Source organism: Budorcas taxicolor, chromosome 19 (genome assembly GCF_023091745.1).
Source record: "Budorcas taxicolor isolate Tak-1 chromosome 19, Takin1.1, whole genome shotgun sequence".
NCBI classification, from domain to species: domain Eukaryota; kingdom Metazoa; phylum Chordata; class Mammalia; order Artiodactyla; family Bovidae; genus Budorcas; species Budorcas taxicolor.
This window is the reverse complement of record NC_068928.1, coordinates 27,065,053-27,193,354: the sequence shown is the minus strand read 5'-3', so window position 1 is coordinate 27,193,354 and position 128,302 is coordinate 27,065,053. Positions and strand designations below refer to the sequence as shown.

At 48.8% G+C, this 128,302-nt stretch overlaps 10 protein-coding genes, 4 non-coding genes and 1 pseudogene across 22 annotated transcripts; 3 read left to right on the top strand and 12 right to left on the bottom strand.

The window, feature by feature from the left end:
- Nucleotides 1–1,669: 1,669 nt before the first annotated feature.
- ATP1B2 (ATPase Na+/K+ transporting subunit beta 2) lies at nucleotides 1,670–7,113 on the bottom strand. The gene is made up of 7 exons (XM_052658247.1): nucleotides 6,874–7,113; nucleotides 4,929–5,057; nucleotides 4,477–4,581; nucleotides 4,170–4,375; nucleotides 3,882–3,938; nucleotides 2,988–3,086; nucleotides 1,670–2,880 (listed from the first exon to the last, which is right to left on the bottom strand). Exons 1-7 carry the CDS (start codon nucleotides 6,983–6,985, stop codon nucleotides 2,716–2,718), a joined length of 873 nt encoding a protein of 290 aa, XP_052514207.1. The 5' UTR covers nucleotides 6,986–7,113; the 3' UTR covers nucleotides 1,670–2,715.
- A 7,814-nt stretch (nucleotides 7,114–14,927) lies between these two features.
- On the bottom strand, nucleotides 14,928–15,634 carry LOC128064761 (60S ribosomal protein L10a-like; annotated as a pseudogene).
- Nucleotides 15,635–21,579: 5,945 nt separating this feature from the next.
- On the bottom strand, nucleotides 21,580–26,398 carry SHBG (sex hormone binding globulin). Of its 6 annotated transcripts, none has more exons than XM_052657850.1 (10): nucleotides 25,982–26,147; nucleotides 25,473–25,633; nucleotides 25,097–25,301; nucleotides 24,844–24,935; nucleotides 23,854–24,043; nucleotides 23,228–23,389; nucleotides 22,831–22,990; nucleotides 22,578–22,714; nucleotides 21,984–22,191; nucleotides 21,580–21,728 (listed from the first exon to the last, which is right to left on the bottom strand). In XM_052657850.1, exons 3-10 carry the CDS (start codon nucleotides 25,274–25,276, stop codon nucleotides 21,580–21,582), a joined length of 1,278 nt encoding a protein of 425 aa, XP_052513810.1. In that variant the 5' UTR covers nucleotides 25,277–25,301; nucleotides 25,473–25,633; nucleotides 25,982–26,147. The 6 variants fall into 6 exon arrangements, with proteins under 6 accessions (XP_052513810.1, XP_052513812.1, XP_052513813.1 ...); XM_052657852.1 differs by having other exon boundaries at nucleotides 25,473–25,629; XM_052657853.1 differs by lacking the exons at nucleotides 25,473–25,633; nucleotides 25,982–26,147 and adding an exon at nucleotides 26,322–26,384.
- Nucleotides 26,314–27,876, top strand: SAT2 (spermidine/spermine N1-acetyltransferase family member 2). The gene is made up of 6 exons (XM_052657856.1): nucleotides 26,314–26,572; nucleotides 26,743–26,794; nucleotides 26,913–26,996; nucleotides 27,096–27,197; nucleotides 27,332–27,372; nucleotides 27,507–27,876. Exons 1-6 carry the CDS (start codon nucleotides 26,507–26,509, stop codon nucleotides 27,672–27,674), a joined length of 513 nt encoding a protein of 170 aa, XP_052513816.1. The 5' UTR covers nucleotides 26,314–26,506; the 3' UTR covers nucleotides 27,675–27,876.
- A 7,750-nt stretch (nucleotides 27,877–35,626) lies between these two features.
- On the top strand, nucleotides 35,627–48,935 carry FXR2 (FMR1 autosomal homolog 2). The gene is made up of 17 exons (XM_052657452.1): nucleotides 35,627–35,879; nucleotides 41,541–41,593; nucleotides 41,937–42,030; nucleotides 42,419–42,490; nucleotides 42,600–42,748; nucleotides 43,001–43,094; nucleotides 43,560–43,676; nucleotides 45,021–45,191; nucleotides 45,456–45,534; nucleotides 45,844–45,953; nucleotides 46,179–46,265; nucleotides 46,551–46,773; nucleotides 46,981–47,178; nucleotides 47,269–47,469; nucleotides 47,565–47,660; nucleotides 47,804–47,904; nucleotides 48,235–48,935. Exons 1-17 carry the CDS (start codon nucleotides 35,799–35,801, stop codon nucleotides 48,328–48,330), a joined length of 2,022 nt encoding a protein of 673 aa, XP_052513412.1. The 5' UTR covers nucleotides 35,627–35,798; the 3' UTR covers nucleotides 48,331–48,935.
- Nucleotides 48,936–49,940: 1,005 nt separating this feature from the next.
- SOX15 (SRY-box transcription factor 15) lies at nucleotides 49,941–52,007 on the top strand. Its single transcript, XM_052658399.1, has 2 exons — nucleotides 49,941–51,030; nucleotides 51,693–52,007. The coding sequence occupies exons 1-2, from the start codon at nucleotides 50,498–50,500 to the stop codon at nucleotides 51,859–51,861; spliced, it is 702 nt and encodes a 233-aa protein (XP_052514359.1). The 5' UTR covers nucleotides 49,941–50,497; the 3' UTR covers nucleotides 51,862–52,007.
- Nucleotides 52,008–52,156: 149 nt separating this feature from the next.
- On the bottom strand, nucleotides 52,157–55,487 carry MPDU1 (mannose-P-dolichol utilization defect 1). Its single transcript, XM_052658094.1, has 7 exons — nucleotides 55,356–55,487; nucleotides 54,185–54,250; nucleotides 53,865–53,997; nucleotides 53,436–53,521; nucleotides 53,197–53,315; nucleotides 52,926–53,036; nucleotides 52,157–52,799 (listed from the first exon to the last, which is right to left on the bottom strand). Exons 1-7 carry the CDS (start codon nucleotides 55,456–55,458, stop codon nucleotides 52,677–52,679), a joined length of 741 nt encoding a protein of 246 aa, XP_052514054.1. The 5' UTR covers nucleotides 55,459–55,487; the 3' UTR covers nucleotides 52,157–52,676.
- Nucleotides 55,488–57,220: 1,733 nt separating this feature from the next.
- On the bottom strand, nucleotides 57,221–59,415 carry CD68 (CD68 molecule). Its single transcript, XM_052658371.1, has 6 exons — nucleotides 59,095–59,415; nucleotides 58,557–59,017; nucleotides 58,276–58,395; nucleotides 58,084–58,156; nucleotides 57,806–57,976; nucleotides 57,221–57,513 (listed from the first exon to the last, which is right to left on the bottom strand). Exons 1-6 carry the CDS (start codon nucleotides 59,141–59,143, stop codon nucleotides 57,380–57,382), a joined length of 1,008 nt encoding a protein of 335 aa, XP_052514331.1. The 5' UTR covers nucleotides 59,144–59,415; the 3' UTR covers nucleotides 57,221–57,379.
- Nucleotides 59,416–59,724: 309 nt separating this feature from the next.
- Nucleotides 59,725–65,747, bottom strand: EIF4A1 (eukaryotic translation initiation factor 4A1). Of its 2 annotated transcripts, none has more exons than XM_052657256.1 (11): nucleotides 65,721–65,747; nucleotides 64,280–64,328; nucleotides 63,724–63,856; nucleotides 63,125–63,264; nucleotides 62,007–62,175; nucleotides 61,560–61,669; nucleotides 61,252–61,395; nucleotides 61,030–61,167; nucleotides 60,823–60,912; nucleotides 60,486–60,565; nucleotides 59,725–60,378 (listed from the first exon to the last, which is right to left on the bottom strand). In XM_052657256.1, the coding sequence occupies exons 1-11, from the start codon at nucleotides 65,741–65,743 to the stop codon at nucleotides 60,234–60,236; spliced, it is 1,221 nt and encodes a 406-aa protein (XP_052513216.1). In that variant the 5' UTR covers nucleotides 65,744–65,747; the 3' UTR covers nucleotides 59,725–60,233. The 2 variants fall into 2 exon arrangements, with proteins under 2 accessions (XP_052513216.1, XP_052513217.1); XM_052657257.1 differs by lacking the exon at nucleotides 65,721–65,747 and adding an exon at nucleotides 65,486–65,504.
- LOC128065728 (small nucleolar RNA SNORA67) lies at nucleotides 60,634–60,777 on the bottom strand. Its single transcript, XR_008201106.1, has one exon. It is a non-coding gene; the product is annotated as a small nucleolar RNA SNORA67 (small nucleolar RNA).
- Nucleotides 61,757–61,897, bottom strand: LOC128065762 (small nucleolar RNA SNORD10). Its single transcript, XR_008201138.1, has one exon. It is a non-coding gene; the product is annotated as a small nucleolar RNA SNORD10 (small nucleolar RNA).
- On the bottom strand, nucleotides 62,691–62,835 carry LOC128065748 (small nucleolar RNA SNORA48). Its single transcript, XR_008201124.1, has one exon. It is a non-coding gene; the product is annotated as a small nucleolar RNA SNORA48 (small nucleolar RNA).
- On the bottom strand, nucleotides 63,558–63,689 carry LOC128065746 (small nucleolar RNA SNORA48). The gene has a single exon (XR_008201122.1). It is a non-coding gene; the product is annotated as a small nucleolar RNA SNORA48 (small nucleolar RNA).
- Nucleotides 65,748–66,784: 1,037 nt separating the features above from the next.
- SENP3 (SUMO specific peptidase 3) lies at nucleotides 66,785–75,376 on the bottom strand. The gene is given in 12 exon segments (XM_052657567.1): nucleotides 66,785–67,162; nucleotides 67,625–67,675; nucleotides 67,797–67,880; nucleotides 68,065–68,202; nucleotides 69,860–69,937; nucleotides 70,354–70,401; nucleotides 70,531–70,678; nucleotides 71,057–71,168; nucleotides 71,259–71,498; nucleotides 73,845–74,570; nucleotides 75,276–75,337; nucleotides 75,339–75,376. Coding segments are annotated over 12 exon segments (1,836 nt in total). The 3' UTR covers nucleotides 66,785–67,051.
- Nucleotides 75,377–76,893: 1,517 nt separating this feature from the next.
- TNFSF12 (TNF superfamily member 12) lies at nucleotides 76,894–88,117 on the bottom strand. 3 transcript variants are annotated; one of them, XM_052657782.1, is made up of 11 exons: nucleotides 87,884–88,117; nucleotides 87,691–87,738; nucleotides 87,078–87,150; nucleotides 86,259–86,312; nucleotides 86,140–86,175; nucleotides 81,102–81,226; nucleotides 78,268–78,346; nucleotides 78,085–78,132; nucleotides 77,823–77,941; nucleotides 77,473–77,611; nucleotides 76,894–77,229 (listed from the first exon to the last, which is right to left on the bottom strand). In XM_052657782.1, exons 1-11 carry the CDS (start codon nucleotides 88,040–88,042, stop codon nucleotides 77,120–77,122), a joined length of 990 nt encoding a protein of 329 aa, XP_052513742.1. In that variant the 5' UTR covers nucleotides 88,043–88,117; the 3' UTR covers nucleotides 76,894–77,119. The 3 variants fall into 3 exon arrangements, with proteins under 3 accessions (XP_052513742.1, XP_052513743.1, XP_052513744.1); XM_052657783.1 differs by lacking the exons at nucleotides 76,894–77,229; nucleotides 77,473–77,611; nucleotides 77,823–77,941; nucleotides 78,085–78,132; nucleotides 78,268–78,346 and adding an exon at nucleotides 80,181–80,907 and having other exon boundaries at nucleotides 87,691–87,741; XM_052657784.1 differs by lacking the exons at nucleotides 76,894–77,229; nucleotides 77,473–77,611; nucleotides 77,823–77,941; nucleotides 78,085–78,132; nucleotides 78,268–78,346 and adding an exon at nucleotides 80,181–80,907.
- Between the last annotated feature and the right edge of the window lie 40,185 nt (nucleotides 88,118–128,302).

The window sequence follows — 128,302 nt, the reverse complement described above, 5'->3', positions numbered from 1 at the left end:
AGAGTTTAACACAATTGAGTGACTAACACACACACACATAATATGTATAATGTGCATTATATGACCAAAACCCAGCAATCCATGTGTGTACTGTGCACTCAAGATAAAACTATATATATGTGTATGCAGAAGTAATAAAGCTATTTTTTCAAGGCAAACACCCAGGCCAACTCATTGCAAATAAAAACAAATAAACCCCAAGAAAATAAAAATTAAACCCATCCCAAAATACCACAATAAATATTGTACAGACTCATCCATCCTTTTTCTATGCTTGTGTGCTTTTTTTATACACAAAATTGGGATTCTATGGTTCATTCTACTTTGATATCTGTTTCTTCCAGTCAATTGTCCTCGTCTGTCTCTGGGCATTTGCTGATGCTAGCCTCTCCCCAAAGCCACCCCATCCTTTAAGCCTCTAAGAAACTTTCCCTATGAACCACCCCACCGACCCCCCAGAGAGTGGTTGACCACTCTGAATTTTGTCCTCACCAGCTTTTCTCTCCTTCCTGGAAATACGTTTAGGTCTACCTGGTTTGAGAGTTTCTCGTGTGCTCCTCCCCTCTCCTGTTATACTGGGGAGCTCCTTGGGGGCAGGAACTCTGCCTCTTTCATAAGTGTATCTTCACGATGCCTAGAATGCACATAGTAGGCACTTTATAAGTATAGCTGTAGAAAAGGACATAGGCTTCTTGCCTGTCTTGTATTGAGTGATTGATCTAAAGACAGTATGGGTGATGGAGCAATCTAGGAGGTAGTTGCTTGGACACTGGACAGAAGAGATCAAAGCAGGGAAGTGGTCCTCCCAAGGGCTGGGTATCCCTCAGATCACCCCAATCCACCCCTCACCCCCTTCCCAGGGCTCCTCCAAAAGCTCAGAAAGGAACAACCTGCACTCAGGGCTCCATGTATGATATATATATTTATATATATATATAATTGCTCTCATTTTATTGTACTTTATCCTCTTTTTACAGTAGATCAGACACAGGCATTAAATAACTGCAGAGAGAGACCACTTGGGTGAGGGGAGTGCAGGAAAACAATGGGATCCAAAGGGAAGAGCCTCAGATCCAGCCAGAGAAAAACAGGGAAAGGTCCACCCGTGGGTGGGGTATGGAAGCTGCAGCATCAAAAAAGAACGGGGAAATTACAGGTGGGGAAGTGAAGGGCGTGGGAGAAGAAAGAGTTAAAATGCCTCTATAACTCAAGAACACAGGAGGTCCCTCATTTAACATTCTATGGGCACTATGGGGTTGTTTAAGAAGGCAAAGGGGTCTGAAGGAGATGGAGCCAAGAAATTCAGAGTCTTAAAAGGAGGAGGTATCTGCAATTTGCAGGCTGGCATGCGGAAGAAAGGGGAGGAGTTAATGATTAGTTGATAACTTACTAAGAGAACCCACAGAGAGGATGGGGGTTGGGGAGCAGATCTGGGCGGAGGGGAAGGAGATGGAATAGTCCCATAACCAGCTGACGTTTCCAAGGTGGCCACTGGGGACCCAGCCAAAGTGGCTGCCCCTCCCCCAGGGCGCCTGGGAAGTAGAACTTGCAGGATATTCTGGGAAAGGGAACAGAGGGGAGGGAGCCATCGGCAAAAACAAAGTGGATATTCAGCTTAGGTCAACCCCGCCCCTCTGAGGAGTGATAGGAGACTGGGAAGAGAATTTTCAAGAACCAACAGGGATTTCTCTTTTGGACCCTCATTCCCAGCTCACGTATTCAACGTGGAGTGAGAAACCAGCTGTGCCAGGAAAGAAGGAAAAGGCCACAGAGCCACCATGTCTTCAGTTACAAGTGGTCCCACTTTCAGTGGAGGGAATGGGGATGGAGAAGTGAGGAAAGACTGACCAGAGGAGTCACACAAGTCAAAAGCCACCGCGACAGCGACTGTGGTAGACAAGGCAGAAGGTGTGGGAGACGGGAGGGGGACAGCGGCTGGGCTGGCATGGGAGGATAGAGGGTCACACCGGTGACCACTCTGTAGCCTACAGAGATATTAAATCATTAAGCTGTGCACCTGGAACTAACAGCAGTGTTGTAAGTTAATTATACTTCAGTTATTTAAAAAAAAAGAATAGAGTGCCACATTCTGTCTGGAGATAAGCATGAAGAGATTGCCGTTTGTGTGTGGGTGGGTGAAAAGAAAGTGAAAGTCACTCAGTCGTGTCCAACTCTTTGTGACCCCCATGGACTATACAGTCCAAGGAATTCTCCAGACCAGAATACTGGAGTGGGTAGCTTTTCCTTTCTCCAGGGGATCTTCCCAACCTAGGAATCAAACCGGGGTCTCCCGCATTGCAGGCGGATTCTTCATCAACTGAGCTATGAGGGAAGCCCAAGGTGGGCGGGTGGGCTTTCTATAGTTCTGGAGGGGTGGGACAAGAGGGCAGGATGGGTGGGGAGCTGTGAGGACACCCCTCTCACAGCTACACCAGGACTAGAAAGACTCCGAACTCTATGACGTCTTGGGGGTTCCATCTCCCTGTCTCTGACAGAGCTTGGGCAGGAAGAAGATGGTGGAAAGTGTGCGCAACCAGAGAATCACGACAGATGTCAGGCCGGGTTCAGAAGGAAAGGAAAAGGGCGCGAGGCTCAGACAAGCCATAGCTCTGTTATAAAAAATACCTTTGGGGTGGGTGAGGGAGGGATCAGGCGGGGTCAGGAGTATTCCAGAAGCATCCGTAGGAAAGAGGTGGGGGCGGGAGGAAGGGGGCCTCAGGTTTTGTTGATGCGGAGTTTGAAGGCCACACGCCCCGCGAACTTGTCACGCTCGTCGTCAGTGGCGATGTTGGCAGCGTTGATGCGGCACTCCACGTTCACCTCCACGTTGGGGGTCACGTTCAGGAACTTGATGGCCACCAGGGGCTGCGTGTAGTTCACCTGGGCCAGAGGAGGAGAGCGAGGCTCCAGGCCTGAGGCAGCTGGGCCTCCAACCCCGCACCCTGCTCCCCTGGAGGAGCCAGCACCCGGCCTCCCGCAGGACTTACATGAAACTTCTTGCCGTAGTAGGGAAAGTACATGAGGTCGATGTTGCCGTTTGCAGGGAACATAACGAAGTTGCCGAGATTCTCGGCATCTTCATCTCGCTGTGGGGGACGCAGGAGGGTGGAGGAGAGCATGTTAGGGATGGTGGGAACTCAGCCGCTGGCCAGACTTCCCTTTGTTCCTCCTTCATCCCGATTGTGCTTTCTCAAATCCGTATCCCTTGTGCTGTTGAGTCTGGTATATTTGCGCGCGTGCACAGGAGGGGGTGTCCTGTCTCCTCCATCAGCCTGGGAAGTTCTCCAGGGTGCTAAGGAGCCCGAAGCCTTCTACTGCCCTCCCACCCCAATTCTTACCCCATCCTCAGGAATCGGTTTCTGGAGCGGAGCCAAGAGAGAACAGATCAATGAGTAAGAGCTCAGTAGGAAGCAAGGAGGGAGATGAAGCAAGAGGAGCAGGAAGCTCCTAGAGGGACAGAGGTGGGGGGAGCAGGGCTCCAAGGACAACTTAGTGGTGGCAGGTGGTGCTCACAGACCAGCAGCTACCAGATACCTAAAAAGAACTGAGGGCAGAAGAGACATGAGACTGAGGGCAGAAGACATGGTCAGGGAATAGAGAAGATGGAAGGATCAGGGAGAGAAGCCAGGGGCAGGGGCTCGGGTAGAGTCAGGGAGAGGGTGTCTATCATATAAAAGGGCAGACTTCTGCATCCTAGACAGAAGCATGAGGGGTGGCAGCGCCTTGGAGTTTGAGCCATATTGAAGCCCATGCTTACCCCCTTGTCCCTAGAGTTATGGGGCCTCTGGAGTAGAGAAGATAGGGAGAGATGAGTGAATGACATGGAAACCATAAGGACAAACAGATGGGGCAAACAGATGGACAAGGCCCAACAAACTCACCTTCCCCACGCAGGTAACATTCATGCTCTGGTTTGCTCCTGCATAGAAGTTGATCACCTGGAGTGAGGAGAGACAGTGGTGAGGGTTAGGGAAAGAAGTTATCAAAAACAGAAATATCCAGCCCCCCAGCCATGATCTCAGCCTCCAGCAGTCACATCTCTCTTGTTCTCTCAGCCACTCAAACATCTAAAAGTCTCCCGAAGCCCAAGTGCCCCAGTAAAAGAAAGCAACTGCCAGCAGATGGTAACTCCCTCCTCCATTCTCCCTGGGGACTAAGGATATGAGTACCCGGTTCATCTTGATGAAGACACAGGGCTGTCCAGTGCTGTAACCATAGTGGGTAGGGTCCCCAATACCAGAGCAGTCGCCCAGCTGGGTCCGGTTGAACTGGCAAGCACGTTTTGGGTAGTTTAGAACTCCATTATCTGGTTGTTCATAATAGTGACCAGGGCGGCAGACATCATTCTTCTGGGCTTGGATGGAGTCATTGTAAGCTAAGGAGGTGGGCGAGAAGGAGTCACAGACCTCATGTTCTGCTCCCAGGGTCCCCAACCCCCTGCCCGAAGTCCTGCATAGCCATCGACCCTGTACTCACGCTCCAAGAACTTGTTGAGTTTCTGAACATGCTGGTCCCAGCTTTCAGTGTCACTGACATTGACAATGACATCGAGGTTCTCAGTCTTAGGGCGAATCATCAACCCTAGTCAGCAGAGGCAAGAACGAGGGGGTATACGTAAGACAAAGGACCACACAAAGAGGGAAGAAGATGGACATGGGGAACACCAGGGTGAGGGACGACAGGAAGATCTGAGATCCCCTTCCAGGGAGGGCGATCTCCTGTGACCCTCTGCCACCTCCCCAGATCACATAGCTCTCAGCTGTGGGGAGTGTGAAGGTGGCCTTCAAAAAGAACTGCCCAGCACGTGGTGACTGGCTCATCAGAACCAAACCTCTAAGAGCTGACAGTTCTCAACCTGTGAGTTCCTTTGGGAGGCTTGGGGGCACCAGAGTAGTGAGCCTGGCTGGTGGGGGGGTCTCATCACTCACCTGGTGTAGCCAATCGGTCCTGGTACTTGGGGGTGTGGTCAGAGACTGTCTGCAGCATCACCCACATGGTGAGGGTGAACATGGCGGTGAGGAAGCCATAGAAGACGAGGTAGAAGAGGAGGATAAAGGCTAAAGAGGAGGAAACAGGGTCAGCAGGCGCCAGGTCTCCATTCACGACCTGTCCTGTTGCCACGTGCCCCTCCCCGACTCAGAGGTTCTGCCTAGGAAAGGATGCCAGAGCCCCAGGGAGCCTTCCTCTGGGAGCAAAAGGAGACAAGCTGGAAAAAGGCAGTGTGTCTGGCTTCCAGCCATGGCTCCCAGCCCTTTCTGGTCCTACAGCACAGTGAAGTCCAGTTTTGTGGAGGACACAAGAAACCTAAACTCTTGTTGCTTGGACAACCCCTAGTATAGGCCACAGTCATTTTGCCACAAATTACATTCTCAACTTGTCAACCTTCATGGCCCTGAAAAGGCACACCATCTGTTACTGTTATATGGGTACTCATGCTTGAAGTTGTCCAGCACGATGACTTTTCAAACTGGCACTGGCCCCAATTCACCACCAAACTCTCAAACCCTTTGAGTGTGAGGGTGTGGACCCTCACACTCAAACAGCAAAATCTTCTCTCTCTGAGCCCTACAAGAGATGAACCTTGAATGGGGCTCCAGCCAAAGCTACAAAATCTCTCAGAGACAGCTGTCCAGAGCCTTCAACAGTCACCCCACCCCCAGCTCACACTCAGCACTCAGGGTAGAGGCAGGTGTAAAGGAAGACCTTCCACAGCCTTCCAGGCAGAGAGCCTGGTGGACTCTTGGTGGATGTGACAAGTCACTGTCACTCCTCAGCCTAGTGTGAGTACCTGCTGTTTCCATTCCCCCAGATCTCGAGTCCTTCCATCTCAGGAGACACTTCCCCAAGCCTCCCCAGATTTTCCCAAGGACTCAAGGACCCCTCCAATCCCACGGACTGGACTTCACGTTTCCTGCATAAGGACTGCATCAGACCCACTTCAAGGGCCCCTTGATGGTGTGGGCTAATGGGAACAGCATTCAGTCAGTGTGGATGAACTGTAAATTGTGTCACACACAATATCTCCTGTGCTTCAACTTCCCAGCTTGAAAATCCATTTTGGAAGAAATCCACCCTTCACTGGCATCTATGCCCAATACTGGACCCTCAACCAGACACAAGTCCCTCCACATCTCCTGAATATGTGGTCCCACACACCACCTCCAAGGTATGGGTGGGGAAGGTGCCAGGCCATCCAAGCCCTGAGACACAGGGCCCAGATGATGTACACATCTCACCACCAGTGACCACTCCCTTCGCTTGTGACATTTGAGCCCAACACCCAGCCCCGAACACCTCCCAGTGGCACCCCGGCCCCACAGCCCCCCACCCATGAAGCAGTCACAGAAGGCTCCAAAACACGAGGCAGTGGGATCCAGACAACTTCCGCTGTGAAGAACCCTCTCCAACACACACCCCACCTCTCCAAGACCCGCCCCCTAATGAATGTTCCCAGGGTCCAAGGGGTGGGCACGAGCTAAAAATAGAAGGGCCTGGCCAGCTAGTGAGAATCAGAGGGAGGGAAGGGGCGCTCTTCTGGAGAACGGGGGCGACCGTGTAGAGCTGACCGGCCCCCGATAGGGAGCGCAAGCGCCGCGGCGAGCACACGCGCGCAGAGCCCGCGACCCCCCGCGCGAGGGGGCTCCGCGGGGGGCGGGAAGGCGGCAGTGACCTACTTTCTACGCCTCCGCAGCGGCCAGCCAGGGAGATTAGACCGGCGACTCGGCCCCCTCCCAGCCCGGAGCCCGGCAGGGGGGCCGGACGCCGGGAACCCGGGAAGGGAGCTGGGGCTGCGCCGGCGGGACCTGGTCCTCCCCGGGCGTCGCCAGGCAGATCCCCCCGCCTCCCGCCCCTCGCACGGCCGGCCCCGCATACCCCAGCTGGTCCCTGTGCGGCCCATGAACTGGTGCGTCCTCGGGTTCCACACGAACTCCTTCCACTCCTCAACCACCTGCCCGCAGCTCTTCTTCTCTTTCTGGATGACCATCTTGACGGCGGGGGGCAAGTCCCGCGCGGGGCGGGGGACTATGGAGAAGCCGGGGTGCGGCGCGCTGAAGCCCCCTCACGCACCGGAACGCGCAGGGAGCAAAGGCAGCGGGGCCAAGGGAGACCCCCCTCAGATATGCAGCCGCTGCCAATTCCGGGGCGCAAGGCCACACGCTGCGGGGTGCTGACGGCGCGGCGTAAGATGAACAGATCCTAATACCCCCCCACTGCAATGAAAAGGGGGGTTGTCCGAGCAGGGGAGGATAAAAAGGCGAACGGGTGCGAGCGCAGCTTCACCCCCTAGACCTCCCAGAAGCAAAACGAAAAGGGATGCAAAAATAGACGGCTGCAAAACCCGAGCGAAGCGCAGAAAAATCGGGGTGCAAAGAGGCAGGGAGAGGTGGGGGAGGGGGCCGCCCCGAAATCCGAGATGCAAAGAGGCTGTGGAGAGGAGTCGGGTGACTGTTCAAGGCTCTTCTGACGAGTGGAGACCGCCACACCAAAGGTGGCTCGGCCACGGGGGTGGGGTGGGGACGCGCAGTTGTGGGGACAGGCAGGGATAGGGGTCCCCCGGGCGGAGGCTCCGCTCTTCAGCAGTGCGGGGCTAGCAGCAGCGGCGCGCGGTCTTTATACTCGGCGGCTCCTAGGGTGCCCGCCCCCTTCCCCGCCCCCAGAAGCCCCGCCTCCTCTCTCTGGCCTGGGCGACCTCATGCATATGCAAATTTGGAGAAAGGGCTTGGGCCCGCCTCCTGACGCCTTCTCAGGACCGAGTCTCTCCCCTGCTCCCACCGCAGGTACTGGACGGGATCTGGATGGGTGGAGAGGATAGAAGGCGTGTCTGGGCAAAATGGAAAGATAACCCCGGAGGGACACGGCAGACAGAGAGGAAAGCAGATATATGCTGTGATAGGGGCCCCAGGCTGAGAGTTAGAAAGAAACTAAGATCCTGGAGACAGGGCAGAATGTGAGACTAACAGAGAAGGAGCCAGAGATCAAGAAAAATAGATCGAAGAGACTAGCCAGGATACTACACTAGCAGGGCTGGAGGTTAGAACACGCCACCAGGAGACCCATAGAGGCCACCACAGGACGGAAATTCCCCTCAAGGGAGATGCTGCCAATGTCCCCAACACCTCCTTCTCCAGTCCCACAGCCTCTTCTCCCAACACCTGGTTCTCACCAAGGCTGGGGGCTTCCCTGCCTTCCCACACCCTTCTGAAGCCCCTCCAACACCACTTTCCCAGCCCCCAGCCCTGCCTTAAGAACCCAGCCCTGGAGCCCCATATGCTTGGGTGTTTTGTCTCCTCCCACCACCCACCCCCTGCCCCCTCTTTCTGCACTCCCCTCCTCATTTGCCCATTTGTCAACAAACATTTACTGAGTACCTGCTAAAGACCTTGTGCAACCCAGCCCTAGAGAGGTAAAGTTGAGGTTCTCAACGGGGCTTCTATAATCTGATAGGGAAGTGCAAGGGCCTCCAAAGACCTCCTGTTAAGATTCATTGTCTTTTCATGTCTCTTCAAATCTTGTCACTTTTCCTTGGAGACATTTTTCTTCTTTCAACTCTTACCTTACACTCTTGGCTCTATTCCCCAACAATTCCTGTTCTAGCATCCTCCCCTTCCAACTTTCCCCATGCAGGTCAGGGCAGGTTTCATGGACTCAGGATCTGCTCAGTCAAACAAGGTGAAGCCATGTAACTCGCACTGTCTTAATTAGAATGACTCACCTTGTGTCTGGACTTAGTGAGGATCAAGATCTTTGTGTTTCAGTGCAGAAAGAATTTGGTGAGAAATAAAGTGATAGATAAGAAATGGATTTATTTAAAAAGAAATACACTCCACAGAGTGTGGGCCATCTCAGAGGTGAGAGGCCCCAAAATATGGGGTGGCTACGTTTTATGGCATTGCCTTTCTTTGGGATTGGAATGAAAACTGACCTTTTCCAGTCCTGTGGCCACTGCTGAGTTTCCAAATTTGCTGGCATATTGAGTGCAGCACTTTCACAGCATCATCTTTTAGGATTTGAAATAGCTCAGTTAGAATTCCATCACCTCCACTAGCTTCGTTCATGGTGATGCTTCAAGGCCCACTTGACTTCACATTCCAGGATGTCTGGCTCTACGTGAGTGATCAAACCATCGTGGTTATCTGAGTCATGAAGATCCTTCTTGTATAGTTGTTCTGTGTATTCTTGCCTCCTCTTCTTAATATCTTCTGCTTCTGTTAAGTACATACCATTTCTGTCCTTTATTGTGGTCATCTTTGCATGAAATGTTCCCTTGGTATCTCTAATTTTCTTGAAGAGATATCTAGTCTTTCCCATTCTATTGTTTTCCTCCATTTCTTTGCATTGATCAATGAGGAAGGCCAGAGGAACCAGAGATCAAATTGCCAACATCTGTTGGATCATTGAAAAAGCAAGAGAGTTCCAGAAAAAAACATCCGCTTCTGCTTTATTAACTATGCAAAAGCCTTTGACTGTGTGGATCACAACAAACTAGAAAATTCTTAAACAGATGGGAATATCAGACCATCTGACCTGCCTCCTGAGAAATATGTAGGCAGGTCAAGAAGCAACAGTTAGAACTGGACATGAAACAACAGACTGGTTCCAAAATGGGAGAGAAGTATGTCAAGGCTGTATATTGTCACCCTGCTCATTTAACTTATATGTAGAGTACATCATGCGAAATGCCAGGCTGGATGAAGCACAATCTGGAATCAAGATTGCCAGGAGAAATATCAGTAACTTCAGATATGCAGATGACACCACCCTTATGGCAGAAAGTGAAGAACTAAAGAGCCTCTTGATGAAAGTGAAAGAGGAGAGTGAAAAAGTTGGTTTAAAACTCAGCATTCAGAAAACTAAGATCATAGCATCCGGTCCCATCAGCTCAGTTCAGTTCAGTTCAATCGCTCAGTCGTGTCCGACTCTTTGAGACCCCATGGACCGCAACAGACCAGGCTTCCATGTCCATCATCAACTCCCAGAGTTTACTCAGACTCATGTCCATCGAGTCAGTGATGCCATCCAACCATCTCATCCTCTGTCATACCCTTCTCCTGCCCTCAATCTTTCCCAGCATCAGGGTCTTTTCAAATTAATCAGCTGTTCATATCAGGTGGCCAAAATATTGGAGTTTCAGCTTCAGCATCAGTCCTTCCAATGAACACTCAGGACTGATCTCCTTTAGGATGGACTGGTTGGATCTCCTTGCAGTCCAAGGGACTCTCAAGAGTCTTATCCAACATCACAGTTCAAAAGCATCAATTCTTCAGTGCTCAGCTTTCTTTATAGTCCAACTCTCACATCCATACATGACTACTGGAAAAACCATACCCTTGACTAGATGAACCTCTGTTGGCAAAGTAATGTCTGCTTTTTAATATGCTGTCTAGGTTGGTCATAACTTTCCTTCCAAGGAGCAAGTGTCTTTTAATTTCATGGCTGCACTCATTATCTGCAGTGATTTTGGAGCCCCAAAAAATAAAGTCTCTCACTGTTTCCACTGTTTCCCCATCTATTTGTCATGAAGTGATGGGACCAGATGCCATGATCTTCATTTTCTGAAGCTTTAAGCCAACTTTTTCACTCTCCTCTTTCACATTCATCAAGAGGCTCTTTAGTTCTTCACTTTCTGCCATAAGGGTGGTGTCATCTGCATATCTGAGGTTATTGATTATTTCTCCCAGCAATCTTGATTCCAGCTTGTGGTTCTTCCAGCCTGGCGTTTCTCATGATGTACTCTGTATATAAGTTAAATAAGCAGGATGACAATATACAGCCTTCACTTACTCCTTTCCCGATTTGGAACCAGTCTGTTGTTCCATGTCCAGTTCTAACTGTTGCTTCCTGACCTGCATACAGGTCTCAGGAGGCAGGTAAGGTGGTCTGGTATTCCCATCTCTTTCAGAATTTTCCACAGTTTATTGTGATCCACACAGTCAAAGGCTTTGGCATAGTCAATAAAGCAGAAATAGATGTTTTTCTGGAACTCTCTTGGTTTTTTGATGTTCCAGCGATGTTCACAATTTGATCTCTGGTTCTTCTGCCTTTTCTAAAACCAGCTTGAACATCTGGAAGTTCACAGTTCACGTATTGCTGAAGCCTGGCTTGGAGAATTTTGAGCATTACTTTACTAGCGTGTGAGATGAGTGCAATTGTGCGGTAGTTTGAGCATTCTTTGGCATTGCCTTTCTTTGGGATAGGAATGAAAACTGACCTTTTCCAGTCCTGTGGTCACTGCTGAGTTTTCCAAATTTTCTGGCATATTGAGTGCAGCACTTTCACAGCATCATCTTTCAGGATTTGAAATAGCTCAACTGGAATTCCATCACCTCCACTAGCTTTGTTCGTAGTGATGCTTTCTAAGCCCCACTTGACTTCACATTCCAGGATGTCTGGTTCCAGGTGAGTGTTCACACCATCGTGATTATCTGCATCATGAAGATTTTTTTGTACAGTTCTGTGTATTCTTGCCACCTCTTCTTAATATCTTCTGCTTCTGTTAGGTCCATATCATTTCTGTCCTTTATTGTGGTCATCTTTGCATGAAATGTTCCCTTGGTAGCTCTAATTTTCTTGAAGAGATCTCTATTTCATGGCAAACAGATGGGAAAACAATGGAAACAGTGAGAAACTTTATTTGGGGGGGGGGCTCCAAAATCACTGCAGATGGTGAGTGTAGCCATGAAATTAAAAGACACTTGCTCCTTGAAAGAAAAGTTATGACCAACCTAGACAGCATATTAAAAAGCAGAGACATTACTTTGCCAACAAAGGTCCATCTAGTCGAGGATATGGTTTTTCCAATAGTCACATATGGATGTTGGACTATAAAGAAAGCTGAGCACTGAAGAATTGATGCTTTTGAACTGTGATGTTGGATAAGACTCTTGAGAGTCCCTTGGACTGCAAGGAGATCCAACCAGTCCATCCTAAAGGAAATCAGTCCTGAGTGTTCGTTGGGAGGACTGATGCTGAAGCTGAAACTCCAATACTGTGGCCACCTGATATGAAGAACTGATCATTTGAAAAGACCTGGAGGCTGGAAAAGATTGAAGGCAGGAGGAGAAGGGTATGACAGAGGATGAGATGGTTGGATGGCATCACTGACTCGATGGACATGAGTGAGTCTGAGTAAACTCCGGGAGTTGGTGATGGACATGGAAGCCTGGCATGCTACAGTCCATGGGGTCACAAAGTGTTGGACATGACTAAGCGACTGAACTGAACTGACTGATGTTTTGTGGGCTGGGCAATTTCATAGGCTAATTAGTGGGAAGTGAAGTCATTCAGTTGTGCCCAACTGTTTGCAACCCCATGGATAGTAGCCTGCACCAAGCTCCTCCATCCATGTGATTTTCAAGGCAAAAGTACTGGAGTGGGTCACCATTTCCTTCTCCAGGGAATCTTCCCAACCCAGGGATCGAACCCAGGTCTCTCACATTGTAGACAGACGCTTTACCATCTGAGCCACCAGGGAAGTCAATGAGTGGGAGGATTATTCTATTTCAGGGGAAGGGGTGGGGATTTCCAGGAACTGGGCCACTGCCCACTTTTTAATCTTTGATTGTTGTCCTCAGAAAGGTCATGGCACTGGTGGGTGTGTCACTTACCTTGCAGATGTGTTGCAGTGAGCATATACTGAGGCTCTTTGCTGGTAGTTCAACAGTAAAGAATCCTCCTGCAGTGCCGGAGACCCAGGTTTGATCCCTGCATTGGGACAATCCCTTGAGGAAGGAAATGGCTACCCACTCCAGTATTCTTGCCTAGTGAATTCCATGGGCATTACAGCCTGGAGGACTATGTCCATGGGATCACAAAGAGTTGGACACGACTGAGAGACTAACACTTTCATTCTGAGGCTCAAGGTCTAGTGGAAGTCAGCCATCTTGGACTTATTTTGTTCTAATTAGTTATGTCATGTCCTTGGGCTATGTCCTTCTTTTAAAGTGTATGTCCTGCCCTCTTCCCTCCTGTTTCAAAGGCCCAGGCTCAGAATTGCCTTGTGCTTGGTCTTGTGCTTTGTGGCCACCATCTTGGATTTCTTAATAATTTTATCTTTGAACTTGTGCTTTGTCCAATGGGACAATAGCCCATATGTGTGAGTAGAGGAGATAAGCCTAACATGCCATTTGGAATGCTCCATGAGCACAGAGGGCTTCCCTTGTGGCTCAGCTGCTAAAGAATTTGCCTGCAATGAGGGAGACCTGGGTTCAATCCCTGGTTTGGGAAGATCCCCTGGTGAAGGGGAAGGCTACCCACTCCAGTATTCTGGCCTGGAGAATTCCATGGACTATATAGTCCATGGGATCACAAAGAGTCGGCACAGAACTCTGATGGACCCACCATACATGGGAGTTCAGTGAGACTCAAAGTGAGTACAAAATAAGCATGTCATGTCTACACCTGAATAAGTGTAGGGGATGACAGCTGAGAAGCTACCGTTCCATTTGAAACAGAACTTGCTTTGAATCCAGAAAGAAGATAATGGTCTTCTAGGAGACATGGATGATGGCAGGCATCCTACCATATCCATTCCCAGTCACATTAATTCGCTGCTTTAGCCAACCACTTCTTCTGGCAATGATGACAGACAGGGAAAATTGGGGCAACCCACAATTCTGTTTTCATTTCAGTCATCAGTAAGCTGAAGGTTAAAAAATGCTATTTTCTTTATTTAAAATAACATTAAATAAATTAAAAACACCATGAAAAGTCATGAGAAGAATCGTGGAAGAAAGGAAAGCATTTTATATTTTAGTACCTTGTGAAAAGAGAAAGTGTTCGTGGCTCAGTCATGTCTGACTCTTTGCAACCCCATGGACTATAGCCTGCCAAGCTCCTCTGTCTATGGAATTCTCCAGTTTACTAAATGGAAGACCAGTTTTTTCCAGCCTTTTTTCAAAAATATTTATTTATTTGACTGTGCCAGGTCTCAGTTGTGGCACTTGGGATTCTTATCAGAAGGTCCTTGGAGGTGGCATGTAGGACCTATATTTGCAGCATGTGGGATCTGATTCCCTGACAAGGGATGGAACCCAGGCCCCCTGCACAGTGAGTGCAGTGTCTTAGCCACTGGACCACCAGGGAAGTCCTTTCCCCTTTTTGAATAAGGGATTCCACATTTTCATTTTGCACTGGGTCCTACAAATTAGGCAGCTGGTCTTACTTCAGTCCCTTCTGCAGCAGACTCTGGATTAATTTTCTCAAAAGACAGTTTTAATTAGGCCACCCCTCAGCTCAAAGGGCTTCAAATGGCTTGTTGTGATCTTGCAGGATGCAGTTCTGATTCCTAGTCTAACTTTCAGGGAGCTTCAGAATCTAGACCCTGTCTGTGTCCCCAGCTTCTTTTGCCTCTAGGCTCCAACTAGCCCTCCGCTGAAGCTGAGCGGGCCATTCCTGGGACAGGCTGTGCTTACTCCTGACATTATTATACCTTTGTCCATTTTCTTTCCGAGTCCTGGAAGACTGCCCACTCTTCATAGTCCAGCCCCAACTTCCATTCATTCATTCAATGTGTACCTAATGAGCATTTGTTTAGAGCCAGGCGCTGTTCTTGTCCCTATGCTCCTAGGGCTCCCATTCTAATAAACAGTAAAAACAAACAAATTAAATGTTGGAGGGAGGAGGGAAAAACTGAGAGACTGGGATTGACATGTACACACTACTATATATAGAATAGATAGCTAATAAGGACCTACTGTAAAGCACAGGGAACTCTACTCAGTATTCTGTAATGACCTATATGGGAAAAGAATCTAAAAAAGAGTGTAACTGATTCACTTTGTTGTACAGCAGAAACTAACGCAACATGGTAAATCAACTATACTCCAGTAAAAATTCATTAAAAAAAATCGGCAGCAGGGCAATCCCTAAAAGATGTTCACCCATTTAGAGCGGGAATAAAATAAGTATTTTCTTTTCTTTTCTTTTTTTTTTTTTGATGGTTTAGTATGGTTTATTAAGCTGTGCCTTAGTACAGACGCTGGGGCTTGCCCATGGTGCTCTTAATGTACAAGGCCCTGACGTTCTGCCAATTTTTCTTGAGCAATGATACCAGGAAGTTGACAGCTAAGTGGATGTTGTACACAAGCTCATCATCTGTCATCTTCACGTGGCCAACAGCCACTGCCAGACACAGCACCTTCTTCATCTGGAACTTGATCGTGGACTTCACTTCATCAACTTTGGCCACCATGTTCTCATTGTGGGTCAGCAAGGAAGGGAACTTGCCAGCCTTGTTCAGGCCTGGGCCCAGGATTCGGGGGATCTGCTTGATCAGAGACTCTGAAGCCAAAAAGGCATCATATTTCTTGGCCAGCTCTTGACCAGTTTCTTATTCTTGTTGAGTTTTTTCAGTGCCTCGATGTCCATGTGGGGGATATCCACAGCCTTGGCCTCATCACAATGCTGCTGGTCCCCCAAGACACACACGGAGAACTTGGGGCGGGGAGTGGACTTAAGCCTGACGGTGCCCGAGAAACGTTTGTCCTTCTGAGGGTCATAGTTCTTCAGGCTGATATGAAGCTCCACCATCTCCAAAAACTTTCTGCGCTTGCGCTGGTTCCCGTGCAGGACTTCCCGCACCGCCTCATAGAGGGTGTCGCGGGAGACTTTGCTGCTCATAGCTCCCTACGCCGAGATAACCGGAAAAAGCTAAAATAAGTATTTTCAATAAAAATTTAAACAGGGCTTCCCTGGTGGTTCAGGGGTAAAGAATCCGCCTGCCACTGCAGGAGACATGGGTTTGATCCCTGGTCTTGGAAGATCCCACATGCCAAGGAGCAACTCAGCCCATGTGCCACAACTATCAAGCCTGTGCTCCAGAGCCCGAGAGCCACAATGACTGTGCCTATGTGCTGCAACTACTGAAGCTCGCATGCCCTAGAGCCCTGCTCCACAAGAGAAGCCACCACAATGAGAAGCCTGCATATTGCAACGAAGAGTAACTCCTGCTCACCACAACTAGAGAGAAGCCTGCACAGCAGCGAAGACCCAGCACAGCCAAGAATAAAGAAATACATTGTTAAATTTCAAAATTAATAACATTAATATTATGCAGAATAAAAAGTAAGACGTGTAAAAGTAAAAGTGTGATGTGCCAGAGAATGCCTGAGTGTTCAGGGAAAGTCTTACTGAAAAGGTAAGTTTTAATGACCCGAAGTAATGCAAAGGCGCCATGGGGAACTGTAGGGGAAGAGCATTCTAGGAGGAGGAAGGGGTGAGTGCAAAGGCTGCACTCCTGGGAGGGAAAAAGGCAAGACTGGGACAGCAAGAGATCTGAGAGGTAGGCAGAGGCCAAATCGTAAGGGTCCTTGTAAGCCAAAGGGAGCAGTTTGGATTTTAATCCAACCATCACAGAAACAATTCTAGGATTTTAAGCAGGGAATCGACTCAGTTAAATGTAATGAAAATCACCATGGCCACTGTGTGAGAGCTCACCATGGGAAGCAAGGAGACCAGGGAGCAAGGCTTTGTAGTGGTCCAGGTGGGAAATATGGATGGCCTGGCCCAAGGCAGCAGCTTTACAGGTGGAGACAGAAGTTCAGGATCTGTCATGAGCAATGGAGGTGACAGAGAGAGGAATCATGGCTAGTTGCCTAGGTTTTTGTCTTCAGCAACTGTGCTGAAAACTCATCTATTTTTTCTTTGCAACCAGGCTGTAAGTTCTTTCTAAACAGGCCTTTGCTTTAGACCTTGTTTTTGTTTTATTTCAATATTTGGCTGCACCGGGTCTGAGTTGCAGCATGCAGTATCTTTTTAGTTGCCGCATCTGGGATCCTGAGTTGGGGCCTGTGAACTCTTAGTTGCAGCATGTGGGATCCAGTTCCCTGAGCAGGGACCAAACCCAGGCCCTCTGCATTGGGAGCATGAAGTCTTAGCTGTTGGATCACCAGGAAAGTCCCTATCTTACATTTTGTATATAGCCCCCTTATCCAAGCAACCCACAGAGCTACCCGCCATAAAGCCTGGTTGCTGCCCCGCCCTTCATGAATGCTTAGTCATATCTGACTCTTTTCGACCCCATGGACTGTAGCCCACCAGGCTCCTGTGTCCATGGGATTCTCCAGGCAAGAATACCAGGGTGGGTTGCCATTTCCTCCTCCGAGGTATTTTCCCGACTCAGCAATTGAACCCAGGTTTGCTGCATTGCAACAAGATGCTTTACCACTGAGCCACCAGGGAAGCCCCTTGGTTGCTGAACTGGGCTTAAACATGGAATAGCTCTTTCTACGTGTAACCCTAGTGAAGCAACTTGCCTTTTCCTTCATCAGACAGTACTGAAAGTGTTATTCGCTCAGTCATGGCCGACTCTTTGCGACCCCATGGACTGTAGCTCGCCAGGCTCCTCTGTCCGTGGAACTCTCCAGGCAAGAATACTGGAGTAGGTTGCCATTCCCTTCTTGAGGGGATCTTCCTGACCCAAGGATCAAACCTGGGTCTCCAGCATTGCAGGCAGATTCGTTATCTTCTGATCAACTGGGAAGCCCCATTCATCAGATAAGGAGCAGAGTAATGGGCCAGCCTCAGTCTAGAGAGATGAGCCTGGATCTTACCCTCAACACACACAGCTTGGCAAACACAGGCCCAGGGGTGGCTTCAAGACTGTTGCTTCAGTCTCTGCCCTGCCTGAACCCCAAGGTCACTTGAAAAAGAAAGAACGAGTGTCTTCTATACATTTAGATAATGTTGCCCCTTCCACACCTTCTCATCAAGGTGAGGGTCAGCAGGAGGAGGGTTGGGATTTTTGGGGAGAGAACCCTCGACTCCAAGCGGCACTAGTGCTCACAGAGCAACAAGCTGAGGAAGGGTGTGGGGCAAAGAGCCATTACAACCTCCAACCTCTCCCTGGGACTCAGGCCTCCCTCCAGCATCTCCAGAAAGGAGGAAGGGATTAAGAGCTCCCATCTCCCCTCACCCATACCCAGAGCCTGTCCTGAGGTCTGTGCCCAGTGATTCCCTTCCCCTCCCAACGAAATCCCGGGGACTCAGCTGTTTGGGTTCCCAACAAGATGGGTCTTTGTAGAGACAAGAACAAGGAAAGAAGGGGGAGGGGAGCAAAAGGAGTTATTATTTACTGGGTACAGAGTTTCGGTTTTACAAGAAGAGTTCTGGAGCTGGATGGTTCCACAACACTGTGAAGTCTATTGTCACTAAACAGGACACTTAGACATGGTTAAGATGGGGGCTTCCCTGGTGGCCCAGTGGTTGAGTCTGCCTGCTAATACAGGGGACATGGGTTCAATCCCTACTCCAGGAAGATCCTACATGCTCTGGGGCAACTAAGCCCCTGCATGGAAACTATTGAAGCCCATACAAATAGAGCCCGAACTCTGAAACAAGAGAAGCCAGCACGATGAGAAGCCTGTGCATTGGAACCAAGGAGTAGATCCTGCTTGCTAGAACTAGAGAAAGCCTTGCATTATACTGAAGACTCAGTACGACCCAAAATAAATAAATAATAAATCTTAAAAAAAAAATGGTTAGGATGGGAGACTTCCATGGTGGTTCAATGGTTAAGACACGTTTGATCTCTGATCAGGGAACTAACGTTCTACAAGCTATGTGGTGAGGCGAAAAAAAAACATTTAAGATGGTAAATTTTGTTATGTGTATTTTATCACAATCAAACAAACAGGAAGGAAATACAGAAGTTCCTCTGCTAACCGTATCAAGCTCCAACTCCCCAGGAGGACATACAAGGCCTCTCCCTCCACGGCACAAGGAGCCTCCCCAGTCTGCCCTCATTCCATCTCAGCCTGCCCCCAGTTCAATCACATCACACACCCTTCCTTATATTCCGTACCCAGAAGGCTGAGACTTCTATTTCAAGAATTACACACAAGGCTAATGACATCAACAAAAGCAACATCTCTGGTACGTGGAGCACTTTCTATATGCCACACATCCAACCTATGCGATTCCATCAAACCCTCCCAGCAACCCTGCCCATTTTGCAGATGGGGAAACTGAAAAGTAAAGAGGACTAGTAATTTGTTCGAGTTCCTCGCACTTCCTAGGAGATCCCTATGAAAGCATTTTACATGTCTGTTTCTCTCCCCAGACCACTACTCTCTGGGCCAGGACCAAGTCTTATTTATTTTTGGAGTCCCTGTAGACTGCCTAACTCAGTATTTGGCATACTGTTGTGTGTGTGTGTTGGTGTGTAGTCACTAAGTCGTGTCCAACTCTCTTGTGACACCATGGACTGTAGCCTGTCAGGCTCCTCTGTCCATGGGATTTCCCAGGCAAGAATACTGGACTGGGTATTTCCTTCTCCAGGTAATCTTCCAAACCCAGGAATTGAACCCAAGTCTCTTGCATTGTAGGCAGATTCTTTACTGCTGAGCCACCAGGGAAGCCCCTTGGCATACTGTCAGGGGCCAATAAATGTTAGTTGAAAGAAAGAGAGAGAGAAGGAAAGAGAGAAGGGGAGAGAGAGGTAACACACATGGTGGCATGAGTGGATGGCATAGGTCTGGAGGCTACACCATATGCTGCCAAGCTCCAGAAAGGTTTTTAGGGGTATGAGAGAGGCAGGGACACTGGACTGGCACTGTAGGTGCACTTGGTGGGAGCCTGGCAGAGTCTGTGTCAAAGCAGAATCAGTCTTAATGAAAGAGTGTAGACAGCTCTGGATGGTAATCAGGAATCTTGGAATCTAGGGCAGGCTGAAGAAAGAGAGGTTGGGGGCACAGTGTCCTGGACAGGATGGGATGGAGGGAGGAGAGAAAAGCCAACCCTCAGGAGATTCCTCAGGGACCCGGGGCCAAGAAGTTGCCACTCAGAATAACCCCTTTGGTGGGGACCCAGGCGTGTTCAGGCCCTTTAGCCTCTCACTCCCACTGGCTTGCTCATACCTGAGGCACCCCACAGGACTGGTTTCATTATTCAGGTCTCTGCTGAAGTGACACTGCCTCAGAAAGACCTTCCCTGACCACTTGGCTAATGCTGCCTCTCCCCTACCACCTCTGATTGACTACAGGATTTTACTCTCTTTATTGAGATAATCACTACCTGAAATGACCTTGCTTATTTGTTTCGGTTTATGGGTTGTCTGACCATCCCCTCTCTCTCTCTTCTTTTTTTTGGGGTCTCATTTGCAGCATGCAGGATCTCCAGTCTTCATCAAGGCATGCAGGATCTTCCTCACAGTGCACAGGATCTCCAGCTGTGGTATGTGGGCTCTAGTTCTCTGACTAGGGATTGAACCCATGCCCTCTGCTTTGGGAGCACAGAGTTTTAACTGGACCATCAGGGAGGTCCCCATGTCTACCCTTTTCATCAAGGCATTCTGAGGGTCTAGAACAGTGCCTGGTATTCAACAGATGCTCTATAAATATCAGTTAGGGTGACCCTGAACATTGCCCAGGGACAGAGTTGAATCTGGACTCCCTGGCATGCTGAGTACATTCCTGTAAAACACTCTGACTGGACAGAGACAGTGTAGACCTTGCAAACTTGAGACTGTAAGGGTTCAAGGAGGGACCTAGGATGTGTCTTCCAACCCAGAGACTCTCTGGAAGCTTTCTTACACTGGGGTCACTCAGGTCCTGGCTAATCCTTGTAGAAGAGGAACAGCAGGTCCAATGAGTGACTCACCCTGTTGCCTGGGTTACTGGTAGGCAGATCCTCGTAACCTAGGAAGCTGGGACACTGGGATCCCCATGGGATCTGGAGATGGGGGATGGGAATGAAGTTTCCCAGGGAGCTGGGGACTGAGGCAGGAGAGTACCCCAAGGAGGAGACGGGGCACCAGGAATCTCCAGGGGTCTGGGGGCTGAGGGCTAGGTCTCCATATATTCTTTGAAGGCAGAGATACTCCTGAATCTGTCTGTTCTTTCCAGGTGGGACCAGCACAAGCCAGTTCTTGTTTAATGGAGTAAAGACAAATTCTTCTGGGAACGAAGCTAGTGGGCCAAGACGAGGAGAGATAGAGGCATCTTTCTCCCTCTGCTCGCCACCCCCCCAACCCCCGCTTTTTCTTTCTCCCTGCTGCCTCCACCCCTTGTCCCAGAAGGCCACCATCTCTCTGTGACCCACTCACACCCCCTGCTGCTCCTGTCTGGGACAGCAGTGGCCTGACTAAAGGACAAGAAAGATCCCATGTCTTCCCTTCTCTCCTGATTTCCGGGAATCAGCCTCAGAGCAACAAAGCTCAAGTTCCAAGGCAGCTGCTGCTGGAAAGGGAGGTGGGCTCCTGGCTCCCAGAAGGTGACTGGTATTTGGGTGTGTGTCTGTGATGCTGTTACTGAGGTCTCAGCCTAGGAAGTCATCATTTCCTCAGGAAGCCCTCCTTGATCCCCAGTGTAGGTCAAGGCCACTGGCCCTTGAGCTTTCTCAGTTCTCTGACTGCCCCTTTATGGTACTTATCAGAGTTTCCAATTATCTACTCACTTGTTAGTCTTTGATGGATGCCTGCCTCCCCCAGGGGACCACAGCACCGAAAGGACAGGAAGCAGGGTTAGTTTTGCTCCTCGGTATGACTCAGTGTTCAGCACAGTGCCTGGCACATTGCAGACACACCATAAACATTTGCTGAATAAATGAAGGAGTAACATTCAAAGGAGGTTCTTAGGTGGGGATTTAATGGGTGGTGTCACTGCCATTGCCTGGATTCTGGGGACAGCTGTGAGTCCAGATGTTCAGGCTTCTGCTCTGGGCCCGGTCCATGTCCAGACTCTGGCCTTGTGCCCAAAGGCCATCCAAGCAAAAGGAGGCAGAAGCAGCGTCTCCTAGAGGGAGGGAGCATGGAGGGGACATTGGGGATAGGGGGACCTGGATCCAGAAGCTCCTCCCCACTTTTTCAGTTCTCCAACTTAAATATTTGAAAGCACTTCCTCCCACCACCCCCTTATCCTCTCTCTTTTCCTCTTCCCTCCCAGAGGTTTCCTTCCCCTAAAAATGTGCCCCTTCCCGCTTCTTCCCCTGCCCTTAGCCGTTTCCCATGGTGTGCTGAGAATCTTCAACATCGCTCCGCTCGTTCTTACCTGGCAAAGCCCCTAGGAAGAGACGCCCCTGCGGCTGGACCCAGAGATCAAGGAGGGAGCCAGGGCCCGTGGGAGGCAGAGCAAGGATCTCCTTCTTTGCCCCCTGGCTCAAAACCACCCCGGACACAGTCAACTTCAGCTGAAGAGGGAGCCCCAAGATGAGGGGCAGATCCAGCCCTGGCCCCGACCCAGAAGACAACACCACTTTCTGCAGAGTGTGTGGGAAGGGACATAAGTGGGGGAGGGAAGAACGAACTGCACCCACTCCTTGTAGCCCCATCCCTGGCTGCCTGGATTCTTCCTCTCAGCCACACTATCTATGTCTATCCAGTCTATCTATCTCTGGCAATTCCCACCACCTCAGTCCTGCCTCAGCTCTCTTGTCTTGGCCTTCTATAAAACCATATCCACCCCCAAGAAAATATATAATCTAAGTAAAGGTCATTTGCTTGCTGTGGGCAGCTTTAATATGTGTCTGCAGTCTCTGCACTGCCCCCCACCTCCCAAAGCCTTCATACTGTTGACACGTTGGAATTCCCTTTCCTCTCATTGCTCCTAGGCTCCACTGAGTATAGGCAGCATGCCCCGCCTTACTTGATCTTGGAGGTGGATGCTGAGCCAAGAAGGGTTTTCTGGCGTCCCAAGAGCAAGGAGGCGGCCTGAACCTGCTGCCAGCTGGAGTGCCAGGTCCAAGGAGAAGGCCCAGGGCTCTGCATGAGGCTGGGGAATTTCTAGGGGGAGAAATGATCCTTCTGAGGTCTTAAGGCTAGGGATTCATGGAGAGAAGGGGCTAGTGGTGGAGGGAGATGGACACAGAGCTGGTCATGGAGGGAAAAATAGCCTTTACCTTGGAGACCAAATTCTGCACCAGTCCCTGGAGGGAAGAATATTCCAGGTTGAGACTCTAAAGCACAGCTTCTGACACTAGTGGGGACAGATGCCGAGGTCTGGGCCTGTTGGTCCAGCCAGTCATCCTGGCGCAGGCAGGCATCCAGGGCAGGGACTAGCTGGAGCCCATGGCGGGAGGGAAGATGCAGAGGATGTTGGAATCAGGATATCTGAGCCCCAGTCTCAGCCTCCCCACCCTGTTTATTCCCCTCTAAGACCCAAGCATTTGCCCTCCCCCATGCATCTCTCACCCCATCCCCTCTCCTTAAAAAATGTAGACGCAGATCCCTATGGCCACCCAGTCAGCAATGCTTTATCAGCTTTGGTCACGGTTCCTGACCCTGGGATGCAGTTACCGGCAACCGGAGGTCGGAGGCAGGGAACAGCAGTCCTCCCAGTGCAATCCTCATGACGAGCTGGGAATTGTTGGCCAGTTGTCCAAAGACCTGTCTCAGACGCAGCACCTCCACCCCATCCACCCTGAGTAGCAAGGAATCCCCATGGATCTTCACTTCCATCTGCGAGAAGAAAAAGAGAAGAGGAATCAGAGGTCCCTGGAGCCTGCCTCTACCGCTTTATTCAGAGGTGATCTAGACTATGCCACGCTGAAGATGGCAGAGTGGAAGGACTCGAGCTCGCCTATCACGATAATCCCAAATCACAACTAACTGCTGAACAACCATCAACCAAAACCAAACCAAACCAAACCTGGAACCTAAGAGAGGCAGTCTAGTCTGACAGAAAAAATATGTACTTGAAAGGTGAGCTGGTACCCCCAGCTCACTCTGGACCTGTCACTTACAAACTGACTAAGCCTCGGAACTCCCTTCTGAAAAAAATGCGGACAAGAATAGCAGCTTCATAGGGCCTCTGTGTGGTTTCAATGTGGTGATAACGGTAGAGGGATGCCTCATGACTTGGTTCCGTTCCCTTCCTCAGACCAGCTCAAGATACGCTTCCCTCAGGACCAAATCTGACTTACCTGGTGCCACCTCCCATCGTCCAGCCGGGGTCCAGCACTCACTGTAAGCTGAGCCCAGTGATTATGAAGCTGGATTTCAGGCCTGCCATCCCGAAGCCCCAGCATAAACCAGTCATTCTTTGGGTTGGTATCACCATAAAAAATGACTCCCTCTGGATCCCAAGTCCGAAACTCAAAAGAGGAGGAGATTCTGGAAGGACATGAAAGGAAGGACTGTGTAGGGGGCGTGCGCTTTGAGCATAGACTTGAGGTTGAGGGAGGAGTTCAGGTAGAGAGAAGGACAGAGAGACAGGGAAAAGAGAGGGACTGATGCACTGTTTACAATAGCCAGGACTTGGAAGCAACCTAAAGGTCCATCAACAGAGGAATGGATAAAGAAGACATGGTGTCTATATATATACATGCACACACATGCATATATATATGCATGGTATACACACACACACACACACACACACACACAATGGAATATTATTCAGCCATAAAAAGAATGAAACAATGCAACCTGGACAGACCTAGAGATTATCATACTAAATGAAGTAAATCAGACAGAGAAAGACAAACACCATATGGTATCACTTACATGTGGAATTTAAAAACTGATACAAATGAACTTATTTGCAAAACCAAGTCACAGTCATAGAAAACAAATTCACAGCTACCAAAGAGCAAAAGGTGGGGGGATAAATTGGAAGTGTGGGATTAACAGATACAAGCTATTATATATAAAATAGATAGTCGACATACTGTATAACACAGGAAACTATATTCAATATCTTGTAATAAGCCATAATACAAAAGAACCTGAAAAAGAATATATATATATATAACATGTTTTATAAATATATATAATTGAATCACTTTGCTGTACCCCAGAAATGCAACACTGTAAATCAACTATACTTCAATTAAATAAAGGAAAAAAAGAGGAGCTGATGGAGAGAGGGTGATGTCAGGAGACTAGGTCAAAGAATTGGGTCAATCTCATACTTTGTGATCTTGGTGAGGTTAAAAGTCATAATGGTAACGGGTTCTTGTCCAGGGCCATTGCTGAGGTGCAGAGCAGGAGAGTCTTCAGTTGTCTGTTGAAGAGAAAAGTAAGCCAAAATAAGGACATGCCAGAGACAGATGGAGGGGGAGGCATTGCTACCAGGCCAGAGGAGGAAAGCAAAGAAGAGGGCAAAGCCCCAGCGTAGCTCACTGAAACGCATGCAAGGCATAGCACCCTGTCCCACTCCTGCACCTGGCTGGGGAGAGGAGGTCTCAGGGCCGGTCCTCCGTGGCTGGGAAGTGGTAGCAACAGCAGCAGCAGCAGCCCGTGCCAAATGGCCAGTGGACCTCTGCTCACCATAATCAGCTGCGGTCCTCTTTTAGCCTCCAATGACTCTGGGGCAAATGCGTAGGGGAAGGCAGCCTTCCACATGGTTGTTGGAGGGTTAAAGGTTGCCCTGGGGGAAGAAGGGGGGCAGGAGACAGGGCCACTGACCCTCTGGCCCCTCTGAGGACAAATGGAGTGAGGGACAGAGTTTCTCCACTACCCTCCCCCACTGTTGGGCAAGTTTATGAGCTGAGAGAGGACAGCTCGCTTGCACTCTCCTTCCTGGGTCCTCCAAGCCTACCTGCAGAGGCTGCCTTGATGACAAACACGAGATCTAGAAACACTCCTGCCGGGCTACCCAAGTAGCATCTTCTATAAGGTCTAGAGCTGAGACATGGAATCCCAAACACCAGCTGGTTGGCTGTGGGTGAGTCACCCCACCAGTGTGCTTTAGTGTCCTGTCTGCAAAATGTGAAAAATAATACCTACTTTCTGGGGTCAATGTGAAGGAGGATGAATGGAGATAATGCAGATTCAAAGCCTGGTATCTGCTTTGAGCTCCTCCCTCGGTGTTTTCCCAGGCCTCTGAGGCTTGCCTCCTAAGGAGGGATTGTCTCTGAGTGTGATTCAGTGGATACTAGGAGTTCTGCCTCCCACCCCCAGTTAGCTTCTTATCCGTTTATCACAACGCCGAACCATTTACCAACAGAAATTCATCCCTCTCTCCCTCATCCATTTTAAAATATAAATGCCCCCAGAAGAAGTCACACTTTGAGCCAGTAGGAAAGAGCTGGAGGTCTTGGGGCTCACCCCGAGTCTGGAGTCTGGGTGGGCTGGAATGGGTGAATTTGAGCGAAGGGAAGAGCAGATAATCACTGCACTCTTCAGTTAAAGAAAGAGGTAATTTTGGAGCCGTGGGGTTTCTCCACTGGAGGCTGGAACACCCAGATAACTCGGACGAGAAAGCCTCTGCAGTACAGCCTTGACCCCTGCCCACGGGCGCGGTCACGGGACTCGGCCACTGTGGGGCAGAGTCGGGGTGGGGGCGGGGTGGGGACATATCCGTTCTGCAAGCTGATTGGCTGGCAGGTGCGCGCTGGCGGGGGCTGAAATTAGGGGCGCCCAGACAGTGAGGACCACTTAGTCCTACCTCTCTCTCCGCAGTAGCCAGAATCGAGCTTCAGCTTCCCAGCCCTCGGAGCCCCCACCGCCTCGCTCCCCGCCATTCCCGCGGCTTTCGGGAATCCGAATTTGTAGGCCCCTTAAAGGGTCCGAGTTGCTCGTCTCCCCTTCCTGCAGAACGGAAGACTTCGGTCCCTGACTTTGGGGAACAGGATGGCTTTCGTGATGATCCGAGAAGCCAAGGAGGGAGATTGTGGAAATATCCTAAGGCTGATTCGGGTGAGGGCTGCCGGCTCGAAACCAGGGTCCCAAGAGGGGGTCAGACTGGCTGGGGTGGGGGGCGTGGAGGAGAAGGAAGTGGGAGTAGAGGGAGGAGCGCGCCCTGAGGTCTTGCTGAGGGAGCAGCGAGGCCCTCCTGCCTTCATCTAGCCTCTGCCCCCGCGCTGTAGGAACTCGCTGAGTACGAGAAACTCTCAGACCAGGTGAAGATCAGTGAAGAAGGTAGGGACCCAAATCCTGAGTCCTGACGGAGGCTGGGACTCCCCAAGCAAAAACTGTAGGCTGGGCACACACCCAATCCTTCTTTCTCTTCTCTTTATCCCAAACCCGATCTCTGCAGCCCTAAGAGCAGATGGCTTTGGAGAGACTCCTTTCTATCACTGTTTGGTGGCAGAGATTCTTTCTGCACCGGGGGAGCCACAGGGTAAGAATACCCCAACTTTAGAGGTGCCCTCTCCAATCAGCCTCAAAGGTATTTCCCGCAGGTGCCCAGAGGCCTGATCCTTCTTTTTTTCTCTTGCAGGGCCCTGTGTGGTGGGCTATGGGCTATATTACTTCAGCTACAGCACATGGAACGGACGAAATATTTATCTAGAAGACATCTATGTGAAGCCAGAATATCGAGGTACTGGGAAGATGCCAGGATGGGAGAAAAGCAACCCATGAAGGGACCACCATCCCTTGTCTCTCAATCCTAGCTTATGACCTTTGCTGCTCCTCTTCAACTCAGACAATCCTTCTTTTTTCTCCCCACATCAGGTCAAGGGATTGGTTCCAAAATAATCAAAAAAGTGGCTGAGGTGAGGAGAGGGATGGCACTAGGAGTTGGGCCCTGGCAAAGCCGAGCTGTATGGGAGGCACCTGGGTTGAATAGAGGGTGAGAAAGTCTTTTCCTTTTTGACTCCAGAAAAGTGAGCAGTGTCTTCTCTCACAGGTGGCTTTGGATAAGGGCTGCTCCCAGTTACGCCTGGCAGTCCTGGACTGGAACAAGAGGGCTATGGACTTGTACAAGGCCCTCGGAGCCCAAGATCTGACAGAAGGTGAGGGCTGGCACTGCTTTCGCTTTGAAGGAGAGGCGATGAGGGAGTTGGCAGGAAAGTGATGCCACCCCTGGGGGATTGCTGTTTCAGCTTCTCCATCCCCACAAACTGAACACTCCTTAGAGACTGTCTCCACTGACCAAAGCCTCCCTGAAGGAAGGGAAGGAGGGTCGGAGGCGAATATTCCCAGATAGAAAGAGCAGAAGTGAGGAAGAGGCAGGCCTTCCCACCTCCTTGTTAAGCGTGAAAAATAAATGAGAATTCCTTCTGTATGTTGATGTGGTGTTGGGTAGAAGAACTGAGGATTCCATAAGCTTCAGCTCCCCTCCCTCAGCATTCTGATCAGTGGATGTTGCTCCTGGGGGTAAAACTGGGCCTAAGATGATTTCTGGTCTTCCCTGATGGCTCAGTGGTAAAGAACTTGCCTGCCAATGCAGGAGAGCATGTTCAATCCCTGGGTGGGGAAGATCCCCTGGAGGAGGAAGTGGCCACCCACTCCAGCATTCTTACCTGGGAAATCTCACGGACAGAGGAGCCTAGCTGTCTACAGTCCATGGGTTCACAAAAGAGTCGGATACAACTCAGTGACTAAACAACATGACTTTTACCCTCAATGGACTGAGTACTGACTCTGGCCTGTGGTATATAGAAAAAGAAGGGAAGGGATCAGCTTGCGCATCAAGCTTGTTGGTCAGGTTTGGGATCTGGACAAAGGCCTGCCACGTCTGGCCTGGGCATATGGAATTTAAGACTGAGCCAGGCCCACCAACTCAATAGATGGAGCAGGCTGCCACCTGGTGGCCGCATTTCAGGGACACTAGGAAGGATCACTCGCCCCAACTTTAAAAAAAATCCACGCAGCTAGGGAGTGCTTTTTCTTTTTCAAAAGTCACAAAGTCTTTTTTTTCAGTTTAGTAGAACTAAAATAAACCTTTAGGACCCATGGAGACAAGAAGGCAAACAGACTCATTTCCCACTTTCATACTATTTTATTACAAGTTATGCAGGTTTGTTGTAGAGAAGTTTGAAGGGACATATAAAAATAGAGAAGCAAAAGGCAAAGGAGAAAAGGAAAGATATACCCATTTGAATGCAGAGTTCCAAAGAATAGCAAGAAGAGATAAGAAAGCCTTCCTCAGTGATCAATGCAAAGCAATAGAGGAAAACAATAGAATGGGAAAGACTAGAGATCTCTTCAAGAAAATTAGAAATACCAAGGGAACTTTTCATGTAAAGATGGGCACAACAAAGGACAGAAATGGTATGGACTGAATACACAGAAGAACTGTACAAAAAAAAAAATAGTTTTGTATACTTACTTTTTTGTAAGTAAGTACGTATAATGATGGTGTGATCACTCATCTAGAGCTAGACATCCTGGAATGCAAAGTCAAGTGGGCCTTGGGAAGCATCACTACGAACAAAGCTAGTGGAGGTGATGGAATTCCAGTTGAGCTATTTCAAATCCTAAAAGATGATGCTGTGAAAGTGCTGCACTCAATATGCCAGAAAATTTGGAAAACTCAGCAGTGCTGAGAAAAGGTCAGGAATAGGGCTGGAAAAGGTCAGTTTTCATTCCAATCCCAAAGAAAGGCAATGCCAAAGAATGTTCAAACTACTGCACAATTGCACTCATCTCACATGCTAGCAAAGGAATGCTCAAAATTCTCCAAGCCACGCTTCAACAGTACATGAACCGTGAACTTCCAGATGTTCAAGCTGGTTTTAGAAAAGGCAGAGGAACCAGAGATCAAATTGCCAACATCCACTGGATCATCGAAAAAGGAAGACAATTCCAAGAAAACATCTATTTCTGCTTTATCGACTATGTCAAAGCCTTTGACTGTGTGGATCACAATAAACTGTGGAAAATTCTGAAAGAGATGGGAATACCAGACCACCTGACCTGCCTCTTGAGAAACCTATATGCAGGTCAAGAAGCAACAGTTAGAACTGGACGTGGAACAACAGCCTGGTTTCAAATCGGGAAAGGAGCATGTCAAGGCTGCATATTGTCACCCTGCTTATTCAACTTATATGCAGAATACATCATGAGAAATGCTGGGCTGGATGAAGCACAAGCTGGAATCAAGATTGCCAGGAGAAATATCAATATCAGATATGCAGATGACACCACCCTTATGGCAGAAAGTGAAGAACTAAAGAGCCTCTTGATGAAAGTGAAAGAGGAGACTGAAAAATTTGGCTTAAAACTCAACATTCAGGAAACTAAGGTCATGGCATCTGGTCCCATCACTTCATGGCAAATAGATGGGGAAACAGTGGAAACAGTGAGAGACTTTATTTTTTTGGGCTCCAAAATCACTGCAGATGGTGACTGCAGCCTTGAAATTAAAAGACGCTTGCCCCTTGGAAGAAAAGTTATGACCAACCTAGACAGCATATGAAAAAGCAGAAACATTACTTTGCCAACAAAGGTCCATCTTGTCAAAGCAATGGTTTTTCCAGTAATCATGTATGGATGTGAGAGTTGAACCATAAAGAATGCTGAGCACCTAAGAATTGATGCTTTTGAACTGTGGTGTTGGAGAAGACTCTTGAGAGTCCCTTGGACTGCAAGGGGATCCAACCAGTCCGTCCTGAAGGAAGTCAGTCCCGAATATTCATTGAAAGGACTGATGCTGAAGCTGAAACTCCAATATTTTGGCCACCTGATATGAAGAACTAACACATTTGAAAAGACCCTGATGCTGGGAAAGATTGAAGGCGGGAAGAGAGGGGATGACAGAAGATGAGATGGTTGGATGGCATCACTGACTTAATGGACATGAGTTTGAGTAAACTCTGGGAGTTAGTAATGGACAGAGAGGCCTGGCTTGCTGCAGTCCATGGGATCGCAAAGAGTTGAGCACGACTGAGTGACTGAACTGAACTGATAAAAATAGAATCCACAGCCTTACTTACATCACTACTCTTAACCCTTTGGTATCAATTCCCTAGACTTTTTTCAATGTATATGTATACATATAAACATACATATAATTAGTTAAGTGTGTGTGGTTTTACTGGATCATACTCTTTTGCAAACATTTTTCATTTAACAATAAACCAGAAACATCTTCCCATGCTATTAAACACACATCGTCATTTTCAATGGTGACTTATTATTCCTTTTGTGGAATAACCATTGGTTAAATGGTCATGATTTAGATACTGGACAAGGATGAGCAGGTGACATAAATGTGTAAATTGTAAGAAACATGATGTATGCCGCCTAGAGAGTTGAAGTGCTGTGCTGCGCTAAGTCACTTCAGTTGTGTCCGATTCTTTTTGACACTATGGACTGTAGCCCACCAGGCTCCTCTGTCCATGGCATTCTCCAAGCAAGAATACTGGAGTGGGTTGCCACTTCCTTCTCCAGGGAATCTTCCCAACCAAGGGATCAAACTCAAGTCTCCTGCATTAGCAGGTAGATTCTTTACCACTGAGCTACCAGGGAAGCTCCATATGTAACACACAGTAGTGTTAATTATATTTATCATGGCATATATTACATGCCTCCTATTGAGTTTTTATTTTTGCTTTTATGTTTTTAATTTCTAAGAGCTCTCTTTTGTTCTCTGCATTTTAAGAATGTTCTGTTTTTGTTTCATGGATAAATGTTCTTTTCTTGTCTGAGAATATTCATAGGTTTTTAAAATAGTGTTTTCTTTCTTGGATAGTCTTTATTTCCTCTATGCTTTTTTTTTCTTTCTCTATTTGTTTAGTCTTTGTCTTTTGTTTAAAGACTTTCCTCAAATGTCTGGTAATCCTCAGCTGTATGCTTATATTTAAGATCTGTACACTGAAGTACTGATTGGCAACTGTGATTGTGTCTGTATAGAAGGTAGAGAGGCATGCAGCAAACTTTTACTATAGGGTGATTCATGAGGCTGTTTCCTCGAGGAACCCCTAATGTCAGAACCCTTAGGTCTTTTTCCTTGTCTGATCAGATTTCCCGGAAGAGAAGCTTCCAAACTCCTGCCTGGAGGGTATAAATCTGGTTGTACACAGAGCTGGGTGAAGAGGGAGTCTGGGGCAAGTCTGAACATTCAGTCTGTAAACTTTCATTTAATCCCCATTTTTCGTATCTCTTTAGCTTTTAGCTATCTATCAATCTATCCATCTTTCTATCTTCCTCCCAAACTCTCTAAGTATTTAGAACTCCTAATGCAGGTCTTCCCTGACAGTCCAGTGGTTAAGACTCCATGCTTCCGCTGCAGGGGCAGTGGGTTCAATCCCTGGCTAGGAACTAAGATCCCATTTACTACATGGTGTAGCAAAAAAAAAAAAAAAAAAAATCCTAAGACAGGCTGTGGCATTCTGTTGACACGTTTTGCACATCTTGTATAGTCCAGCTAAAATAATATCACCTAAAGGCAAGTCTGCTGAAAATCCAGTTACAGTTCCCACTGCTCTCAGCACAAAGTCCAAACCCCTTGCCAGTCCCTCCAGGCTCTGGCCCAAACTTCCATCATCTGAAACATTATTCCAGCCTTGTGTCCTCTTTAAGTCAGTTCTGTCCATATTAGACTCCTTCCAGTCCCTCAGATGCACTGTACTCTCCCCTCTGGACCTTCTGCACATGCCATTCTCCCTTCTGAAATGCTGTCCCCTGTTTTTCCACTCTCATCCTTGGCCATTCTGGACAAAGACAGGAGCAGATGAAAAAGTACAAGTCAAATCTGAGAGGACTGATGCTGCCAGATGCTTGGAAGTTATGATGGTGCCATTTCCAAAACAAAATTCTGCCACTCCTGTGACTTCAGGATCCAAAACCAAACTTTTTGGTTTGACAGCCAGCCCTCCTGATAATCTGTCCCACTTAATTTCTCTCTCCCTCTCTATTCCTCTATAACTCAACCATGTCCGACTCTTTGCGACCTAGGAACCGTAGCCGACCAGGCTCTTCTGTCCATGGGGATTCTCCTGGCAAGAATACTGGAGTGGGTTGCCATTTCCTCCTCCAGGGGGTCTTCCCAACCCAGGGATCTAACCTGCGTCTCTAAAGTCTCCTGCATTGGCAGGCAGGCTCTTTACCACTAGTGCCACCTGGGAAGCCCCATCAGAATCACTGCTGATAGTCTAATCACTTTAGCATTTCTGCCACCTTAGTTACTGATGTTCTGTCTCAGGCACTCTTGAACGCACCTCTTCTTTTGCCAACCCTTCATTTACTTTTTTATTTTGTAATTTCTGGCTGCACTGCATGGCACATAGCATCTTAATTCCCGGACCAGGGATTTAACTGGTGCCCCCTTAGGACTTCCCTGGTCGTCCAGTGGTTAAGATGCCGCGCTTACAATGCAGAAAAGCAGGGGACACAAGTTTGATCCTTGGTCTGGAAACTAAGATCCCACATGCTGTGCGGTGCAGCCCAAAAAATAAATAAGTAACTGGTGACCCCTGCAGTGGAAGTGCAGAGTCCTAACCACTGGACCACCAGGGAATTCCCTGTCAGTCCTTTAAATACTGTTGTAGTTGAGAGTTCTATCATGGGATCCAATTCATTTCTAAGTCACTTTTCTCTAGACATCTAATTTTCTCTTATAGCTTTCACGATGTCTAATGTGCTGATGGAATTCCCTAGTAGCTCAGTTGATAAAGAATCTGCCTGCAGTGCAGGAGACCCAGGTTCAATTCCTGGGTGGGAAAGATCCCCTGAAGAAGGAAATGGCAACCCACTCCAGTATTCTTGCCTGGAGAATCCCATGGACAGAGGAGCCTGGTGGGCTACAGTCCATGGGATCGCAAGAGTCAGACACAACAACTAAACCAGCAATATGATGATAATTCTCACATTTACCTCTCTAGCCCAGACCTGTCTTGGGCTATGTCCATTGACCTACAGGACATTGGTTCCTTTGGTTATTACTTGCTATGCCAGGAACTGTGCTAAGTACTGGGTATACAATACTGGGGACAAACAGACACATGGAACCCAGTCTCTGATCTCACAGGGTTTACTTATAGTGTGACGGCAGAAGACAAACACTGGAGAAATAATGAAAATTATAACTATGATGAGTACCATAAAAGAGTATATGATGCTTTAGCAGCATGAGGTAGAAGACTTAACCTAGTGTGAGCATAATGGAAGGCTAAATAAATTATTTTTAATTGTCATACTGAGTGAAGTAAGTCAGACAGAGAAGGAGAAATATCGTATGACATCCCTTATATGTGGAATCTAAAAAGAAATGATACAAATGAAGTTACAAAAGAGAGACTCAGAGAATGAACTTATGGTTGCAGGGGGGGAAGGAAGTGGGGAAGGGATAGTTAGGGAGTTGGGGATGGACATGTATGACATGTACTTTATGCTCAGTTGTGTCTGACTCTCTGTGACTCCATGGGCTATAGCCCGCCAGGATCCTCTGTCCATGGGATTCTCCAGGCAAGAATATTGGAGTGGGCTGCCATTCCCATCTCCAGGAGATCTTCCTGATGCAGGGATTGAACCGGTGTCTTCTGCGGCTCCTGCATTGCAGGCAGACCCTTTACCGCTGAGCCACTGCACTTACACTACTGCTTAAAATCTTTCAGTGACTCTGTAGTATTGATAAAGTGAAGGCCATTCTCCTTAACCTGATTTATAAGTGCTTCACAGTTTAGCTTCCCTACTTCAAGCCAAATGCTATTTGAACTTGTTGTGGTTCCCCAAAGGACATGTTTTGTTTTTTCTGCTCCTCTGCACTGTTTATTCCTTGTTCTCTCAAAAATAGTTTCACTGCATTTTTCCTCTAGCAAACGCCTACTTATCCCTCAAATCTCAATTTGCATTACCTCCCCTGTAGTGGTCTTTCCCTATCATGCTGAAGGGCAACTGACCATTGTTTGTGTCTTTGGGATTCCCTCTATCCTAGTCCTCATCTTTAACACATCTTCAGATGAACTCTAATCACTTTATTTACTTAAATGTGATTGTCTGCACCATTTCCAATATATCATAAAATCCTTGTTTTGGATAATTGGAACACAGTGAGGGCTAAATAAATATTTGCTAAATGATTAGCTGCACACACATGATCCTAATTTCTTGGCTATTTTATTCACTTCTACTTAAATTTCTTAGTTTATGAATCCTAAGCTTCCCCTCAACTATCCTTTCTCTAACAATTTTTCCCATTTTGAAATCTCTCAGCATTTAGATAATAATCTTGTGCCAAATTGCATTTGCCTCTCGGTAGTGTCTTGAAATTTTTCTTTAACCTTTCATCATATGCAGGATCAGAATCTTCTCAAGGCAAGAAGGTGACTCAATTTAAATCTTAACGCGCAGAAACAGAAACACTCAAAAGAGTCCACACCGGCATGTGGACTGTAAGGCCCAGAGCACGCGCACTAGGCCCATTTTTGCTTTTCGACTCCTCCTTCCCGCCCCCCCCGGAGCGTGCGCACCAAAAAGACAAAGGTGGAGAAAGTGACCAAGCAATCATTCAGGCGCATGCCCGTCCCTAACTTCTCCAAGCCTGGTGGAGCGCACAGCGGTGAAGTGGGTGTGGTCTGACCAAGGAGCATCAGAAGCCCAATCCGATTGAGTGAGCTCGGCCCCTCCCTCCCCATGATTGGTTAGCTCTCTGTGTTGTGGGGCGGGGAAAGGAAGAGACTGGGCGGTGGAATGGTGGGGTGGCGAAGAAAGAGAGTCAGTTTGGTTCTGCGCAAGCGTAAATCAGCGACCAGGAGGGGGCGTGAGAGAGGAAAGAGGAGTGTGGAAGCCCTGATGCGCTGGCCAGCGAGAGCTGGGTCGCCAGCCTTGACGCGTGCGCCGTGGCCCTCGGGGCCCGCGCGCGGCGGGCGGGTGCCCGGTGCGTCTGCGCAGTAGGTGGCGGCGGCGGCAGAGGGAGGAGGAGGCCGTGTAGAGGCAGCGGCAGCAGTGGGTCCCGGGACTGAGGCTGCAGCGGGGGCGGCGGCGGGCGGAAGCTGAGGTGACGAAGGCAGCGGCGGCGGCGGCCGTTTTCCTCACGGTGGCGGAGACCAAGGCGGCGGCGGCGGACGGGGAGCGGCCCGGCCCCGGCCCCCTGCTCGTTGGCTGTGGCAGGGCCGCCGTGGGGCCGGCCCGGCTCCCGCCCCCCGCTGCTCCCCCTCCAGCTCCTCCTCCAGGGAGACGCCGGGGACCTGGCCCGGCCCGTACTCAGAGCGCTGCTGCAGCCGCCGCCGGGGGAGTCGGAGGCGGTGGCGGCGCCATGGGCGGCCTGGCTTCGGGGGGGGATGTGGAGCCGGGACTGCCCGTCGAGGTGCGCGGCTCCAACGGGGCCTTCTACAAGGTGAGGCGGCGCGCCGGCCAGGGACGCGGTCTTCAGCCCCCTCCCTCCAGCCAGAACGGGGAAGAGTGGGGTGGGATCGAGGTTCTGGAGCTAGCCCTGACCCTTAGAACCTTGGACCCACGATCCCACCCGCGGCCCTCCTTGGGGGAGACCTCTGGAAGTTAACCCCTTATTTTTGGCCCCTCTGTTACACCTGCTTTTACCCGCATCTCTGGGAATGAACATCAGGGCATTATTGTGCTTGGATCAGCGCCCCCGCAGCCCCCAGGAGAGACCCCATTTACCCTAGCGTCTTATTGACTTTTCCTGTCTCCTAATAGAAGGCATACCTTGGATCTTAATCACCTCTTCCCCACAGTCCAAGCACATGGAGAATTCTCTTTATTCTCCCCTATTACCCCCTTGGGAAGGCCGTCCCATATTAGATCCTTTCATCTTCTTCGGAGAGGCCTCTGCCTACTGGCTCTGAAAGACTCACTCCACTTTCATCTTATATTTCTGTTCCCACACCAAGGAGAAACGGTCAGAAGCTGTTTATGACATTTAGTATCTTTGACCTCAGGAACTCTGGGCTGTATCAGTCTAGTTGCCTCCTAGCCATAAGGTGGCATCTTTTCACAAGTCTCTCTCACCCCACCCCTTTATTTCCAAGACTAGTTGGTCTGCTCTTCTACTGGAGGATGGTTTTGTATTTGTCATCTCACGTTGACCTCATACATTTAGATCACTCATATAGTTTCTTCATTTTGAGGAGTGTGAGCTTCGTACTCCTACTCTCTATCTAAAATGAGATCTCATGAGGATTACTTCTGTTTATCTTTTTCTTAAGGATTTCCACTTCTAGAAGACTTCTGGTAAACCTGCCCAATTTGGAAGCCCAATAGTCTATTTATTTATTTTTTTTTAAAGGAGAAGAGGACTGTCTTTACATTTTTAATATTTATTTATTTGGCTGTGCAGCATTCAGGATCTTAGTTTCTGAACCAGGAATCAAACCCATGCCCCCTGCATTGGGAATGCAGAGTCTTACCCACTGGACTGCCAGGGAAGTCCCTGAATCTATTTTTTAGGACACTTTTTTCCCCGTTCATTTATATTAAGCTAGAGGGAGACCCCTCTTGCCTCTCAGGAATTTTTCTTTTGCCACTGTTGTTATGTTGTTCGTTTGAACTGCTTTGTGCTTTATGCCTGGGATTGTCTCAGAGACTTTCCTGCTTCCTGACTTGTTCTCTCATTGGGCCCTCATCCATTATTTGTGAGGACAAGAGCCCCCTTTTCTCCACTTCCCCTCAAGCCTTTCCTCCCGTAGTGGACCTCTCCACCTTCATATCTTGGAAATGACTTTCCTTCCCTGTGAAGTCATATCTTGCTATAACTGGAAAGGGTCTCATATTAGCCCTTGGAGTAGGTTTCTGCCCCAGCTTCAATTGATAAGTTCAGTGTAGTCATTTTTGACCCACTCTAAATGCCTATTCATTCCTGCCTGACTTCCCCTCACCAGATTTCTTTATATTCTTCATTGCCTATGCGTACCCACATCTGTCTTAATTTCTCAATTTAAGTCTGTGGCTTTTTATCCTAGTATTTCTGCATAATCCCCCAAAACTACCTATTCCATGACCCAGTTAACATGGAAGAAGGAAGCTCCCAATTTACCCCTTCTTTCATTCTTTTTCTACATACTTTCCTAACTCATGGGACTTTTTTCTCTAGCAAACCTCCATACCATTTGTTTTCTTTGGCAAAGTCTCTTAATTCCTTTCTGATTCTGATAGAGTACATTTGTCTCTTATATCGTTTCCCCTCAAGCTTGCTTACCTTTGTTGAAATACCCTTTCTCATAAGATTTTAACCTAATTTCCCACAATATCCTGTCCTTCATCAGGGTCCTTCCCAGCCCCAAGAAAGTGCTTCTTAAATTGAGTCTGAGATCAAGATATAATGTTTGCTTTTGTTCCAGGAAGCATGGGAAAGATCAGTATCCAGTTTGAATTAACCGTGTGAGACTGCTGGGAAGGGGCATGTTTCCCTTTCCACATATAAGTGTCAAGTAGAAAGTCTGTCTCTGAATCTTTCTCTTTTCTCCTGTGGGCTATATGGCAGTGATAGACTTGATTCAGTGAATCAAAGATAGGATGCTTTGAATCAGAGAACAGAATTTGGAGTTCAACTAAAAGCCAGGTAATATGGAGTTTGTATTTTGGCCACTTCAGCATTTTCTGCTCCTTGTCTTATTTGAACAACAAAACATCCTTAAATTCAGTAATCTTTCTTAACTTTCAGTGCCGTATACTTAGTGAATCTGACTTTGCTGCTGATTTAATATTCATGACTCAGCAGACTTCAGTGTGGTTCAAGGAGTGTTTACATTGCTTCTAGAACTGTAAATCTGGGGAGGTTCCTTTCATCTCTCTCAGAATTGGGTCCTGTTGTTTTTTTTCTTCTTACAAGCTAGAACTGAAAATAACAGAAGTTATCTTGTAGCTATCCCATCAACTCTTCCTTTTCTGTCAGAACTTAATGCACATATTTCCTTGAGGTGTACTCTCCCAAGTGAAATATCTGTTCATCTTCCTGGGCACGGCCATCCAACTTTCTAGACCTTACCTGGATATCCCAATACCTACTCCTTTGTTAAGGATATAGCATCCACCTATAAGCCAAAGCCCATTTGCCATGACTGTTGAATTGAATTGAGTCATCCTTTGGATCTAGGTAGCCTTCTAGAGATTCACTTAACTGCTCTTGCCCTCCCTTGCTTATCTTCTCAGTGAGCATGGACTGAGCAGAACGAGGAACTCACTTTCTACCACTGGTATCTATGAAGGAAAAAACTGGGATAATGTGAGTGGAATTAAGGAGCAGAGAGTGAATTGGAATATGAAATTGAGGAGAAAGCTTGTTTTGGAGAATCTTTGACAAAAAAAGACCTTAGAAGTGTAAGAATGAGTGATGTTTTGTTGAACTGCTGAGTAATGTGAGGGAAAAGTGCATTTTTTGTGAATGATTATATCTAGGAGTGGGGAATCTCTTCACAAAAAAGGCAGGCAAGTGACTCTTCTATCTTTTCCACAGTGTTTTATCTCATCCCAGAAATGTTTTGAAAATAGCTAACTTTCTCTTCATTAACTGTTTCTAAAGCTTAGAGATAGACATTTTGGATAAAGTCAGCTGCAGAGGCTAGATGAAATTTTTAGAGAAATCCAGACAGACCCTTATAAAGGAAGAAAAGAGAGGGAAGAGATATAATAGTCATTGTGGGAGGAGGGGAGGAGGACACTTACAAGGAGCTAAGGAAAAAAGAAGTGGAGGGGAAGGAGTTAAAGGGAAGAACCCAAAAGAGAAGAGGAACTTGGGCAAACAGTGAAAAGTAAAAGTGCCTCAGTTGTGAGTGGAGAAGAGGAGGAGTGAGCACTGATGGAGCTGAATGAAGAGTGGGAAAAACGTTTCCAAGGAAGGGGACGGCAGAGAAAGCTAAAGCATGGGTATGTAAGGCTAGGCAGGACCAGGAGTCCTGGGCAGTAGTAAGACTCCATAATGAGATCCTTTCTCAAAAGAAGAGGAAGATGGCTCATATCAAGAGGGAAATTTTAGGTTTAGATTTAAGGAAAGAACAGTGAAGTAAGTGTTTATGTTTGACTAGTTCTCCCTGAGGTGGGAGTGACCCAAGTATGCATTTTTGATATTTTCTCTCCTAAGCTCATATTTTGTTCCTATCTGCAAACCTTAGGAATAGTATAAGAACTATTTTGCTTTTTGAAACCCCTATTTTTTTTAAAGCTTTAATGAGGCATAATTGACATACAATGAAGCATACAAATTTAAACCATACAATTTAAGTTTTGACATACATATAAAATGAACCATCACCACAATTTCTGTCATTCCCAAAAGTCTTCCACTAATGCTTTTTGTCATTATACATTAGTTTGAATTTTCTGATTTTTGACAGACATGAAAAGGCAGTTACTGGAAAAAGTACAGTCTTTCAACAAATGGTGTTTAAAGAACTGCACATCCATAGGTTAAAAATGAACTTTAATCATATCTGGCACCATATTAAAAAATTTAACTCAAAATGGATCATAGACCTAAATGTAAAATAAAAACTATAGAACTTCTAGACAAGGACATAGAAGGAAACTTCTGTGGTCTTGGATTAGGTGAAGATATCTTAGATATGAAACCAAAAGAGCTAATTGATAAATTGGACTTTATCAAAATTAGCAATCCCTAATTTTGAGTATTTGAAAAATAGAAAAGGTAGGAAAACTGGGAGCATAGGATTGAACTCTTAGCTTTGGCTTTCTCGGTGAAGACAGAGAAGATAGGAAGTAGGGAATTCCTTGGCGGTCCAGTGGTTCAGACTTAGCGCTTTCACTGCCTTGGCCAAAAAAAAAAAAAGGAAAGAAAATAGGTAGACCAAGCTATTCAGTCATTCCTGTTGCTGTTCCTTGTCAAGGTCTCAAGTTTGGGGTCTTCTACAGATTTTATTACCCTTTTCAAATTCTTAGCAGTGTCATAGTCTAGCGTTAAAAAGTCTTACATCTTTATTTATTTGCCCATACCACGTGACTTGTAGGATTGTAGTTCCCTACCAGGGATTGAACCCTGGTCCACAGCTGTGAAAGTCCTAACCACTGGACCACCAGGGAATTCCCTCATGTCTTAAATCCTAGTTTTTCTTTATGTAGGTGGTTTTTGGATTTTGAACTTGTCCAGTGTTCTGATTATTTTCGTATGGGCCAGGCATCAGAGCAGCAAGTTGCTCAGGTCTCTTGCTGTGTTAGGAGTTAGACCCTTTCTTGGCAGATCCTGATGTCCTCTAGGTGTTCCAGGACAGCCTCACACTGTCTCATGGGATATTCTTAGCTTTGCTGAATGTTGTTGGTATTTTAATTGAACTCTGGCAAGCCGCTCAGTACAGCAGGAGGCAGACAGATAGGGAGGCCCCTGTGGGAGCCATAGGAGACCACTAGTTTCCAGGCTGTTCTGATACAGGTGATGTTTTTCCCTTCTACTTAATTTCTGTCTCATCTTATTTCTGGATTTTGTAACATCTCTGTCCATGCCAGTATTATTTCTTTTCTTGCTACCTCACCATTTGTATTATTTCCCCAGTGCAGCTTTCCCTAGCCTGGTTTTTAGATTGCTTGTGTTCCCATCTAAAACTAGTTTTACAAAAGGAAAAAAAAAAAGGCGGTTGGGGGGTGGGGTGGGGGTTTCCTTGTGGCTTAGTGGTTAGGATTTGGGCTTTCACTGCTATGGCCTTGGGTTCAATCCTTGATCTGGGAACTGTTTCACCAGCCGTGTGGTGTGGCCAGAAAAAGAAACCTTAGTTTTGTTGTTTAGTTGCTGAGTCGGGTCTGACTGTTTGCAACCCCATGGAGTGTATGTAGCCCCCCAGGCTCTGTCCATGGCATTTTCCAAGCAAGAATATTGGAGTAGGTTGCCATTTCCTCCTCGTGGGGATCTTTCCCACCCAGGGATTGAACCCACATCTCCTGCTTGGCAGGCAGATTCTCTACCACTGAGCCACCGGAGAAGCCCAACCTCTAGTATAAGATGCTGCAAAGGTGCCTGTTCCTCTAATGGCTGAGGTGGTGGTTAATTGTCTTTTTTTTTTTTTTTCTCTTTACTTGGTTCTAAAATCCATTCTAGGGCTTTGTGAAGGATGTCCATGAAGACTCTGTCACCATCTTCTTTGAAAACAAGTAAGACCTTGGGAATAGAGAATCCAGCATACTAGGTCCTAGAAGGAGAGTGGAGAAGGGGCGACTGAGTCCCATGAGGCATGTAATAGGTGGGCAAGAGCCAGGGGTTTGGGTGGGCGACTTGTATGGATCCTAGGAGAGGAAATGGTGCTGGTGGGGGCATTTGACTCAGTATTTAGGTTCTAGCGAGAGATGGAAGACACTGGTATGGAGCAGAGCCTGGAATTTAGCTTCTAATCACCAGCGAAGGTGGAAAATGTCCAGTGGAGGAAGTTACCTTTTTCTGAAGAAACAGGCAACCACACTAGCCTGAATAGCTATTGTATCACTGTTTCCCTTGCAGCTGGCAGAGTGAGAGACAGATTCCTTTTGGGGATGTCCGGCTACCACCTCCAGCTGACTATAACAAGGAGATCACAGAAGGGGATGAAGTGGAGGTAAGGGCCTGAAGTCCACCTTTTCTAAACATCACTTTTCCCAGGATTCTGCATCTCCCTTACCCTGATACAGGTATCATAGGCTCCTTACTGCTTGTTGCACTCTCCTTCCTCCATCCAGCTAGGCAGTCTGTGGAGGAGTGAAGTGTCCATCACCATTGTGATGAATCAAGCCTTTAGGGAGCTTCCCAGTTTCAGGGGATCCACTTTTCTTCCATTTACGATAACAGCATCTGAACTCCAGTGTCCTCTGATTTTAACTAGCAGCTCCTTCCTCTAGTTTCCTTTATCTTGGTCTAGGATGCCTCTTAAGTGTCTTAATGCTCATTCTATTCTTGATGTTTTTAGATGGGCCTCAAGATCTCTTTTATTTTCAACTTCTCTTCAGGTTTATTCTCGAGCCAATGAGCAAGAGCCTTGTGGCTGGTGGCTGGCCCGGGTGCGGATGATGAAGGGAGATGTGAGTGTGACTGATTGTCAAGGTCTTTGGGAGAACTGCTGAAACATTTTTGTCAGAGAATGGTGGGAGACAGAAGCTCATGTTATCCACACCTTCTTTCTTCTGCCAGTTCTATGTTATTGAATATGCTGCCTGCGATGCCACTTACAATGAGATTGTCACCCTGGAACGGCTTCGGCCCGTTAATCCCAATCCCCTTGCAACCAAAGGCAGCTTCTTCAAGGTTACCATGGCTGTGCCTGAGGATCTGAGAGAGGCGTGAGTGTTTGGGATATTGGGTGTGGGGGACCCCCTTTATGGTCCTCATCTCTGCACGTGTTTGTCCCAGGCCCTGCTCCCAGTGTGTTTTGTGTTCCCTTGACCCCCTAGAGTCTTCTCTGCTCCCAGTTCTGTTTCCTCATCTCTGTTCTTTAACTGAAGTCCTTGTTTTTCTCAGTCCCTCTCTCTCCCGTGAATGTTCAGCTATACGCTACACTCTGCCCTCTGAGCACTGTTCTCTTTTCTCTGCAGCTGTTCCAATGAAAACGTCCATAAAGAGTTTAAGAAAGCGTTGGGAGCGAACTGCATCTTTCTCAACATCACAAATAGTGAGCTCTTCATCCTGGTGAGTTTATTTTGCCTGAACTTCACCTAAGCCCTTCTCCCCTTTTAACTCTTTTGCAAGAAGGGAAGAGCTAAAGTGTGCTTATATTTATTTGTCAGAAAGGACTTTATTCCTCCTGAATCCTGTGGACCCAGGTTAGCCCTACTATTCCTTAGTCTTTCTCATGTATGCCTTAATTTTTTTTCAACCTGACCATCATATTGCAGTTTGGGTCAAGGACCCTTCTTGCATATTTGGACTCTCAGAAACAGTATGAATCTCACTTGTGCTTGCCCCGTAAGATCAGTTCCCATAGGCATCCAGATAGTAGGCCCTTGTGAGACCAACAGTGATTTTCTCTTCCTCAACTTTGTTTCTTAAACTCCTGCCCTTTTCCAGAGACTCAGGTGTCCTGATTTCCCAGTTCCTGACTCTCTTCTAAAACATAGGCAGTTTTTAGTGACTTTTCTGTTGGTTTCTTTCCAGTCAACCACGGAAGCCCCTGTGAAGCGAGCATCCCTGCTGGGTGATATGCATTTTCGAAGCCTGCGTACCAAACTGCTGCTCATGTCGCGCAATGAAGAAGCTACCAAGCACCTCGAGGTAAGTTTGGGCTCCACTTTTTACTGCTGAATGGTCTTGTTGTCTTCCCTCCCACCTCATCCTCCACTCATACTCTTATGTTTACAGAACAGAGGTTAAGGTCTTTCTGGGCCATTAAACCTGGGTCTGCTATTTCATCTCAGACTTCTCCGGATGGCAGAGCTCTATCATGTTTTTAGTGTGAAGCTTTTTTTTTTTAAAGCTACGGGACCATGTGACCAAGTGAAATTTTACTTGAAAGCACAATGGATAAGACAGATGAATCAGAACAAGTCTGTCTAAAAGTAGAAGAAAGTGTGGGTCTTACCTCCACTGGGTGCCCCCAAATTACCTCTGAGAACCAAACCACTTTGTGAGAGCCATTTGTACACTGGAAAAGATCCCTAGTCTTGGAATCAATCCTGTCTTGCTTTGTCAAATAATTGACCTTTGGCAAATAATTTGATTCCAGTGAGTTTTCTCTTCCTTATCTGTGACAATGAGGAAGTTGAAAGAGAGTGTTTATACAAGGTCTTTTTGAATCCTGACATCTTATGATGGTCAGATTCCCTTAGGAATTATACTGTCCTAAATGAGGTGCACACGTGTATGTGTTATTTGAACATCCATTTCCTTTTAATCAAGTGAACTGATCTTTATGGGAGCCTGTGCAAATGGTAATCTGTATTTCTCCAGGGATGCTCCTCAGGGTGCTGCCAGAGCCTTTCCCTTTGCCTGCCTTTGTACTCAGGCCTCCCTCTGAGGGCTGGTTGAGAAATGAAGTGGTAGCATGGTGTGTCATAGCCTCTTTTTATGCTTTTCTTAACCTCTTGGCTTTCTCCTCAACTTTTTGGGTTTTATTTTGGGAGTTTGTATTGGTTTGGATAAGGTAAATATTCCTTACACTTGCATCTACCATGTGAAAAGTCCTTTCTAAACACCAGTCTCATTTAATCCTCTTGTTAGTCTGGGAATGGGGCAGGTCAGGGGTAATCGTTTAGTGGGGAACAGAGGTCAGGGGTAATCGTTCAGTGGATAACAGCAGAGGCACAGAGAGTATGTTTTGTTTGGGATTATACAGCCAGATGGTGTTAGAGCCAAATCCAGAACTTTGATGGCTCCTAGCCCAAACCCTGCTATCATTACCTCCCCTGCCCACCAAGCCATTGGTACTGAGAAGGTAGGAATGGAATGAAGCATTCCTAAATTCTCCACACAGGTCCTGGTGGTCAGTGGACTTCCAGATAGTTCTGGCTTTCTTTCACAGTCTTTTCTTATTGAAGTTATGCAAAGTGTCAGATTCCCGGGACAGGTGTCTGAGATTTCACCATGATTCCTATAAGTCAGTGTCTTTTTTTCTTTCAGACAAGCAAGCAGCTGGCGGCAGCTTTCCAAGAGGAGTTCACAGTGCGAGAGGACCTGATGGGACTAGCAATTGGGACTCATGGTGCCAACATCCAGCAGGCCCGAAAAGTACCTGGGGTGACTGCCATTGAATTGGGTGAAGAGACCTGCACTTTCCGCATCTATGGGGAGGTCAGCAAAAGATATCTGTCATCTAGGTCCCTTCGGGGATACAAAAGAGTGTGTGAAATAGAAAGGAAGCCTGTCGTGTTCGCCTCTCTCCCCTTTTTTTAAATAATGTGCATACCTTTTTTTTCCTTTAACTGGTGTATAGTTGCTTCCTCCCTCCCAGACTGTGGCGGCAGCACATTTTCCCAAAGACAGAGAGTGGCAGGAAGATCACTGTTTGAGATCCAGGTCCTCTGTTTTATTAATAACTCCCCATTCTTCTCTTAGACTCCTGAAGCATGCCGACAGGCCCGGAGCTATCTTGAGTTTTCTGAGGACTCCGTGCAAGTGCCCAGGAATCTGGTTGGTGAGTTAGGGTTGTGTATGTATATAAGAGAACATGTTGGGGACCAGATGTGAGATGCTCTAAGGTGATTCTGGCTTTGCATCTCCCAGTGCACTTCGTTTCACGAGGACAGACCGAACAGTCTGCTACTGGAGTGACAAAAATGGGAGAACTAATTCCTAGCGATTGTGGTGTGAAAACACACTAGAAGCCTAGAAGCAGGAGATTCATTAAACAGAATTCTTGCATAGAAGCTGGAAAACTGTCTGTTTTTGCTCTTTTTTCTTTCCTTAAAAAAAAAAAAGCCTGACTCCTCCTTTACCTATTCAGGCAAAGTGATTGGAAAGAACGGGAAAGTGATCCAGGAGATTGTGGATAAATCCGGTGTGGTGAGGGTTCGAGTTGAAGGTGATAATGACAAGAAGAACCCCAGGGAAGAGGTATGGGGCAACTACACCTAGAGATTGGTTTCCAGAGTAGATATGATTGTTCTCCAAGCCATTCTCTTGAGGGCTGGGATTTCTAGGGGATAGGGCATGGGAACTTTGGTTTTTCCTAGTAGATGGCGAGCCCAGAAAGATCCCTTTTGGGTAGGCTTCTTAGACAAGGTGGACTTAATACTTGATTTGAGTCTGTTTCTAATCTATGTGTCCTTTGCTCTCCAGGGCATGGTTCCTTTCATATTTGTTGGCACCCGAGAAAACATCAGCAATGCTCAGGCTCTGCTGGAATATCACCTCTCCTACCTGCAGGTACCCGAGCCAGGAGCCTGGGAGAGGAAAGACCCACGTGTACAGGGGACTGAGGAGCATGCTGGATGGAGTTAAAAGTGGTGGTTTCCAGTTTGTGTCTCTGAGTAGAATAGAAACTGTTAGGTGGAAAATTGGGGCTGTGGAGTTGGAACCCATCATTTTCCCTATTTTAAGCCTTGTGTTCCTGAGAGTTCAGGTCCCTAGGGACAGTTGGGGCAGAGACACGTCAAGAGAGACTATTGATCTTTCACCTACTTCTCCTTGCTTGTTTTTCTACCCAACCAGGAGGTGGAGCAGCTCCGCTTGGAGAGGCTGCAGATTGATGAGCAGCTTCGGCAGATTGGGCTGGGCTTTCGGCCTCCTGGAAGTGGGCGGGGCAGCGGCAGCAGTGACAAGGCTGGATATACCACTGATGAGAGCTCCTCCTCTTCCCTTCATACCACACGAACCTATGGGGGCAGCTATGGGGGCCGGGGCCGGGGCCGGAGGACAGGCGGTCCTGCCTATGGTGAGATATCTATGGGAGTGGGGGGTAAGCAGTGGTGGGGTGTGGGAGGCAGAGGTCTGGGTGGAAGCTTGAGGAAAGGGTGATTGAGAAGATGAAGTGATTGGCTGAGGGACTAAGGAGTGAGAGGGAGAATTTTCCAGCTTGGGGGTGGGGACCGATCCTGGGATAGGGTGAGGGACCCTGTTTGAACGCCACTATGTTCTTCAGGCCCCAACTCAGACCTATCCACAGCTTCCGAGACGGAGTCAGAGAAGAGGGAGGAGCCCACCCGACCTGGGCCTGGCGACCGGGATCCCCCGACCCGGGGGGAAGAAAGCCGGAGGCGTCCGATAGGAGGCCGGGGTAGGGGACCCCCACCTGCCCCCCGGCCCACCTCAAGATACAACTCTTCATCGATTAGCTCAGGTACCAGAAGCAGACAGCTGGGCTCATGAATGTGGGCCAAAAAGAAAGATGGTGGACACCTGACTCCCAACTCCTTCTTCCTCCAACCAGTGCTGAAGGACCCAGACAGTAATCCCTACAGCCTACTGGACACATCCGAACCAGAGCCCCCCGTTGATTCAGAGCCAGGGGAACCCCCGCCAGCAAGCGCCAGACGCCGCCGCTCCCGCCGCCGCCGCACCGACGAGGACAGGACTGTCATGGATGGAGGCCTGGAATCCGACGGGCCCGGCATGACGGAGAATGGCCTGGGTAAGGGGTGTGTGAGGGTGTGAAAGATTGCAGCTGGGGAAGAATTGAGGGGGTGGGTGATTGATGCGCAGTGTTCATTTTCCCATGCCCCACAGAAGATGAGTCAAGACCCCAGCGTCGTAATCGGAGCCGCCGCCGCCGTAACCGTGGTAACCGGACTGATGGTTCTATCAGTGGAGACCGTCAGCCAGGTGAGCTAACACTGGATTCCAGCAGACTGCCTCAGAGAACAGGATGCCTCCTATCCTGTGGAAACTAGGGGTTGGGGTCCAGTGGGTGTCTAGGGGCTGGATACCTGGGTTCCTTCTGAAACTTGATCCTCTGTCTTCCCCAGTGACTGTGGCTGACTATATCTCCCGGGCAAAGTCTCAGAGCCGCCAGCGGCCACCCCTGGATCGCACTAAACCTTCAGAGGATTCTCTTTCAGGGCAGAAGGTAGGCAAGGAAGACATAGTTTACCCCACTACCTTTTGTGTTGCTCTGGAGTAGGGGGCACATGAAAACTCGCTAAGAAATCGCTTGTGAAATTGCAGGGAAGGCATGCAGCTGGAGTTTAGGCTGCATGTAGAATAGTGAAAAGTTTGTATAGAAGAGAAAGGGCCATTTGGTTCATATTTTCTGGATCCCAGTAAAAGTGACTACTGGCGACCAACCCCTGGGTCCCAGCAGATGCCTGGAGCTCTTAGGTGGTAGGGAATGGCATTACCTGAATTTCTACTGACCTCCTTTCCTTCCTCTCCATTTTCTTTCCCACTCTCCCTTCAGGGTGACTCTGTCAGCAAGCTTCCTAAGGGCCCCTCAGAGAATGGGGAGCTCTCCGCCCCCTTGGAGTTGGGTAGTTTGGTGAATGGGGTTTCATAAACCCTCCAGCCCGCATCCCTCCCTTCTCCATCTCGCTTGCTGCCCAACACCAATGGCCCTCACAGGCCCGACTGACCTGCGCTGGAGCTGCTCTTATCTAGGGGGGAGGGGGGTGGCACAGCAGCTTGGGTCCCCCCCAGCCTCCAGGAGCTAGTGGAGGGGTGTGTAACAGGGTCCTACCCCCTCCCTCTTGTCCACCCTACCCCCAGGGTGAGGGGAGTCTCTCTCCTTCCCCATCAGACTGGATGTGCCTTTATCCTCTAATGCCCCAATCTCTCTCTGAACACCCCCATTCTCCGCCTGTTGGTGCGGGGTGCTCCTTGACCCACCCAGATTTGACAGTTCAGGGGGGCTCCCCTGCTATCCCTCCTCCCATCCTGTACCCCCCATTTCTGGGGCCTCATCACTGTGGAAGACGGGGATAGTAAGGGTTTAAGTGGGTGGGAGGCATGGGGAAGGTTTTGGAGTAGAACCAGGGGTGTGTATGAAGGGGGGTGACAAGGTCCCCCAGGGGAGGGGGGGACCAACCTTGTCTGGTGGATGAGAAGGCGTATTTATTTTTCACTGTACAGTATTTAAAAAGAGAATAAAAAAATCCAAATGGCTTTCTGGTTCCTGTACCTTCCTTGTGCCTAGTTTGGTCCATCTGTTTCTATAGGCGTGACCTGCCCTGGCCCTTGTTTCCTGTATCACCACAACTGGCTTCTCTAGCATTCCAGAGATGGTCTACGTCTAGGAATTTCTGACATTCCTGAATTCCCCAGGCCCAGGTACCCTCCTGGTCTAGAGAAAAGCAGCCGGTGCCTTGCTGCTTCTCCCCTCCCCCAGGTTTGCTAGTAGAGGGAGCTAGGCCACTCCTATACCCTGAGTCACAGCAGGCTAGGTAGGGCTGCTCAGAGCTGGAGCTGTTCCTACTAAGAGCTGAGAGCCAAGGCAGGCTGCTTAATCCGATTACCTGAGGCCTGGGGCTTGGGCTGGGCCTTGGGGAGCAGGGTTCCCTCAAGACAGCCCCTGGAACCTAGGTGTCGAGCCCTCATTCCTGCTGGTACTCTGCTCTGGATCCAGGCTTCCTCTCCAGCATCCGTATCACTGATCTCTCAGCCTTGGTTCTTCTGGGCTTCCTTGTGCCCTGCCTCCCAACTCTGAGGTTTAGAGATAAAACATGTGGAGAAACCTAGGTTTGGGGGCTATAGTGGTGAGAGTTTAAATTTTCTCACCTGGCAAGGGGTTGTATCACCACCCAAGCACCTGCTGGGATGACTCAGGAAACAAAAATGGCCGGCCTGCCTGCCTCCTGATTGCCTGACTTTTCTGCCCCCGGGCTGGTCAGGGGCTTGAGCAGTTGTAGGCACCAGGAAAAGGTTTGGGTTAGTGGGTTGGGTGTTCCCACCTTCTTCCCAGCACAACTCTGACCCTGAGGGCTCTTGATCCCCCTCTACTTGATCCCTTTGTGCAAAGATATTGACTTTAAATCGCTGTGCTTAAGAAGGGAGGGGTAGATGTTCAGGCTATTGGGGCTGGAAGGCCTGACTTATGGGTCTTGGGTGGAGAGGGGGTGTGGTCCCCTGGGGGGAGTGTTGGGGGCTGGGAAGAACGGGACACCTGGGTTGGCCTAAGGGAGGGGGATGTTGGCGCCCTTAAGGAGGCGCGGTCGGTTGGGAGGGAGTGGGGAGGAGCCAGTCGTTAAAAGCTGTTCCCCAGCCTGGCCCACCCGCCAGCCACAGACGCTGAGACCAGGTGAGAGAGGGCAGTGGCACCTGGGCTACGCTGCCTGGCAGCTGCGGGACCCCCCGACCGCAGAGGTTTACCGCCTTCACCGAAGCCGGGCCCTTGGCGGGCAGCGGGCGGCGGGCAGCGGGCAGGGGGAGCCAGACTCGGTCGCCGGGAACCTCGCAGCCACAAGGAGAGAGCACAACCTGTACAGGAGCGGGTACCAGGCAGCGGTTTTTGCGCTGGACTCCCCAGAAGTGCCGGATTGGTTGGAAGTACGGGCTTCATTATAAGGACTCTGAACTTGGGACGGTTTATACCTTTAAAGGACACGAGTTTCTCTGTAACGACTCCGGATTAGAAAGACACTTAGGATACCGGGTTTGGGGATCAACGTTTCACTTCGGAGGGGAGGGCGTGTAGAAACGCCCTCTGAAGGCTTCCCTTCGGCCCCCCCATGGCGGTACCGGGCTCCTCACACGACCAGGCCTGGAACCTGGACTCTCCCACTCCCACGGCCCCTACCTCCTCGTCCTCGGGCCCCCAGGAGCGGGAGGGCGCCGGGAGCCCAGTTGTCTCCAGGGGGCTTCCCTTGGAGAAGGTCAAACGGCCCATGAACGCGTTCATGGTGTGGAGCTCCGCCCAGCGCCGCCAGATGGCGCAGCAGAACCCGAAGATGCACAACTCGGAGATCTCCAAGCGCCTGGGCGCGCAGTGGAAGCTGCTGGGCGAGGATGAGAAGCGGCCCTTCGTGGAGGAGGCTAAGCGGCTCCGAGCCCGGCACCTGCGCGACTACCCTGACTACAAGTACAGGCCCCGGCGCAAGACCAAGAGCGCGGGGGCCGGGTCGCCCCACTTCAGCCAGGGAAGCGGCGGCATGGCTGGCAGCGGGCCAGTCTGGGGGCCTGGATATGCAGCCAACCAGGGGAGCAGAGGCTTTGGGTACCAGCCCCCCAACTACTCGACAGCCTACCTTCCTGGCAGTTATGGGTGAGTACCCGGGGAACAAGATGACAGAAACTTGTGCCCCTGTCCTAGAGCCTGGGTGGGGGCAGATATCAGAGAGCCTGGCTGGCAGGGGTCCTGAGCCCACCCAAGTAGGGGACACTCATGGAGGAATTTGGAGGGTGCCCGATGAAGGGTGGGAGACTTCAGGGGAGCCAGGGTCTTTCTTCCATCAGAGTCTGTTGGTGGTGACACTGCAAGAGCAGCAACCTGGATGTGACTCTGTTCTAGTTACCTGAATTTCCCATCCTCCCCGCCCCCCCCCCACCCCCGGCCCCCGCTTCTGGCCCTCGTGTGACCCGGCTTCCTCTCCCAGCCCCGGGGCAAGGACAGGCCAAGCCCAACTCTACCCCTTCCTGGCCTGCCGCCCCAAAAGAGAAAAACAGGCGCGCAGCACGCAAGCTCGCACTTGAGCATGCCCTGACATGGTTGCGGTGGTGGTGCAGCTCTAAGCCATCCTGGGGTTCCCTTCCCTATCACTGGTACTCTGGGGGGGTCTGGATAGCCAGGGATGATGGGTGGCTGATTAATTCTACCTGTCGGTGCAGAACTGGTCAGAACTACCCCCACATGCGAATCAGGGACCCTACTTGGCACCTCCAACCCAGGGAGCAAATGCCTTCTAACCACAGTGTTTCTCTTTGCAGCTCTTCCCACTGTAAACCGGAGGGCCCCTCGCCGTGCTCTCTCCCCCACAGTAACCCAAGGCTCCAGGGGGAGCTACTCCCTGCTTACAGCCCCTACCCACCCCCAGGCTCTCCCCCTCTGTACAACCCAGCCCTCTCAGGGACCCCCTTGCCCCTAACCCACCTCTAACCCTCACAGGCAGGGACCACCCAGAAAGGTTTCCAGTCTCCTTTTCTGTTTCTACTCAGAACACACCCCCCCCGCCCCCCCCACCTCCCAGGCTGCAAATCCTTTAGAACTGTGTTGGACCACAGTTCAGAGACGAGCAGTACTCCTCAAACCCCAGAAAGCTAGGGGGAACAAAACCCACGGATTTTTTTTTTTTGTAGGCAGAATACAGTTTTGTACAATTAAACCATGTCTCTGAGTCTTTATTGTTCCATCTCTGTTCCCCTTTACTGCAGCAGGAACCAGCAGTCTCCACTCCCTTCCGCCTGGACCTGCCAGAGCAGGAACCTCCTCACCCCACCCTGGGGCCCTGCCTGAGTCATTCTTCTGTCCCCCTCCCCCTACCCCCCCACCAAGCACTGGGGTCCAGGAGACAGTCTGAGCCAGGCTGGGGGGGAAAGGAAACCATAAGCACCTGGTCTCTTCCACTGTCCAGGCTCTGTCCTTCAGGGTCAGAAAGGAAGTGGGGAAATGGGGAGGACAGGGTAAGACTTCTGCCCAGAATAGATTAACTAGCTAGAAACTTCTGCTAAATGAAGAATTTCAGCCAAATGTTTAAATGACTCCAGAGCATATACACAGGACAGCACACAATGTTAAAATGTCAGCCTGAAAATCTCTACCCCATCCTAAGGATCTGAGCCAATCAAAGTTGCAATTGCAGAAGAACAGGGAATGGTTAAAAGTCACACCAGCACACTGATCCAGATGGGAAGGACCCCAAGGCTGAGTGGATGAATGGAAACATGGAATGTACTCAGGGCGCCCACTCAACTCTACTGCGTTTTCTTCTTTTGGGGAGCCTTGGCATTCCAGTAGAAGAGGACCTGGGCAGCGATGAGGCCATTGCAGAGAGAAGAGACTACAAAGGTTCCAGCCATGAGGGGGTCTCCAGTTTCCTGGGTGAGAGACACAGCTAGGGTCACTTAAGCGAAAGGGTTCCAAAAGAGGCAGCCTGAAGTCCTCGGGCAGGGAGAGGTAAGGTGAAGTTATGGTGCCCTCTAGAGGGGAGGAGGTGCACTCACCTGAATGGAGGTGAAGATTCGGGCCAGGGACCCTCCAAAAAGCAGAAACACTGTGATGGCTGAGAGCTGGCCTGTGTGCCCATTGCGGTAGTTGGTGGCTGCCTGGAGCAGCTAAGGGAAGAGTTGAGACACTGTTCTGTCATCTGAACTCATTCCATGTTCCTGTGTCGTTTCTCTATTCTCAGTCCCACCCCCTGCAAACTTTGGGTTTCTCCTCTACTCTTTACCCAGCCCCCTTCCCAACATCCTCTCCCTTGTTCCCAGCACCCACCCTTCCCACCACCACCGAAGGCATGTTGGAGGCCTGGAGCAGGGTGACTACAGCCTGGGGCGTCAGTGGTGAAAGCAGCACCAGAAGGACCAGGGCGTAGCACGCTAGGAAAGCAACACCTGGGAGACAGGGAAATAAGGAGTCCTTGTCAACTTCTGAGTCCCCTGGCTTCCCCAAGCCTGCCTTCCCAGCAAGGTTCCTGAGAGCTGGCAGCCAGCTCATGGGTCAATCCTCAGCACCTTTCACAGTCTGTCCTCTGTAGTGCAGGACCAAGAAGGCAATGGTGATTGTCTGGAGCATCAGGAACAGGGCTTCACCCCAAGAGCTGCAGAGTCAAGAGTTGGAAGGAAGAAAGGCAGGCCTGGAAGAGGCAGGGAAAGCCTCCAGAGCCCATCCATCTTGGGGACACAATTCTCTGATTATTCCCTATCCACCACAGCCCTACTGGTCCCTTACCTCCTGCCTCCCGGCGGCCCCCATGCAGTTGATTCAGGATTGGAAACTGGTTGTTCTTGGGTTGCTCACCTCCTCTCATCATCACCATAGATGATGACTAGAGTTCCAGAGAGGTTTAAGCCTTCCTGCCCTTTTGCCTCCCTCCCTCTAACCCCCACTAGAGTCGTGAGCGTTTACTCCTGGAGATAATGGGCAGGAAGGCTTTCCCTCACCTGAAGGGAAAGTTATTGGTGATGCTGTAGACCATGGTCCCAGTCAACGCCACTAGCTCTAGCATTACCGACTGAAGACTCAATCCTTCGGCACTCTTGGCTCCCAGTATTTTAAACACTTGGGGTAGTTTTACTGGTAAAAGAGGATGAGAAGGCAGGGCTGAGGAACTGACACCCCTTGGGTGCACAGCACAACAGCCACAGAGCAGACCTGGAGGCATGTTAACCCCACTTCTAGTTAAGGGACCCATTCAGTTTATGTTATCTCAGCACTCCACCCACCTCCCAGCAGCAGGAATTGAAGATGATAAGACACATACCCAGAAGTGAGCCAGCCACAATGCCCAGCCCCAGGGCTTTGCTGAGGAGAATCTTGAGGCAGGGAACTAAGAAGAGAAATTAAGCAGAGATGAGACCTCTGGAACCCAGGCCAGGACTTGTAGGCCTAAAGGCTTTAAGTGCTTTAAGATCTTGACATACCCACAAAAGGAAATCTTGGGTGGTCCGAAGGCAGGTGAAAAAGGCCTAGTTCTTCCTACTCCAAACCATATCACGTTCAGACAAGGTGACTCTCCAAAACAGCTTTTACCTTTTCTTTCCTCTGACCCACTCTTCCGTTCCCTGCCCATCACACCTAAACTCCTTCATCTGACTTCCAAGGCTCTCCACTGCTTCCTTGTGTAGAGCTGAACAAGGCCCAAGAGTCCTCTGATCCTTTATTCCCCGCCTGTGAGCAAGTAGGCAATCCACAAGTCTCTTCTCTCCAAGGATAGGTTTCCTTTATATCGCTCATTCTCGAACACTGTCCCTGGCCCCTACTCAGGAACTTCCACGGCCTGCTTTTATGTTCTAGCTACCAACAACTTCTCCAGCCTGTAAGTCCACCCCCAAAGTATTTGCCCCAGTGGTAGTTGACTATCATGGGTCATGAACGCAGCTAAAACATTGTCCCGGGAGAACAGAGCGGTACCAAAAAACTTGAGGGGGTGGACTGTGAAGGTCTGATGTCAGAGGAGGGTTTTGGCTGTGGCGTTGCCTAGTAAATAGAAAAAGGAAGCCAGACAAATTAAGCCCAAAATTACACCGTGAGCAAACGTGGAGGCTGGGAGGAAAGCCATTAGGATGGCAGGAGCCTTGGGGGTGCCACAGAAGGCCTTGATTCAGAAGAGGCTTTGAATCATTTGTAGCATTGCTCCTGAAGGTGTACAGATTTATTAGATGTTAGAACGATCTAATCAGATCTTAAACTGTGTTTTGTAAAATTTGAGTCTTTCCGTCTTTCATCGGTCGCTAAAGCAAAGTACCCCCACCTGGCGACTCCTCCTCTCGCCCAAATACGGAGTCCTCATTCTACGGAGCCGGAGACACTTCCGCCCCTCTCAGACACGACTTCCGCCCGAAATGCCGCCGTCACTTAGTCCGCACTCATGGCCCCTTTACGGCCGGAGAGCGCTGGCGCAAAACTCTGACCCGAGGCAAAATAAAACTTACCATGAAGCAAGTCCCACTGGACGAAAATTTGGTCGTAGCATTTCTCAGGTAAAAGAAGCGGCACCAGCACCCGTTTAAGTGGCCCGTCTACCTCGGCCGCCATACTGCAAAGTCAACTTCCGCCAATCCCTCAAACCGCCATTGACTGACAGTGCGCACGCGCGCTCCGAGCCTCCGCCTCCCGCCTTCCCGCCACTAAGCAGGACCGCGCCCCGCCTCCCGCGCCAGCTCTTCCTTACGCCGTCCCACCTCTGTTAACGTAAAATAGGTCTCGCCTGGAAACCACGTTTTTGGACGCTCCCTCCCTGCTGCTCAAATTTTTAAAGCGTGCCAAAGCTGTACGCCTGCGCAGTTCCATTTTTCGAGCCTTTGTTTACGCAGTAAGATTGATCCTTCCTTTCTCCGCTCCTCCTGCTCGGCGCCATCTTGTCTTCTTCCAGCTTACTACATTGTTCGAAGTTGAGAGAGAAGGGGCGTGAGTCTCCAAAATGGCGTTGGGTGTGGGCGGTGTAGCTTTCCACCTCCTGTACTCTCGGTGTCTCCAGAGGACATGGCGCCGATGGGAGCGAGACAGTGTGAGCCAGGCCGCTCACCTTAGGCGCAAGGCCCATGCTTCTCCCTCCTCAGGTTCGCCGAGGCAAATGGGTGCGCTGGGCCAGGACAGTGAAGCAGAGGTAGAGGCGGTGGGGAAGAAGAGCCCGGTTTCGGGAGATGGCAGCGTCCCTAGCTCCCATACGGGCCCAGTCCTGGCCGCTTGTGTGAAACGAAGGCCCCGGGGTTCCCTCTCACCCCACTGGCCCGAGGGCGTCACCCCTGGGCCAAGGCCCCTTTCTCGGCCTCCTATGACCAGGTGCTGAGCCAGGATTTGGGCCAGACGGAGGCGCCCTAGCATCTCGCCTAGGGGCATCTCAAGACTACCCAGCAGTAGCGATGCCTTTTGGCACCCAGTGCCAGGACACCAAGTCTTGGTGGAGATGGCACTGGTCATCGCGGTCTCGTGGCTGTGCACCTGCTGGGAGTACCACACCCGTCGGTGACTCCTGCGCCACAGTCTGCAGGGTCTTACGAGGTGTCGCGAGGCGGTGGTATGTTTGCTGGGTCTCGGCCACGTGCTCCCTCAAAAGGGTTGGGTCTGCCGGTCTCGGTGGCTGCTTTCTGTAGCCTTACAAGGCTCCCACAATTGGAAGGGCCCCATACTGGCCCTGGCGATGCTCACAGGGCGATGAACTGTAAAGGGGATTTAGCACTCCCTGGTCTGGTCGTTCAGGCTAGGGCGGTCGGGGAGATCCTTTTTAGAATCCACACTGGGGCTGTCCTATGGGTGCCACCCACCACTACTAGGGGGCACCACCACCAGGGACTGTGGGTTGCCTAGGAGCATAGAGGATATTTTATGGAAGTCAGAGTACGCATTGCTCCTGTGATAGATGAAAATCCTTTGCATGTGAGATAGGAGCATCCCAGATGCAGCCGGAGTTTAATCTGGGTTGTTCGCTAGCCCAGACACAGTGGGTAGGGCAGGGCATTTGACAGGCTGCTGGGACGGGTGGCTCCCCTGGATTGGAGGAGAGGTAACTGGAGCAGCCAGAGACCCCAGGAAAAGAGGAGCAAGGGAGGCAGCAAGGCCAGTTTGACAACAGCTGTGCCAGACTTTGAAGGAGGAATCCATGAGGGCATTGCACCACACAGTGACATTTTCATCGCTCCTGGTGAGCTGTTTCTAGGACCCTTAGACTCAACCATGGAAGGTACCAAAAGGTGTGTGACAAGAAACTTAACGGCTTTTAATCCTGGCAGGAAGGACAAGGAAAACCAGGGATAAAGATTTGAGCAAATTTTATTTTTTTCCCATGGGAGATGGAGAATCAGTCATATTTAATAAACATCTTTCCCCTCATCCCTCCCAGTTGCATTATTTCTTTGTTCATCAAGACAGGGAAGGATGATAACTTTTATCTCTTTGAGTCAGTTGAGTGATGAGAAATGAAAGCACCTCCTGGTGCCCTGGATATTGAGAAAAATGCTCAGAGGGGCTGGTAAGTGGGTGGGCGTCTTCGGACGATGCAGAAGGTAACAAGCACCAGGGTGAGGAGGCCGAGTAAGATCAGGCCAATGATGAGAGGCAGCAAGATGGACTTATCATTGGGACAAGAGAAACCTGGTAGAAAGACAGGTCAAGTGGGTGTCACAGTGGTGGTGGTTGGGATCAAGGTGGGAGGAAGGAATGTAGGGGATGTTGCGAAGTAGAGATTGGTGAGGCGCTCACCTAGATGTCTCAGCGGGAAACAAAGGGGAGCCTGGGGAGAGCCTTATGGAGGAGGAAGGACAGTTACCCCAGCTGTGACAAGCTAGAGGGAGGAGATTTGGGGGTGCAAGGAGGGAGATTATAAGCCTGGGTGGGGGCTTTCAGTGCAATGGGAAAATTCGAGGAGGGAAGAAATAGGACTTACTTGGTCCAAAGGCCCCTGAGGGCGACAGCTGAGCAGCTTGTAGCTTCAGGGAGAGCAGATCAAGGTGTAAAGCTGGTGAAACAATGATGCTTGCATTTCTGCAGCTGAAGCTCTGACCCAGGGGGGTTTGGAGATCTCGAAGGGATGAGTTCTGAACTGAGAATGTCCACTCTAAAAGAATGAGGAAGAGTTAGCTCCCAATCCACATCTCCACCCACTAGCCTGGGTCCCTTCAGGAACCCAAATATCTAGTACAAGAGAAAGGGGAGGTTACTCACGCACTGCCTGGGGGAAGGACACGTTGTACTCCACAGCCATATAGTTCAGGTAGACTGTGCTCTGCAGTGGATCCTGGGGAGGTGACCAGGAAGACTCAGGGCAGCAGGGGAGAGTGGCATCCAGGTATAGAGTAAGGAGTATGGCAAGAGGTTGGTAGGGATAGGGTGACAGGGAGGGGTGAGGGTTAGTACCTGTTTGAATCCGAAGCTGAGCTGTCCGGAGGGGAATGAGAGGAGCAAGTGGGAATGGGTACCTTCACAGCCCCCCTGGGCCTTGGTTCTGTTGGGGTTCAGTACAGAGATGCCCCAGGCCTGTAGAAGTTAAAGATGAGAAGTCACAAGACTGCACAGCTCTGCCATTCCATGTTCCCTTTGTCTTCAATCTGTATTTGTCTCCTCTGCTCTTCCTCCCCGACTTCTGAATATCAGGCCTCAGCCCCTTCCCTTCATGTCCTCCAGTCTTTTAGCTTTACCTCTCCTCCACCCTGGGTTGGGTACAGAACTCGCATCTGAATCTGGGCTTGGAGCCGGACGCAGGGCTGGGAACCATTACTCCAAGTGTAGTCTCCTATTGCCTTCTTGGAGCCTGGGCTAGGACTTGGAGAGGGTGGTGGTTCTGGGTGGGGGGATCTGGTGGAGGGTCCTGGACTTGTGGCAGTACTGTTGCTTGTTGGATGAACTGTAGTATTTTGATGACTGGTGGTGGTAGCAGGACTATGAGTGGCTGTTGGGGACTCGCCACTGGTGGTTCCTGTGGTGTTGGTTGTATGCGTGGTGGTGGTGATTCTCTGAGTGGTGGTTCTGTGGCTCTTGGTAGTTCTGTGGCTGGTTGTTCCAGGGCTTGATGTGCTTTCTGTAGCTGTAGGTGTCACCGTGAAGGATGGCAGCAGAGTGGCGGATTTTTTATGAGGACAGTCATTCCCTGTCCCCTGGGCTTTGAGGAAAAGACTGATTAGCAACCCAGGGTGGACTTCTTCCCAGGGGCCGCCTCCCTATCCCCTTCCTCCTTACCTGCTAGTAGCCCCAGCAAGGCCCCAGAGAAGAACACAGCCAACCTCATGACAGAACAGCCTTCACCCCAAGTCCAGCAGTGTTAGTACCAGCTGCCTGCTCAACCAACCCTGTACCCTCTGCCTTCTGTTTGGAAAAAAGAGGAAATCTCTGACTTCCTGTTAACTCGAGGTGATCCCACCCCCAGCCTGACTCAGGCACCTCAGCCCCAGCCACTGTGATCTCTTAGTCATTAAATGATTGGCCCTGGTGTCACCAAAGGAGCTAGCAGAATCATGTGGGTAGTGAGATGGGGAGTTTTGGGGAAGTTGTTCCTTATGGATTTGTCTTCCTCAGCAAAATATGCTTGGCAGTTGCAACAAGTGATTACAGAGGCAGCAGCCCCTCTATGGGAGAGCTCACTAGGATGTAGCACTCCCTTTTCCCTCCATCACTTCCTCTTTGCTGAGACATGTGAGGTGCTTATGATGGTCCTTGCTCAACCCCTATGTAAAGGTCATCCCCCCGGGTTAATATGACCATTTTCCAGTCAACAAGAAAGTGCAACAGAAAGTTAACTATTAGCAGGGGCAGGGGCAGTACAGCTGTACCCAACAGCAGGTGGGAGGGAAGAAATGAGAAGCCAAGGCAGGCAGTTTCCAAGTCATTTTATTCAGAATTTTGTGTGTTTCCTGAATCAATAAATACTATACAAAACAATGTAAAAATGGCTACCATTTTGTCTCCCCTGCTCCCCCCCGCCTGGGGACAATCCCCTGGACTACCTCGCTCAGGGGTTCGCCCTCCAGATTTGGCCCAGCAGATGAGGTGGAGCAAAACTGTAGCCCCTACTGAATGAATGTTTTCAGAGGAATTCAGCTGGGGTGGGAGAGCCTCTGGGGTTTCGAGGTTGACTAGGTTAGGGAAATGGATTAGTGTTTTTGGGAGAAGACGGCGCCTACCCCAAAGAAAAGGGTGTCTAAAATGTTCACGGTTCCTTCTTTTGCCTCAAAAAGTGACATTTATTCAAAGAGTCAAAGAAAAAAAAAAAAATGACAAGATGTCCATCCCTTGGCTCCCTTCCCTCCCCCCTCCTGCTGCTCCTCAGCCCCCTCCAAGGTTTCATCCCTGGCTGGTGCTAGGTAGCACAACAGCCCCCCTCAGATGAGGTCAGCAACATTGAGGGGCATCTCCTCAATGGAGGTGTTGTAGAAGGTCTCGATATCTCGAAGAGTCCTCTTGTCCTCTTCTGTCACCATGTTAATAGCCACACCCTTACGGCCGAAACGTCCACCACGACCAATTCTGGAACAAGTGAGGATAAGGAAAATAGAAAAATCAGAAGCTTCTCTGTAGGGAGGACTGGGCAAGAGAGGGGCTGGGCTGGTTAACAAGACCAAATTTTCTTTTACCTGTGGATATAGTTTTCCCTATTAGTGGGGAGGTCATAGTTGATGACTAAGGAAACTTGCTGTACATCAATGCCTCTGGCCTATGTAAAGAAAGAAGGCAGCTTCAGGGTATGAATGAGAAAACACAACTCTATCCAGAATTAACCATACATGTAGGCAGCCAAAGGAAGGCAAAGGAAATAAACACCCCCTTTTCCGCAGAAACCTGAGGCGTGCCAGATTTTATTCCAAGTTGCTACTTTCCTGAAGAGGGGCACTAGTAGGCCCCTTGGAAGAGGGAATCACCTTGGATTCTCTCCTCTTCCTTCCAGTCTTGTCCAAATGCCCCTCTACTCACCAGTAGGTCAGTGGTAATCAATACTCTGCTAGAGCCAGAGCGGAACTCCCTCATGATAACGTCTCGTTCTTTTTGGTCCATGTCTCCGTGCTAAAACAGGAAATGAAATGGTGTAAAAGGTGGGTCTGTTGCTTCTGAGAGAACTGGCTGTAAGTAATACTCTTCGCATGTTTTACTGTGCTGGTAAACAATGTAGAGAAACCTCACCATGGCAGAGACAGTGAAGTCTCGGGCATGCATCTTCTCGGTGAGCCAATCCACCTTCCTTCGGGTGTTGATGAAGATGACTGCCTGGGTAATGGTCAGGGTTTCATACAAGTCGCACAATGTGTCCAGCTTCCACTCCTGGGGGGGGTGGGGGTGGGGAGATCAGTCAGGGGCTATACCCAACAACTCACCACCAGGTCCGCCTCCTGCACTGCGCCCCACCTCTCGTTCCACATTGATGTAGAATTGACGGATACCCTCCAGTGTCAACTCTTCCTTCTTGACAAGAATTCTAATTGGGTCCCTCATGAACTTCTTGGTCACCTCAAGCACATCAGAAGGCATTGTAGCTGACAGCAAAACCACCTAATTAAAAATAAAAGCAGCTTCAGGGTAGGAAATACTCCAGAATTCCGTAGTTTCCCTGGCAGTTCATAAATGCTCTTCTGTCATCACCCCCAAGCACACCACAACCTATATGCAAAGCTATCAGCCATACAAGCAAGACAACCCCGATGTCCTGTCCTCACCTGGGTGTTGCTGTTGAGCTTCTGGAATATGTCATAGATCTGGTCCTTGAATCCACGGCTTAACATTTCATCAGCTTCATCCAGTACAAACATCTTGATGTATTTGGGAGCTACAAGGAAAAGGAAACACCAACGGGTAGTTATTTAAAAATCTGAAATATACCTAGCTATCCTGATAAAGAACAGATAGGCAGTCTGCTCTCAGAATACAAAGGTTGATCCTTTGCCTGGGATCCCCTTTCCAGGCAAGACAACAGCCTTGGGAAGTAGAACACTACCTGGGCTGAGATGACAGAGAAGCCAGGCTCAGATGACACGCATGGAGTTCATCACAGAGCAGCTCTTTCAGAGGATATCATTGGAAATGAAATTATAACCAAACTAAGAAACTGGAAAAAAGCATGCATATGGAAGTGACCCAGAGGACTAGGAAGCAGATGCACTCACACAAGTATCTCCGGTTAAGCATGTCGAACACACGGCCTGGGGTACCCACGATGATATGGGGGGCTTCCATCTGCAGCTTCTGCACCTCAGCACGTACATTGGTACCCCCAATGCAGGCATGGCACGAGGCACCCATGTAATCTCCTAAGGCCATAACTACCTTCTGTATCTGAATCAGAATAAGAACAGTGCCTGTATATTAGCTCCAACTGCCAGGCCCCATTTTAAACACTCAATTCTTTCCAACTGTTTGAGACCTAACACTATTAAGCTAACCCCTCAAGCAAGAAACCAGTAAACATACCATGTAAGATTAAGATCTCTGCTGATAAAAGGCAGACTCAGAATTTGAACTCAGGATGGCTCCTGAATGTACACACTGATTCACAAAAATAGCCCTGAAATAATTTCTGTATGGTCGGTCGCCTGAATCCTCTTGTACTCCTGCCCCATAGAATCTATGTTACATCTTCACTTTCAAATCATATTCTGGACCCTAAGGCCCCAGAGGAGAGCTTTACGGTAACTTCTTCCTTACATTATCTTTGTTCGGAAGTCAGGCACAGAATGACCATGACAGCTCGATAGAACATTACAAGAATGTATCCCCTTAAACTCAATTAGCAGTCAACTCATGAGACGGGTTTCTGATCTTTTCAAGGTTAAGGAAAACAGCCCTACATTTTATGTGCCCCAGGCATGAAATAGCTCTGGCCACCAATCCAGGCATCAAGCTAGGATGAACAAAGGACTAGACATCTGCTTTGCCCCTGACTGATATAAGAGCAACACCACCAATCAGGTGCCTCTTTGCCCATTGCCAGGGAGTTTTGTTCATAAAATGGCCAAACTTGCCCAGCCAGCCAGGCTCCACCCAGCAGCCTTTTCATCTGACTCAGGAAATGGGTGGAGTAAGGGATGCTTATAGTGTTTGGTGTAAGAAAAAAAAGCTTATAATTAACCTAGTAAGTCTTGAGACTTGGATGTCATCAACCGACTTCACATCACCTATTTTCCCCTTACTTCAGTTCTAAAAACAGTGGTAGTTAGGGTACATACTTCTGGTTTCTGCAGATCATTTCTAAATGAGCCCCTCAGAGGAAGGAAAGTAAACTCACCTGCTGGGCCAACTCTCTAGTGGGTGCCAGGACCAAGGCCTGGGTGGCCTTTAGATCTAATTCAATCTGTTGCAGAATTGATATGGCAAAAGTGGCCGTTTTCCCAGTCCCAGATTGGGCTTGAGCAATCACATCATAACCTAAACACAAATTGGGAGAGAAATTTGACATGGTAGAAAGCATTCTTGGGAATCATGGGACATTCAAAAGCCCTGCTGAATGAGATCAATAAGCGACCAACAGAGATGTTATGTGCTCAGCAGTAAGTGCTTCAGACTTTTTGACAACGTAGTACCCAAACAGGAACAGAACTGAAAACTAGGCCAAGTTTCAGTCATTTAGTACTGCAGCAAAATTAGTCTAGAAATATAGCTGTAAAAAGCCAACATGATATGGCCAAAACACTACCTCAGAGATTAAACCAGCAGTCAATCCATGTGTCCAGGGCATGAACCAGGCATGGGCACAGAGCAAAAGCCAAGCTGGGATAAACAAGTTGTTTTGTCCCTCACTGATATGAGACAGGCGCCACCAACCAGGTGCCACTCTACCCAGATCAGGGACAGTTCAGAACTTGTTCTAGGGCAGAGGGATCTTACCCTTGATACAAGGAAGAATGGCTCGCTGCTGGATGGCAGAGGGCTTCTCAAAACCATAGGCATATATGCCACGGAGGAGTGACTCTGAGAGGTTCATGTCATCAAAGCTGTCGACAATCTCATTCCAGTTACTCTGCAGGAAACCAAAGAATCAAGAGAAATGGGGCTGTGCACTTGTATAAGAGCAAACAAGCCCCTTTACCTGCACTGACACCTCAGAACCCACAATCTCTCTTTAACCCAAGGAAGCCAGCTGGTTGGTTCTACTCAGCCTGGGAAACCACCCTAGGGGTCAGCCCACCTGTAAACAGTGAAGCTGGCTGTTAATACAAAGGAGAACAGAATCTGGATGACATGTTTCAAACAGTAAGTATTATGTACTACCATAAAGGAATTAGATATTTCCTACCTATCTGGGGGTTTTAAGCTAACTAGCACAGTTGAATCCTGGGTTCTGGTTTTATTCATTGACCCCCCCAGTGCAAAATCGAAATAATGCTACTACCACTGCCTTTCCCAGAGTTGAAAGATAATGGTGGGAGGGATCCAGCCTCACCTCGATGACGCCTTCGGGTTCCATCCCATCGGGGCCATTGTCTCTGGATCTGTTGGTTTAAAAACAGGAGTATGTAGAAATCCTGACAAGCAATCTCTTCCTACCAGCAACCGGCTTTGCATGATGCCATCAGCCTTCACTCCCTATTCCCACCCCCACGAGTTCCAGTAAGACGCAAGTCATTTTACAACTGAGTCAATCAAGCCTTTGCTCCATCCCGGGAGCGGCTCAGGCCAAGCCACCCCCGACACGATGGAGTAACGCTCCGTTAAGACCCAAAGGCTGGAAGGAACTGCGCTGCGCTTAAGGGGTGGCTTAAGGTGGTGCTTGCCTCCCGGCCCACGTGTCCCGGGTCCGGCGCTCCAAACCCAAGCGCGTGCACCTCCCACCGAGGCCCCTGCCTGCCGGAAATCCCGCCCTCCACCTCCCAGACGCCGGGGTAGGACATCCCCTTCCCCCCACGTCACACCGCCCGCACCTCCCCCACTCCCTCCAGCCCATCTCCCCCCCTCACAGTGCCCGGATGTGGGAGGCCGCGGGCGGTGGCGGCCTCACGCACAATGAGCCCCAGCCGAGCTAGCAAATGGGGAGATTGCACAACACTTAGCAGCGAAGCGGACTGGGGGAGGGGAACGCCTCGAGCAGCCATGTGCTTGCTCCCTCGACCACCCGGCAACGGCCCCCCCCGCCACACACACTACAGGGAACAATCCACATCCCGCCCGCCCCCGTCGCGAAATGGCGTCGCCCTCCCATACCTCAGGCCGCTCACCCCTGAAGGAAAGTGGACCTGCCCATCCGCAGTTTGCCAATTGCCCGACTTGTGCGGCAAAATGGACCCGCCCGCCCGGCGCCGGGTGGGCTCCCGGTGCCTCACGCGGCCGCTCCTCGGGATTAGGCTCGGTCCTGGCCGTCAAGAAAACCAGCACACTGAACGGCCGGCTTCTTCTCCCCCGACCCATAGCTCCACGCGACTAAGCGACTGGATTTATAGACCCAGGGACCCCCGCCTTCGGCGAGTGGTACCGTCAGAATCCTCCGGAACCCCGAGCGCGCGAGCCCTCCCTCCGGCAGTGAGGCAATCGGACCGGCGGCTTCGGGCCACGCACGCCCGCCTCTACCTTTCCCCACTAAAAGTCGCGACCTCGCCGCCCGACTCAGTGACGGGGCTTCGCGTACCGCGTCGGTCGAGGATCCCTCACTAACCTCGCGAGCTAGGTCCCGAAAGCCGAGCTGTCCTCGGCCTCTCCCAGGGCCTGGCGGCAACGTCGGTCGTGGACCCGCCCCTCACCACCCCCTCCACGCGACGGATCCTCCCGTCTTGAGTCTCCCCTCAACGCTGGGGGGCCTGGGACTGGGGGGGCCTCAACTCCCCCCACTGGAGTCTTCGGAAAGGGTAGCAAAGTAAGTAGCCACAACCTCTTGCAAATATCTTTCTTACCGGGAATCCTGACTCGCAGACATGATCCTTAGAAACTAGGGCGGAGTGCCCGCCTATCGACAACTTATAGAGCGCTCGACCCCGCCCCAGCCATCACATTGGCTTGACCGCTTCGGCCCCGCCTGCCGCCTCTCAGCAACCCGGCGTGACGTCAATTCGTAGGCGCCCTGGCACGCAGCCACCATTGGATAACTTGAGCGCCTATCAAGATGAAGACCCGCCCCGCAGCCTCATTGGCTAAAGGACCCGCCTTTCTTGCCGGTACGGAAGTGACGTACGGGAGTCAGGCCTCGAGGCCTGGCAGCCATCTTGAGGCCCTGCACCCCTACACGTGCGGAGGCGAGAGTGCCCTGGTCATGTGGCCTACCGCGCCCTATCAGGCAAAGGGGGCGAGGTTTCAGCCTCCAGGGACTTCCGGGCTCCCGGGACTACCACTTTCGTCGATCTCTACTCCAGGTCTCCACTGGACCTACGTTTAATTTTGTTCTCTCCTGCACCAACGATAAGTCGGACAACCAACCCCCAATGTGCAGAGATAATGGAATCAAGAACCATATCCTAGCGCCTAGGAGGGTTCCTGGGCTGGAAGAACGGGTGGAGTTTACTAGCATCTGGGGTTGCTGTCATAAATACTGCCGGCCCCCTTAAGTGTGCTGTTTCCCCAACTTTAGCACCTTTCAAGCTCCATTTTTGAGGCTTACCAACTCTCTGTACTAGCAGCTTGGCGCCCCCCACTGGGGGATTCTTTTTGTGGACGGCATGGTGGTGGTGCTGTCTGAGCCACGGATGGAAAGCTCGCCCCAGGAGTCTTAAATCCCATAAGGGGAAGCTAACAGCACTGGCTGGAGGAAAGCCTGAGAGCATATCCACTAGGTTGAGGCCCCTTAAGGAAGACCACCACTATGTATCTCCAAAGGATCCTTTATTGACAGAGGAGGACCGTGGCATTTATATATATATATAAAAAATGTTTGACGATTTGGCAGGCAGTAATCCCATTGCCCGCCCACCACCCCTAGATTTTTCTGCCCCCTACCCCCGCCCCTGCACATGGAAGGGAGATGACTGCCCCACCCAGGCCACAAGGCCATACTCCCTTGCAGACAGCGGGAAATAGGGGATTTTCCATGGCCACCCCTTGAACATCAGAAATCAACAAGTATTCTCTCAAAGGGAAAAAAAAATACAGAAATCAAAACATTTAAATATGAAAAACCAAAGGGAACTGGGTGGAAAGAGGCTAAAGACAAAAGGAACTTGAGTTTCTTGGGAAGGGTCTCCCATGTTCCCCTGCCCATTAACGAATGGGCTCGAGGCCTGGGATACGAGGCTCACACAGTGAGTTTGCAGTGACACAGCTCCTTGTAGATCTGCCGACGAAGTTTGGGCATGTCCTGCTGAGTGAAGCTGAATGGCTGAGACAGGGCCAGGTGCTTGCAATACTGGGGTTAACAAAGCAGGCCATGAGAACCACCTACTGAGCACGCCCCACCTCCCCGCTACCCAGTAGGACCTGTGCTACATATTTCTTCTGATACACCTCTCACTGGATCTTTCCAAAAATATTCCCATTTCACAAACAAACGAAACCAAGGTCCCACAGGCTGGGGTTCAAAAAAATCTGACTATAAAGCCAAGGTTCCTATTTGGTACATAAAATATCAAGTGTTTAACAAAAACACTTTGCACTGGGGATCAGAGGCAGCTATATCAGGGCCAGAGCCCAAGGATCCCGTCCCAACAAGGTATGGAGAAGCCAAGAGAGGACCAATGAAATCACGTTTCTGCATTCTAACACACGTAGGGTTACTCCCGCTGCGTAAGCGGTTCTAAGTCAAATGAGGGAGGCCAAACAGCTTCCCCCTCCCTCCCAACTCTCTTTAACCCACCTAGTATCTGCTTACCTGCAACACAAAGGCGCCACAGTCACTGTCATTATTCTGCCTGGCCACATTCTGGAGAATAAAAAGAAGGTAAGCCCTTCTCCTGGAGACCCTAAGGGTATAGCTTCAACTTCTGCGTCCTACCACACCCCCTACCATCCCAACCCTGCTTAAACCTCCTCTAGGAACTTACCATTTTGAAGAAACCTTTCCAGCCCTGGTGGAAATCCAGCCGGTCTTTCTTCACTGCCTCTGCCTGCAGATACTTGGCAATATGCTGTGTAGATGGAGGAAAGGAGGAAGTGAGCCTCTTCATTTCCCAACTGAACCCAAGCTGTGCTGGTCACAGGCACCAAGCCCAGGTTGCTCATCAGAGACCCAAAACCCAACCTTCTGCCTGATATGCCTTGCCACTGGATCTCCTCCCCACATTCTGGCCATCTTTCCCTTCCCTCTCAAACCTTAGGGCAGCGGCGGTTCAGGGTGCGCTGCGAGTCAAAATAGGTGATGGTGCGCCGCCTCACGTCAACAGAGATGAGGGACCAATGCACCTCCAGGTGGATGGGGATTAGCAGGAGCTCTTTATTGAAGATGTCCACCTAAAGAGGCAGGGATGGAGGTCAGGTAAGACAGCACAGGAATCCTGCTAATTGTTATGAGAGTTCTAAAGGAGGAGCAGGCAAGGAGCTAAGTGGAAGAACTCAACACCCAGCCCCTGGACCGTGAAGCAAGGCCCAGCATCTGGATGTCTGGATTCTTGGGCTTAAGGAGGAAAGCAAGACAGAGGAGGTGGTACAGAACAAACACTGGAGGGCCCAGGATAGGCCAGGTACTTTTTACACATTAAAGGTACAAGTGCTTAGTAGTAGGTTCAAGATCCTGGAGCCAGACTCTCAGGGTTCAAACTCAGCTCCTCCATGTACTAGCTTATGACCCAAGCAAGTTACTTAGTAACTCTATACCTCAATTCCTTTTTCTGTTAAGACTGAAAATAACAGTATCTACCCTCACCTGTTTGTCACACAGATTGAACTAATTAATATCCACAATACACTAAGAACAATGCATGGCACCTAACAGATGCTCAGTCAGTTAACACAACAATTCTGAAACAAAGTTCTCATGAGGAAACTGGTTTGGAATAGTAAAGCAGCTTGCTCAAGGTGAGAGAAGAGATGACAGAGGTGGAATTTAAACACAGGCATAGAGAAAGCCAAGTTCTTTCCGATGCATGTCACCCCACCTCTACAGGGAAACAGGAATTAAGAAATGCTAGAGGCAATGGCCCTACCTCACTATAGAAATTTCCTGGCCTTTGAACTGGAGGACAGGTAAACTAATCGGAATGGAGAAAAGAACTCTTTCCCACCCCACCAAACCTGCTGCCCTCCGCCTTAATTATATTCCCTAGTAACTTAGGCCAAAAACCTAGGCATCATCCTTGACTGCTATGTTTTCCTCATCTCTCATGTCCAATCCATCAGAAAGTCCTATTGGTTCTACCTGCAAGAGCTACCCTAAATAAAACTACTTCTATCAATATTTCCACATTGACCACTCTGGTCCAAGTTTCTCATCAGGACTTCTCAGCTACTCTGTTTAGTCTGCCTGCTTCCACTCTTGCCCCCTTTCCCTCTATCACCAAACAGGAGTTTAAAACATGAGTCACTTCCCAGATTGCTTGACGCTCTTCAATGGCTTCTTAGACCACAAAGAATAAAATCTACCCTGATTGACCTGCCCTCCACACCTCACAGGATCTACTCTCTGACCAAATTTTCTATGGTTTTTCCTTTGCTCACTCTGCTCCAACCACACAGGCAGCCACACGGGCCCTCTGATCATCAAATGTTCTTTCTTGCTCTGTGTCCCATGTTCCTGGTGTTCCCTTTGCTTAGTATACCCTTGCCCAGATGTGCACAGGGTTGGCTCCTCCTCACTCAAGTATCAGCTAAGAGAAGCCTTCCCAAACCACCCTATCTAAAGTACCCAGCCCCATGCTACCACATTACTGTTGTTTACAGCAAATTATCACCAGCTGTACTTTAACTGGCTTATTGATTCTCACCCCTAAAAGGCAATAAGTTTTCCTTATTTAATACTGTATTCTTAATGCCCAGAACAGTACCTGGCACACAAAAGACATTTAATAAATACTTGAAAGTCTGAATGAACAGGGTTGGGGAAAGGATTCATAGGAAACAGAACTCTTCTTTAGAGGCAAGGTGTTACATAAAATGTGAATTCATAACTCACGTTTTTGGTCCACCTTTTCACCCCATCATAACCTTTGGTACGGAGTTTATCATAGAAGAAACTGTTGAAGAAATGCACCTGTGCCAATGATACAAAAGAGCCAGGTGGAATCAACAGACCACAGGCCCTCCCGCCACGTGTCCTCTCCCCCGCCCATTCCATTTCATCACAGCTCTAAGGACTGGTTTCCACAAACTCCAGTCCAACTTACTAAAGGGAAAAAGCACAAACTGTTTTCAACCTCATCTTATAACTTCCCACCCTGATTTGTGGGGTTAGCCACTGGGGAAAAACACTACAGACTAGGGGAAAGGATTAGAATTGAAAAGTTTAGGACCAAGATTACAAATTTGAATTTAACAAATTACCTTCTACTACCACTCCCCAGAAAGAAAGACCCTCTTTGTGTAAAATGTAAGACATGAAAGAGACTGAAAAAGCTGCTTAAAACTTCCAAAGTTTTTCCAGGGACTGAAGTATCTGGTTAGGCCTACCTTTTCAGGGACTGTGTCCATGACCAGGTCTCCGTACATGTTCATCACCTGAGGAGAAGATGGGAGGCCACTTGCCACGGAGGGTGTGGCATGGGTACAGGGCTTCCCCACAGAGAGGGCCCCAAACACGTTGTTCCCCAAACCCCCTCTTGGGCCTGTTTCTCCACACCTCCTTACCTGGTCATTGAGCCAGTTCTGTCCATACAAAGTCCCCAGGTCATCCATAGTCAGCACATGCCGCTTATAGGTGACTCGGAAGCCCCTCACCATGGCATTGCCTGGCATCCGCTGGTATGACTGGATCAACTGCAGCACCAGGCCCTTCCTGGGTAGGCCAAGGGTTGAGTCATGCAAGAGATTGGGGTGGGGGCGGTGGCTTGGGCACAGAGTACCTTCTACTGCCTAGAATAAGAATCTAAAACTTTTTCTTTGGGTCATGGGTCCTTTTGAGGACTTGCTAAAGGCACACTCCCCTGTAAGAAGCACAGGAATACTTAGGTCCACGTGGTATTTCAGGGTCCCAGGTAAAGGCCCTCCCGGGTGGCTCACGGGGGCTTGGCACCTTGTCTGCAGATTCCTCCCCTTCAGTTCTAGCTTCCTCCTCCTCCCCGACTACATCCCTATGGGAGAAAAGGCAGCAGCATTCTCTCCCCATCTCTCAGGTCCCAGCCCTCTTCCAAAGGGCATCTCTTTCATGCCTCACCTGGAAGGTGCAGAGAACTCCTGCTGGAAAATGTCCTCTAGTTTCTCCACTACCTCATCTGTGCTGAGGGGGATGAGGCTGCCGTAAGTCTGAAGGAATTCATCCAAGATGCCTGAGTGGAGGGAGGAGAGAAAAGTGAGACTCCAGATCCCAATCTCACAGTCAGCTAAGAGGAAAGACGAGATCCTGAAGGGCTCCTTACTCTGCACACAGGTGACATGCTCCTCCCGCAGAGGGCTGTGCTGGCCAGCTTTCTCCCCAGGCCGCTCGGCCTCTTCTGCAGTGCCCACATCTGAGCCCTGAAAAAGCTCCTGGGCCACGTGGTCCCCGATGCTGCACACATTGCTGATGAGGATGCTGGCATCAGGGGGTGCCAGACTTCGCTCTCCTTCTGGCCCAAGTGGTCCCCCAAAGCCATTGGGCAGAGTACAAGAGAGGAGACCTGCAGCGCAGGGGAAATAGGGTGGAGGCAAGAAACTCACTCAGATCAAAGAACAATGGGAAGAGTAAATGAGGCACGCAAATTATAAGACCACGAGAAGGAGGAACTGAAACAAAATCTACCAGTACAAACACTAAAGAAGGAAAACCCTAAAGCATGAGACAATTATGTTCAAGAGGTTATAAGAGACAGAGAGGAAGAGTTATTACAGGCATACCTCAGAGATATTGCGGGTCTGCTTCCAGACCACTACAATAAAGCAAATATTGTAATAAGCTGAGTCACACAAATTTTGGGGTTTCCTGGTGCATATAAAACTTACCTTTACTATACTATAATTTATTAAGTGTGCAACATTATATCTAAAAAGCTAATTGAAAAATACTTTATTACACATGAAAAGATGCTCAACATCACTAATCATCAGAGAAATGCACATCAAAACTACAATGAGGTATCACCTCACATTGATCAGAATGGCCACCATCAAAAAGTCTACAAACGAGGACTTCCCTGGTAGTACAGTGGATAAGAATCCACCTGCCAACGTGATCCCTGGTCAGAGAAGAGTCCACATGACATAGAGCAACTAAGCCCGTGTGTCTAGACCCTGTGCTCCACAAGAGAAGCCACCACAATGAAGAAGAGCCCCCCACTCCTGACAACTAGAGAAAGCCCATGCACAGCAACAAAGACCCAGCACAGTCAAAAAATAAATAAACCACCTCTGTCTTCTTAAAAAGAAAAAAGTCTAGAAACAAGGCTGGAGAGGGTGTGGAGAAAAGGGAACCCTCCTACACTGTTGGTGGGAATGTAAGGTGGTAAAATCACTACAGAGAACAGTATGGAGGTTCCTTAACTAAAAACAGCAACTACCGGGTGACCCAGCAATCCCACTCCTGGGCATACATCTGGAGAAAACCCTAATCTGAAGATACCTGCACCGTGATGTTCACTGCAGCACTATTTATAACAGCCAAGACATGGAAACAATCTAAACGTTCATCAACGGATGAATGGATAAAGATGACGCGGCCTATGTAAACACTGGCATGTTACTCAGCCATAAAATAAAGAATGAAGAAAACTCCCATTTGCAGCAACATGAATAGACCTAGAGATTATCATACTAAGTGATGTCAGAAAGACACAAACCGCTATCACGCGTATGTGGAAACTGATTTTTAAAAAAAGATAAAATGAACTTATTTACAAATCAGAAACCAACTTATAGAAATATTGAAAACAAACTTATAGTTACCAAAGGAGAAATGTGGAGGGGAACGATAAATCAGGAGCTTGGGATGAACATATACACACTACTATATATAATATAGGACTTAGTATATATAGTACAGGGTATTCTACTCAATGTTCTCCGATAACCTGCATAAGAATCTAAAAAAGAATGAATATATGTATAATTGAATCACTTTGCTGTACACCTGAAACTAACACAACACTGTAAATCAACTGTATTCCAATAAAATAAAAATATTTTTAAAAACTTAATTGCTAAAAATGCTATCTTCTGAGCCTTCAGAGAGCAGTAATCTTTTCAGAGGTGGAGGCAATGAAATATTTCAAGAATTAACCAAAACGTGACACAGACATGCTACTGAGCAAATACTGTTGGAAAAATGGCACTGATAAGACTTGCTCTACTCAGTGTTGCCACAGACCATCAATTTGTAAAAAATGCAATGTCTCTGGAGTATAATAAAGTGAAGCGCAATGAAATGAGGTATGCCTGTACTCAAAAACAGAAGGAGAGCAAGAAAACATTAGGATTCAGAGAGATGTAAATTTCAAAGCTATTTCTCATAATGCCTAGCATACTAGCATAGTACCTGGCATACAGCAAAGACTCACTAAATACTCAAATAATTAATAAAGACAAAGCCTGATGTTGTTTAGTTGGGGTTCTCCGAAAGAGAAACATTCTGAGAGAGAATGTCACATACAACTGTCCAGGTGATGTACTCCTCTACCCAGAAAGATCCATCCCACCACTCTAAGAATGAGATGTACATGCATGGGGCACTTACCCTCAGAGGCCAAATGAAGAGAGTGTTCAAGCAGATATGGTTGGCTTTTCTAAACCATGATTCCCTCTCTCATCTATGCACAGGGCACCTACTTAGGAATCCTGTTTCCCAGCCTTGACTCTCTTCCCAGACTTAGTTCCTGCTCCGAGTGGGGCTTAAAACATTGCACAACTGTTCTGCAATCTCTCTCTCTGCCCTCCTACTTTCCTTAGACCCAGCTCTTATCACAGCAAGAGACTCCTGGTCTCCCAGGATCTTAGCCCTTTCCACCCTCTCCTCTGCCCCATTCCCACCTTACCAGAGTCAGGGCCCAGAGGAGACTTTGGAGTCCACCTTAATCCATCTTCCTCCATGGGGGCCCCAGAGGGCACTGGTGGAGACCCTCTCACCCCATCCTCAGCCATGAGAGCACCTAACAGACTCAGCCGGGGTGGAGCTGGTCCCCGGGGGGAGTCAAAACGACAGCAGGGGGATGGCACCTGTGGTGTCACAGCCCCTTCCCGGGGTGAAAGATGGTTCTTGGGGTGTGCGAGGTTCCGCCGCCGGCCCCGGTGGCGCCCCCAAAGCTTCCAGTGGAATGTCAGCGAGGTGCTTTTTGAGTAGAGCAGCATCCGGAAGGCTCTCATAGCTCTGCGACGGCGCTGTGAACAGGTTTTCCGATGAGTAGGGCGGGGAGGGCGAGGCCTCTGGGAAGCTCCCAGCTGACCCCATCTGGGGGGCAGCCTCCAAGCTGCCACTTCCTCCTCCTCATCTTCATCTTCGTCGTCCTCTTCTTCCTCCTCCTCTTCACTAGCTGAGGCATCAAAAGAGGGCCGAGGGACAGGGAGGCGTCTGGTTGGCACTGTGGTCCCTGACCCAGGGTCTGGCCCAAACCCTCCACCTGATTTGAGTCGGGGTTTGGGGGGTGGGGGCCAACGAAGACGCTCCCGCCTGGGACTTGAAAAAGCTGGGGCTATGCCGGGTCCAGGAGGCTCAGGCCCCCAAGACCCAGTCCCTTGTATAGTCTCTTTCATCTTCCAATAGCCTGGAAAACAAAAGTTGGAGTGTCAGAATCCAAACATCCTACACCCCAGATCCCACCTCTCTTTCTCAACATGCGTCTTCTGCAATCAGACACAAACTACTGAAAAAAGAGATTTCAAGCAGACATGACTGGCTTTTCTAAACCAGGACTCCTTTCCTTAGACCCAGGTCTTAACACAGCAAGAGACTCCTGCTCTCCCAGGATCTTAGCCCTCCCTAGCCCCTCCTCTGCCCACTCCTAACTTCAGATCTTCCTTATAGTTAACATGGTCCACAAGCTGCCCTTTAGAGTCTGTGCCACCATCTCTCTCCTGACCAGCTAGAAGCAAGGAAGAATGGCTAAGCAGCAGGCCTCAGGGCTCTTATTTCTCAGATCCCCACATCAAGCCTAGTATTTACAGGCTCCACTTCTCTACTTTAATACCACCAGGGGCTTCCCTGGTAGCTCAGACGGTAAAGAATCCGCCTACAATGCAGGAGACCTAGGTTCTACTCCTGAGTCAGGAAATTTCCTGGAGAAGGAAATGGCAACCCACTCCAGTATTCTTTTGCCTGGAGAATTCCATGAACAGAGGAGCCTGGCGGGCTACAGTCCATAGCAAAGAGTAGGACACGACTGAGCACTAACACAAGTCTATTGGCACAAGGGATATCCTAATTGAGAACTAATAAGGGAAATGGCTCAGCTCAGTATGGGAATACTGACATGGTACAGAGATATGTGAGAACACAACTTCCGCCGGGAATCCGTAAACGAGAGTGAGAAGAGTTCTCCATCACCGCGGAATGAATGGGGTGTGTGGGCATGTTCGGGTCGTCTCAGGAGGGAATGGGGATACGAGGGCTACGGTTCAGGTCATAGAATCTAATGAGAAGGGAAGGATTTTAGAGGAAACTGAAAGAGAACCGGATGGCGCTTAAGGAGCCGAGTCAAGGCGCGCTGAGACGGAACTCAGCCGAGCCAGGTTGGCCCAGCCCCCTTCCTGCTCCGTCCTGGGGACCCGAATGCGTCCCAGCACCGGTGTGGTCCTACAGGCTCGGGAGACTCCGCGTGGAAGGGCCTTATAAAGCCCCTTCGAGGGCCTCCTGGGCCCCCATTAGGTGGGAATGGGGTCCAGAAATGGGAGAGGCCGTGGCAGAGCTGGGGGGAGGGGAGGGGGCGTCCTCACCCAGAGCAGGGAAGCCGGGCGGACAGGCCCGAGGGCGGGCGTCTCCGGCCTCAGGCTTCCCGGCTCATCTCTCCGGCGGCGGCGGCCCCACGACTTCTGCTGTCTTCAGGCGCAGCCGTCTCAATTCAGGATTCCAACGCTTCTGGGCCGCGCGCCGCGCCGCCCCGCCGCGGCCGCCTCTTGCTCTGCTTCAGCCTCCACCTCCACCACCTCCCCCTCCTCCTTCCCCTCCCTCGAGCCCCAGGCCCACCGGCCGCGGTGGCGCACAATTAGTGCGTCACACCCGGCGAACAGCGCCGGCGGGGCCACCACGCGCCTAGCCCCGCCTACCCGAGAGCGCAGACGCCACGGGACCGCCCCGCCCACGAGCTCCACTCAGGGCTGCGCCTGCGCACACCCGCTGAACCCGAGCTGCGCCTGGCAGCCCTTCCATTAGTTCTTTTGCGCCTGCGTGTCCCGTGCCGCTCTTCCGCCCTCCGCCCGCGCGGTGTAGCCTGGTGTTCCACGCACCCCGGGGCCTGAACTGGGGGCCCTGACACGTGGGTGCAGTGAAGCGCGTCGGAAGAGGGCTGGGAGGTCCCGGTGCGTGGACGGGGCTGAGGCACAGCAGTGGGGGAAATGGATCCAAGGTCTTATTTATTCTTTATTTTTAAATTTTGGGCAGGGCTTGCGCAGAAAGGAGAGATCAGAGGAGTGAGTCAGGATCAGGACTGGGGCGTATGATTTAGCCAAGGCGACCCGGCCTGCCGGGCCACGATAGTGGACAGAGTGAAAGCAAAACTTGGGACCTGAAGAGTAATGGTGTGGTTGAAAGGGGGCCGTGGTCATCAGGCACCCTCTGCAGACCGGCGCCTAACAATTAACACCTCTGGAGATAGTGATGGAAACTGGAGTCCAGTAGATAGAGAGCGAAGTGAGGATGGGGCTTCTTGTGGGTGGAGAGGCAGAGGGTACCTAAAGAGAGGTGTGGTGTAAAGAACCAGGAGTTTGAGCGGAGGAAGAACTCGTGGACATTTGCCAACCGACAGGATGGTTGTCTCAAACCGCCGCTAGATGGTGGTGCTGTTCTGGAAGCATTCCAGTGGGACCCAAAGGAAGTCTAGACAAAGCCTGGCATTTCCCACCCCCACCCCTACCCGACTCCCTCAAGAATTTGGGGCTGGAGAATAAGAAGAAGCTATTCTACCTCTTTAATATCCGTGAATTCAAAGTCCTGGGGGTGAGGGTGGGAACAAGGGAGAGTCCTGAGCTGTCAAATCTGGGGGCAGAGGCAGGCCTCTGTTCCTGATTATTCCCTGTCCTTTGTCTAATCAGCTCTTGGCCATCTCCAAAGTGTACCCACCCTGGTCTTCCAAGCTCAGAACTACCTCTTACAACACAGTCACAGTTTCACAAGCCCCAGGAAGGTTCCATGTGGAGAGAGGCTAAGTTTGGCCCTTGCCCGAGGGATTATAACACTCAAGATATCCCCGTGGTGTAAATGGAAGACACCTGAGAAAGGGGAGAAAACAGATGCTCAGTGAAGCACAGCCATACAGATAATCTGATGTTTCCCCTCCCTTATCCAGCTCAACCTTATGTTTGTCTCCTGTAAGGACTACCGCATTCTGTCCATTCCTCACCTCCGCCTCTACACCCCAGCTTCCAAGCCCCTGCCATAGCTCCCCTCCTGTTGCCCCAGGTCAGGGATCTGCTCTCCTCATAACCACCCTGCACCGCCCACCCACCTCTCACCTGCGCTGTAGCAGCTGTTGTAGGCCCAGTCAGGGTTGGAGGGCATGCTTTGTATGCATCGGAATAGAGTCTCTTGCCTTCCTTGTCCCTCCCGAGATACCATCTGACCCATGGTGAAAGTCTCATCATGAAACAGGACCTGACAGGGAAGGGAGGGGATGCTGAATAAAGTGGGCTGGCGTGGCTCGGGTCTGGGCAGCCTCAGGAGCCCTGACAAAGGAGCCAAGGAATGAAGAAGGGCCCTCTAAGTGGGGTATGAATAGGGGTTAAACCTCAGTGCTGGGGTACAAGGCTTTGGGAAAACAGAACTCCAGGCCCTCAGGTGAGGCTCAGAGGATATTTGGGGTTACCTGGCTGTACAGCAGATAAACTCCAGCATCCCAGACTCGAACAACATATCCTTGGGCCTCCAAGCCTCGCCCACGCTGGAGAGCTGGTTGCCACATCACCTCTGTCACATCAGAGTCCTCTGGAGGCAAAGAATGTGGCAGTGAGGATTTCTGTGCACACTCAGACACTTATTCTCTAAGGTTCTCTTTGGCTGATGTGCCAGTCCCACACTTCCTAGATCTTGCCCCCGACCCCAAAGCCATAATTGGAAATAGTGCTCACCCTTGGAAGTGATGTTAATGGGAACAAGATGCAGAACTGAGCGCTTCTCTGGGGAGAGAGGGAGGAGATCTCAGCAGTTGCACGACTGTCAGCCCTCCGCCCTCGCCCTGGCTCAGGGTTGCAGTCTCTAGATCCCCCTGCTGTGGATCACCTCCCACCCCTGCTGCACCCCGGAGGCCTCACTCTTCTGTTTACGGGTGAGCACTGCTCTCCTTCTCCGGGATCTCTCCCCATTCTCCCGGCCTTCTGTGCCATCAGGGCTCTGCTTGTGGAAAGAGGGTCAGGATTAGGCTAAGATGCAAGGGTCCCAGGAAAGCCTTTCCCCACCCCCACCCCCCACCTCCCACCTGCCCCAGGAATGCCTCACATCTCTCCTGCACCTTTCCCCAGCAACCTGAGTCTGGGTACTGGCTCTCCTCCAGAATCTGTTAGGTATGAAAAGCATTAATCTTTAACAATTTCCTTTCCTGGAATGCTTGCTCCCTTGACCTCCAAACCCTGGGACCCTCTCTTGCACCCATTCCAAACTTTGCCGACCAAGCTGCTAGAACTGAGAGACCCAGAGACCACCCTGCCACGCATCCTTTTCTGCCAGACATGCTTCTCCCCTCACTCACCTGCTCCTGGAGATTCAGCCATGGATTCCCTTCCCGCTTCTCGGAGGGCCCTCCGTTCCTCTGCAGCCGGGTCACCTCTCTCCTTAAGGTCTGCAGCTCGGTTTGTTGGGTCAGCAGAACCATGGCACAAGCCACAGCCCCCAGAGCCGCCCCCCAACTCAACCAGAGGGCAACTGAGAGTGCTGGCTCTCGGACGGGTCCCCCCATGTCTCCCTGGGGCCCTTTGGGGCTTAGGAAGGAAGGAGATGAGGCAGGCATGAGCTGGGGACCCTGCCAACAGCTGTGGTCTCAGGAGTGGGATGGCAAGGAGGTGACGGGGAGGGTGGGGGTGCAGGCAGTGGTGCAGAAGGGAAGAAGGGCGTTACGCAAGGGAGTAATAAAAAGGAACTTGAGAATAAAAAGAAGGGAGGCGGGAAGCAAGCTGGGGCACTGCTGGTGCTCTTGGCACCCTGCTGCGGGGCCAGCACTATCCCGAGACCCCTCACCTCCTCCAGCCTCAGGAGAATTTGGTGTTAGTCTCTCTAGGAAGGACAGGGCTCCCAGTGACACCCAGGAGGAGCGGCCAGAGCGCAGGAACCCCGGGGCGGCCCCAGAAGTGGGGGAGGGAAGGTTGGCTGGCTCTGGGGCATGGTGCCAGGAGCCGGGATGGAGAGACATGCTGGGCAGCACCGAGGGTCAAAGGTGGAGAGTGGAAGACCCTCGCGCCTTGGCACAGGTGAGATCTCCGGGGCAGTCCGCTCACTGTGACTGAAGGTGGGCGAGGAGGGGAGGAGAGGGGGTTAGTGGGGAGGAGAACCAGGGTCGGGGAAGCAAGGAACTGGCTGAGTTCCGGGGTTAAGGCCAGGCCGGGCGTGTTGGAAGAAGGCCTGCACTACTCTCTGCTGAACTTGGCAAGCGGGACTTCCTGTTTCCCCAGAAACGCTCTTACATAAGGCTCTGGACAAATGAGAAAGAGACAGCCAGAGCGCCCCACCACTGTAGGACTCCTGCCTGGACCCTGGGGCGCAGCTTCCCGTGTCCCTGGGCCCTAGTGTCCCACTTCCTGACGCTGAGCCCCCACGTCGCGCCTGCTTCCCTGCCCACCCCCCGCTTCCCCCCTCCCTGCGCCAAGTCCCAGCCCAGGCTGGTGCCAGCACCTGCTGCAGGTGCCCAGGCTGCCAACAGGAAGGGCCGCTGCCCTCCCAGCCCAGGGATTCCCCACAGGAGGAAGCCCGCCTCCTAGGTAAATCAGGCCACTTCTGCTGGACCTTGGGCAGAGAATTGATTTTTTTTTTCCCCTGGCAGTTTGCCTTTTGATTCTCTTCTCCTGCCTGGGGCTTCAAGGCACGTAGGTCTCCATGCCCAAGCCTGGATGTCATCCTGGAATTCCAGGTGACCGTCTTCCCCCACCCCCCACCTCCCAGACCCCCACCTTCCATTGGCCCTCAGCTACCCTGAGGATATCCCCTAAGCCCCAATAAAGACAGCAACCATGACATATTCTCTTTAATATCCACTTATCAACATTTAGTCCCAATAATAATAAAAATAATATCTGTTTTAAAAATCCACAGGGAATTATCAGGGGAGGAGCCTGTCCTGGTCTCTGACCCCTCACATTCGGGAACTCCTGGCCTAGTCCCAGTCTCTCTGGCATCTGGCCCCTCTTAGTGGCTGAAGAGCGGGTATGGACGACCCATCATCACCCAGAGTACAGTAAACACAGTGTCCTGGGGGGCTGCAGCCAGGGTTGGGGAGTCAGGAGATAAATGGGGCTAGTGAGGTGGAGAGCTGGAGGTGGGGAGAGCTATCAGTGAGGCTGGGAATATTTGAGTGGCATGGACATCACGTGAGCCCTGGCAGCCTTCCGGGAGTAGAGGCAGGTCTGGGGGAGGAGCAGCTCAGGGTGGGACAGAGGGGACAGGGGTGCTCAGAGAGCGGCCGTGGGGACAAGCCACCTGGAAACCGGGGCCCTTCAGTGAACTTGGAAGAGTCCAAAGTAGGTGAGGAAGGGGGCAGCCTTGAGTTGGGTCTGGGGGAGGGTGCGGATCCGCAGGGAGGACCCTCGCCGCAGGCGCAAGAGCCCTGACACCTGGCAGAGACGGAGCTGGGGCCCGGGGGAACTGGCCGCAGTGGCCGAGAATTCCTCCAGGCAGCGCAGGGCCAGCGTGTCATCCACCAGCAAGTCCAGCTTCAGGTAGACAGCCTTCCCCTCATCAAAGTGCACCTGGGGAGGCAGGGGAGGGGCAGAGTTCAGGGTCTGCTGGCCCTCGGCTTCATCTCAGGTGTCCTGAGAGGCCCAAGGCTCCTCTCAGCCCAAACCCCATGCTCCCCCTCCCCACCTTTAACTTGCCCCCAACCCCGAAGCCCAACCCTTCTCCTTCAGTTCCGGCTTTACCCGTGGAGCCAGGTGGGGCTTACCTGACAGTACAGGTAGTACAGCCCAGCCCGGGTGACCATAAATTGCCCGGTCTGGCAGTCATAGCGCAGGGGGTTGGAGCTGTTGATTTTGGCCTCCTCCCAGCCACTCACCGTCCCGTCCACACCTGAATGTGGGTGTTCAGAGACAGGGGAAATCCCTCTAGAGAACTTTCTCACACTGGCTGATGAGACACTGAGTTTATAAACCTCTGGGCCCACTTTACCCAGAAGATATCTAGGAGGCCCAGGGGAAGGGAAGAGCCGCGGCCTAGGGAGCTGGGAGTGTGATAGGAAGTTAGGGGAAGAAACCCGACATAGAGGACTAGAATGAGAGACAGCAAGTTCTCACCAGCTGCTTCTGGAGAGAGTAGGACTCAAGAAGCATGGGGGCTTTTATAGGTTGTGTCTGCACCATTTGCTCTTTTACTTGGAGAAGGTATGGATGGATGCGTTACTTGAATCATATATTCCTTGGGTTATTAAAATTAAAGATAATCAAAAGGGAAAAAGATAAAAAAAAGATAAAACTAATAAAATGGTACCCAAACCTCCATCCATTAATGAATGGATAAGGAAAATCGTGTTAAGTCCATACAATGGGATAAAAAGAAATGGAGTACTAATGCAGGCTACAATGTGGAGGAAACAAGAAAACGCTATGCTAAGTGAAAGAAGCTAGTCACAAAGGATCACATGTTCTATGAATATCCAGGTGGCGCAATGGTAAAGAATGTGCATGCCCATGAAGGAGACTCAAGAGATGGGGGTTCAATCCCTGGGTCTGGAAGATCCCCTGGAGTTGGAAATGGCAACCCACTCCAGTATTCTTGCCTGGAGAATCTCATGGACAGAGGAGCCTGGAGGGCTGCAGTCCATGGGGTCGCAGGGAGTCAGACATGGCTAAGTGACTGAACACGCATGCACATGAAATTTCCAAATAAACAAATACATAGAGACAAAAAGTAGATTAGCAGTTGCTTAGGGCTGGAGGAGATCAGGGAAATACAGTGTGGTGGGTGAAGCGTACATGGTTTCTTTTTGAGGTCATGAAAACTCTCTAAAATTACTATAGTGATGGTCATACAATTCTGTGACTATACTAAAAGCTTAACTGTACATTTTAAAAAGGGGAATTGTATAGTATGTGAATTATATCTCAATAAAGCCGTTAACAACAACAAAACTAGAGTAAAGGTAATTGCAAGTTGTAAAGAAGACAAAGAATCAAATGACAAAGCAGGGTCTCAAGTGACTTCCCAGCCCTCCTTGAGCCACCCCTGTTTACCTCTCAGATCTAATCTCACACATTCCTCCAAGTCACAAGACTCCAGGCCCTCAGGCCCACTTTCTGTTCCTGCCAGGCACCAAGCTCACTGTTTCCACAGGGTTTTTACTGCTCTTCCCTCCCCCTAGGATTCCTCCCTCCCTTCAGTCAGTCTGGTCGCTCTGAGTGACCTCCCCAGGCCTCCCAGTCTGAAATATTAATAGCTAGTCTCCGTTAAACTCTCCACTCACCGCATCTCTCTCATAGCAGTCCCCAAGGACAGAAATCATCTTTATTTCCTTCTGTGATAGTTTGGGGTCTGCCTCCCCCAAGGAGCAGGGGAACTGGTCTGGTTACCGCACCCCAGGCCCTGCAGCTGGGCCTGCTCTGAGCAGACACCAAGCACATGCTGGTGGGAAGAAAACAGAGGAGGAAGAGGCTGTAGGGGCAGCTGTCTCTTGTTTGGGTCCACAGGCTGCTCTCCGGGGCTTCTGGCACCTCATCTCAGTAGCCTGGGAAGCTTCCTTCCCGGCACCCCCATCTTCTGCCTGCCCCAGGGCGCTCTCCTGGTTCCTTTCTCAAGAACATAATGCTCACAGGGCATTTTCATCCCTACCTATGGGTTGCCTTGGCTTTTATTTCACAAGACTCCAATCTGAGTCTCCAGCTCTGCCCGTGCCTGCCCCTCCTGACACTGCTACCTGCCTGCCATTAGAGTAACCTCCCCATGCTCCCCACTGCAAACTCACCTAGACCAAAACTGAGCCTGCCCCCCCAACCCCAAATTTGCTTGACTGCATTCCACATTGGGCTCCTGGTTCTACCTCTTATCAAGCACCCAAGCCTCTCTCTCCTTCACCAGCTTTATCCACTGATCACCAGTTGCTAGCAAGCCTGCCACCTAAGTAGCTGTCTCCCTCCCCTGAGTGTGTGGACTCGGCCATTTCTCACTGGGACTCTGTTCAGGCTCCTTCCTCTTTAGGCTCCCTGTTTCCACCGGGAGTAAACTGCCTGCTCCAGTTTACTCGCCACACTACACAGAGGCATAGATTGATGTTTCTCAAATGCAGACGTGAGACTCTTCTGCTTTGACTTCAGAAGAACCTCCAGACTCCAACTGTGACCTGGCTCCATATGCTTCTCCAGCCTCACCCCATCCTGCTCGTCTGGATCTGTCTCCTCCACCACATCGAGCCGCTTGCTCCCCATCCTCCAGCCTCATCAGACTCTTGGCAAATTCTGGGCTTTTGTACAAGTGGCCCTGCCCCTCTGTCCATCTTATACTCACACTTGGGTAAGAGCCCATGCCTCCTTGGGAAGGAGTCCCTGACTCCATTGTAAAGTTGTCTTCCTCTGTACTGGCCATGTGTCTCTTGCTACTTTCATTATTATTCTTGTCATATCACATTGTAATTTACAAATTTATATGCTTGCCTCCTCTCCTAGACAGCAGTTCCTTGCAAATAGGTCTGGATATTACTCAGTGTGGGCACCAAGCTGGGTGCATACAAACAGTAGCATCTCAGCTCATGTGTGCTGAGTCAACGAATGAGTAAATGTCTGCGTAACTGCTGAAATAATGGTCCAGAGAGAAGGGAGGAAGGCTGGTCTGAGGCATGAAGAGTAGGGGGAAGAAGGAGAAAGGGCATTCCTGGCTAGGGAACTAGTTTGAGCTCATTGTGGCTAAGGGCATGGTGTGCCTGAGACCATGGTATCACTAAATTTCGTTCTTTACTGTCCGGCAATCACCCTTTTCTCCCTGCTAGGCTTGCTTTTCACTGTCCATCCTGCCCATCTCCCTCAATCTCCAGAGGACCCCAAAGGCATCAGGTAAGGGCTACCTTTTGTCCTCCCACCCAAACCACAAACCGACTTGTTCTCGTGATCACCACTGACCCTCTTATGGAGATGAGATGACACATCCCATCCCCTTCTTCCTTCTGGAGTCCACCCCCTCCCACCTTCTTGAATGCTGCCTGCAGGTTCCCCCATCCCTGCACTGGGAATCGCCTCTCACGCAATGTCTGGAACACAAGCACAGCTAGCTGGATTCAAATCCTGGCCCCACCTCTTAGCATCATCATGACCTGGACAGGTTCCGGTCATCTCTATCTGTAAAAAAGAGATGGCTGGATTATCTTCCTTTTAGGACTCTTTCAAGGATTAGGTGAGATTAAACACTGAATAGGTAGCTATGATTTAGGCAGTATTTCTTAAGGACTGAACTTTTCCTGGACTCACATCCTTCTCTACCTCCTGGCCCATTTCTCTGGTCCTGTCACAGAGAAACTTCTGGAGAAGGTTGTCACTGTCTCTGATTCCTATTTCCGATTTTCTCTTAACCCATCCACACTGGCTTCCAACCTAACCACACCAGCCACCGCCCTTGTCAAGGTCACCAGTTGGCTTTGAATGTTACTAAATGCAGCAGTCATTTCTCTCTTCTCATCTCATGTGACCACTCAGCTGCATTCAACATAGACAGCCACATCCTCCTTCTTGAAACTACGTCTTCTGAGACTCCAGGACACTGCCCTCCCTGGGTTTCTTCCCCTCTCTCCGGCTGCTTCTCAGTCTCTGCTGGATCCTCCTACTCTGCTCCAAGAGCCTCAGGGCTTTCCTTGTGGGGCCCACTTCCCTCGTGGGTGTCTCATCCAGTCCTGTAGCTTTAAATACCATCCATCTGGTGACGACTCCTGACTCTACACACCCTGCCCAGGCCTAAGCCATTCACCAAGTCCAGCTAACTATTAGTGAAACTCACTTGTTTATTATTATTTATCCACTTAGTTATTATTAGCTCTCAAATTCAATTATTAATTTACATGCCCCCCCAACCTATTTCCTTCCTGGTTAACACCCCTTTAATAAAAGACACCATTATTCTCAAAGATGCCCAAGTTAAAAATCTAGAAGTCATTCCTTCCCCCTGCCTTATCCTGCTCTACCAAGTCCTTCTCTTCAGTCTACACACTGAATCCATTTACTTGTCTCCATCTCAGCTGCCAACCCTAGACTAAGACACTCTCGTATCTTGCCTCCTGGCCTGTCACATGGAAAGGAATTCCAGGTGAACGAACAGTATGTCCAAAGTCCAGAAGAAGCACATTGGAGGGGAGGGGGTGTCAGCCAACAAGTGTGGAGAGGGCATAAGAATGTGCCAGGAAGAGAGGTTGAGACCAGAGCGTGGAGAGGCTGAAAGCCAAGCAGAAAAGCAATAGAAGAATGGGAGACAGGCTTAAGGAGGCTGAACTTGGCAACACAGGTGGGACACAGTAGGGGTGGGGAAAGTCTAGAATGGGGAAGGAGCTGGAGACTGAGTTTGAGGTTCTGAGGTCATGGTGCCTAGGTAGGGGTGGGGTAGGGATGGAAAAGAATATCAGAGTGGAAATATTTAGAGAAAAATGATCAGGGCACAAAAACTCTTGGAATATGGAAGGGAAAGAAGAGGGAAAAAAATCAAAGATGCTTCTCGGAGATGAGCAAGGGCTGAAGGAAAAGCCCAGCTGGTGGTTTGCTGGTGGGGGGGGGGGGATCTGCCTGGTCTCTGAAAGGGGAAGGGGTCTCCCTGGGGTCCCAGGTCTGAGTCACGGAGAAAGTCCAGTTTTGGGAGCCAAGAGAAGCGAGCCCTAAGCATTTTGAACTGGCTTTTGGAGTTTCTGATGTTGAAGGTGGGGATGGGGGTGGGAATCAAGCTTTTGGAGGGGCTCCCTTGTCCAGAAGGCCAGGGCTGTGAGGGTAACAGAAGAGCTCAGAGGCGGGGCGGGGCCTCACCTGCCTGTGCTCCATCTTGTCCTGGTCGTGGGTGAACTGTAAGACACAGGTAAGGGGTGGTGAGCCCTGCCCTGCACCCAGCCACCCCTTCTCCCTGGGCATGGCTCCCCATCACCCACCTTCATAGTGGGCTGCAACTGCTCTGCGCGCCCGTGGTTTCTGGCCTTTAGATGCTGAGGATCAAGGAAAGACAGATGGGCCAAGCAGTCCCCATGTCTGGGGGTGGGTGGCCAGGAGCTACTCTCTCAGCCCCGTTCCCCCCGGTACCCTGGCATCCTTATTTTTGTTCAGTCTCCTGGTCTCAGAACCTCAGGCCTTATCTTCCTCCACAGGTATAGCCACTGATAATTTATCATCCAAAGTGGGATGCTTCTGAGCACTAAGGGGATTATTAATCATCACATTGAGCCCACAGGTGTAAGCCTGCAAGCCTGGATACATGGTCACAGGGTCACCCCAGTCATAAGTCTTTGCTTTGGGGGTTCGGGCCTCTGATTCCCCTACCTCTTCTTCATCAGGACCTCAGGAGCTCTCCTAACTCCTGGCCACCCGCCTTCATATTCAGGGTGGGGTCTGAGTGAGAAGCAGGTCTATGCAATGGAAGGAGCTTCCGAGGGAGGGTCAGAATTCTAGGTTTGAGTCTCTGTGACTCCAAACCCCCCTTTTACTCTGTGCGTCAGTTTCTCTACCCATAAACAAGGATAATGGGTTTTGCTCTGCCTGCTTCACAGGGCTTTTATGATGAACAAAACCGATAATGAGTCCAGAAGCCTCCATGATATTATGATTACTCGATGGACGTGAGTCTGAGTGAACTCCGGGAGTTCGTGATGGACAGGGAGGCCTGGCGTGCTGCTATTCATGGGGTTGCAAAGAGTCGGACGCGACTGAGCGACTGAACTGAACTGAACCGATGGTTGGGATAAAGGGCTGCTCACCATTTCTGCGAGGCCGAACCAGTTTCAGGAAAGGAACAGCATCCTGGCTTTCCTCGGGCTGGGGGTTCGGGTCCTAAGAGCGTTAAGGGCACAGCTAAACCAGGATCTCACCAGGGACTCCAGGAGACACAAACTAAGACCGACAGGGGGCCCGTCACGAGAGGCCCAGTCGCAAGACGACCGAGTCCCTCAGCCAAGAACAGCCGAGGCCACCGGGAGGCAAGTTCTTGGGGTCAGGGATCAGCCCTCACCCCTCTCCCCAAGACCAGCCACATCCCCCTAGTCCGCTCCCCTCAACCAGCAATTGGTACATCACACACACGCCCACACCCAGTCAGTGTGCAAAATGAGTACACACCCTGCACACTTAGCCAGCATCCCTCTTCCATAGAAGGTCCTGCATCTCACACTCCCACGCCCCCCATGGCCAGTAAACACTTGGTACTTGGTTGACACCAAGGGGGCACAAACCCCTTACACACAGTTGTCACTCTCATGAACCCAGGCATGAGAGGGCTGATGCACACACACCCCACACACATGGCTGGCACAAGCGGGGCACACACTTCCCATGCCCAGCAACCAAGTAGCCAGCACCCACCCCCCCACTCACCAGCGGGTCCGGGTCTTCCTCTGCCACCAGGTCCCTCTGGGAAGGCTCCTGCTGGGAAGGAGGCAGCTACCTTGTCCTTCTCCACCTGACATCTCACCCTCCACCCACCTTCCTGGCCCCTTTCCCCGCCTGCCCACCGGCCCCATCAGATGTTCGGCACAGTCCCAGGGAGGGGTGTGCAGCCGGGCCTCACCTGGGCAAACAGCGATGCCCGGCTCCCCAGGCTGACCACGGCCAGCAGGAGGCCGAGGCAGGCCAGCACCAGGCCCAGGCCCAGCACGAGCGGGGCCAGCAGGGCGGTGCCCGGCTCCCCCCGGCGCTCCCTCCGCCTCTGGATCCGACGGGTGGCCATGGGGCGGGGGCTGTGCCTGCCTCACCGGCCCCCCATCCCTGGACCCAAGGGATCGGGGGAGGGGGAGCCGGCGGGCGGATCTGGCCGGGGAGAGGGAGGGGCCAGGGAAACGGGGCGGGAGCAGGGTTGGCGGGGGGGGGGTGGGTGGGGGATGAGGACAGGAAACCGGACACTGTTGGTGATTAAACTCCTAGCTGGGCCGAGCGCAGCGCACGGACCAGGGCGCGCGCCGCTCGGCTTGCAGAGGGTAGAGCGGGTCCCGGCCGGAGGCACGCACCTCCCGAGCGCGGAAAAGCGTGGCGATGTGTGTGTGTGAGTGCGCAGCGGGCGAGCTGGGGTGTGCGGCTGAGCTCTCTCCACGCGGGCGGCCGGCCGGAGGGAGAGAGGGGAGCGAGGGTTCAAACAGCAGAAACTCCACGGCAGCCTGGGTGCCGGTAGCCGGGCGGGAACACCGCCGCAAGTGCGGCGGGTCTAGTCCCCCCCGAGCGAGATTGCTAAATTAGGCCTGCAGGCCAAGGTGACAAGGCCACAGGTGGCTGGTCTTATTATTCCCTCAGTCAGCGCAGCTGGAGGCCAAGGCACATTCGGATTTTAGCAGCCGCACCTAAAGACATCCTCCTGCAAGTAACGAAAAGAGCTGAGGTCTGGCATTAGTGCAGGCTGGGTTTCCACTTCTTGTAGCAAATCCGTTGGTAGTTGATTTAAACCCCAGAACCCTGCACCTGAGGAGAGCAAGCTTCTAGAACTGTGTGCCCCCACCCCCACCCCAAGTGTGTTCCCCAAATGGACCTCTCTGGAAACTCACGAGCCACTTATGCAAATAATAGGGGTTACCTGAGCTCAGCGAGGAGCTACAAGGAGGTCACAGAGGTCGCTTTAAATCGACCCCAAATGGAGTCCCTTGTGCGGAGCCACCTGTAGCAAGACCAAAACACCACACCTGAGCTAATGGAAGTTTCGCCTCTCTTAGCAGCAGCGATTTAAACCAATTAGTCTGGAATTTCCCTGATCCACGCTAGTGAGGAGGTAGTCGGCTGGATAAGACCCCTGCCCTTCCTCACCGCAAAGGGAAGGTGACCAAGTGACCTTGCCTGAATCAATTCTTTCTTTTCTTTTGCTGATACACACCTTGTCTCTATAGAAGATCCCTTTGTTTTGTTGGAAGGCCTGTCTGCTTGTTAAATGGGATGTTTTCTGATCCCTGATTCCTGAATGTTGAATAAAGACAATTAGATCTTCAAATTTACTTGGAATTTCTTTTTTTTTCACACCCTGCCATTCAGCCTGCAGGATCTTAGCTCCCTGACCTGGGATGGAACCCATGCCCCTTCCATTGGGAGTGTGGAGTCTTAACCACTGGAACTCCAGTTTGTTAAGTCTTAACCCTGGATCACCCAAAGCCAAGTTTATTACTTATCCCTTGACAGTCTGACAACACTTCACAGGGAGATAAGTAAGCCCACAACATTTCCTAAGACTTTGAAATCTGGTGTAAAGCAGGTCTTTGCATGCTAGGTAGGAACAGGGGTTGGTTAGGGTTGTGATATAATAATTTAGAATGAACACCATAAAAATGAGGATTTCCAGGTGAGGGGTTCAAATAGTCTAGGATGCAACCTGTCAGTGTTGTAGCCATGCCTTCAGGGAAACAAACTCTCTCAGAAGGACAATGCAGATAGTAGAATGCAGTTTATTACACCGGCGGGCCCAAGGCGGTCTCCTCTTAGCTGAGGACCCCAACAAGTTTTTTGTGAAAACCTTATATACCCTAAGTGTACTTGCTCAAACCCACCTCCCCAAATTCCTTGAAACTAGTCTGGACCAGGTAAATGAGAGGATCAAAGTTAACCCATTTATCTGTCACAAGACCAGATAAACAGTGAATATTTATCAATAGGCCTGGGGTCATATCCTGATAAACATAATGGAATTTACCACTTTGTTCTGTTAGAGATAATTAGCATATTCTTTTAGGCAAGGGAGAATCCAAGTACAAGTCCTGAGGCACTTTTATCCAGGGGTCTGGTTTTCCATGGGTATGCCACTTCTATAGACACCAGGCACAAAGTTCAGAGTCCATTGGGAGGGTGACCATGCCTGTAGCCTAATGTTCGCAGTCTGGCCTAAGATGGAGTCCAGCTCTGTCTGTTTCCTCCTTCATTCCCCCCTCTTGATGCTCTTAACTCATATTATGAGCATCATTCATCGGGATACATTGAATACATTGTAAAATTCAGGGTCCACAAAGCAGAACTATCAAGGCAACTATAACAATGGTAAATATAGTTTTCCATCAATCGCCCTTCACCCAAGATAGGACCAATGTCCAGAAAGGAATGTTTTCATTTGACATTGCTTTTACCTGGTTTTTCATGAAATCTAAAGCAGCTGATACATTGCCAGATAAGTCAGGAATGCATACACAACATTCAACCTTAATTATAGCACAGGTCCCACCAATGGCCCTTCACCCAAGATAGGACCGAAGTCCAGAAAGGAATGTTTTCATTTGACATTGCTTTTACCTGGTTTTTCATGACATCTAAAGCAGCTGATACATTGCCAGATAAGTCAAGAATGTATACGCAACATTCAACCTTAATTACAGCACAGGTCCCTGCTTGAGCAGCTGTGAGTATGTCCAAAGCCATTCTATTTAGAATTACTGTTTTTCTCATTTGGATTTGCTCTTCATTAAGGCTTGGATGGCTTTTGTTCTATCTAGGAGGGCCTGTTTTGTGAAATTAGTCAAGGCCTCTACTTTAATGATATCTGTTTGTCCCTATAGAGGGTATGAATAAGGCAGCAATATACTTATACCATTGAAACACAGATCTTGTCCACCTAGCATATAAATAAGGTAGATTTACCAGGGCTTATTGTAGGTTAAGCTTTTGTTACACTGGCATTTATATCAAATGTAACCCTATGACCTGAGTCTATTGACTAGGTCTAGCTTATACCCAGAGAGCAGGGAGAGATTATGATTGTGTCCCAGAAAAGAGTGGAGTGGTTTAAAATCTCTTTGGCGGAGCGGTGACAGCCACCAGGGAAGTCCATCCATCACAGACAGAGGCAGAGCCCCACATACCCAACGGTTGGAGGTATTGTGTAAGTTGGCGTAGAAATGTGCACATTGATGAGACCAAGCAGCAGGAGTTAATTATGCAGCTTCATCCTCAAGGGGCTCATCTGGGATCTTCTTTCCCTTCCTCTTAAGGATGGTCTCAGTCTCTCGAGGGTCAGCGGGGTCTCTCTGTGCCGTCTACTCAGCGTTTTCTGGGTCTGCGTGGTATGTTAACTATACCCTCCTATGATGGATCCAAGGGGCAATACCTGCAACTTTAACTGCAGTAGGGGTAGTCAGAGTAACAGTATAAGGGCCCTTCCACCAAGGGGCTAGTAAATCAAGTTTCCAATCTTTGACCCATACTTGGTCACCAAGCATAAACTCATGAATCTCTTCCCCAAGGGGGAACGGCACCCTTTCTTGTACAAACTTAGTTATCTGATTTATTACCTTACCCAGTTCCATCTGCTGTGAAATTCTATCCCCCCTTACCTGAGGCAAATTTGTTGACACCCGTTTTATTATGGGAGGAGGCCTCCCACACACAATTTTGTATGGAGAATAGCCTTGGGACTGTGGGTCATCCTGAGTTTGAGCAGAGCAGCCAGAAGCAAGTCCACCCAGAAGCAGTCAGTCTCTATGTTCCACTTGGAGAGTCTCTTTAAGTGTCCAGTTTGTTCATTCCACCATCTCAGAACTCTGGGCCTATATGCAGTGTGCAGTTTCCACTTGATGTTTAAAGTTTTGCTTACTGTACTAAATCAGCTACAAAAGCCAGGCCATTGTCTGAACCAATGCTGGTAGGAAGTCCAAATCTGGAAACCATTTCTCTAAGCAGGCACCGGGCTACTTCTGATGCTCTTTCAGTGCAGGTAGGAAAGCTTCTACTCATCCTGAAAACGTACATACCATGACCAGCAGGTAACGGTAATGTCAATGAGGTTTCCTTTCAGTGAAGTCCACTCCCAGGTGTTCAAAGGGCAGCATGCCTTTCAGCTGAATACCCGGAGGCTTTTATCTGAATACCCGAGAGGCAGCATTAACCTGTGAGCAGACAGCATGGCCTAGGCGGGTCGCTTGGTGTGTTTGGCTTAGCAGAGTGTGTGCCAGCTCCTCCAGTACCAATAATTTGCCACTTGGCAATTCCCACCATCCCTTTTCAGTCTTGATGGCCCCTTCCGCTTTGGCTAACCTGACAGCCGTTGTCCTTTTTTTATCAGGCTAGTGCCATCAGTATATAAGACCCAATTAGGGTCTGGAACCTTGTGTCCTTCTTTAAAACAAACCCCAGATACCTCACACCTCCTCCTTGCATATCTGTGCCTTCTTTGACACCCGGTAACCTGCTTCCATCAGCAGCTAGAGCAGTGCTTTTGTCCCTTCCCAACAATTTTCCTTGGTCTCTGCAGCCAGCAACAGGTCATCCATGTATTGTATGAGCCAAGATCCATACTCTTCCAGATGGAATGAGTCCAGGTCAGAAGCCAACGCTTCCCCAATGGCTGGGGAGTTCTTAAACCCTTGTCAGGGAGTCCAGATGAGCTGTTGTTTCGTGCCCCCAACTGGATCTTCCCATTCAAAGGCAAAGATGGGCTGTGACGCTGGGGCGAGGCGTATGCAGAAGGCACCCTTGAGATCTAGGCAAGTATAAACTTTAGTCCTTGGCGGGAGGAGGCTAAGTAAGGTATAGGGGTTTGGAACAGTGGGGTGTAAAGTCACAGTAGCCTAGTTGACTAGCCTGAGATCTTGTAAAGGCCTATAGTCCTGTCCTTCTTCCTTTTTGACTGGCAGGATTGGCGTATTCCAAGCTGACTGGCATGCTACTACAGTGCCCGCTTGTTTTAATCTATTGATGTGGGGCAGTATGCCGGCCCAAGCCTCTATCGGTAGCGGGTACTGGCACTTTCTAACCGAGATGGTGCCTGGTTTGAGTTCTGTTATCACTGGGGCTTGATGTTTAGCCAGCCTGGGGTGAGGAGGGGGTTATCTTCCGCCCAGACCTCAGGGAGTAATTGAGTTAGCTAGCTCTCATGCTCTTCCTGGCCACTCGGACCAGGCTCGTGCAACCTCCACTCATCTTGGGGGGTCTTGAGAGAGAGAACAAATAAGCCATAGTGCCCATCTGGCAGGTGGGCCTCTCCTCAGGGGAGAAAGTCACTTGTGCTCCTAGTTTGGAGAGCAAGTCTCTTCCTACTGGGCACTCAGGACTGTAGAGGAATTCATGAATCACTTGGTGCCCTGCCATCTGACATTTTCTGGGCTGGCAAAACAATTTAATCATCTCTTCTCCCGATACCCCAGTTACAGCGATAGTTTTTTTGGACAGTGGTGCCACAGGTTTTGTTACTACCAACAGTTCTGCTCCTGTATCCACCATGAAGTCACTGTTTTGGTCCCCCACTTTTAAGGTTACCATGGGCTCTGGGGACCTGATATCTCTGAGCCCCGGCAGCCCTATTTAATTTCCAAGCTAGCAAGCCCCACAACTGCGGGAGCTTCCTCTTCCTTTCTTGCCTTAGGGCATTTATTCTTCCAGTGGCCGAAACCTCGGCCCTAGGCACACTGCTTTGGCTGTAATGGGCCGGGGACTCCACTGGGACTGGTTGAAGGACTGTCCTGTCCCTGGGGCAGAGGAGGTTTTCCAGAGATACTTTCCCAGAGCAGCAGCTAGCATTGCAAATCTCTCTTGTCTGTTCCCTCCGGCTTTCTGGCAGAGCGCAGTCTCTACTTAATTTCAAACATCTCCCTCCCCTTCCTGTCATACTCACCGGGAAAAGCGGGTATAGCTTGGTCTGGAGCTGGATCCTGGAAGTGTTGGCCAGAGGCTTCTGCCACAGGATCGGAGCCCACTGAGGTGGCGTCTCTATGACGCGTGGGAGAGCTGGCGGAAGGGCAGCAGCTGCTGCAGGAACTTCACCTGGCCCTGGATGGAGCATTAATGAGGCCTCCAGTCCTGGTGGAACACTGGGCCAGTGGGCGCGTCTTCATCCAGTTTGGGGGAGGGGCAAGTCATCCTTGTCCAAATCCTGCCAGATCTCAGAGGGAGAATGAGAAATGGCGTGCCTTCACCTGCTGGTCAGCAAGGCCATACCAGAACACCACGTGGTCCAAGACTGTTTCTCCCTTAAAATCCGTTCTGCCTTGGTGGGCTTGATCAGGTGCGGATGAAAACATAGATGGGTTAAATATCCTATGTCCCAGGCTGTCTCTGGAAAGCCAATTCATACTCACTTATGTATCCCCCTCCTTCTAGCCTGACAATTCCGAGGGGGTCAAGCATTTCACAGCAGATGGGACACCTCCTGGGGGAGGGCAGAATATGAGCGTACAACGACCAATTTCCTATCCTAACAATCCCCTGGTGATCGCTGGTAATAATTTTCCCTGAGAGGGTGTGGACACACCTCCTTAATGACCTTGGCAAATTCCCTTCCTAAGCTCCTTGACCTGTGTACCAAGCAATCGCCGCCTGGCTACTCCAGGCTCCTGTGGGTCCCCGTTCCTTCTGGTCCCTCCCAGGGGGGTGGGGTGATCAGGCCCCCTCTTCCAACCTGCCAGGTGGGTTCCTCCTCACCTGAGCGCTCTGTTTCCCTGCTGCCGTCCATTACCTGCTAATGTGAAAGCTCCAGGCATTCAGAGGCAGAATCCTTCCAGAAGGGTGAGGCATCTTCCCCCTCTAGAAGAGTCAAGCTGCAAGGCCTCAGAGTAGTCCCAAATGGAACTTGTCTCCTCAAAGTGAGGAGTTTCCTGGCCAATGCACCAAATGTTGTAGCCATGCGTTCCGGGAAACAAACTCACTCAGAAGGACAGTGCACATAGTGGAGTGCAGTTTATTACACCAGAGGGCCCAAGGCAGTCTCCTCTTAGCCAAGGACCCCGACCAGTTTTTGTGAAAACCTTATATACCCTAAGTGTAGTTGCTCAAACCCACCTCCCCAAATTCCTTGAAACTAGTCTGGACAAGGTAAAAGAGAGATAGGATCAAAGTTAACCCATGATTCATGTGTCACAAGACTTGATAAACAGTGGATGTTTATCAATAGGCCTGGGGTCATATCCCGATAAACATAATGGAATTTACCACTTTGTTCTGTTACAGAGATAATTAGCATACTCCTTTAGGCAATGGAGAGTCCAAGTACCAGTCCTGAGGCTCTTTTATCCAGGAGTCTGGTTTTCTGTGGGTATGCCATTTCTATAGACACCCTGCACAAAGTTCAGAGTCCTTTAGGGGGATGCCCATGCGTGTAGCCTAGTGTTCGCAGCCTGGCCTAAGATGGAGTCCAGCTCTGTCTGTTTCCTTCTTCATCAGTTGATGCCTCTACTGAAGAGCTGATGGGTCTTACTGGAAGTTCCTGGAACAAGCAGTAAAGTTAATTTGGAAGATTCATCTTCCTGGGCAAAAGTCTCTTGACCATCAACTCTCCCTATCCCAAATGAAGCCTTTCAGTTTATATATCCTATCTTGATTCACAAAGAATTTCTAGGCCAAATTTCCACCAGGGAGAAATATAGAGAAGAAATAATATAATTGAGGATACCTCAGTTCAGTCACTCAGTTGTGTCCAACTCTTTGCGACCCCCATGGACTGCAGCATGCCAGGCTTTCCTGTCCATCAGTGCCGGGGTCCAGCCCCAGTGGATACAGGGAATTCGAAGGGTGGACGGCGTTGGCGGGAGAAAAACTTATTTATTGATTGATATAAGATTAGATTAAGAAACTATAGTGTAGTAGCAAGATTAAGTGGAGGAAGAGGGCTGAATAGCTTGGTTTACGTGGAAGACCAATAAAATTCCAGACAAGGAATTTGCACCATCTACGTTGGGCCACCGGCGCTCGCTTGAATATCTAAGGGTGCCTCACCTTAGGCTCCCTTTCGTGCGGGTCTTAACAGCCAGGGCAAGTAAGTAGACTTGGCGGGCCTCCGCGCCCCAGATGGAAATTCAGCCTGAAATTAAAGTAAAGAGCGGAGGGAGGGAAAGGGAGAGAAGAAGAGAGAGAGAGACACGGGGGGAGCCAGATTCTCAAGAAACCAGGCCGACTGTGAACAGAGCACATCTGGGTGTTGTGTTCACTTGTGGCAGGGGTGTGCCTGGCACCTCCGGGTTGACCTGGCATAGGACACTCAAGTGGCCAGTGGGTTGGACCTATTCTAGGGGCACAAAGCGTAGAGCCCCGTTTCCCCAGCTCATCTGTGGCCGCCGGCCAGAAAGCTGGGCACATGTTCTGGCCCAGGTCACCTGGTCCTTTGATCAGACGTGAGTCTGCAGGGGGAGTGGGAGCGCACTAACCTCAGGCCACGCGGTCCCCGCCTCTCCTCCTCCACCTGTTCTGGTCTTTACCTTCTCTCCGGCCAATATCCTGCTCGCCCTGAAGTTCTGGCATCTGCATAGTTCATTTCCGTCTGTCTTTTAGCTAAAGAAAAAGTGTTGTGATTTCTCTGCTTCTGGTTTTGAGTCACTGTTTGTTCAGTAATGCACTTTATTGTCCAAAGACAGTCAGGGGTCAGCATAAGGAGTGGGGGCACCCTGCCAGCAGACTTAGGCCCAGGCAGCTTAGCCATCTCCTTTTACACAAGGGAGGGGGCCCCCAGCCCCACCTGCATCCTACCTGCCCTCATGTGGACACACCCTCTCATGCCACCAGGCACCATAACTCAGCGAAGGGTGACGAGGTGCCCAGCCTCCACTGACCAGTCTGCTCCCCGTGCTCCCACTTGGGTCTTGCAGGTGTGTGTTGGTTGGGTTTGCAGTAGCGTTGCCTGGACTCCAGCCCTGCAAGTGAACCAATAAAAGCACCTGAAGCGACAAAAAAAAAAAAAAAAGAAACCAGGCCGAGAGACTAGTTCGAGAAGCTGGTCCGAGAAGCTGGTCCGCTCCTTTATTGTTCAGAAGGCCTTTTATACTTTTGATAAAACATGGAGATCAATAGGTAACACAAAATTATGTAGCGTTCGCAACCCAGACTCTTTCCGTAAATCATTTTGTATACAAAAGGTCTCAGGTGATTTACATTATCTTCTGGCCAAGAGGCTTGTTAACACTTTTTGGCTTTCTTCCTTAATGAATGTTAATTTTGTTTCCCCTGAAGTGTTTTTCTTTAATCTACATCTCCTTAAAGTGCTAAAGTTACATCTCAATAGAACAAAGGTGCAGTGGGTTATAACAAAGAAGGTACTTAACTCAAAGATCTAATGTTGCTAATACCAGGTCTACTACTTGTTTTTCTATATACCAACTATATCTAAAAATAAAGGATATGAAAATTTGGCAGCAAGCATTGACTCAACAAATGAAACTTTTAATCAGTCCTATTCTAAAGATTTTGACTCCTCGGAAGCCCCTACATTCCTAGGATGTTTTAAGCTTCCCGTGCCTCCTGCGGTCAGGAGGCCTCAAACAATCACAGGCGCAGCTGTAGGAGTCCTGCAGGCAGGCTAGAAAGCCATCAGAGGGGTTTTTGGATTGAAACACTCTTTCAAATGCAGAAGACTAAAGCTCTGAATTGACTTTTTCCAGAGAATGTCAGAAGAGTGGAAAAGCAGAGCACAAAAACCAGCAGATTTTTGCTGGGGTACATGCTTAGGAATTTCCAGAGGGGCCCCTGAAGTCTGAGCACGCCTTGCGTATGTCAGCTTCCTTCCTCATGACCTTGTCACGGGCGGGATTCCTCACACTGGCTCCCGGCACATCAGCATCTCCCGGAGCTTGCTCAAACTCAGGTCCATCGAGTTGGTGATGCCATCACTGAGGATACGTATTCTAGGTGGTTCTTTATCACATATTACCAATGGTCACCATGCATATAAGGAGAATCTGCATGCAAAGAAAGACCAAAATAAGCACACACAAAAAAAGTAACACAAGAAAACAGAGATAATCCAGAGTACAAAGAGAAAGATCTATACTTAGAGATTCAAGAAGACAAAACATCCATAAAAGAAGAACAGGATGCTATATGAAAGAGAAACAGAGAACGAGAATTATTTTGCAGGGACTAAAAATGTGGTTGCAAAAGTAAAATGTTCAGTAGAAGGATTAAAACATAGAGTTGTGGGGGGAAAATATTTCTAAAAATAATAGAGCAAGGTGGTCCAGTGGTCCACGGGGGACACAGGTTCTCCCTGGTCTGGGAAAATTCCACATGCTGGGACGCCACTGAGCCCATGTGCTGCAACTACTGCAGCCTACGAGCCCTAGAGCCTATGAGCCACAACAAGAGAAGCCGCCACAATGAGAAGCCCGAACACCGCAACTAGAGCAGCCCCTGCTCACTGCAACTGGAGAAAGCCTGCACTCAGCAGTGAAATCCCAGGACAGCCAAAAATAAATAAATAAAACTTGAAAAAATATAGAGAGCAAAAGAGTGACAAATGGAAATCAGAGAAATGACAGCAAACACAGAGGACAAATCCAGAAGGATCACACAGCTATTAGGAACCCCAGAAAATAATAATGAAAAAATTGAAGGGAAGGAAAACATCTTAGAAAAGAATAAGAGATAACTTCAAGACTAAAACTAATGTATCCATTCTGAAAGGGTTTATTGTGTGCTTAAGATAATGAATGAAAAATCATCTGTATCTAGATACTTCCTCATGAAATTTCAGAATATCAAGAATAAAGGGAAGATGATAGACATTTCTAAAGAGAAAAACTATTCATCTCTAAAGGAACAAGAATCAAAATGGCTACAAACTTTGCATCAATAACACTGAATCCTAGAAGATTAAATGGAGAAATGCCTGCACAATTTTGATAGAAATGAATTTCTATCTAGAATTCTCTATCCAGTCAAACAGATAAAGGCTGTTTTGACATGCAGAGTTGGCTTCTACACTCCTAGAAAGTTGAGGGTGTATTCCAGGAAATGTGGTAGCGAACCAGAAAGAAGACAAAATAAGACACAGGTAACAGTGGATCTCAGCCCAAAGATCAGTGAATGAAGATGCCAGGATGATGAGTGTGGAGCAAACTTAAGGAGTAATGGGTTCTAATTGGAGGAAGAGGCAAATGGAGCTTGAACCGAATAAATGGTATGAACAATCACTTGGGGGAAAAAAAAAAGATATGGCATATGTAAGGAGTAAGAGAAGGAAGAAAAGTCATCAGAATTTCTAGGAAAAGTCCAAATCTGAAAAAGAAATTCTTGATGTAAATGATAGGCAAGATATAATACGACATGATGTTGTTTAACTGACCTAGTATCAATTTAATTTAATTGACCGTATGCTTGAAACATTCTCCTGGGTTGTAGAATTGAAGGCAAGGTATGGAAAATATAATTCTGCCCATTGTTTGGCCTAAGTGTGACCAGTATTCACAAGTACTGTTCATTAGACCTCAACCTTTAGAATCAAAGTAGAAAAATCTGGAAGACTTTGTTTTGGTGGCTAGAATGATTGTAAATATTCAAAATCTTGACTATGTAAATGAAAGGCTGAGAAAAAGTTTGCATGTGGAAGTGTGGAGAGAAAAGGAGTTATAAACTGGCCTCTCACTAGAGACACTGAGGTAAATAGATGGAACCAAAATATAATAATTTATTTGAAAACAAAAATAGGGAAATCCCTAGTGGTCCAGTGCCGGGAGCCAGCACAGGAGATCCCACCCATGACAAGGTCATGCAGGACTCTAGGGACTCTCTGGACCATCCCACCCATGACAAGGTCATGCAGAAGAGACCTGATAAGCAAGGGTTCAGGACTCGATGGATCCCCTGGACCTGCTCAAGCATCTACCCCAAAACCAGAATCTGTCTGTCTTACTATTTTATGTCTTTCACCTACTCTTCTGACATTAACAGGGGGCTATCCCCAACCACCTTTCTCTGGAAAAAATCAACTTAGGGCTCTAGTTGATAAATCTGGGCATGAAAGGAGTGTTTCAAACCCCCTGTTAGCATTCTAGCTTACTGGGCAGGTTTATCCAGACTCTTGCAACATTGTTGAGCCAATGCTTGCTGCCAAGTTCTCACATCCCTTATCCATTGTGTGGAGTGCATTTAGTCAGAATGTAGACAAAACAAGCAGCATCTTTAGCATTAGCAACATTAGACTTTGAGTTAATAAGTTCTTTCTTTGCTGTAACCCGCTGTATCTTTCCTCCATAAAAATGTAACCCTTTAAGGATGACGCAGGCTAAGGAATTTAAGAAAACATTTCAAGGGAAAGTAAGTGTTTTAGCTGACCAACCTTTATCAAAAAGGGGTCATAAAATGTTAACAGGCCTCTGGGGCAGAAGATAATATACAAAAAATAAGACTTGCAGGCAAGAAGCTGGTATCGATAAAAGTTTATACTGATGGAATGTTGAGTTGACTCTGCATTTTTCACTTTGCTCAATGTACAACTCAGGCTATAAAAGCCCTCTCTGAAAATAAAGTGACAGGCCTCGCTCACCGAAGAAGCTTGGTCTCCCCGTGTCTTTCTTATTTTCTTTTCCTCTCTTACTCTCTTTTTCAGGCTGATCCCTTGGAGCACAGAGGCTCTCTGTGTTCACTTATTTGCCTGGGCTTCTAAGACCTGAACAGGAAGGCGCTCTGCGTCTTCACTCCCTCGGGAGACCAGGAGGGTGCCTGTGGCCTACGTGAACAAAACACATCCCTTGTCTTGGGGCTTTATTAGCTTTCTGTATAAACCAAGGAATATCAGCTTCTATTCTTTCCTCTCTCATTTATTCATTTCATTCATTCATTCACCAACGTCGTCCATCCTGAGGGTATCCCAGGACTCTGCTGAGGCTGGACCCCAGCAGTCCAGTAGTTAGGGGGCTTCTTCCCTCATGGCTCAGATGGTAAAGAATCTGCCTGCAACACAGGAAGTGAAGACGAAGGTGAAGGTGAAAGTCTCTCAGTTGTGTCTGAGACTCTTTCTGACCTCATGGCCTTAGTCCATGGAATTCACCAGGCCATAATACTGGAGTGGGTAGCCTTTCCCTTCTCCATGTGATCTTCCCAACCCAGGGATCGAACCCATTACAGGTGGATTCTTTACCACCTAAGCCCAAGAATACTGGAGTGGGTAGCCTATCCCTTCACCAGTGGATCTTCCTGACCCAGGAATCAAACCTGGGTCTCCTGCATCGCAGGCAGATTCTTTACCAACTGAGCTGTGAGGGAAGCCCAAGACAGGAGACCTGGGTTCAATCCCTGGATCAGGAAGATCCCCTGGAGAGGGGAATGGCTACCTACTCCAGTCTTCTTGCCTGGAGAATTCCACGGACAGAGGAACCTGGCAGGCTGTTGTCCATGGGGTCGCAAAGAGTCAGGGTCTAACATTTTCACTTTCCAGTGGTTAGGACCCTGTGGATTTTTAGCAAGGGCCAGGGGTTCAATCCTTGGTCAGGGAATTAAGACCCCACAAGCCATGAGGCCTGGCCAAAAAATAAATAAATAATAATAATAAAAACAAAATAATAATATAGATAGTCATCATTGGGAAGACGAGAGGAAAAAGGAATGTAAATCAACTAAATGCCTCATGTTTTATATTAGAACATCAACAGTCACTGAAATCAGAACATAAAGAAATAAAGTATGGGCATTTGAGCTAGGATTTTTGGAAATAACTTCCAGAAGAAACAAAAATAGAAACTGTTAAAAAGGGTTGCCTCTAGGTCGAGGGAGTGGGGTGGGCTGGAACAGGACGGGCAGGGGTGACGCACTGTTGTTTCCCATGGTAATGGCCTCTGTTCTGCTTGATTCCTTATCAAGTGAACGCAGCATTTTAATTTGGAAAAAGAGAAAAATTGCAAATCTGGAAGCCTTGCTGAGGAGAGAAAGTCATTTCCCACCTGGGCCAGGTCTGTGATCACACCCGCTAGTGGAACAAAACAGGTTTGGACCCTTGGAGACAGCAGATCACCCTCAGAGCCTTTAACTTGAGCTTGAAAAATTAACTCAATGCACTTAACCTTTTTGTTCTTGGTTTGCAGCCAAAATTAAAATTAACTTGCATTTTTTTGGACACTGATCGGAAGTGACTTGGGAAATGTGTAGGAAAAATACTGAGAGGAAATCTGCCAGTGTGATTTTTTTTTCCTCTGCCTTTTTACGTTTTTCTTCTCAAATTTTCTACCATTATGATGAGGGGAAATGAGATTTTCTTTTTTTTTTAAGAGCCCCAGTTTTATTAATAGGAGAAGGCAATGGCACCCCACTCCAGTACTCTTGCCTGTAAAATCCCATGGACAGAGGAGCCTGGTGTGCTGCAGTCCATGGGGTCGCTGAGAGTTAGACACGACTCAGTGACTTCACTTTCACTTTTCACTTTCATGCATTGGAGAAGGAAATGGCAACCCACTCCAGTGTTCTTGCCTGGAGAATCCCAGGGACGGCAGAGCCTGGTGGGCTGCCATCTATGGGGTCGCACAGAGTCGGACACGACTGAAGTGACTTAGCAGCAGCAGCAGCAGCAGCAGTTTTATTAATACCACTTCAGTGCAAAGAAGGAATTTCACATGGTCTGTAAGGGTGGAGGCTGTCTGCTTTGCTGGCCACCGTATTTTCGGCACCAGCAAAAGCTTGTTGAATGAATAAATACAATCTAACCTCCCAGGCTGGCAGTGACCAGTGAATATTTATTGGTGGGAGCAGCCTGGGAATGGAGAGTAATGATCCTGACTGAGAAGGTTCCTAGGAGGGGGAACTTTTGATGCTATACCTGGAACAATCCCAGGCAACAGGAATGAATTGATACCAAGCCTAAGAGAGGACTAGCTATTCATAACCACCCTCCCAAGCCACCACCCCACACACTTCTGGTCAAAATTTGTGTGCTCAAAACCTAATCAATTAAGAAAACAACTAAAATCCTCCACTCCTATTCCCCATCCTCAGCCTTCCCCAGACATTCAAAACCATCCCTTTGCTGATGACTCCTGGCCCTCCCTCCTATGCCTCCCCCCACCCACCAGCCAGCTGAACCGATGTTCCACCAAAGACCACTCCTCCTTTTTAAAAAAATTATTTATTTTTAATTGGAGGATAATTGCCTTACAATGTTATGTTGGTTTATGCCATACATCAACATGAATCAGCCATAGGTATACACATGTCCCACCCCTCTGGGTTGTCAGAGAGCACCCTGTGTCATAGAGCAAATTCCCGTTGGTAGCCTATTTTACATATGGTGACATATGTATATTTCTATGCTACTTTCTCAATTCACCCCACCTTCTCCTTCCCTTACTTTGTGCACAAGTCTGTTTTCTATATCTTCATCTCCATTACTGGCCTGCAACTAGTCCATTAGTAGCATCTCCCTAGATTCCACATATATGCATTAATATGCAGTAGTTGTTTTTTCTCTTTGTGACTTGCTTCACTTTGCATAATAGCCTCTAGGTTCATCCACCTCATTAGAATTGACTCAGATGTCTTCCTTTCTATGGCTGAGTAGTATTCCATTGTATTTATGCACCACTCCTTCTTTATCTATACATCTGTGGATGGACATCTAGGTTGCTTCCATGTCCTAGCTGTTGTAAATAGTGTTGCAGTGAACACTGGGGTACATTTGTCCTTGTCAATTATGGTTTCCTCAGGGTATACCCCCAGTCATGGGATTAGTGGAAGACCACTCCCTTTTACTCACCTCAGCAGGTACACCTTAGCCCACATCTCACTTCTTTGTAACACCTTTGTTTTTCACTCTCATTTTGAAAGCCTCTTTCCTTGGCCTCTACCTCTTTGGCTTCTCATTTCCTTCATTAGTCATTTTAAGGAAGATAAATGCACTATCTTTAAGTTGGTTCATTCATTTCTTTTACCAAACTTGGTATCATAAGTTGAGCTGATACAGAAATTTCACACTTGATCACTGAATTCACTCCAAAGTATTTTAAATTGGAACTGGTTTTAGCTTTTGGTTTATTTTTAGTATTTATGTTTGGTTGCCCTGAGTCTTCATTGCAGCTCGAGGGCTTAGTTGCATGTAGTGTGCGGGATCTTAGTTCTCCAACCAGAGATTGAACCCATGTGCCCTGCATTGGATTCTTCACCCCTGGACCACCAGAGAAGTCCAGCTTTTTATTCTGAAACTTTGTTTTGGACAATTTTAAACTTACAGAAAAGTTGCAAGTGTAGCAGAAGGCGGGCTTCCCTCATAGCTCAGTGGTAAAGAATCTGCCTGCCAATGCAGGAGACGTGGGTTCAAACCCACTCAGAAAGAGCCTCTGAGGAAGGAAACAGCAACTCACTCCAATATTCTTGCCTGGAAAATCCCACTGATAGAGGAGGCAGGCAGGCTATAGTCCACGGGGTATAAAAGAGTCAGGCACGACTTAGCGACTAAACAACAATAGTATGATGAACACCCTTAGCCCTTCCCCCTGTATTCACCAATGGCCAACTTTCCCCCACATTTACTTTACCTTTCTCTTCATATATATACATTAATATACCTCATCTTCTTATTCTTACTGATACATGTAAGAGTAAGGCTTTTACCCTACATAGTTCAGCTTGGCTCTCCTAAGAACAAAGATTTTATTTAAATACATTCTTTTATTTTTTATTTATTTATCTGTGGGGCCGTGCCATGCAGCTTGCAGGATCTTAGTTCCCAGATGACTAGGCGTTGAACACCAGGCCATGGCAGTGAAAGCACCGAGTCCTAACCTCTGGATGGCTAGGGAACTCCCAAAGATTTTCTCTTCCTTAACTATAATGTAACTATCAATCTGGATACTTAATATCTGGACAACACCACTGGGGCTTCCCACGTGGCATGGTGGTAAAGAATCTGCCTGCTCATCCAGGAGATGCCAGAGACTCAACAGACTTGGGTTTGATCCCTGGGTCGGGAAGATCCCCTGGAGTAGGAAATGGCAACCTGTTCCAGTATTCTTGCCTGGAAATCCCTGGACAGAGGAACCTGCCAGGCTACGTCCATGGGGTCACAAAGAATCAGACACGACTGAGTGACTGAGCACACAGACACACACACACACACAATATGATTATCTAGTATAAAATCTACATTCAAGTTTCCCTGATTGCCCCAATAATGTGTGTTATAGCAATTGTTTCTTCTGATCCAGGATCACAGGTCACAGTGTCAACACCTTGTAAAGCTCCTTTTTGAGACTGGTTTCTTGGCCTTGTTTTGCCTTTCGCGACATTGTTGTTTTTGTGTCCAGGTTGCTTGTTTTACAGATGGTGTAAAGGAAAACTCACTTCCTGTTGTGAGTCTCCTCTACTCTCAATACTTCTACTGCTCCACTTCACTTCTGACACCAGATGTATGCTTTTCCCGCACATCAGGCATTTCCGTGACACCACCTGAGTTTCCTACAATTTAACTCCAATTCCAGCACCATCTACCTAGAGTTAGCATAGATCCTGCAGTTAAGGGCTCAGTCCTGTAAGACTATCCCCTCCCCATATGCTTGAGACACTAAGGGAAAGTCTAGATTGATACCATGCTTCTGACCAACCAGCTATGAAGCAGTGGTTAATTAGTCACTGATTAATTTGCTAAATAGGTTCACAGAGCTCAAGAGAACCATTTACTTACTAGATTATCAGTTTATTACAAAAGGATACAACTCAGGAACAGCTGATGGAAGAGATGTACAGAGCAAGGTGCGTAGGAAGGGGCATGTACCCCCCCAGCCCCTCCACATATCCGTTGAACCCAGAAGCTCTATAAATCTGGTCCTTTTGCAGTTTTATGGAGACTTTTTTACATAGACATGATTGATCAAATCATCAGCCATTGGTGCTTGAATTCCATCTCTAGCCTTTCCCTGGAAGTTTGGGATTGAACGTCCAACCCTCTAATCACATGATTGGTTTCCCTGGTAACCCGCCCCCATCCCCAGAGGCTTTCCAAAAGTCACTGCATTAACATAAACTCAGGTGTGGTAGAAAGAGGTTTGTTATGACACTTGTTATGACACATTCTTTTCACCTTTATGGCCCTGGCATTGTTTCAGAAACCAAGGACAAAAGACCAAATGCTAAAAGAAAAGATATTCCCATTGCTCTTATAGTTTGGGAAATTCCAAGGGCTTTAGGTGCTCTGGGCCAGAAATGGAGACATAGGCGAAATATATATTTCTTATGATAAATCAAAATATCACAGAACATCCCTTTTTTTTTCTTTATTTTAATGAATAAATCAGATTGCACATTTTTGGCAGTGAAGACCTAGAAATGCTGTAGTGTCCTTCTTGGTGCCTCATACCAGGGGGCACAGGTCATGATTCATCCCATTAATGGTGATGTTAACTTTGATCCCTTGGTTAAGGTCATGTGTGCCAGGCTCCTCCACTCGAAAGTTACATTTATCACTTTTGAAATGAATGAATAGTCTGTAGAGGAAATTCCCTGGTGGTCTAATGGTTAGGACTCTGTGCTTCCACTGCAGGGGTCACAGGCTTATCCCTGCTGGGGGAACTAAGATCCCACAGGCCACATGGAAAAAAAAAGTCTATGGAAAGACATTTGAGACCCTATAAATATCCTGTCCTCCAACAAACTTTTGTCTGAAGATTTTAACAACTTTTAATGATTCTTGCCTGAATCAATTATTACTAGGTTGGTTTAAAGACGTGGACTTCATAATTGTCCCTCTGTATTTATAAACTACGGTACACTATAATTTCTCTCCTCCCCAACTTATTTGTCTTTAGTTTTAGGATAACCATGCGTCGATTAGTTATGGATTGTTTCATGTATTATAGCCTATTAAGTCAGCCTCCATTTCAATATTTATATTGTCCAGATTCATCCAGTGCGAGATTTTTCCATTTGATCCCTGCACCCTCTTTAGTTTTTTAGCCTTTCCTTCTTGTTGTCCTTATTCTCTTCCTCTTGGCCTTCTTCTCCTCTTTCTCTTTCTTCTCCCCGACCCCTGCACCTCTCTCTTCCAGGTACCCTTTGTACTTCCTCTCTACCAGCCCTGGGAGTTCTTCAAAGAACTCTGTTTCCTATCACAGAGAGGTCTATGAGAAACCAAGATCTAAGCACAAAGTAAAGTCAGCAGTTTGGGAAATACCACTGTTTCTAGACCCTTTATCAGAGATAGATAGGATACATACCGTATAATAAATTCCTATGACGCTTTTCATTGCGATCTAACAGCACAAGGTTCTTCCTCATCCTCCTCCAACAGTTGTATCCCCTTCACATCCCCAGCATTATTCTTGATCACAATGCTGTGTTTCTATCATTACACTTGACCCAACTGATTTATTTATTGGTGGGCCCATGTGACATGTGGGAATATTAGTTCCCCAACCAGGTATCGCGGAAAAGGCGATGGCACCCACCTCCAGTACTCTTGCCTGGAAAATCCCATGGACGGAGGAGCCTGGTAGGCTGCAGTCCATGGGGTCGCGAAGAGTCGGACACCACTGAGAGACTTCACTTTCACTTTTCACTTTCATGCATTGGAGAAGGAAATGGCAACCCACTCCAGTGTTCTTGCCTGGAGAATCCCAGGGACAGGGGAGCCTGGTGGGCTGCAGTCTATGGGGTCACACAGAGTTGGACACGACTGAAGTGACTTAGCAGCAGTAGCAGCAACCAGGGATCAAAGCCAGGTCCCCTGAGTTGGAAGCTTGGAGTCTTAACCACTGGACCAGCAGGGAAGTCCAGGCAAAATTCATATGCATTGGGCATCCCCTCACTGGAGTGTGAAGTTCTTTGTGCTGTGGACCATTGTATCTCTAGTGCCTTACTTCTTGCCAGGCACACAGTAACTCACTCCATGTATTTGTTGAATAAATGGCTACTTTTCCTTGGTTAAGGGGCTTCACTTGTGGCTCGGCTGGTAAAGAATCTGCCTGCAATGCGGGAGACCTGGGTTCGATCCCTGGGTTGGTAAGATGCCCTGGAGAAGGGAAAGGCTACCCACTCCAGTATTCTGGCCCAGAGAATTCCATGGACTGTATAGTCCACGGGGTCGGAAAGAGTCGGACACGACTGAGGGACTTTCACTTTCACTTTCCTTGGTTGGTCCCAGGGAATTCTCCAAAGGATTCTGCCTGGAACTTTTGGGTCCCAGTGCATCCTTTGACAATGCACTTCGCTCTGCATTCCAGCTGCCTGTGTTTATCTTACACATCACTATCTCTCCACATTGTCATCTGTTGACTCCTTTGACTCCCTATTGTCAGCTTCATGGGTACAGGGGCCGTGATCAATTTATCTTTGTTTCCCTAACCCAGCTAATGCCTCACGCATAGTAGATGCTCCATAGATACTCGTTGAATGAATGAGTGATTTTGCCAGGAAGTGAAGGTACCAGAATTCAAACCTGGGACTCCAAAGTGACCCCTTGTCCTATGTGTCCCATCAGTTCCCAGAGGAGGGGAAAGAAGTACTGGCCCTGAAGGCTGGGTAGGATTTGATGAGTAGAGAAGAAGGATCAGAATTCCAAGGTTAGGTGAGCAGTGATTAGCCTGACTGTCATCTGCGTCTTTGACTTTGTACCTTCTCTATTTCAAAGTTTCAGTCATAAGGTCATGGTTGTTGTTGTTTTAAATTTTTTTTATTTGGCTGCATCAGGTCTTTTTTTTTTTGCTTTTATTTATTTATTTTTTTAATTTTTATTTTTATTTTACTTTACAATACTGTATTGGTTTTGCCATACATTGACATGAATCTGCCATGGGTGTACATGAGTTCCCAATCCTGAACACCCCTCCCACCTCCCACCCCATATCATCTCTCTGGACCATCCCCGTGCACAAGCCCCAAGCATCCTGTATCCTGCATCAAACATAGACTGGCGATTCGTTTCTTACATGATAGTATAATGTTTCAATGCCATTCTCCCAAATCATCCCACCCTCTCCCTCTCCCACAGAGTCCAAAAGTCCACTCTACACATCTGTGTCTCTGCATCAGTTCTTAATTGGGACACACGGGATCTTCCTTGCCTCATGCCAGACCTTTTGCTGTGGTGCTCAGGTCCTGGAGCATGCAGGCTTAGTTGCGCCAAGGCGTGTGGGAAATTAGTTCCCTAACCATGGATCAAAGCTGCATCACCTGCATTGCGAGGCTGATTCTTAACCACTGGACCGCCAGGGAAGTCCCCACAAGGTTTTTACTTTTATCCTCAGCTCTCTGTCCATTTCATAGCTGCCTCAGAGTAAGACTCAGCCCAGATGGCACTGAATGTCAGGAGGGGGCCAGGCTCCTGGGTGGTGTGTGCTCTGGACACCACTATCTGGCCTAGCTCTGTGGCTTGAGGCTCAGACTTGGCTATGTCGGCAACATGGAGATTGACCTGATAACTAATATGATCAATCTAGTTTGGCCCCTGGCCCTTGGCACCTACCTCAGCCTTGGCCCTGAGCTGCAGCTTGACTCAGTTCTAGCTTCGCTGCAATGGGTCAGACCATCTGGCCTCCCTCCAAGCAGGAGAAAACGGTAAAAGCAAACACAAGTCCTGATACTTCACTGGCAGCCACCTCAGACCCTTTTGGGGAAGGCAAATGTAAACACACGAATCACTCAGTCAGAAACAGAAAAATACACTTGTGTTGTCTGCCAACAGCCATTGACCGTCTGGCCGGAGGTGGGCTGGGAAATGGGAAACCTGGATTCTGGTCTCCACTGGCTTCAGGCCTTTGGTAAGGCCTCAGATGAACCATCCAGCTTTTGGAGTCTCAAATGGTAAACCGTGCTGAAAGAAATCAGGCCTGAAGCCAGGTGGGTGGAGGGAATCCTGCTAGAGGGGAAAGCTGGGATCACATCATGGCATTCTTTTCTTGAACCTATGTATTTATTTGCCTGCACCACATGTGGGGTCTTCAGTCTTCACTGTGGCAAACCGGATCTTTAGTTGCAACATGCAAACTCTTAGTTGCAGCCTGTGGGATCTAGTTCCCTGACCAGGGATCAAACCACGGCCCCCTCATTGGGAGTGCAGAGTATTAGCCACTGGACCACCAAGGCAGTCCCATGGCATACTTTCAAGCAGTGTGCTTTGTTGTCGAATAATTCCTTGCAAAAACGCGATGGACATGAGCCTGAACAAGCTCTGGGAGCTGGTGATGGACAAGGAAGCCTGGAGTGCTGCAGTCGATGGGGTCACAAAGAGTCAGACACAACTGAGCAACTGAACTGAACTGAATTGCTTGAGGTCAAAATATCGTGGACAAAACCTAATTTACACATGCAGCTGCTTAAGGAACAAGCTCTATTATATATCATTAAAAGAGCAAATATGTAAGCGCACACGTAAACACACACACATGTAACTTACATAAGCGCAGCCTATGTTTCTAGAAGGAGACACATCAGATTCTACCAGGGTTCCCCCTGCAGCAGAAGAGCTGGGAATCTGGGGGTCTGCGGTGAGAGAGAATTTTGCCATATATTTCCATACCCATGTGTATGTGTCATCTGGTCTAAACAAATGATTACAATGAGGAAGGAATTGGCACCACAGTTTTTAAAATGTGTGTTTTCAAAACTTTCTTCAGTTTAAATCTAACTTAAGTCTATGGAATTACATATACGCACACAAATTTGACCCTCACATGTAGAGAAACAAAGGTTTATATGTTAGCTCAGGTGTCTCAGTGGGTAAAGAATCCGCCTGCAATGCAGGAGATGGTGCGGGTTTGATTCCTAGGTCAGGAAGATCTCCTGGAGGAGGCCACGACAACCCCCTCCAGTCTTTTTGCCTAGAGAATCCCGTGGAGAGAGGAGCCTAGCGGGGTCGCAGAGAGTCAGACATGACTGAAGCAGCTGAGCACACACAAGCACATATGTATGAATATTTATAAATAAGCATGTGTGTATATATAAATATGTTGGGCTCCCCTGGTGGCTCACACAATAAAGAATCTGCCTGCAATGCAGGAGACACCGGTTCGATCCCTGGGTTGGGAGGATCCCCTGGAGAAGGGAATGGCAACCCACTCCAATGTTCTTGCCTGGATAATTCCATGGACAGAGGAGCCTAGTGCGCTACTGTCCATGGGGTCACAAAGGATTTGGGCACAACTAAGTCACTAACACACACACACACACACACACACACACACGTATACATAACTCTACATAAATGTTTTACTGTAGAAATATGAGCAGCAGTCTACTCTGGCCTGAATGAGTTGAAAGTTAAATTATGAACAATTTCAAGAGCAGAGACTATTATCTGCCAGTTCGCTGCTGGATCCTCTGTGCCTAATGTAGCCTCCACCCACAGTGGGAGCCCAGGCCTCATGAGAAACCCGTAAGTAAGCCCTTCCTTGCCTTGTGTTGGTGTCTTGCTGTCTAGGTGGAATATTTTTGGTTTATATTTTTAGTTTTTATTTATTTATTTGGCTGCACCAGGTTTTAGCTGTGGCACACAGGACCTCCAATTTTTGTTGTGGCATTCAAAATCTTTAGCTGTGGCATGTAGGATCTAATTCCCTCATCAGGAATCAAACCCTGCAGTGCGAGCGTGTAATCTTAGACACTGGACCATCAGGGAAGTCCCCTGGGTAAATATATTTGAACTTTATTTCATTTTGTGTTTTCATAGTTTCATGTTTCAGTTTGGACAAAACATTCCTTTCATATTTTATCTTCCTTGATTCTCCAAACCAGCCTAGGAGGTGAGGGTTGTTATCTGCATGTTACAGAGAGAAAAAGAGGCTGAGACACTAGGGGCCCAGCCCAAATTTGCACAGATGTCTGCTAAGAGAACTAATTGCAACCATTCTGAACAGCGACAGCTATCATTTCCTGGGTCTCTCCTGGGGGCCCGTTATCAGGCTTGGCACTGTGTGTGTACAGCGTTATTTAATTTGATCCTCACAAAAAGCCTCTATGGGGATGTCACAAGCCCTGTTTTATAGATGAAAGGAAACTAGACTCAGAAAAGGCAAATGAGTCCAAAGTCAACTAGTCAAGAGCTAGAACCAGGTCTCTAGTTTCTATCTGATGCTTTTTCTGCTGCACATGGCTCCTCCTTGAAGTTCCAGGGTAAGTTTCAGGGTACATCTGAGTCAGTTACAGGGCTTCTTAAAGTGTCAATTGCTGAGACTAACCACCAGCATTTTTTATTTTTTTAATTTTTGGCTGCACCCTGTGACGTGTGGGATCTTAGTTCCCTGACCAGGAATCGAACCCACACCTCCTGCAGTGGAAGGCAGGGTCTTAACCACTGGACTACCAGGAAGCCCCCGCCGGCACTTCTGGTTCTGTTGATCCGGGAAGGGGGATTTGCATTTCTGATGATGCGTCCACCGCTGGTTGGGGACCTCACTCTAGGAAGGACTTTCTCAGCCTCTGGCCCCACTGCTTCAGGGTCCTGCTCAGGCTCTGCTGGAGGAGTCCCCTGTCAGAGCCTGAGCCTGGAGTTGATGCGTGGCTCTCAGACGAGCAGGACATAAGGGCTCCACCTCTCCCTTAAGTTCTTGTCTGTGGCGAGCTGTTAGTTTTTAGCAATAAAAACCATTCCTGGTGTTTACAAGCCGGAAAGGAGTTTATCAGAAGGCCATGGGGGACTTCCTTGGCAGTCCAGTAGTGAAGACTCCGAGCTTCCAATGCTGGGGGTGCAGATTCGATCCCTGGTAGGTAAGCTAAGATCCCACAAGCTGTGCGGGGCAGCAAAAATCAGAAAAAAGGCCATAGGCTCCCAGAATCTCCAGGAAGTTTGGATAGCCAGGCTCAGGAAACAGACCTAGTCAAGGGAGTCACAGCATGGGCAGGGACCAACGCTCACTGCGGATCTGGCCTGCTGAGGGCAGGCCCGCCACAGCTCCTGCAGGACACAGATGCACAGCCAGGACTGCCAGCACCACTGGCCCTGGACGCTGGAGGCCGCTGCTGGCCCTGAGATGGATACGCTTCACGCGGCTTTGTTTCTCTAGACTTCAAGCCAAAATCTCAGTGGGCAGTGGTCCACCTGACTCAGCCTGGGTCATGTGACACCCCCATCAGCTGCAAGGGATGCTGGGAAAGTGAACCTCTGGCCATAGGGTCTCTACTGAGGGTGGAAGGCTTTACCTCCTAGCAACATGCATATGGTAGGAAACTGCCCAGACAGGATGATCAGATTCTTGGCTTCCAAATGACACCTACTGCCCACGCTGGTGGCAGCTTTGTCTTTAGCCTTTTGGTGGACGTTAAGGCTTGTTAGTTTATATTTTGCTTATACTTAAGTCATGTTCATCCTCATCAGTTAACAATTGCTGAGGTATCACTATCTGTTCACTGCTAACAAATAGTTATTGAGCCTCACTTGGATGCAAGGAGCATTGAAAGCAATTTTCACTATACAAAGAGGAAATTGTAGTTGGATATAAGAAATGTACTCTGTGGTCTGACTAGGCATTATTCTGCAAAAGCATTTCAGGCTTCTTCCTGGAGTGGACGAGCAGGCCCCATTTTGTAGGGAGCAGGAAGAATGCCTGATTGAAGCTTTCATTCACCTGACCTGTCAGCTCAGGAGCTGGTGTGTGTCCAGCGGTGCAGTGTGGGGACAGCAGATGACAAGAACAAAGATGGTGTGTTCATGGCCAAACTCACCTGCATGACTGGTGCCAGAAGCAGGATCACCCCAGAGGCTAAGCAGCAACTAGTTTTGACCTAGAGTAGTCAAAATCATAAAGACAGAACAAGCACCTGGTGGATGTGGGTGCCATGCATTGAGATGGGACCTCCAGGGAGGAACAAGCCTGAGACTGAGTCCATCCCATCCTGCTAGGTCTGAAGTACCCGTGAGATGCCCAAGCAGGGAAGTCTAGTGCTTGGGTGTATCAGGTTGGAGTCAGGCTGATGCTATAAATGATATTTTTAAAAAATATTTATTTATGTAAGCCGTGCTGGGTCTCCCTTGCTGCTCGGGCTTTTCTCCAGTTGTGGCCGTCCAGGGCTGCTCTCCAGCTGTGGTCCCCAGGCTTCTCCCTGCAGTGGCTTCTCCTGCTGAGGGGCGTGGGCTCTTGGTGTGTGGGCTTCAGTAGCTGAGGCTCCTGGGCTCTAGAGCACAGGCTCACTAGTTGTGGTGCACGAGCTTAAATGCTCTGAGGCATGCGAGATCTTCCCCCACCAGGGATCAAACCCTTGTCTCCTACACTGGCAGGCAGATTCTCTACCACTGAGCCACCAGAGAAGCTCCTATAAATGATATTTTAAATGTAAATGCTATTTGAGTCTGTGGGAGGCGATCACCCAGAGAGAGAGAAGGAGAGGCTGACTGGGAACTTCCCTGGCAGTCCAGTGGTTAAGCCTCCACACTCCCAAGGCAGGAGGCCCAGGTTCAATCCCTGTCGGGGACTAAGATCCCGCTGAGGAACTCCAGAAGACCAGAAGAGGAGCCCCAGCGGGGGAGGAGGGGGGCACCGGTGTCAGGCAGTAAGGAAGTTGTCAACCGTGTTGAGTTAACAACACAGAGGTTAGTACAGTTTGGGTGCAGTGGGGGAGGCAGAAACCAGACTGCAGTGGGTGAAGATGAGGTTTGATGCAAAGGGGTAGGGAGGAGAGGAGGGGGGATGGTAGCTGAAGAGGGGCTCCAGGGCCAGTGGAGGGTGTTTTTTAGTTATTTTTGTTAAATATGTTAAATTCTTTGTTTCTGTTGTATCTGGAAAAGGAATGCCTGCTCATAAAGAATTCATACGGTAAGGTACAGGGAACCCCCAGGATCTTTCATAACAAAGAGATTGAATTGACGAAAGGCTGGCACTTGATGATGGTGACCCGCTCCTAGACTCTCCTGCGTTGAAGGACAGCTCTGCCTCTGGGGCTGGTTGGGCAGTGTGTGCCTCTCTCACCCAGGAGACACGGGCGTGCGCCTGCGCACTGAAGGGATGCACTGGAGGGGAATCCTGAGCCCTTGCCTGGGGCTTGGCCTGTGCCCTGTGCCGGGAAAGGACAGGACAGGGGCAGGGAGGGGGGTGGGGGGGCACATCTCCCAGCTGCTGCTTTTGCTCTGAGGCAGCTGGGAGTGAGGGCGGGGCCAGATGGGGAGGAAAGGGGAAAGTCCAAACCGGCTCTCAGGTCACTGGCTTTTGGTCCCACAGCCTGTTTCCAGCACAGCAGCCTTGTGGAGACTCTCAAATGTTCGGTGAGATGACATCAACGTCCACTTCAGACCCTGCAGTGACGACTCGTGTCAGTCCTCACTTGCTTCCCTGCCCTGTGTCAGCTGGCACACCTGCCTCTCACCTTGGCTCCTGTCCCCTCCCTCCAGCCATATGGGTTCTCAGCAGTTCTATGGATGCCTGGCATGCTTCTGCCACAGATCCTTTGCACGGGCTGTTTCCGCTACGAGGCCAGCTTCCTCACCTTGGCACCATTGGCCGTCTGGCTAATTTTTTGTCGTGGGAGTTGTCCTGCGTGTATTGTGGGATATCTACAGCCTCTCCCTTGTAGAAGCCAGCAGCACCCAAACATACACACAGTTGTGACAACAAAAATGTCTCCAGACGTTGGCAAACAGTCCCCTGAGTACGAGGGAGGAATCACCACATACTGAGAACCCCAGACCTAGAATGGGCTTTCCTAGATACCCACTCGGCCTCCTCCCTCCCCTGTCAAGTCTATGCTCAGATCTCACCTGCTCAGTGACACCTACCCAGACCACCTCCTTTAATCCTACATCAGGCCCGCGGCCCCAAATTCCTGATCCCTGATCCTGTTCTTTTCCTTTTTGCCATAGCAATGGTTACTTTCTCACAGTCTACACGATTTACTGGTTTCTCACAGTTATTCTGTATTTTCTGCCATGACAGTACAAGCTCCCCAAGGGCAGGGGACCTCACAGTTTTAATTACTGATGTGTCTAGAACTGTGCCTGGGGACTTTCCTGGTTCAGTGGTTAAGATGCCACCTTCCCAATGAAGGGGCTGCAGGTTCAATCCCTGGTCAGGGAATGAAGATCCCACATGCCCCGTGGCAAAAAAAAAAAAAAAGTATAGAACTGTGCTTTGCATGTAGCAAAATTAAATAAATATTTTTGAATGGCTTAATAAACTCGAGGACCTTAGACTGCTGCAGACGTTGGTGCGCATAAATGCACAGTAATTCTCCTCTCCTGAGGCCACACGCAGTCTTGTATTGTGAGGTGACTTCCCCATGTGTGGGTTAGCAAGCCCCTTACTTCCCAGAGGGCCAAATCCATCTTGGCCTTGTCTATGTGTCTCCCTCACCCAGCACGGTGGCAGGCACTGGTTTGCAGGATGAAATGTGAAGACTAAGTTTGGGGCTGGGTTGAAGGAAGGGGAGCATCCATGATGGTTAGCAACGGGGGAGACAGTGAACAAAGACACAAGTCACCCACGAGGAGGTGTCCTGGGAAGCACCCCCAGGCTGGGCGGCACCAAATGCAGGAGGCTTCCAGACACACAGAGGGGAAGAGGGCCTGGCAGAAGGCCTCAGATGGGGGGATCCGAGCTTCCTCAGCACTCTGCACGCTGTCATTCTCCCAGGTGGAAGGTGAGCTCTGTACAATATTGAGCCAGGGCTGGGACATCTCCCTCATTACAATACCCTCCTTATTCATGCTCTTTCTCATTGCTAGAGAAGATTTAAGATATTCAAAAGACTACATGGGTAATTCCCTGGCGGTCCAGTGATTAGGACTCTATACTTTCACTGCAAGGGGCTTGGAATTGGTCCCCAGTCAGGGAACTAAGATCCCACGTGCCGTGTGGCACAACCAAAAAGGAAAGAAAAAGAAAAAAATACAAAGCTACTACACCCAGTGGGGGTGGGGGAGACTACATGAAAAACAGTAGGTGAATATATTAAAAGCAGAGAAAGGATAGTTTCAGGGTGAGAAGTTGGCCTTAAAGAAATACGAGTAGACGTTCTGGGTGATAGAAATGTTCTTTTTCTTGATTTGGGCATTGGTACATGGGTGTCAACATTTGAGCTGTCAAAACTCATCCAGTTGTATGCGTAAGATGTGTGCATTTTCACTGGATGTAATTTTACCTCAATAAAGCAAAGAAGGGGAAAGAGGAATGAAATAGCAAGGTGGGGCCATCACACACCAGGAACAAGGACAAAGCGGGGACCACGATGTCCTAAATGCTTTGCGTTGGCGGAGTGGAACACAAGTGTGCTCCAGACATCCCCGCAGCTGGTGAAGGAAGGATGACTCGGTCAATAGCACGGTTCTAAGAGTCTCGGAGATTAAAAACCAACCAAATGCTCAGGAAACTTCTGCTCTTGATCTTAGGATCAATCCATGGAGACATTTCTCCTGACATCCTCCTAGCAGGTTGGGTAAAGAACTGACCTCCTGGTCAGACCCCCAAGGCAATAGGAATAAAAACAAAAATAAATGAATGGATCCTAATTAAACTTACAAGGTTTTGCACAGTAAGGGAAATCATAAACAGAACAAAAAGACAGCCTACAGAACAGGAGAAACTATTCGCTGATGAGACTGACAAGGGCTTAATTTCCAACATAAATAAACAGCTCATACAACTCAACAACAAAAAAACAAACAACTCTATTCACAAATGGGTGGAAGATCTGAAAAGACAGTTCTCCAAGAAGACAGATGGCTACAGGCACATGAAAAGATGCTCAGCATTCCTGATTTTTAAAGAAATATGATTGAAACTCAAATGAGGTATAACCTCACACCAATTAGAATGGCCATCATTAAAAAGTCTATAAATAACAAAAATGCTGGAGAGGATGTGGAGAAAAGGGAACCCGCCTACACTGTTTTGGAAAACAGCATGGAGGGTCCTCAGAAAACTAATAATAGAAGCATCAGATGATCCCACTAGCCCACTCCTGGGCACATATCTGGACAAAGCTACGATTCAAAAAGATACAGGTACCCCTATGTTCCTAGCAGTAGTATTTACAATAGCCAAGACAAGGAAACAGCCTAAATATCTATTGACAGATGAATGGATAAAGAAGATACAGTACATATACACAATGGAATACAACTGAGCCCTCAAAAAGAATGAAAGAATGCCCTCTGCTGCAACATGGGTGCAACCAGAGATGATCATACTAAGAGAAACAAGTCATAACGAGAAAGGCAAAACCATATGACATCCCTTACATGTGGAATCTAGAATATGACACAATACGACACAAACGAGCCTATCTATGAAACAGAAACAGAGTCCCAGACGTGGAGAACAGGCTGGTGGTTGCCACAGCAGATGGGGCTTGGGGATGGATGGAGTGGGAGGCGAGGGTTTGCAAATGGCAACTATTATATATAGAACTGATAAACAGCAAAGTCCTACTGTATAGCACAGGGAACTATATTCAATATCCTATGATAAATCATAATGGAAAAGAATATATATACATATATATATGATTGACTCACTTTGCTATACATCAGTAACACAACATTGTAAATCAACTATACTATAACTTAAATGAAAAAAAAATTTTTTAAGTAGAAATAAAAAAAGGAATTGACCTCCTCATGAAGCTTTGAGAGCAAGAATCATGGGTAGTTCCTACAAAGCCCTCCATGTGGGCTGCAGCACAGTTTGGTAGATGCAGCCTGGAGGTCAGTGATGAGCCCTGACCTCTCACTGACTCTCTGCCTCTGGGTTTGGCCTGAGCTGTCTAGGAGAACAAGAGCTGTCAGAGGGGCTGAACAGGGAATTCTGCCTCCCAGATTCTGTTTCTTACACACCTTGGAGCCTGACAAGTAGCAGTGAAGTGGCGACAGGGTCAGCAGGAAACCCCCGTGGTCAGTGAAGCACAGACTCTGCTTTCCACAGACACAGAGGAGGAGTCAGGTTCACAGACTCCGGGGAGAGCTGAGGAGCATGACAAGAACTCAGGCCGGGGCGCAAGAGCCTCCATCCAGGACCCAAACCCGTCCCGGAGCAAGAACGGTCGGGTGACCAACCATCCACATTGCCTGGGACTGAGGTGTTTCTTGGGACCCTGGACTTCCAGTCCCAGGGAAACAGAGATGATCTTGTCACCCTAGAAAGGCAAAACCAACACCACAAAGAAAACCTTCCTTCCAAAGGGCAGCAGCTGGGAATTCCCTGGCGGTCCCGTGGTTAGGACTCCCAAGTTTTCACTGCCAAGGGTACAGGTTCCACCCCATTTGGGGAACCAAGATCCTGCACCAAAACAAGAAAAAAAAAAAGAGCTGAGGATATCCTATAGGGACCCAGGTACAGGGCACTCAAATGCCACAGTGACTTCAGAGAGTTTGAATCTACAGAGTCAGACATGGACCAGGAGGTAGGTAAATAATTACATACAGAGGGTTGTGAACCGGGATTTGGGATGACATTACAAAAGCCTTAACTAATTGGCTGCAGAGGGAGGCAGGATGGTCAGGAAGGCACCACTGAGGAAGATGTTTGATTTGACTTGTTAAAAATGAGTCAGGAAGCTAATCTGGTGGCTCGTGGTAAAGAATCCATCTGCCAATGCAGGAGACATAGTCTTGATCCCTGCTCTGAGGAGATCCCATATGCGGCAGAGCAACTGAGCTGTGCGCCAGAACTATTGAGCCATGCGCTAGAGCCTGCGAAATGCAACTATTGAGCCCAAGTGCCGCAACTACTGGAGAAGGCGATGGCACCCACTCCAGTCCTCTTTTGCCTGGAAAATCCCATGGACGGAGGAGCCCGGCAGGCTTCAGTCCATGGGGTCGCTAAGTGTCCAACACGACTGAGCGACTTCACTTTCAATTTTCACTTTCGTGCTTTGGAGAAGGAAATGGCAACCCACTCCAGTGTTATTGCCCAGAGAATCCCAGGGACAGGGGAGCGTGGTGGGCTGCCGTCTCTGGGGTCGCACAGAGTCAGACATAACTGAAGCGACGCAGCAGCAGCAGCAGCAGCAGCCACAGCTACTGAAGCCAACTTGTTCTATAGCCCACGGTTGGCAACAAGAGAAACTACTGAACTGGGAGGCCCTCGCACCGCAACTAGAGAGTAGCCCTCGCTCTCTGCAACTAGAGAAAGCCCGAGGAGCAATGAAGCCCCAGCACAGCCAAAAATAAAAATACAGAAAATACATTTTAACAACAGCAACAACAAAAAAATGTGTAAGAATTAGCGAGGTGTAAATCCCTACATTTATGCCCAACCAGTTTGTCACAAGGATGCCAAGTCAAATGTGTTTTCAACAAATACTGCTAACACAGCTGGAGTGTCACATATAAAAGAATGAAGTTGGTGACCTAAATGGGAAGAAAACCCAAAAAAGAGCATTATATGTATATGCATAGCTGATTCACTTTGCTGCACAGCAGAAACTAACACAACATGGCAAAGCAACTGTACTCCAACTTGAAAAAAATTGAGGTTAGATCCCTACTTCACACTATATGGAAAAGTTAATCCCAAATAGATCATAGATCTAAATGTAAGAGCTAAAACTATAAAACTCTTAGAAGAAAAAATAGGCCTATGTCTTTGCGACCTTGAATTAGGCAACGATTTCTGAGATATGAAACCAAAAGTAAAAAAGTTAAAGAAAAACTAATTCGATAAATTGGACTTCATCACAATTAAACACTTTTTTGCTTGAAAGAATACCATGAAAAAAGTGAAAAGACAACCCATTATTTGCAAATCATGTCTCTGCGACTGTATCCAGGAGAAAAGAACTCTTACAGCCTAATCATAAAAAGACAAACAACTGAATTTAAAGATGGGCAAAGGGTTTAAACAGACATTTCTCTAGAGAAGATGTACAAATGACCAGTAAGTATTGTTCCTTAAAATGTTAAAACGCAAGAGTTTCACACAACCTCACAATTCCCCTCTCTGGTATATATCCCAGAAAATCAAAACCATGTTCACACAAAAATCTGTCCATGAATGTTCATAGCAGCATTATTCATTATAGCCCCCAAGTGAAAACAGCAAAAATGTCCATAAACTGATGAACTGATACATAAAATGTGGTACAGTTATACAATGGAATATAGGTCTACCATAAAAAGAAATGAAGTACTGATACATGTTACCATATGGATGAGCCTTGAAAACTTTATGCTACATAAAAGAAGCTAACCACCACATAGTGTATGATTCAATTTATATGAAATATCAAGAATAGGCAAATCTCGAGAGACTCAAAGCAGTTGTTGGGTAAGGTGAGGGGGAGGAGGGAATGGGAGCAATTGCTAATGGGGTTTCTTTTTGAAGCGATGAAATGTTTTGAAACTAGATAGTGGTGAGGGTTTTCCAGGTGGCTCGGTGGTAAAGAATCTGCCTACCAATGCAGGAGACGCAAGGGACACGAGTCAGATTCCTGGGTCGGGATGATCCCCTGGAGTAGGAAATGGCAACCCACTCCAGTATTCTTGCCTGGAGAATCCACATGGACAGAGGAGCCTGGCGGGCTACAGTCCATGGGGTCACAAACATTTGGACACGACTGAGCACAACACAACATACAGAGGATTGCACAACTTTGGGAATATCCTAAAAACCTCTGAATTTTACCCTCTAAAAGGGTGAGGATTGTTATATATGAATTATATCTCAATAAAGCTGCCATTTAAAGAGGGAGAGAGACTTCCAGCTTCCTGTCTGGCATGTAAGGAGCTTGGAAGTTGTCACTCCATCCTAAAGAGTAGAAAGCTGAACAAAATGAATCAACACCGTTTTTTTAGATCCATTAGAGAATTGGGGTCACAGCATAAGCCTCTGCCTGCCCACCCTCCCAGTTGGAGAGATAGACGGAACATACAAAGAATTACAACTTAACCAGAGCAGAAACATGTCAACAGACGCCTCCACTAGAACCCCATTAGGGTAGGAATATCAAAACACTGGCGGTCCAGAATTTAAGACTCCGCGCTTCCACTGCAGGGGGCACGAGTGCAGTCCTTGTACGGAAACGAAGATTCTGCATGCTGAACAATGCAGCCAAAATTTAAAAAAGAGACAAACGAAACACGCCCGGCCATTGAATTACTGGAGGCTCAGTGTGGACAAACCTAAAGGTTTAAAACTCCAGGGGGCCCAGGCTTAGATGCAGTGGCCCTTTCTTTGTGAGTTTTACCTCCAGGAACTCCACCAGATTCTTAAAGTGACGATCAGAGAAAAATCTCCTTCTGTCAGGAGAGGAAAAGCAGCCATTTTGAGACACCCTCGGAGCATTCTGTTCTTCATGAGATCTGCCCTCAAGAGAAGCTATTTTACCAGAGCCTAACCCACCTGGGAGAAAGGAAATACCCAATCCTAGTGCTAACAATCCCATCCCCAAAACTGGAGAAACACCTGTGATGTTTGTAGCCCAGGGCATCGGCTCACTAAAATAGTGAGACCTACTCATAGGCTGTAGAATGCTTCCCTTCCCCTACGCACAGACCTCAAGGCAACATCACTGAAGGCCTGTTTATAGCAATTCCTTTTACCCAGTGCATCTTGTCTGGCTTTCAGCAACAATTTACAAGGCATACTAAAAGTTAGAACAGTTTGAAGAGACACAGCAAGCATGGAAACCAGAGTCAGATAAGTTTAAAACTGTGGTGGGCAACTTCCCTGGTGATCTAGTGTTAAAGAATCTGCCTGCCAAGGCGGGGGACATGGGTTCAATCACTGGTCCAGGAGCTAAGATCCTACATGCCCTGGGGAAACTAAGCCCATGCACCACGATTACTGCCATTGCTCTGCAACAAGAGAAGCCACTGCAACAAGAAGCCCTCACATCGCAACTGGAGGGTAGCTCTTCATTCACCACAACTAGAGAAAAGCCCTCATGCAGCCACAAAGAACCAGCACAGGCAAAAATGAATAATACAATTAAGAAAAGAAAAAGAAGAACTCACTTCACAGTTCCAGGACTGGGGCAAGGTGCGCCAGGAGGCTGTGTGTGCTCTGAATCAGCATTAGATATATGGTGCTGATTCTCTGATAGCCAGGATTCATGGGTCCAGGAATCAAGGGAGTGGCACACTATTTCACCTAATGACTCATCAGCAAGATTTTTGCTTCCTGTTCCTGTGACTTTATGCTCTGCTGACCTAGACGTCTTCTTCCAGAGGGAAGGATGCTTCCACCCAGAGGCCCAATAAAGATTTCACTGAACTTGAAGTTAAGACTGCCACCCAGCCACTTTGGGCATCTCATGACTCAACAGGCAAAGAAGGGAGTTATGATGTTGGCTGGCTAGAGTGACAGGTCCTGACTGCCAAGCAGAAACTGGACTACTATCGACTGGAGGTAAGGAAGAGTGTGTGTGGGCATCTCTTAGTCTTACCGTGTCCTGCAATTAAAGTCAATGGAAAACGACAACAATCCAAGGGAGGAAGGGTTAGTAATGGTCCAAAACCCGTCAAGAATGAGGGTTTGGGGACTTCTCTGGTGGGCCAGTGGTTAAGACTCAGCGTCCACTGCCCAGATTCAATCCCTAGTCAGGGAACTAAGATCTCATAAGCTGTGTGGTGTGGCAAAATAAATAAATAAATAAATATTATAGATAAATGAAGAGATTCAAAAGTGAAGGTTTGGGTCATCCCAGCAAGTAAAGAATCACAACCACCTGAGGTGCTTGCTGAAGGTAAAGACATTACAGAATGGTTAGAAGAAGGTAGTTATAAATGCCAGCTATGAACTGAGCGACTTCACATGAACACATGGCTAGTTATAGCTATAACTGTTATGAATATTTTATTTTTTGATAATATGTGTTTGTATGTGTATCTCTGTTTTCTTTCCTCTCTTACTGCCTTATCATGTAACTGAAGATGTATTGACTTTACATCATAGCTTTTAAGTGAAAAGTGAAAGTCGCTAAGTCATGTTCAACTCTTTGCATCCCCATGGACTATACAGTCCATGGAATTCTCCAGGCCAGAACACTGGATTGGGTAGCTTTTCCCTTCTCCAGGGCATCTTCCCAACCCAGGGATCGAACCCAGGTCTCCCATATTGCAGGTGGATTCTTTACCAGCGGAGCCACAAGGGAAGCCCAAGAATACTGGAGAGGGTAGCCCATCCCTTCTCCAGCAGATCTTCCTGACCCAGAAATTGAACCGGGGTCTCCTACATTGCAGGCAGATTCTTTACCAACTGAGCTATCAGGGAAGCTATCATAGCTTTCAAGTATCGTTAATTTTACATCAGAGTATTTAAGCTAGGCCATATCAAGAAGAGTAAATACCACTCAAGGACTTTACCTCTTTTACTGGGGAAGAGGTTAGTGTATTTTCAGCTGTACACATGACAGTTGTATCATGGAATTATGGTCTTGTTATTATCTTTATTTGGAGATTAAATATGGTTGAAAGAGATGCATTGGGGTACAAATTGAAAAGGGGTGGACTGGTCATGGTTATTTTATGTGTCAACTTGACTGACCACAAAGTGCCCAGGTTCAATATTATTTCTGAGTGTGTCTGTAAAGGTGTTCTTGGTGAGATTAGCATTTGAACTGGTAGACCCGGTAAAGCAGATGGCACTCCCCAGTGTGGGTGGGCATCATTCAATCCATCAATGGACTGAATAGAACAAAAGATGAAGGAAGGAGAAAGTCACCCCTTTTCTTTCCAGCCTCACTTGGTTGAGCTGGGACATCTCATCTAATCTTCTCAGGCCTTTGAACTTGGCCTGAAAACACCCCTGGTTTTCTTGGGTATCCAACTTGCCAATGGGTGATCATGAAAATCATCCCATTTTCAGCCTCTGAAATATATACATATACACACACATAGTCATGCTACTGAGTCTCTGGAGAACTCTGACCAATACAAAAATCAAGCAACGTCCACAAAAGTATGAGAGAAAGAAGTATCCAGCCAAGATATGCTTTTAGTTTTGAAGGCTACAGAAGAGTTTCAAAAATAAAAGATTCAGGGACTATAGTGAAACAATTATGAGCCCTTTCTGAAAAACATCCTAGAGAGATGAATAAAAAAGATGATAGGGAAGGGGCAGTGATAAGATTAAAGATGAGCCATTTAAATACATCGATAAGAGGGCATAACTGCAGGGATTATATTTGCAGAACAGAAAGTAAATATTATAAAACCTGACCAAAAAAGGATAAAAGCCATAATTGCGAGGTAGGATGGCCATCAGCTGACTAGAGCCTACATAGCTTTCCTACTTGGAAAGACTAAATTTGTGGATTAAATATTTTGTAAAAAACAAAAACAAAAACAAAAAGAAAATAAACACCACTGAGCTGGCATAAATAGAAATATTTCTACAGAGGCCGAAAATGCAGTAAACTCGGGAAGCCTGGGAGGTAAGTGAGCACCTAAGTCAGCTTTTCTTCCCAAGGGTTACTGTGAAAGACAGGAGACCTTGAGTTTTGTCCAGACTGTTTTCTGGGCTGCAGGGGACACGAGATAAAGCCCAAGGCTCCACCAAGATAGTGGGAGATTTCGGCACATAATCAGGGCCTCCTGCAAGCTCAGTATAAAGACACATGAAAACCAAAACCCAACCCATTTTAGGAAGGAAGGAGCAAGGGAACTTGCCTGGTTCAACCTTGACTGGAAGGAAAAAATAACCTTTCTTGAAAACCTGAAACGATAACCCAGCCCTTCCATTTGTACTGCAATTCACCCACTTGAGGAGCTTAAGAAAACTTTCACAAAATGCAAAGGGTTCCCAGGTTCCTAGTGCAGCCTCGGGCTGGCAGAAAGCAAATATACATTCTCTCTACAGGTAGGTCACTTCCATTAAAGATTCAAAGTTCTCCCAAAGATTAAGTTCCAAGGAAAGACAGCAGCTCACAATCTAAAGCAATAAAACACACAAGCCTTAAATGAGGCATCATGAGTCATCGGAAGAGACGAGAGACCACAGAATGACACCTGCGAAGACCAGCGCTGTGTCCAGGTACACTGCGGCCAGAGGCAAACATGGGGTCGTGGTGGGGGATTCATACAGATCCTTTCAGAATTTAAAATGTTACTATTTGGAGACCTCCCTGGCAATTTTAGGGGCATCCCTGTGGCTCAGATGGTAAAGAATCTGCCTTCAATGCAGGCGACCTGGGTTCAACCCCTGGGTTGGAAAGATCCCTTGGAGAAGGGAATGGCTACCCACTCCAGTATTCTGGCCTGGAGAATTCCATGGACAGAGGAGTCTGGCAGGCTACAGTTCATGGGGTTGCAAAGAGTAGGACACAACTGAGCGACTTTCACTTCTGGCAATTCAGTGGTTAAGACTTCACCTTCTAATGTAGGGGGTGCAGATTGATCTCTGATCAGGAAGTGAAGGTCCCCTTGGGGCCAAAAAACAAAAACATAAAACACAGCAGTACTATATCAAATTCAATAAAGATTTTGAAAATGGTCCACATCCGAAAAAAATAAAAATCTTTAAAAACTGTTACTCTTTACTCCATCATGGATTTTTACATTAATTTTAAATTTTAAAATACTGCATTAAAGTATTATTTATGAGTTTTTTTTGTTGCCCCTTAAATTTGGTCCCTGTGGAGAGCACCCTGTTTGCCTCTCCTGGCAAAGAGTTGCCCTGGCAAAGAGTTCACTTATCTAATTGCCATTTGTAATAAGATGGATGGATCTTGAGGGCATTATGCTAAGTGAAATAAGTCAAACAGAAATATTATGTAGGGATTTTCCTAGAGGTTGGGGTACAGGTTCAATTCCTAGATGGGGAACTAGAATCTGGCATGCCACATGCACAGCCCAAAAAAGTAATAATGATAAATACTACATAATCTTACTTATATGCCAAATCTAAACCAAACAGAACAAAAACTATACTCATAGAAAAGGCAATCAGATTTGTGATTACCAGGTGAGGGTGGGGGATGGAGGAATTACATGAAAGTGGTCAAAAGGTACAAAGTTCCAGTTATAAGATAAGTAAAGTACTGGGAATGTCACGTATACAACATGACGACGGCTATACAGTATACTGGAAAGTTGGTAAGAGTAAATCCTGGGCTTCCCTGGTGGTCTAGTGGTTGGGAATTCGCCTGCCAATGCAGGGGACATGGGTGTCAACCCTGGTCTGGGACGATCCCACATGCTGTGGGTTAGCTGAGCCCAGGTGTCACAATTACTGAGCCAGAGCTCCAGAGCCTGCAAACTTCAACTACCGAGCTCACATGAAGCAACAACGGAAGCCCGGGCGCCTTGAGCCCATGCTCCGCAACGAGAGGCACAGCAATGAGAAGCCCACTCACTGCAACTAGAGAAGCCTGTACATCATCAAAGACCCAGGGCAACCAGAATAAATAAAATAAATCCAAAATATAAATAAATAAATCCGGAGTTACCACCAAAGAGCGAGCCATTTCTATTTAAACTTCTATGCTTCTATGTGATGAAAGACCTGTCTGGGATTATGTTCACCAACTGCCAACCGTAACTCAGATTTGGGAGATGTTCTGCCATGCTTGCATCTTCTATAATAAACATTTCCTTTTATAAAAACAAGTCACTAAATAGATAGGCAACAGGAATTTGCTGTATGGCTCAGGAAACTCAAACAGGTGCTCTGTATCAACCTAGAGGGGTGGGATGGGGAGGGAGATGGGAGGGAGGTTCAAAAGGGAGGGGATATATGTATACCTCTGGCCGATTCATATTGAGGTTTGACAGAAAACAACAAAATTCTGTAAAGCAATTACCCTTCAATAAATTTTTAAGTCATTAATCATCTATCAGAACAATTTAAGACCTGGATTAAATATTGCAAAAATGGCATCCACCATCTATAATCTTAGTAAATAGATCTTGGCCATGTTACTTTCCAAACTATTTGAAATACTTCAGAGGGTTCGCAGATGGCTTAGTGGTGAGGATTCTGGGCTTTCACTGCCAGGGACCCGGGGCTCAATCCCTGGTCAGGGAACTGAGATCCCATAAGCTGTGTGGCCAAAGTAAGAGTATAAAAAAGAACTCATGAAAGAAAATATGACATGGCCAACTGAAAATAGAAAATTATCAGCAAGTCCTTTAACTTCAGCTTTAAAAACTACCCTAGTATTCATAATCTCATTGTTGGTTTGAGGCCAAAACAAAGACTGATCAGAAGTGACTTGAGAATCATCTAAGAAAAATACCCAAAGAAAATATGCCTCCTGGTGGCGATGGTAAGGGTAATAACTTTTCTGCTTCTGTACTACACCTCTCTGTACTTTTCTAAAATTATGTATTATGTTGTTTAATTGCTAAGTCGTGCCCAACTCTTTTGCCACCCCATGGCCTATCACCCGCCAGGGTCCTCTGTGCAGGGAACTTCCTGGGCAAGAATACTGGAGTAGGTTGCCATATCTTTCTGGGTATCTTCCTGACCCAGGGATTGAACCCTAGTCTCCTGCATTGGCA

Excerpts from the sequence above, each read along its gene's own strand:
- ATP1B2 (XM_052658247.1), bottom strand. The coding sequence starts at position 6,985 with ATGGTCATCCAGAAAGAGAAGAAGAGCTGCGGGCAGGTGGTTGAGGAG. Across the intron at positions 4,582-4,928 it reads GGACCGATTGGCTACACCAG|GGTTGATGATTCGCCCTAAG; the intron begins GTGAGTGATGAG and ends TCTGCTGACTAG. Across the intron at positions 2,881-2,987 it reads ACTACGGCAAGAAGTTTCAT|GTGAACTACACGCAGCCCCT; the intron begins GTAAGTCCTGCG and ends CCTCTGGCCCAG.
- SHBG (XM_052657853.1), bottom strand. The coding sequence starts at position 25,276 with ATGTGGAAGGCTGCCTTCCCCTACGCATTTGCCCCAGAGTCATTGGAG. Across the intron at positions 24,044-24,843 it reads AACCTCACCAAGATCACAAA|AATCTCCTCCTCTTTTGAGT; the intron begins GTATGAGATTGA and ends ATGTCCTTCCAG. Across the intron at positions 22,715-22,830 it reads TGCAGAATTTGGTCTCCAAG|AAATTCCCCAGCCTCATGCA; the intron begins GTAAAGGCTATT and ends TTCTCCCCCTAG.
- SAT2 (XM_052657856.1), top strand. The coding sequence starts at position 26,507 with ATGGCTTTCGTGATGATCCGAGAAGCCAAGGAGGGAGATTGTGGAAAT. Across the intron at positions 27,198-27,331 it reads TGTGAAGCCAGAATATCGAG|GTCAAGGGATTGGTTCCAAA; the intron begins GTACTGGGAAGA and ends TCCCCACATCAG. Across the intron at positions 27,373-27,506 it reads TAATCAAAAAAGTGGCTGAG|GTGGCTTTGGATAAGGGCTG; the intron begins GTGAGGAGAGGG and ends CTTCTCTCACAG.
- FXR2 (XM_052657452.1), top strand. The coding sequence starts at position 35,799 with ATGGGCGGCCTGGCTTCGGGGGGGGATGTGGAGCCGGGACTGCCCGTC. Across the intron at positions 45,192-45,455 it reads CTTTCCGCATCTATGGGGAG|ACTCCTGAAGCATGCCGACA; the intron begins GTCAGCAAAAGA and ends TTCTTCTCTTAG. Across the intron at positions 46,266-46,550 it reads ATCACCTCTCCTACCTGCAG|GAGGTGGAGCAGCTCCGCTT; the intron begins GTACCCGAGCCA and ends CTACCCAACCAG.
- SOX15 (XM_052658399.1), top strand. The coding sequence starts at position 50,498 with ATGGCGGTACCGGGCTCCTCACACGACCAGGCCTGGAACCTGGACTCT. Across the intron at positions 51,031-51,692 it reads TACCTTCCTGGCAGTTATGG|CTCTTCCCACTGTAAACCGG; the intron begins GTGAGTACCCGG and ends TTCTCTTTGCAG.
- MPDU1 (XM_052658094.1), bottom strand. The coding sequence starts at position 55,458 with ATGGCGGCCGAGGTAGACGGGCCACTTAAACGGGTGCTGGTGCCGCTT. Across the intron at positions 53,998-54,184 it reads TGTGGCTGGCTCACTTCTGG|TAAAACTACCCCAAGTGTTT; the intron begins GTATGTGTCTTA and ends CTCTTTTACCAG. Across the intron at positions 53,522-53,864 it reads ACCAATAACTTTCCCTTCAG|CTCTTGGGGTGAAGCCCTGT; the intron begins GTGAGGGAAAGC and ends TTGACTCTGCAG.
- CD68 (XM_052658371.1), bottom strand. The coding sequence starts at position 59,143 with ATGAGGTTGGCTGTGTTCTTCTCTGGGGCCTTGCTGGGGCTACTAGCA. Across the intron at positions 58,157-58,275 it reads TCAGCTTCGGATTCAAACAG|GATCCACTGCAGAGCACAGT; the intron begins GTACTAACCCTC and ends TCACCTCCCCAG. Across the intron at positions 57,977-58,083 it reads GTCCTTCCCCCAGGCAGTGC|AGTGGACATTCTCAGTTCAG; the intron begins GTGAGTAACCTC and ends TCATTCTTTTAG.
- EIF4A1 (XM_052657256.1), bottom strand. The coding sequence starts at position 65,743 with ATGTCTGCGAGTCAGGATTCCCG. Across the intron at positions 60,913-61,029 it reads ACTTCACTGTCTCTGCCATG|CACGGAGACATGGACCAAAA; the intron begins GTGAGGTTTCTC and ends TTCCTGTTTTAG. Across the intron at positions 60,566-60,822 it reads TGATTACCACTGACCTACTG|GCCAGAGGCATTGATGTACA; the intron begins GTGAGTAGAGGG and ends TTCTTTACATAG.
- TNFSF12 (XM_052657782.1), bottom strand. The coding sequence starts at position 88,042 with ATGGCCACCCGTCGGATCCAGAGGCGGAGGGAGCGCCGGGGGGAGCCG. Across the intron at positions 86,313-87,077 it reads GGTTCGGCCTCGCAGAAATG|CATCTAAAGGCCAGAAACCA; the intron begins GTGAGCAGCCCT and ends CTTGATCCTCAG. Across the intron at positions 77,612-77,822 it reads TTTATCTGCTGTACAGCCAG|GTCCTGTTTCATGATGAGAC; the intron begins GTAACCCCAAAT and ends CTTCCCTGTCAG.